Raw genomic sequence first — 144,179 nt, 5'->3', positions numbered from 1 at the left:
CATCTAGTTTTTTAGTTTGTGTATATTAATAGTTGTGTGTTTGTCTTTGAGCTTGTTTTGAGTAGCTTGAGAAATTTAAGGTGATTTTCCAAGTTTGATCATTTCGACTTGCGAGTGTATGGTAATGATTTTGTTAAAGTTTTATACACATTCAAGGTATGTTTTTATCTCTTTCTAGACTTTTGCATATTCTTGATACTTAGGCTTTTTACAACTTTTATGCCATTCATTCTTTTGTATACTTGTTTGTTTGTGGATCACTTTAGTTCCTATCCTTTTTGTGAGATAGCTTCCCATTGTTCACATATGCTGGAGACCACAATTCTTGTTCTAACTTGATTTTATTATGCTTAATCTTTTGTTTGTGTTGATTATATGATGCATGAAAGTGATCAAGGCATTTTGTTCCATTTTGAGCATAACTACCTTGGCCAAATAGTCAATTCACCTTGTGAGTGTGTGATCATTAGTATCCCTTTTGAGCCTTTTGTCGTTGTCCATATTCTTTGAATTTGATGCTTGTCTATGAGTGTTTAGTTCACTTTTTGTATGGACATTGATTCTTTATTTTCTTGAACCCTCAACCATGATTTCTTGTTTTAATTTTTACCTTGCCTTAGAAAGTAGGGAGTATTCACACTTTGATAATATGGTTGAATTCAAGTTGGGGAGAGAATGTTTACTTACTTTTTAGTTGATTGATTATGAGGTGTGAAAAAAAAAGAGAAAAGAAAAAAATGTGAAAAAGAAGTGAAAAGAAAAAGAAATAAAAAAAGAGAAAAAGTTTTGAAAAATAAAGAAAAAAAAGAATATGGAATAATGTTGTGTTAATAATTATGTGATTGTTTTGAGAAATTTGGTATTATGAAGAAGTTTGATTGAAATTTTGTGTTTGAACTTTTGTGAGTTGATCACTCCCTTAGGTTTGGGCAAGTTTTTGTTTCGATTAGCCTTAGGAATTATCCCTTGTTTGTTAACCAAGCCACATTACAACCTTGAGAAGTCCTTGTGATTCTTGTCTTTGTGTTTTCAACATGATTTTTGGATGATTACATAATTTAGTCTTTTGTTTGCAAGATTGTGGGTGAGTGAAAATACCCCACTTTTTGTGATTTTCATCTACCGATGATTGTGTGCTAGGTTGATTCATTTTTGAACTAGTGTTGTTTTAGAATGTTTGGTATATTCTTTATATTTAGCATTTGTGTCATGTTTATGTTATCATTCTAGTTTAATGGTAAGTATTTACTTTGTGTGTACTGTTTTTCATTTGAGCCATACATTTGTTTCCGTTTTTCAAAACTTGTTGATTTGTGATATTTGGATTTTTGCGTTTGTTTCCATGAGTTAGTTGATTCTTGTTTAGGGACAAACAAGTTTAAGTTGGGGAGAGTTTGATGAGTGCTAAATTGTTGTAAATTTGAGTGTGAATAATTAGCACTCATCGGCTTAATTCATTTGTTTTACATCAATAAACCTCAATTTTAGTCAATATTTGGTATAGTTTACGTTATAGTGTATATATTGTGTTATCGTGTAAATATCATTGAGTTTAATTATTTTCATCTTATTTTTGTAGGTATACAAGCATTGATATTTATACATAGTTAGTTAGAGCATTGAATAAGCTTTCCAACGCTTCAAACCGGACGAAAATCGGAGTTACGGTTCTCAAGTTATGGCCGAAATAGTGCAAAATTTTTGCTGTTCTGGTGTACTTCGCCGGGCGAAGCAATTGGCTCGCCGGGCGAAGCAGAAATACCCAAAAACGTGAAAAGGTTCTGTATTGAGCCTTCAGGCGAACCGTTTGCGTCGTCGGGCGAAGCGGTGCTGACAGAAACACGTTTTAAGGGCCAAAAACACATTTTTTAGGTTATGGTTGGATATTTTAGAGCTCCAATCCATCCAATAGCATTTTTTTGAGTGGAATGATGCTAGAAAACACATTGGAGCTGTCAAATGGATGATCCGGGGTTGAATCCCTCATCAATCGGATCCGACAAACCGAGAGATTTTGGGTTTTTCTCCATTTCTTCTCTTTGTAGTTTCTTTTGTGAGTTTTGTTATGTATATACTTTGATCTCATGTATAATTGTTGACTATTATGTTGTATAAAGCTTGCTTTCATATTTTTATGGATTATTGTCTTAGATTGTTGCTTTATTGCTATGTGTTTGAGTTGCTATAGAGATGTAGGGTTCTAATGCTTATCTAGGATGATTTTCTATTAACTTAATTGCAGAGATGGATTAGGTTGATAATCACTTAGTGTCAGTGCTTAATGCGTCTGAGTGGTCTTGTTTGTCTGAGAGATCGACATTTACGGGAAGCTCGGATTTCTCATGTGTTGTTTAGGTGTCTGAGAGATCGTCACTTAGATAATGTTGTGGGTTGTGTTGTTGACATGTGGTAATATTGATAGGTTACAAGTTGAGTATATTCGGTCAATAAGTTTGAGTTTGTGAAGAGTAGATTATATGCAATACTTGATAGTTCCTTCTATTTGAAGAATGAATTTATTTTATGTTCAAATGTTATATTTTCCTTGTTTACTTTCAACCCATTTAACCCGAACTCATAACTGCGGAAACTGTTGAACGACAGTTCAATGCACTGATCCCTGTGGAGACGATAATTTTTCCCGGAGTAATACTTCCTAACTTTTGTTGCTTGCCGCTTTACCGCTCCAACAAAATGGCTCCGTTGCCGGGGATTGGTGTTTGGTTGAACTTGCATCGCAATAGTTTCTTTGGTTTTGAGTTTTGTATATATTGAACATATTGTATATTCTTACTTGTCTATATTTGTCTATATGTTTACTATACTTTCACATGTTTTCTATACTTGTAAATTTGTTAGTATTGTTTGTTTCCTTTCACGTTTGCTTGTGTATGGTTAGGAATAGCCGGGCGGAAGTAACTTGAAGGAACGTTCTTAAATAACAGGCGTCGAGCTTACGACGTAAAACAAGCATGTTTGTTCTTTTTAGTTTTTGTTTAGTTTAGATAGTGCGATGCAATTGTCTAAATAAATTTAGATCGGACCAGTTCTTAAATTTCAAATCTTCACTTTTAAATTTGTTTAGACAATTTCATCTAGTTTTTTAGTTTGTGTATATTAATAGTTGTGTGTTTGTCTTTGAGCTTGTTTTGAGTAGCTTGAGAAATTTAAGGTGATTTTCCAAGTTTGATCATTTCGACTTGCGAGTGTATGGTAATGATTTTGTTAAAATTGTATACACATTCAAGGTATGTTTTTATCTCTTTCTAGACTTTAGCATATTCTTGATACTTAGGCTTTTTACAACTTTTATGCCATTCATTCTTTTGTATACTTGTTTGTTTGTGGATCACTTTAGTTCCTATCCTTTTTGTGAGATAGCTTCCCATTGTTCACATATGCTGGAGACCACAATTCTTGTTCTAACTTGATTTTATTATGCTTAATCTTTTGTTTGTGTTGATTATATGATGCATGAAAGTGATCAAGGCATTTTGTTCCATTTTGAGCATAACTACCTTGGCCAAATAGTCAATTCACCTTGTGAGTGTGTGATCATTAGTATCCCTTTCGAGCCTTTTGTCGTTGTCCATATTCTTTGAATTTGATGCTTGTCTATGAGTGTTTAGTTCACTTTTTGTATGGACATTGATTCTTTATTTTCTTGAACCCTCAACCATGATTTCTTGTTTTAATTTTTACCTTGCCTTAGAAAGTAGGGAGTATTCACACTTTGATAATATGGTTGAATTCAAGTTGGGGAGAGAATGTTTACTTACTTTTTAGTTGATTGATTATGAGGTGTGAAAAAAAAAAGAGAAAAGAAAAAAATGTGAAAAAGAAGTGAAAAGAAAAAGAAATAAAAAAAGAGAAAAAGTTTTGAAAAATAAAGAAAAAAAAGAATATGGAATAATGTTGTGTTAATAATTATGTGATTGTTTTGAGAAATTTGGTATTATGAAGAAGTTTGATTGAAATTTTGTGTTTGAACTTTTGTGAGTTGATCACTCCCTTAGGTTTGGGCAAGTTTTTGTTTCGATTAGCCTTAGGAATTATCCCTTGTTTGTTAACCAAGCCACATTACAACCTTGAGAAGTCCTTGTGATTCTTGTCTTTGTGTTTTCAACATGATTTTTGGATGATTACATAATTTAGTCTTTTGTTTGCAAGATTGTGGGTGAGTGAAAATACCCCACTTTTTGTGTTTTTCATCTACCGATGATTGTGTGCTAGGTGTGATTCATTTTTGAACTAGTGTTGTTTTAGAATGTTTGGTATATTCTTTATATTTAGCATTTGTGTCATGTTTATGTTATCATTCTAGTTTAATGGTAAGTATTTACTTTGTGTGTACTGTTTTTCATTTGAGCCATACATTTGTTTCCGTTTTTCAAAACTTGTTGATTTGTGATATTTGGATTTTTGCGTTTGTTTCCTTGAGTTAGTTGATTCTTGTTTAGGGACAAACAAGTTTAAGTTGGGGAGAGTTTGATGAGTGCTAAATTGTTGTAAATTTGAGTGTGAATAATTAGCACTCATCGGCTTAATTCATTTGTTTTACATCAATAAACCTCAATTTTAGTCAATATTTGGTATAGTTTACGTTATAGTGTATATATTGTGTTATCGTGTAAATATCATTGAGTTTAATTATTTTCATCTTATTTTTGTAGGTATACAAGCATTGATATTTATACATAGTTAGATAGAGCATTGAATAAGCTTTCCAACGCTTCAAACCGGGCGAAAATCGGAGTTACGGTTCTCAAGTTATGGCCGAAATAGTGCAAAATTTTTGCTGTTCTGTTGTACTTCGCCGGGCGAAGCAATTGGCTCGCCGGGCGAAGCAGAAATACCCAAAAACGTGAAAAGGTTCTGTATTGAGCCTTCAGGCGAACCGTTTGCGTCGTCGGGCGAAGCGGTGCTGACAGAAACACGTTTTAAGGGCCAAAAACACATTTTTTAGGTTATGGTTGGATATTTTAGAGCTCCAATCCATCCAATAGCATTTTTTGAGTGGAATGATGCTAGAAAACACATTGGAGCTGTCAAATGGATGATCCGGGGTTGAATCCCTCATCAATCGGATCCGACAAACCGAGAGATTTTGGGTTTTTCTCCATTTCTTCTCTTTGTAGTTTCTTTTGTGAGTTTTGTTATGTATATACTTTGATCTCATGTATATTTGTTGACTATTATGTTGTATAAAGCTTGCTTTCATATTTTTAGGGATTATTGTCTTAGATTGTTGCTTTATTGCTATGTGTTTGAGTTGCTATAGAGATGTAGGGTTCTAATGCTTATCTAGGATGATTTTCTATTAACTTAATTGCAGAGATGGATTAGGTTGATAATCACTTAGTGTCAGTGCTTAATGCGTCTGAGTGGTCTTGTTTGTCTGAGAGATCGACATTTACGGGAAGCTCGGTTTTCTCATGTGTTGTTTAGGTGTCTGAGAGATCGTCACTTAGATAATGTTGTGGGTTGTGTTGTTGACATGTGGTAATATTGATAGGTTACAAGTTGAGTATATTCGGTCAATAAGTTTAAGTTTGTGAAGAGTAGATTATATGCAATACTTGATAGTTCCTTCTATTTGAAGAATGAATTTATTTTATGTTCAAATGTTATATTTTCCTTGTTTACTTTCAACCCATTTAACCCGAACTCATAACTGCGGAAACTGTTGAACGGCAGTTCAATGCACTGATCCCTGTGGAGACGATAATTTTTCCCGGAGTAATACTTCCTAACTTTTGTTGCTTGCCGCTTTACCGCTCCAACAAAATGGCTCCGTTGCCGGGGATTGGTGTTTGGTTGAACTTGCATCGCAATAGTTTCTTTAGTTTTGAGTTTTGTATATATTGAACATATTGTATATTCTTACTTGTCTATATTTGTGTATATGTTTACTATACTTTCACATGTTTTCTATACTTGTAAATTTGTTAGTATTGTTTGTTTCCTTTCACGTTTGCTTGTGTATGGTTAGGAATAGCCGGGCGGAAGTAACTTGAAGGAACGTTCTTAAATAACAGGCGTCGAGCTTACGACGTAAAACAAGCATGTTTGTTCTTTTTAGTTTTTGTTTAGTTTAGATAGTGCGATGCAATTGTCTAAATAAATTTAGATCGGACCAGTTCTTAAATTTCAAATCTTCACTTTTAAATTTGTTTAGACAATTTCATCTAGTTTTTTAGTTTGTGTATATTAATAGTTGTGTGTTTGTCTTTGAGCTTGTTTTGAGTAGCTTGAGAAATTTAAGGTGATTTTCCAAGTTTGATCATTTCGACTTGCGAGTGTATGGTAATGATTTTGTTAAAATTTTATACACATTCAAGGTATGTTTTTATCTCTTTCTAGACTTTAGCATATTCTTGATACTTAGGCTTTTTACAACTTTTATGCCATTCATTCTTTTGTATATTTGTTTGTTTGTGGATCACTTTAGTTCCTATCCTTTTTGTGAGATAGCTTCCCATTGTTCACATATGCTGGAGACCACAATTCTTGTTCTAACTTGATTTTATTATGCTTAATCTTTTGTTTGTGTTGATTATATGATGCATGAAAGTGATCAAGGCATTTTGTTCCATTTTGAGCATAACTACCTTGGCCAAATAGTCAATTCACCTTGTGAGTGTGTGATCATTAGTATCCCTTTCGAGCCTTTTGTCGTTGTCCATATTCTTTGAATTTGATGCTTGTCTATGAGTGTTTAGTTCACTTTTTGTATGGACATTGATTCTTTATTTTCTTGAACCCTCAACCATGATTTCTTGTTTTAATTTTTACCTTGCCTTAGAAAGTAGGGAGTATTCACACTTTGATAATATGGTTGAATTCAAGTTGGGGAGAGAATGTTTACTTACTTTTTAGTTGATTGATTATGAGGTGTGAAAAAAAAAAGAGAAAAGAAAAAAATGTGAAAAAGAAGTGAAAAGAAAAAGAAATAAAAAAAGAGAAAAAGTTTTGAAAAATAAAGAAAAAAAAGAATATGGAATAATGTTGTGTTAATAATTATGTGATTGTTTTGAGAAATTTGGTATTATGAAGAAGTTTGATTGAAATTTTGTGTTTGAACTTTTGTGAGTTGATCACTCCCTTAGGTTTGGGCAAGTTTTTGTTTCGATTAGCCTTAGGAATTATCCCTTGTTTGTTAACCAAGCCACATTACAACCTTGAGAAGTCCTTGTGATTCTTGTCTTTGTGTTTTCAACATGATTTTTGGATGATTACATAATTTAGTTTTTTGTTTGCAAGATTGTGGGTGAGTGAAAATACCCCACTTTTTGTGTTTTTCATCTACCGATGATTGTGTGCTAGGTGTGATTCATTTTTGAACTAGTGTTGTTTTAGAATGTTTGGTATATTCTTTATATTTAGCATTTGTGTCATGTTTATGTTATCATTCTAGTTTAATGGTAAGTATTTACTTTGTGTGTACTGTTTTTCATTTGAGCCATACATTTGTTTCCGTTTTTCAAAACTTGTTGATTTGTGATATTTGGATTTTTGCGTTTGTTTCCTTGAGTTAGTTGATTCTTGTTTAGGGACAAACAAGTTTAAGTTGGGGAGAGTTTGATGAGTGCTAAATTGTTGTAAATTTGAGTGTGAATAATTAGCACTCATCGGCTTAATTCATTTGTTTTACATCAATAAACCTCAATTTTAGTCAATATTTGGTATAGTTTACGTTATAGTGTATATATTGTGTTATCGTGTAAATATCATTGAGTTTAATTATTTTCATCTTATTTTTGTAGGTATACAAGCATTGATATTTATACATAGTTAGATAGAGCATTGAATAAGCTTTCCAACGCTTCAAACCGGGCGAAAATCGGAGTTACGGTTCTCAAGTTATGGCCGAAATAGTGCAAAATTTTTGCTGTTCTGGTGTACTTCGCCGGGCGAAGCAATTGGCTCGCCGGGCGAAGCAGAAATACCCAAAAACGTGAAAAGGTTCTGTATTGAGCCTTCAGGCGAACCGTTTGCGTCGTCGGGCGAAGCGGTGCTGACAGAAACACGTTTTAAGGGCCAAAAACACATTTTTTTAGGTTATGGTTGGATATTTTAGAGCTCCAATCCATCCAATAGCATTTTTTTGAGTGGAATGATGCTAGAAAACACATTGGAGCTGTCAAATGGATGATCCGGGGTTGAATCCCTCATCAATCGGATCCGACAAACCGAGAGATTTTGGGTTTTTCTCCATTTCTTCTCTTTGTAGTTTCTTTTGTGAGTTTTGTTATGTATATACTTTGATCTCATGTATATTTGTTGACTATTATGTTGTATAAAGCTTGCTTTCATATTTTTATGGATTATTGTCTTAGATTGTTGCTTTATTGCTATGTGTTTGAGTTGCTATAGAGATGTAGGGTTCTAATGCTTATCTAGGATGATTTTCTATTAACTTAATTGCAGAGATGGATTAGGTTGATAATCACTTAGTGTCAGTGCTTAATGCGTCTGAGTGGTCTTGTTTGTCTGAGAGATCGACATTTACGGGAAGCTCGGTTTTCTCATGTGTTGTTTAGGTGTCTGAGAGATCGTCACTTAGATAATGTTGTGGGTTGTGTTGTTGACATGTGGTAATATTGATAGGTTACAAGTTGAGTATATTCGGTCAATAAGTTTAAGTTTGTGAAGAGTAGATTATATGCAATACTTGATAGTTCCTTCTATTTGAAGAATGAATTTATTTTATGTTCAAATGTTATATTTTCCTTGTTTACTTTCAACCCATTTAACCCGAACTCATAACTGCGGAAACTGTTGAACGGCAGTTCAATGCACTGATCCCTGTGGAGACGATAATTTTTCCCGGAGTAATACTTCCTAACTTTTGTTGCTTGCCGCTTTACCGCTCCAACAAAATGGCTCCGTTGCCGGGGATTGGTGTTTGGTTGAACTTGCATCGCAATAGTTTCTTTAGTTTTGAGTTTTGTATATATTGAACATATTGTATATTCTTACTTGTCTATATTTGTGTATATGTTTACTATACTTTCACATGTTTTCTATACTTGTAAATTTGTTAGTATTGTTTGTTTCCTTTCACGTTTGCTTGTGTATGGTTAGGAATAGCCGGGCGGAAGTAACTTGAAGGAACGTTCTTAAATAACAGGCGTCGAGCTTACGACGTAAAACAAGCATGTTTGTTCTTTTTAGTTTTTGTTTAGTTTAGATAGTGCGATGCAATTGTCTAAATAAATTTAGATCGGACCAGTTCTTAAATTTCAAATCTTCACTTTTAAATTTGTTTAGACAATTTCATCTAGTTTTTTAGTTTGTGTATATTAATAGTTGTGTGTTTGTCTTTGAGCTTGTTTTGAGTAGCTTGAGAAATTTAAGGTGATTTTCCAAGTTTGATCATTTCGACTTGCGAGTGTATGGTAATGATTTTGTTAAAATTTTATACACATTCAAGGTATGTTTTTATCTCTTTCTAGACTTTAGCATATTCTTGATACTTAGGCTTTTTACAACTTTTATGCCATTCATTCTTTTGTATACTTGTTTGTTTGTGGATCACTTTAGTTCCTATCCTTTTTGTGAGATAGCTTCCCATTGTTCACATATGCTGGAGACCACAATTCTTGTTCTAACTTGATTTTATTATGCTTAATCTTTTGTTTGTGTTGATTATATGATGCATGAAAGTGATCAAGGCATTTTGTTCCATTTTGAGCATAACTACCTTGGCCAAATAGTCAATTCACCTTGTGAGTGTGTGATCATTAGTATCCCTTTCGAGCCTTTTGTCGTTGTCCATATTCTTTGAATTTGATGCTTGTCTATGAGTGTTTAGTTCACTTTTTGTATGGACATTGATTCTTTATTTTCTTGAACCCTCAACCATGATTTCTTGTTTTAATTTTTACCTTGCCTTAGAAAGTAGGGAGTATTCACACTTTGATAATATGGTTGAATTCAAGTTGGGGAGAGAATGTTTACTTACTTTTTAGTTGATTGATTATGAGGTGTGAAAAAAAAAAAGAGAAAAGAAAAAAATGTGAAAAAGAAGTGAAAAGAAAAAGAAATAAAAAAAGAGAAAAAGTTTTGAAAAATAAAGAAAAAAAAGAATATGGAATAATGTTGTGTTAATAATTATGTGATTGTTTTGAGAAATTTGGTATTATGAAGAAGTTTGATTGAAATTTTGTGTTTGAACTTTTGTGAGTTGATCACTCCCTTAGGTTTGGGCAAGTTTTTGTTTCGATTAGCCTTAGGAATTATCCCTTGTTTGTTAACCAAGCCACATTACAACCTTGAGAAGTCCTTGTGATTCTTGTCTTTGTGTTTTCAACATGATTTTTGGATGATTACATAATTTAGTCTTTTGTTTGCAAGATTGTGGGTGAGTGAAAATACCCCACTTTTTGTGTTTTTCATCTACCGATGATTGTGTGCTAGGTGTGATTCATTTTTGAACTAGTGTTGTTTTAGAATGTTTGGTATATTCTTTATATTTAGCATTTGTGTCATGTTTATGTTATCATTCTAGTTTAATGGTAAGTATTTACTTTGTGTGTACTGTTTTTCATTTGAGCCATACATTTGTTTCCGTTTTTCAAAACTTGTTGATTTGTGATATTTGGATTTTTGCGTTTGTTTCCTTGAGTTAGTTGATTCTTGTTTAGGGACAAACAAGTTTAAGTTGGGGAGAGTTTGATGAGTGCTAAATTGTTGTAAATTTGAGTGTGAATAATTAGCACTCATCGGCTTAATTCATTTGTTTTACATCAATAAACCTCAATTTTAGTCAATATTTGGTATAGTTTACGTTATAGTGTATATATTGTGTTATCGTGTAAATATCATTGAGTTTAATTATTTTCATCTTATTTTTGTAGGTATACAAGCATTGATATTTATACATAGTTAGATAGAACATTGAATAAGCTTTCCAACGCTTCAAACCGGGCGAAAATCGGAGTTACGGTTCTCAAGTTATGGCCGAAATAGTGCAAAATTTTTGCTGTTCTGGTGTACTTCGCCGGGCGAAGCAATTGGCTCGCCGGGCGAAGCAGAAATACCCAAAAACGTGAAAAGGTTCTGTATTGAGCCTTCAGGCGAACCGTTTGCGTCGTCGGGCGAAGCGGTGCTGACAGAAACACGTTTTAAGGGCCAAAAACACATTTTTTAGGTTATGGTTGGATATTTTAGAGCTCCAATCCATCCAATAGCATTTTTTTGAGTGGAATGATGCTAGAAAACACATTGGAGCTGTCAAATGGATGATCCGGGGTTGAATCCCTCATCAATCGGATCCGACAAACCGAGAGATTTTGGGTTTTTCTCCATTTCTTCTCTTTGTAGTTTCTTTTGTGAGTTTTGTTATGTATATACTTTGATCTCATGTATATTTGTTGACTATTATGTTGTATAAAGCTTGCTTTCATATTTTTATGGATTATTGTCTTAGATTGTTGCTTTATTGCTATGTGTTTGAGTTGCTATAGAGATGTAGGGTTCTAATGCTTATCTAGGATGATTTTCTATTAACTTATTTGCAGAGATGGATTAGGTTGATAATCACTTAGTGTCAGTGCTTAATGCGTCTGAGCGGTCTTGTTTGTCTGAGAGATCGACATTTACGGGAAGCTCGGATTTCTCATGTGTTGTTTAGGTGTCTGAGAGATCGTCACTTAGATAATGTTGTGGGTTGTGTTGTTGACATGTGGTAATATTGATAGGTTACAAGTTGAGTATATTCGGTCAATAAGTTTAAGTTTGTGAAGAGTAGATTATATGCAATACTTGATAGTTCCTTCTATTTGAAGAATGAATTTATTTTATGTTCATATGTTATATTTTCCTTGTTTACTTTCAACCCATTTAACCCGAACTCATAACTGCGGAAACTGTTGAACGGCAGTTCAATGCACTGATCCCTGTGGAGACGATAATTTTTCTCGGAGTAATACTTCCTAACTTTTGTTGCTTGCCGCTATACCGCTCCAACAGATCCCGAGAACCCAACTAGGACAAGTAAGTAGAAGAGACCGAGAAGAACCCATCATTAGAGAATTTCCAGCCCAAACTGTCCTTTTCCTTGGAAAACTGAAAGTCATGAAGGAGAAGGAGAAACTCGGTTGCTAACAATTCTTCATGAATGAAGAAATCTCTCCTCCGCCCAAAATCCTAAACAACCCTCCCATTTACTAACCTCCCCATCTCCCAAATATTGGCGGATTGTCTTTGGGAGATAGTAAAAAGCCTATGAACCTCGATCTCAAAGGGATAGGACGCACCCCGATATCCTCCCAGAAAGAAGTCTGCAACCCAAACCCAATCTTCCTCAACAACCCATTCTCAAACCAATTAGGGGGATCATCATTCTTAGACCTAAGGAAAGATACATCTATCCACCAGGAGGAGACAAAATTAGACTCTAAAGCTCGGCCCCCATCTAAGGAAACCACTATGGATAAGCCATATTTAGAGACCAAAATATCAACCCAGAACCCAGAAGACCTAGACAAGAGACGCGAACGCCACTTAGCCAGGAGGGCTAGATTGACCACACGAAGAACTCGAACCCTAGCCCACCTGCCTTTTTAGGCCTACACACAGCAAACCACTTGACCCAACCAATCTTAGAACCCCCTTTCACCCCTACCCAAAGGAACCTCATCTAAATCCTAACAATTTTCTTCCAAACTTTGGTAGGAATCATAAGGATCGAAAGGAAGAAAATGAGAATAACATTGAGGATCGAACTAAGGAGAGTGACCCTACCACCGAGACTGAGATACCTATGACTCCTAGAGTCAAGCCTTCTCTAGATAAGGGTAACTAGGGGCTCCCAAGAAGAACCTAACCTAAGATTAACACCCACAGGAAGCCAAATCCACTTTAAAGGAAGAGACTACACCTTACAAAGAAGGAAGTTCTCAGCCACACCTAGAAAAGAAGGATTAACATTAATCCCGATCAAGCCCCTCTTATGTAGGTTCATCCCAAGATCAGAACGAAGCTCAAACCCTGCGGATCGCCTTTATAGCCCGCAAATTACCATGAGTGTTCCCCTATATTTAAGGTATCATTGTCAAGTGTTAGATCAATTGCTTCAATAGAAAGAATATTTTGTTCAAAGAAGAATTGTCACTGATAAAGGCTATTGTTAAGGTCAAATTTTAGACATAAGAATGGTTGTTAGCTAAGGTCGATGGTTATTTTGAGTATTATTAGTTAAAATGGGAATTTAATCTGGACTTACGTAATTTTTAGTGTGGATCCCTAGTATCTTGGATGTAGTACCTTTGTACTCATACGTAATTGAAATTTCTCCTTTGTTTATAAAAAAATGATAAGAATTGTATTATTATCAAAGCTTATAATGAACTAGAAAAGAAAAAAATAATAGTAAATATAATAATAATAAGGGTTAAATATGTTATTGATCCTTATAAATATCTTAATTTAGACTTTTAGTCCCTATAAAAAAAATATTTACTTCTTGTCCCTATAAAATTACTTTTACACGCAGTTTTAATATCTGTAGAGGGACTAAAACTGCGTGCAAAAATAATTTTATAGGGACTAAAATTTAATTTTTTTTATAGGGACTAAAAGTCAAAAGTGATAATTTTATAAGGACTAAAAACATATTTAACCCTAATAATAATAATAATAATAATAATAATAATAATAATAATAATAATAATAATTATAATAATAATAATAATAATAATAATAATAATAATAATATTATTATTATTATTATTATTATTATTATTATTATTATTATTATTATTATTATTATTATTATTATTTTAACCCGAGTCCGTCAAAGGGTAAGTCGTTTATATTTTCATTTTAAAGAAAGTTTTAAAAGAGATTTTGTTGATTCCTTATGTATATTATTACTTTATGTTTCATATATGTTAAAAGCAATTATATTTGTTATTAAATAACCACAAAAACTCATTCTTTGTATTGGTTGATAATTTTGACTAATATAAAAATAGAAAAAAAATCAAAGTGGAAATGTGATTAAAGTTGGTGTCCAATCAATTAAAACGGTTTGGCAACAATTGATATAAAAGACATTTTATCAAAATCAGTCCAATTTTTATAGTTAAATTAAAATTAAAATTTATTATAATATATCTACAATGTGTAAATTAGGAATATATCCTTATAAAGTTAATTCTCTGTATTTATTTTTATAAACTAAAATTAATTTAATATATAATATATTTTGACTATCTGACTTATATATTAAATATATTGTTTTTAATATTAAAGATGGTATCAATTATATATGGAAAGTTTTTTAAAAAAATGTTGGTACCTGAGGTGCAGGATGAATTTAGACAAAATATTAGCTAATTACCTTGAGTTATTTTATAAATTTGAATTTTCTATAAAAGTATATATTAAAAAATGAATTAAAATAATATCTATCTATATACAAAAACAAAAATTCTCTCTATAAATTAAAGCTCTCCCTATAATTTTATTTTCACATTTCATATTTCACATTTCATATTACAGTAACAGAGAATGAGAGAGAATTTTCAGTGTGATATTGCGGTAGCATTGATCGGCTGTTGGTTCCTAGCCTCAATCAATTCTCAAAGCTACTCATCTATTGAGGTATATTTTTTTGAACTAAACTTTTTATTTTCATGCGTGATATTAAACTTTTTAGTTTCATTTTTTTATTATCTTATAATCATTTTTGTTTGAACTAGATAGAAGAAGTTCACTTATAATCTTATATTTTTCAGTTAAAAAATTATTACTGCCGTATAATGTATAGTGGGTCGTAGAATTGAATTTTACAGTTTTATAGTTAATTTCCAGAAAAATAATAAACTTTAAGGTCACATTTGTGCTTTTATTTTTGGTCTTTAGCAAAACTCTGTCCAATTTATTAGTAAAACTTTAATTATCAATTATTTTTCATGTGGAAGAAGTTTCCAATTTAAAGTTTACTTCAGTTATCTTTGAGAGAAGTGTAGATTAGGATTGGTGTCATTTTTTTTAATAAATATTTTTTGTTCAACATTATTTTAAAAAACGTATTATTATTTTATATGATTTTCCATTACACTAACATTTTTTTTAAATTTTTTTTAATGAAGGTTCATATTGAAAAAGAAAAGATAATACAAAGAGATCACAAAAAGGACAACTAAGTTAGCCCCATCAAAAAGAAAATAATCTAACGAAAGGTATACCTATTCCATTTTGATAATGGAGTTGATAATAAAGTTGTTAAGGAGTTGAAGATATTGAAGACATGTTTACATTTCTGGTGATCTACTTCTCTTGAACGAAGCATTACTAGTACCAGTAGAAGTAATAGTAGCAGGTGCAACAATGTTGTTATTTCTACCATTATTGAATGAAGTAGAACTGCCATTATTATTTTTTGTTCTACTTTGAACTTGATGATAGTTTGATGGAGCAGTTCCAAGTTGTACAATGTTTAAAAACAAAGATGATGGTATGCATGTTTAATTGATACACAGGGAAATACTCCTTCTAGCAGTAGAAACTAAAGTGAGAGGTGAACCAAAGAGTCTCGGTGGGGATGAGTCGGAAGAAGGAGGAGTCTGATTATCATTATAATTAATGATATTCATGGTTGTTGGAAGTACCATAGCAGAAGAATAATGGTTATCATCAATAGAATATATATTAGTAGTTTTTGTTGTGTTTGTGTGAAGAGGAATAGGAGTGGGGCAAACACAACAACCATCAATATCACAACAAAAACTACTACTATTCGTTCTACTAATGATAATCATTATCCTTCCGCTATGGTACTTACAACAACTGTCAATATCACTAATTATAATGATAATGAGACACCTCCTTCTTTCGACTCTTCCCCACCATGACTTTTTGGTTCATCTCTCATATTAGTTCATACTACCATAAGAAGTATTGCCTGGTGTGTCAATACAACATGCAGGCCAACATCTATGTTTCCAAGCATTGGACAACTTTGATTTGCTCCACCTAACTAACATCAAGTTCAAAGTAGAACAAGAAATAATAGTAATGATAGTTATACTTCATTCAATAATGGTAGAAATAACAACATTGTTGCACCTATTACCGTTACTTCTATCGGTACTGGTAATGCTTCATCCAAGAGAAGTAGATCACCAAATTTTTTGAAAGGAGTGAGTTTAAATCAAAGTTAAAAAGTTGGTGGAACCTCAAGAAGATGCATAAATCCACGTCCTCCCACTTTTTATCAAGACAAAGTAAACAATAACATATCTTTAATATCTTCAACTACTTTATCAACATGATACAATTACAATGGTAATAGTGTGTTTTCAAGTATGTTGCAAGAGCAAGTGAACGATATTTTGTAAGTGCAACATAAATTTATACTATGAGAGAGTCTCCCATAATTAACCGATGTTCGACATATTGCAAGAATTAATGATATATTTGTTCATAGTACCATAAATGTTCAACAACATGCAAGGCCTTTACCAGGATATCGTGTAGATCGATTTCCCACTATGTCTATTGTTCATGTGGGACCAAAAACTTCTATACCACGATAACCACAGCCGCCTTTTGATCCTTAAATAAGTAGTTACCACCTAAAATCTCCACCAGCTCCACCTGAACCAGGATTGAGTGTTGTTGTAGAATTTGACCAACACATGCAGACGAGTACAACATTGGCTAGATCAAGGAATCATCTTCGTGGTAATAACCACATTCTCATGAGAACTAATCCTCCACTTAGGGATCGGAGGAACATGCTTAGGGATGAGGTGTTTTCACATTACTTTCTTGATTACTTGTTAATAATATTTTGGTTGGGGATTAGTAACAACTAATTTACTGCCATTAATATACTCACTTTCCAAATACTATGTATTTATTTATCTTAGATATAGGTGTATGCATGCATTTGGAGTTTAATACTACAATTGAATGGGAATAATAAAAAGTTTATTATTGACATTGATATTTATACGATTAAATTGGTAGAATTATATCATAACTAGTATTATAATGTTTACTAATGTAGCATTCATCTAGTCAAGTATTTAAGTATGTAATATATGTAATAGGTTTTAAGCACCCTACAACATCTACACGTTACAGGCTCAATGAAGATAGAGGTAAATAAATATTTATACATTATACATTTTTCATCTTCTTTCTTATGACTAAGTTATTTATTGATTTATTATACCAAGTAATTTTAAACATATATTTCACTTCACTTTCATGAATCTTGCAAATGTATGACATATGACTTAGTGATATTAGGTTATGTAATTGTGTAAATGGGCTTGATTCTCCAAAATGTACAGATGTGATAAATAGTATAGATGATTTGAGATATGAGGAAAAATTATTATGCCTTTATGAATGTATAAATTATTATTTATTTTTGTATACTTACTCTATTTATCATTCTCGTCATAACTTATCATGTTCGAATTTCAAATTTAGTTTAGAATAAATAAGTATAGTAAGACTTGAGCTTGATTATGATTAATAGCCATACATTCAATTGAATATAATTAATTATTCTGTTTGAATTCAATTTGAATAATTTGTCAGTTATGGAAACTCACTTAGACAATTTTGTTGCAAAAGATTTTTTATAATTTATTACTTTTGATGTTGAAATTGATGCACATTCATTTTCATTGGTATATGAAATGTTAGTAAAAGTTCTGTAGTTAACGCATTTATGATTTCTTTATAAGTAACATATATAAAGTGTACTTTGTTAAGAAATATGTCAAAATCCATAGATTTGCAAGTTTCTCAAATTTAGGCTCACAAATTCATTAACTAAGTTTTTCATACATGCAATCAATTTGATCTATAGCCAAAGTATGCAATCAATTTGATCTATAGCCAAAGTATACTAGTATACCAATGTCTACATACAGTATCTAGAAGTTCTATAACACATAAAATCCTCATTGTTCATCCTACGGGATCAGTTCAGTTAAGCATGTGCTCATACTCACCTTTAAAAATATTATACAAGAAGGAAATATATATATATATATATATATATATATATATATATATATATATATATATATATCATAATATTTTTGAAAATATCATTGGCTAGTGATATTTTAAAATCAAAAAACAAAAATACAAGATTCAAACATTCTAATTCAATATCATTAGTTTAACTTTCCTTCATTTGAATCTCTATAAAAATATTAGGCAACGAAAGAAACTTATTCAATACCAACAAAATTAGATAGGGAAAATTGACATTAAAAGAATTACATATCCTTCTTCATAGCTTACAGTTAGGAAAAAAAAATTATACGAAAAAGGAACCGAGACAAACTCCTTAAATTAAAAAAGAAAAAGCAACAAGGGATAAGCCAAAACTTACTATTTTAAATAAGACAAAATTTCTTATTGCATTCATTATTGAAATATCAAATTAATTACTATGTATTTTGAATTGTACTTAATAATTTTAAATAACACATAATTTATTATTGCAGTGGTTACTTTTCATTAAAATGTAAATTTGTAATTTAAAAATATTATTTCAAACATTAATTCTTATTAAAAATGTCTATTTTCATTTATCTTAATTGAAGCAATCTTCATTCTAATTATAATTATGGATCAGGATACATTTAAAAAAATAAATAAATCTTATTTTTACTACACAATACACGGATCAAAGTCTAGTTAATAATAATTGTGAGTCATGTCTGCATGATAAAAAATAAATGAGTACAAAATTAAATGTTAAGAGAAAGCAAAAATTCATACTAATTACTAATTTAAAAATAATGCAAAAAAAAAAAAAAACTAGCTATTTTTTTCATATGATATAACTTATTCTGTATGTAGACATGGATATAATATACTTGATGCCATGAATATTGAATTTAATAGGGGTCTAAAAATACATACAAATTAGACTTGTTCGTCTCAATTCAAACACGATTCAAATGCTTATATATTAAAATAAATTTCAAATATATGATATTCAACGCAATTAAAACATTAAATAGAAACTGACATCGAGTTAAGAATATACTCACATACACCAAAAGTATAAAACACATAAGTCACGTCATACAAGAGGTGAGAAATGCTCGGTTTTCGAGGGTCCTCTCTTGATTGAGTAGATAAAAAAGGTGGTTTGGGATGTCAATGGAGAGAATAGTGGTGAAATGAGTTCTATGTCAATCCTGTTTTGCCGAAGGTGGCGACAACTTCTTTTCTAGTTTTGGTTCTTAAAGTTGATAATCCAGCTTGTATTGAAGAATTTCGGCCTATTTATTTAACAGGAAGTATTTACATAATTCTATTCAAACTTCTTGCTTCTAGATTTAAGAAAGTAATGACTAATCTGATTTCTAAATGTCAATCGACTTTTATTTCTTCTAGACAAATATTGGACGGTGTTCTTGTAAAAAATGAGTTGGTGGATTATGTGAAAAGATTTAGAAAAAAGTGCATGCTAGTGAATGTCAATTTTGAAAAGCCCTATAATTGTGTTTATTGGAATTTCTTATGTTACTTGATGAAAATTATGGATTTTGGTAAAAATGGTTAGGGTGCATGAAATGTCTGGTTTCTTGTAGCTCAATGTCAATCCCTGTTAGGTAGCCCATATATATATATATATATATATATATATATATATATATATATATATATATATATATATATATATATATATATATATATATATATATATATATAGGAGGGATCAAATTACACCCGAAGAGTTACACTATATATATATATATAAAATTAATTATATATATAATTAATTAAATAATAAATTAGTAATACGATTACCAAATATTATTTATTAACAATTAAAAAACAAGTTATAATAAAAAACATAGTTATTATATTAATAATTACTAAGGGTCTGTTTGATAAAAATAGCAGTTGACTGATAAGCTAACTGATAGCTTTATAGTTTATGACTGATGGCTGATGACTGATGACTTATAGTTTATAGCAGATGGTTGAGACTGATAGCTTATAAGCTCAATGAAGTGTTTGGTAAAATTAGCGGTTCAATTAACTTATAAATGTAAAATGACATAAAAGATATTTAATGTATAATTATTTTATTTTAAATTAAAATAAATTATAAGGGTTAAAAATGGATTTTAATTGAAATAATAAGGATAAAAAATAAAGAAAAACTAATAAGCTATAAGACATAAGTTAAAACGCTATATGAAATAGCGTCTGAAAAATAAGCTATAAGCTAGTAAAATAAGTTATAAGCTCGTGATGAAAAGACCGTTATCAAACAGATCTAAATTATCATATGAGCTTATAAGACATAAGACATAAGCTATAAGCTCGAAAAGTTGTCTTACTAAACAGAGCCTAATTATTTAATTTTAATGTACAATTAGAGAAAAAACGTCACGCGGCACTTATATACACACTTTGTTACCAAACCTTGACTTATGAAAATAATGCATAGGGGAATTTTAAACTTGTCAAGTATAAAATTTATGTCTCACATAAAAAATATAGTCTAGATTATATCTACTAATACAATTTATAATATAGTAAGCTATAAAGTGGAGTGCTAATTTATCTGATATCAAGTTTTTTGTAAACATAGTAATCAATTGTAATTCATAAATTTTAAAGTTATCATATATAAAAGAAACATGACTTTTCTCTCACATTAACTTTGAACACTCTTTATAATGCTATGATAATTAAATAATTTTTATTATATATTAGTTGATAATACAACTAAAAATTATTAATAAAAATGATATTAATTTAATTAATAAATTTTAAAATTTTAATTAAATAAAATGTTAAACATATTATAAGATCAGATCGAACTTTTAAAAAAGTCAAACCCAACCAATGATATCTACTTGCAATTCAACTCTTTTTTAGAAAGGTTTAATAGTAGAAAATATAGATTGTTTCTGTAAGCTTAATATTCTTAAAAAATATTAATTTAATAGTTTAGCATCCTGCGAAGATATGTATTTTCAATCCAAAAGATCCACTCATCCTTAAAGAACATTCTTAAAGAAACATAGATCACTTTATCATGCTTAACATCGGGAAAAAGAATATGAATGCAAAAGCTTAATATATCAAGGAGGTATGAAATTAAATAATCTTGTTTTCATGAGACAAACCGCTCTAAACTCTAAAGGAGTTAATTCAATAGAATTAATTGTCCAATGAATTTCTAACCCAAGGTGTCATTGTTACTATCTTGATGAGACAAAAATTTATCAAAGAAGATATATTAAAAAAAGAATTTTAAAATCAAGAATAAAAAAATTCAAAAACTTATGGATATTTTGGAAGTAAAGAAAATTGATCTTGATGCTAAGGTACTCAATTGCAATTCATTATGTATTATCCTTAGATTCTCAAAAAATCATTTATCTTTTCATCTCTAATGTTCCTAAGCATTCATACATAAAAAACACTCAATTCAAGCATTTTCAAAGCATACTTTTCAAAATTTATAGGGTGGTAATTGATTACACTTTTGGTGTAATCGATTATATACTCATTCAACTGGAAATTTTAAAACGTTGAATATACAGTATTTAAATCAGGTAACTTATTAACCGATTTAGGAAATCCATTATGTTTGTAATTCAAAAATTATTATGCAGTTTTTAAATATGTGGTGACCCTTTATGGAAATGTCTCAAACTTATGCATATATTCATTGAGGTTTCTTCCGATGTATTTAAAAAAAAAAATACCAGTTTTCAAATTAACTCTTTCTTACACAATTTTTCATACAATTCAAATTCATTTCAAGTGTTCATTCTCAAATATCTTTGGAACTTTTTCTGCATTAATTGTCATATATTTTCAAAACGTTTATGTGGAATTAAGGTTATTATATTTGAATTATATATTGAAAGAGAGGAACGATTTTTTGTATTGAAATTTATTCCATAACATTACATATATTCAAAAACCTGTTTCAAGCTTTGTTTTGATTACCAAGGGTGCGGTGACAATTACTTGTAGTAGAAAGTGGTGTATTATCTAAGTGTTCTAAACAAAAGTATTGTACTTTCTGGTTTATGTGAGAATCCTCATAGTGTTTGATGATTTTAGAAAAAGTCATTTGATTCAGAGAGATTCTTATTCCACCATAAGTTTGGTGTTTAAGCTGGAAGATTGCAAGAGAGGTCTTGGCGTGAGGCTTGTATAAAGATCTTGCATGGTAGAAAATCCTTCAAGGTGTTAAGAGACCAGATGTGCCATTGATTGATAAGGAGAACTAGGATATATACTTGTATCATTTAAATTTTATGCACTTTGACTTTCTGAACTTTATATTGCTAAAAAATTAAGAACATAGCGAAAAAATGAGAAAAATTGGGCCAGCTTTATTCACCTCCCCTCTTAGGTTGCATCTCAAACTTGCAATTGGCAACAGAGATGGTTAATGAAACTTGTTCCTCGATCCGGGTAGATATGGATTCCATAAAACCGTTCTTGGCAGATGGTGGTAGAACAAACAAATCACCAATTTTTGTTGGTGAACACTATGATTTCTGGAAAATTCATATGCAAATGTACTAAGAAGCACAAGAGGATGAAATATGAAGTGTTGTCATGGATATATCCTTCATTCTTACAACTATCTTAAATAATGTAAAACAACAAAATATGCAAAGGAAAAAAGAAATATGCAAAGAAAAGTCTTATATAACAAGAAGGCAAAAAGAAATATACTTGCATCTACCTTTGAAATGGATGTATTTTATTCTGAGTCTCAAGTTGAAAAACAACCAAGGAAATCTGGAATAAATTGGAAGTAGCACACGAAGGAATTGAAAAATTCAATCCACAACAAACTATCTACAGCCACCATTATATATCTTTCTTGTGAAAGTATTTTCCTTGAAAACATTTGCTCAAGATCATGAAATTTTGGAACTTAAAGAAGCTTGGAAAAGTTTTCTATGATTTATTACAAGTGCAGAAAAATATTTCTAATGTTTGGAACTGATAACTCCTTACTTGGAGCAAATAGTTCCTTATAAGTTGATTGCATGCAATCCATTGAACTCTAAAATAATGAGCACAAAACTTATTGCATCCAACATTTTATCTTCTTTGATATTTCAAGAAAATGAGAATCCAACATTTGATCTTCACCAACAGTGATGACAATGAATCGGATTCGAAATTGTTATACACACACACACACACTTAAAGAAATATTTTGTGTAAAAAATGTAGTATTCTGAGTAAACAATTAATTTATTTATATTTTGTAGTTTGTAACGAGTTTAAACAAAATATATAAATCTTACCCCTCGGTTTTTTTATAAATTGAGATATGTGATGTGCTAGTTTTAACATATTAAAAGTGCAGAAGCTGAGGTTTGAACCCATTTACATATGCATTTTCCTCTTGGTGTTTTAAAAATCGAGGGGTAAAGTTGATACTTTTCATGACGCCCAACGTTATCTCGCTTCTATAGCCGATGTTAAATGTATTTCCCGCCCGAGGTGAAATATGTTATTTGCAGTACTGCCTTGTTCTATAATTATTAAATAAAGATTAGATTCTCAAGATAAAATAAGACCATATGATATGGTAAGATTAAAGTTTCATTTGATTGAAAATCATTTGAAAAGATTGACACTTTCAGAGAGCATATCATTGGTATCAACATAATCACTTTCGAAGAGCATAAACTTGGATATCAATATTGACATCAAATCATTATGAAGAAGATAAGTCCTTTAATATATGATGTATCTTTTCTCTATATTACTTAACTTTGAATTTTACACTTTTTCTTTTTATAAGGTAAAAAGGGGGAGAAGAGATGTTTGTTTTTGTTAATTTTCATAATACCTAAGACAAAGCATGAATTGCAAAATAAAGGAGCATCAAATTTCATAAAAAAAAAACTTCCCATCAATATATTTTGTCATCATCAAAAATGGGAAGATTATGAAGAAGATGTCCATCATCTATCTTAATTTAGTTTGATTAAGACAATAGTTAATCAAAGAAGAAATATCAAAGAAAAAAGTTTAGAATCAATAATCAATAATGCATAAGCTTATGGATATTTTGAAAGTAAAGGAAATTGATCTTAAATCTAAGGTACTCAATTGAAATTCGTTATGTTATCTTTATATGCTCAGAAAATCAATCGTCTTTTCATCTCTAATTTGTGGCTTATATATTTAAGAATGTTCTAATGTTTTTCACAAATAAAAATAATTTATTTTCCGGCAGGTTTTTTGTCAAAAATATATTTGCAAGAATACCTGTGATTTTTTCTACAGAAATATCAAATTAAACAATTTTCTAAGAATGAAAATTAGCTAAAAATTCTGCAGGAATACATTTGCAAAATTGTTTTGTAAAAAAATATTTGACTTTTTCCTTAGAATATTGACTGTATAATTTTTAAAAGCTTTAATATTATGGTGCATCCCTAAAATCATGTAAATTATTTGACATCTTTCTTCATGAATTGGCTCAAATGCAAAACAAATAGTGCTGCAAGTAGTTATCATGAATTGCATTTCCTTTCCACTTTATCGACTCGATAACAAGAGCAACATTGTTCAATGCTTCAACGCATGACGTGAGCTAAGAATGATCTGAGCACTTGAAATGTGGAGGTTGATTGCGGACCCTTTCCACTTATGCCTCCTTTGAGGGCTTATCAACGGGGAATGGGGATGGGGATGCCTTCTTTGAGGACTTTGGCACAAATGTAAACAGACAGAATTGCCTTTCTTTGAGGACTTTAAACAAGCAAGCACAAGTAGGAATTGCCTTCGAAAGGTCTTTTAAAACATCAGTGCCCACCTATAGCAGGGACTCTCAATCATGCACATCTATTCCTACTTCTCATGGAAAGGAAACAGAAAGACAATGCCAAAATAAGGTAAACAAAGAAAGGTACCGAACGGAGAAGTTCTGTTGCCTCTTAAAAGCCACGTACGCAATAAGAAAACTCTACAGCTGCTTCCCCAGTGATCCAACAATATAAGATTCAAGCGTTTGAGATCAAAATAGTCGTATCAAACTTCTATTTCAAAATCAAAGTAAATGATTAACAACAATGGGTATATTCACCCTCCATAAAAAATAATAGAAAAAGAAAATCTAATTAAATTCTAAGGGAAAAATATAACAAGATTTATTGCTTTTTATGGCCTTTATTATTCTATTTTAATCACCTAAAATGATAGTAACAAACTATGTAGCAAAACACCTAAATTCTAACAAGAAAATAGTGGGCTCAAAAGGTGTATTGTGAAATTATGGTGTATGGCCAACATGAATGGCGTATGGGCCCAAAGATTGGCCCAAATCGGATTTTTATTATAGCCTAAAAAAGAAAACACAAAGGGAGGTATGCTGGGCTCACAGGACAGTGAGGAAAGCAAACACGTGAGGCCCATTGGTGTTAATCCAAAGGCCTCTAGATTTTATTCCATCCTTTTTAATTACCAAATTCATATTTTTTTAATAATAATTAGAATTTATTAAACAAATATGCTATTCATACACTACATTCTACAGCTACACCCAATTTACCGTTCAAAAATACCGTGAAAAATGACATGAATAGTAAATAGTAACATGAATAGTACGTGAACAGTGCCCCCGTGAATAGTACCCTGAACAGTGCATCTGTGCATGAATAGTGATAACACATAATTGGTTAATCGAGTATTAAAAGTTGGTTAATATAATTTATTGTTTGGATAATAAAAGCCCATATATTAAAAATATTTTTTAGTAGTCAAACAAAGTTGGTTAATGATGTATAAAACATTGGTTAATAAAGTGATGAAGTTGGTTAATAAACGCCCAGATATTACAAATAATTTAGTAGTAAAACGAAGTTGGTTAATGCATTGTAAAAAGTTGGTTAATGTAGTCATGATGTTGGTTAATAAGCACTCTGGTATTAAAAATAATTTTTAGTAGTAAAATAAAGTTGGTTAATAAAGTGTAGAATGTTGGTTAATGAATTGAAGAAGTTGGTTAATCATACAGTTTTAATATCTATCTTCTTTAATAAAAAAAATTAAATAAAAATAATTTTTTAAATAAAAAATACAGTTTACCGTATTGGTGAATAGTAAATACGGTGTAGTGTATGTTTTGGGTGTAAGAATAACATTTTTCTTAATTAAACGAAAGGGATTAGGGTTTTTAGTTATGACCATTGAGCTTGAAATCTCTTCTACCTCCTCACAAATACAAACGGCCGCGAGGTTCCTCTTCTTAATTCCGATCAAACTTCCCTCGTAACCTTCCTCCCTGCCACCGCAAATACAAACGCCGACCGATAACTCCCTCATCTCGCTCTCTCAAATCTCTCTCGTCTCCTCTCATCTCATTCCCCCTGTTTTCGATTCATTTAGAATCTCAATCCCTCATCTTATCTCCCTCTAATCAATCTTCTTTCAATTGTGGGTTTAACAACAATAGTATGGATACGACTTATAGAAGGAATAAGGCTTACCGGTCGGAGACACTCCGACGGTGCTTCAACGCGGATCATGATGGATAGAAAACCATAAAATCTTCAGGAAATACTTCATGAATCCGCTTCTTCACTTCTTCTTGTTCTTCTTTCTTTTGGTTTCTTGATGCGTGAACATTGTTTCGCTCTTGCTGATTTTCGTTGTTGTTGCTTTGAACACATTTTTGCGTATCGTCGAAATTATGATGCAGAGACTGTTCTTGCGTTGAATTCATGATGAAGAAGGTTGATGCATAAAGATGAAGATTGATGAAGTGATTGTTGTAGAATTCGGAGGAGATTGAAGCAGATTTGGCTATGGTGATATTAAAGTTGCATAGAAGCTTGAAGACTATGTTGAAGGTTCACGATTTTTGAGAGAAAGAAGATGAATCTCGTTATGATTTTCTGTAGAATTATTAATTGTTGAAGATTATTGATGAGATATTGGAGATCGACGGTAGAGAACGGAGGTGAAGGATGAATAAATCAAAATGGTGAATGAATGATCGAGAGCATTGAAAGGAGTGTTGAATCTTTTGATTCGGAGAATTGGAAGGAGAGAGCTTTTCAAGATGCTTGATGAAGATGAAGAATGGATCCAGATGGGAGATCCCAGGTTTGTTATCATTCAGTTACTAGATTTTTATTTTCTTCATTTTTTGTTATAGCTTTTTCTTTCCCCAAGTTCTGTTATGTGAATTTTTTGTTTATGCAAAGTTTTTGGTTACGATTCAACTGAGGATCGATTCAGTTTTAGGTGCAGGTGAACCAGTTTTTTCAATGTAGATTTTGTATTATAAGAATTGAATGCAGAGCTGTTTGCTTAAATTGTTTTGGAACTGAGACTTTTTGTCAAACCGGTTATGTAGATTCGGTCTAATGATATTGCAGGCTTGATTTTATTTGGACGCAAGTTCGGTTTTATGCCAGTTTTGAGGAGCTAGCAGGTTGGTATCGATTTTCTGTTGGAGTTCGGTTAGCTTTATTATATCTTTTTTTGGAATTGTGACTTATTTCTGGTGTATAATTTTGTTATGCAGGTATTATGGATTGGTTAGAGTTGGTGTCAAAGTTTGAAACAAGGGCCAAGGTATATGTTGGAAATTTGATTGAAGACGTGAAGTCAAGCTTGGTCATGAATGAATTTTTCATATTTTAGAAAGCTTGAATTATTTCTTGACAAATCATATGTTTAAGAACTTGGATTCCGTTGATTAATCTTGAACATAAATTTGATTTTATGTGATCACTTGAATCAACACCTTGGTACACCACACTTACACAAGAATTTGAATTAAAACCTTGTATGCCACGTTTGATCTTTAGTAAAATCGTAGTTAAATACTTGAATCCAAAGTTCAAGTTATCTTGCACTTTGAAGCAAAACACTTGATAAACATAAATCCTTGACTTTGAAGTATTCAATCTTTCTTCAACTGTACCAAGAAACATGCCTTATGACTTGAACGAGAAAAATTCTTGCATTAATAACCAATGTATCTCTTGTCTTGACAAACTCTGAGCACAAAAGTCCAAAACACTAATCCATAATCCATGGAGAAAACCTTGCCACCTGGCGATGGGAAGAGGAGAATAACCTCCTAGCTTAATGCCAAAGAAGTCCACAGTAACCATGAATTAAAAACCTTAGCTTCCAATCATAAGCGATAAAGAGACAACTTAAATTAACCTTGAAAGAAGATGAGAGCCTCAAAGCAATAGAGAAACCCTAACACTTCAAGATCCTTGATCCCGATGGCGAGTTATTAGTTAATGATGCATGAGTTGTGTTAATGACCTAATGGGAAGATGTGCATGAGTGTGAAGCTTAAGTCAGTTAAAAATAAAATTGGGAGGGAAAATTTTGGGGTGCAACACCCAGCAAAAGAAAAAAATAGTGTTAGAACAAGATTGAGAATCTATGTTTAGAATCTAGTTTTGATGATAACAAACATATATTTTGTTAGTAACAATTTTACTACTAATGATTTCATTAAGTGTGCAGATATTATACAACAACAGCATCAGACAAGCACAACATCAGAAAGAATCTCAGACAAGCTTCAAGGAATTAAACAGAATATCAAAATACATGAAGTCTCGTTGCAACACAAAGATCATATGAATAAATGATCAGAAGTTCTGAAGGTGCACGCAGTAGACAGGTAAAAGCAACAATAACAAAGTCACATAAGAATGGTTGTTAGCTAAGTCCGATGGTGGTTTTTAGTATCATTAGTTAAAATGGAAATTTAATTTGAACCCAAGTAATTTTTAGTGTGGATCCCTAGTATCTTGGATGTAGTACCTTTGTACTTATACATAATTGAAATTTCTCCTTTGTTTATAAAAAATGATAAGAATTGTATTATTATCAAAGCTTATAATGAACTAGAGAAGAAAAAAAATAATAGTAAATAATAGTAATAAGGGTTAAATATGTCATTGGTCCTTATAAATATGTTAATTTTTATTTTTAGTCCCTATAAAAAAACATTGACTTTTAGTCTATATAAAATTACTTTTGCACGCGGTTTTAATATCTGTAGAGTGACTAAAACTGCGTGTAGAGTAATTTTATAGGGACTAAAACTCAATTTTTTTATAGGGACTAAAAGTCAAAAGTGATAATTTTATAAGAACTAAAAATATATTTAACGCTAATAATAATAATAATAATAATAATAATAATAATAATAATAATAATAATAATAATAATAATAATAATAATAATAATAATAATAATAATATTTTAATCCGAGTTCGTCAAAGGGTAAGTCGTTTATATTTTCATTTAAAAGAAGGTTTTAAATGAGATTTTGTTGATTCCTTATGTATATTATTTCTTTATGTTTCATATATATTAAAAACAATTATATTTGTTATTAAATAACCACAAAAACTCATTCTTTGTATCGGTTGATAATTTTGAATAATATAAAAATAGAAAAAAATCAAAGTGGAAATGTGATAAAAGTTGGTGTCCAGTCAATTAAAACGGCTTGGCAACAATTGATATAAAAGACATTTTATTAAAATCAGTCCAATTTTTATAATTATATTAAAATTAAAATTTATTATAATATAACTACAATGTGTAAATTAGGAATATATCCTTATAAAGTTAACACTCTGTATTTATTTTTATAACTAAAATTACTTTAATATATAATATATTTTGACTATTTGACATATATATTAAATATACTGTTTTTAATATTAAAGATGGTATCAATTATATATGGATTTTTTTTAAAAAAAATGTTGGTACCTGAGGTGCAGGATGAATTTAGACAAAATATTAGCTAATCACCTTGAGTTATTTTATAAATTTGAATTTTCTATAAAAGTATATCTTAAAAAACGAATTAAAATAATATCTAAATCTATATACAAAAACAAAAATTCTATCTATAAATTAAAGCTCTCGCTAATTTCATTTTCACATTTCATATTACCGTAACAGAGAGTGAGAGAGAATTTCCAGTGTGATATTGCGGTAGCATTGATCGGCTGTTGGTTCCTAGCATCAATCCATTCTCAAAGCTATTCATCTATTGAGGTATATTTTCTTGAACTAAACTTTTTATTTTCATGCATGAATTTTATAATTGTATAGTTTATTTCCACAAAAATAATAAACTTTGAGGTCACAATTGTGCTTTTATTTTTGGTCTTTAGCAAAACTCTGTCCAATTTATTAGTAAAACTTGAATTATCAATTATTTTCATGTGGAAGAAGTTTTCAATTAAAAGTTTACTTCACTTGTCTTTGAGAGAAGTATAGATTACGATTGGTGTCATTTTATTTAATAAATAATTTCTCTTTAACATTTTTCTAAAAAGACGTATTATTATTTTATATGATTTTCCATTACACTAACAATTTTTTTTTTATGAAGGCTCGTATTGAAAAGAAAAGATAATAAAATGAGATCACAAAAAGGACAACTATGTTAGCCCTGTCAAAAGGAGAAAAATCTAATGAAAGGTATACCTATTCTATTTTGATAATGGAGTTGATAATGAAGTTGATAAGAAGTTGAAGATATTGAAGACATGTTTACATTTCTGGTTGAAAAGTAGAAGGAGGGGGATTTGTGAGTCATCTTAAGGTTCAACCACCTTGTGAACTTTGATTTGAACTCTCTCCTCTCATAAAATCTGGTGATCTACTTCTCTTGACGAAGCATTACTAGTACCAGTAGAAGTAACAGTAGCAGGTGTAACAACATTGTTATTTCTACCATTATTGAATGAAGTAGAACTGCCATTATTATTTCTTGTTCTACTTTGAAGTTGATGATAGTTTGATGGAGCAGTTCCAAGTTGTCCAATGTTTGAAAACAAAGATGATGGTATGCATGTTGAATTGATACACTGAGCAATACTCCTTCTGGTAATAGGAACTAAAGTGGGAGGTGAACCAAAGAGTATCGGTGGGGATGAGTTAGAAGAAGGAGGAGTCTGATTATCATTATAATTGGTGATATTGATGGTTGTTGGAGGTACCATAACACAAGAATAATGGTTATCATCAATATAATGTATATTAGTAGTTTTTGTTTGTTATCACCAATAACACAATAAAAACTACTACTACCCGTTCTACTAATGATAATCATTATCCTTCCGCTATGGTACTTCCAACAACAGTCAATATCACTAATTATAATGATAATGAGACACCTCCTTCTTCCGACTCTTCCCCACCATGACTTTTTGGTTCATCTCTCATATTAGTTCATACTACCAGAAGAAGTATTGCCTGGAGTGTCAATACAACACACATGCCAACATCTATGTTTCCAAGCATTGGACAACTTTGAGCTGCTCCATCTAACTAACATCAAGTTCAAAGTAGAACAAGAAATAATAATAACGGTAGTTATACTTCATTCAATAATGGTAGAAATAACAACATTTTTACACCTATTATCGTTACTTCTATCGGTACTGGTAATGCTTCGTTCAAGAGAAGTAGATCACCAAGTTTTGTGAGAGGACAGAGTTTAAATCAAGGCTATAAAGTTGGTGGAACCTCAAGAAGACGCATAAATCCACCTCCTCCCACTTTTTATCAAGACAAAGTAAACAATAACATGTCTTCAATATCTTGGACTACATTATCAACATGATATAATTACAATGGACTACATTATCAAGACCGAAAACTAATATACCACGATAACCACAACCGCCTTTTGATCCTTCAATAAGTAGTTACCACCTAAAATCTCCACCAGCTCCACCTGGACCAGGGTTTAGTGTTCTTGTAGAATCTGACCAACACCTGGATACCAGTACAACATTGGCTAGATCAAAGAATCATCTTCGTGGTAATAACCACATTCTCATCAGAACTAATCCTCCACTTAGGGCTCTGATCGGAACATGGGATGAGGTATTTTCCCATTACTTTCTTAATTACTTGTTTATAATATTTTGGTTGAGGATTAGTAACAACTAATTTACTTCCATTAATATACTCACTTTTCAAATACTATGGATTTATTTACCTTACATATAGATGTATGCATACATTTAGAAGTTTAATACTACAATTGAATGGAAATAATGAAATGTTTATTATTTACATTGATATGATTAAATTGGTAGAATTATATCTAAATTGGTATTATAATGTTTACTAAAGTAGCATTCATTTATTCAAATATTTAAGTATGTAATATATGTAATAGGTTTTAAGCACCCTACAACATCTACACATTACAGACTTAATGAAAATAGAGGTAAATAAAATTTTATACATTATACATTTTTCATCTTCTTTCTTATGACTAAGTTATTTGTTGATTTATTATACCAAGTAATTTTAAACATATATTTCACTTGATTTTCATGAATCTTGCAAATGTATGACATATGACTTGCTGATATTAGATTATTCAATTGTGTTAAATGACCTTGATTCTCCAAAATGTACAAACGTGATAAATAGTATAGATGATTTGAGATATGAGAAAAATATTATTATGCATTTATAAATCTATAATTTATTATTTATTTTTGTATACTTACTCTATTTATCATTTTCGTTATAACTCGTCATGTTCGAACTTCAAATTTAGTTTATAATAAATAAGTATAATAAAACTTGAGCTTAATTATGATTAATAGCCATACATTCAATTGAATATAGTTAATTGTTCTGTTTGAATTCAGTTTGAATAATTTGTGTCTTATGAAAACTCACTTAGAAAATTATATATGTTGCAAAAGATTTCCTATAATTTATTATTTTTAATGTTGAACTTGAAGCACATTCATTTTCATTGGTATATGAAATGTTTGTAAAATTTCTGTAGTTAACGCATTTATGATTTCTTTATAAGTAACATATATGAAGTGCACTTTGTTAAGAAATATGTCAAAATCCATAGATTTGCAAGTTTCTCTATGTATGTTGTTTCCACAAGATAGATGAAAATATAGGTTCACAAATTCATTAACTAAGATTTTCATACATGCAGTCAATTTGATCTATAGCCAAAGTATACCAATATACCAATGTCTACATACAGTATCTAGAAGTTCTATAACACATAAAATCCTCATTACGGGATCAGTTCAATTAGGCATGAGCTCATACCCACTTTTAAAAATATTATACAAGAAGGAAATATATATATCTCATAAATTTTTTGAAAATATCATTGGCAAGTGATATTTAAAAACCAATCAAAAGAGCCAAACATTCTAATTAAATATCATTAGTTTGACTTTCCTTCATTTGAATCTCTATCAAAAGATTATTAGGCAACAAAAGAAACTTATTCAATACCAACAAAATCAAAAAAGGGAAATTGACATTACAAGTATTACATATCCTCAGACCAAGGACATATCCTTCTTCACAACTTACAGTTAGGAAAAATGAACAAAACATTTAAGAAAAAGGAATCGAGACAAACTCCTTAAATCAAAAAAGAAAAATCAACAAATGATAATTTGCATTAATCTTTATATTCTCAAAGAATTTACTATTTTAAATAAGCCATAATTTCTGTATTTAGACATCAATATTATATACTTGATGCCATGAATATTGAATGTAGTAGGGATCTAAAAATACATACAAATTAGACTTATTCATCTCAATTCAAACACGACTCAAATGCTTAAATGTTAAAACAAATTTCAAATATATGATATTCAATGCAATTGATAACAATAAATAGAAATTGACATCAAGTTAAAAATAAACTCACATACCCCAAAATATAAAACACAAAAGTCATGTCATTCAACATCCCACATCAATTACTAGATGGGATCAACTTCAAACAATTACCTAGTGAGGAAAGCTCGTTTTGGAGGATCCTTTATTGATTGAGTAGATAAAAGAGGTGGTTTGGGATGCCAATAGAGAGAATAGTGGTGAAATGAGTTCTATGTCAATCATGTTATTAACAATTAAAAAACATAGATACTATATTAATAATTACTCATTATTTTTAATGTACGATTAGAAAAAAACATCATAGTAGGGATAATCATTATTGTCCCATCATCAAAACTACTTGAAAAAAGGGCGATTTGCGATGAAACGACGATTTTCGGTATAGAGTTGTTCGGCGAAAGCGCTGTAGGTTTTTGGTTGTCTCTCAAGGGGTTTTTGTTATGGTTAATCTTCACCTCTTCAATTTTGTTTTAAACTCCTGACCTTAGGGTCTGGGACCTTGTTGGGGAGGTTGATTGTTTTCACTGACAAGGTCTTAAGACCACAATTGGTACTTTGTTTCTGCTCTTTTTGTTTTGGTTTGTTTTTTTAGTCATTTGTCTAAGATTATCGTCTATGTGGGTTCATTTTCATAGATAAAGCGTGTAGGCTGGAGAAAGGTATCATATAACAGGCGCCCTTTATCGAAATGGGACACTTTTCCATTTGGTGGGCGAAATCGAAACTTTCAGGTTTAGAATAAGGAGATTACTTCTATGTATGTATCTGAGTTTCCGGAGGAGTTAACTGCTAAAGATCTGTTCAATTTGTTTGGGTGTATCGGGAGTGTTGTTGAGGTAGCTATTTCGCCCAGAAGGAATAACTTTGGGAAGAGGTTCGGGTTTGCTCGGTTCGTGGAGGTGAGCGATGGGAGATTACTAGCGGTTCGTTTGGACAACACTATCATAGTAGGTAAGAATATTCATGTTAACTTACCTAGATTTAACAGGGGTCAGTATAGGGGCGATAAGAGGTTTGGAGGGACTGTTAGGGGAAGTCTTAGCAGGTTTCAAGTTAGAGTTGTAGAAGAGGGTAAGGTTAATACAAGGTCTGAATCAAAAAGGAAGGATAAATCTTATGCGGAGGTGGCGATTAATGCTCCTATTGTGAGTGGGGTGAAGGGGGTTTTGAATAGTATGTTTCGTTTTGAATCTTATGAAGAACAGAGAGGTAGGCAGGCCAAAGCATACGTGGGCAAAGTTTGCATTCCGGGATCGGCGTACAATATCCAAACACACTTTGAAATGGAGGGTGTATTGGCAGTTAAAGTGTCTTCTTTAGGAAGCAATATGTGTCTGCTAGAGGAGTTAGAGGAAGGCTTTATCAGAGATTTGATAGGAGAAGGCGAGAGTTGGGGGAAGAGATAGTTTTCAGAGATTAAAAAATGGGAAGAAGGTATGGTGGATGACAGTATGGAAGCTTGGATCAGAATTTATGGTATTCCAGTACACAGGTGGTCTTCTGAATTCTTCGTAGCTTTGGCTGAATCTTGGGGGAGGTTTATTTGCATTGATGAATCTACTGCGAAAGGAGACGTTTTCGATGTTGCTAGAGTATTGGTTAATATACCTATTGTGTTTACGTTACCTGATGCCATTACAGCTAATATATATGGTATGAATTTTAATCTTTGTATTAGAGAGGATGCGCCGGGTCAGTTAAGATTCCCACCTAAAATTTTGAATTATGTTTCGTCTAAGTGCAGTTCTTCTGACTCGGAAGAAGGATGGTTTGACGAGGGAAATGGAGCGGAGGATTTGATGTAGTCTGATGGTTCGTCTGACAACATCAAAAAAATTTCAGAGAAGCACATGTTTGAGGACAAAGGAAGAATGGTTGATGGGAAGTGTATGTATACGGCAGAAAGGAACACGCAGGGTGTTGCTTCGGAGAGGGAATTTGAAGTCAAGGACGTTGGGACGAATCCAAACACTTTGTATAGTGATAGGGGTCTGTTCGACACTTCTCTTTGCAGCTTCAGAAGGAATTCGGGTACTGGAAACCAAGGGGATGCCACTACTGTTGTTTCTGTTCAGATTCTGATTCAGTATTCCGGAAGACTTAATGAGGATGTTTCTGGTGGAGCGAGAAAGACTTATTAAACAGAGCTAGTTGTTCAGCCCACGACTGCTTGTGCACTGGTTGGTATTAATGGGGATAAAAACATTCGCAGCGAGGCCAATTATGAAACAGGAAATGGTAGGGGGAGCACGCAATTTTTTTCGCAAAAGGGGTGGAGGATGTCGATTCGTTACAGTCCGTTGTGGAGTGTTCTCTAGATTGTGAAGGTGTTAAACCAGTTGGGAAAAAGGTTAGATACAGGTTGTTTAAAGAGGTGGGGAGAACATGTAAAAGGGGTAAGGGTTCGGGGCGTAAGCTGAAATCCAAAAGCAGTAGCATATATAAAGATAATGGGAAGGTAAAGGGGGTAGAAAATTTAAATGAGGAGGTGGGCGGAGTTAATAGTGGTAAAACTTCAGTGTGTTAAGGGAATCAATTGGAGGAGTCAGACATTTGTAGGAGTAATGAAAGGCAATTAGAATTTATAAATAGGGATGTTGGGGATAAATTATAGGCGGCAATTGTTGCGTTGGGGGTAGTTGATAAGGAGGGCCGGAGCAAGCTAATTAGTAGGATTTAAAATTTGGAACAAGGGAGAGAGGTAGAAGGGGAAAGAATTAAGGAGCATAAAATAGTTGGGCAATGATTATTGGATCTTTGAATGTTAGAAGAGGAGCGAATGCGCTCAAAAGAAGGAGAATTAGTTCTTTAATCATTGACCAGAACATATGCATTAGAGTTAAACATGGAACATTGAACATTTTGCATGGTGAAGTGAACATAGCTAAAGGTTATAAAATTCGTGGCTTATATATTTAAGAATGTTCTGTTGTTTAGCTCTATTTAAGGACATGAGATGCACCATAACACATACATAGAGAAGGAAATCATTTGTGTTGACAAACATGCCTCCACAGGTTTGCCTGCCGATGATTTTGCATGGTGGGATCACCCCTTTCGCCATTGGACATCATTTAGTTAGAAACAAGTTAGTCTTGCTTGATTTTATTTTTGCTAAGTTTTTGTTGTCGCCTCTTTTGGTTCTATTGGTTAGAGTCTTAGTTTGGCTTTCCCTTTTTTCTTTTGTACATCTTTATTTATCTTTTCTTAATATATGACGCCTATTACAAAAATAATTGTAGTAAATTCTGTAGGAAATAGTTATTCAATGAGTGCAAACAATCATAGGGAAATTTTGCACGTATAACTACAGGTTTGCTGCTGAAATATTTGGTCGCTGATGGGAAATACATTTCCGAAATTCCACAGAATCACGCATGGATTTTGTGTGGTTAATACCTAAGGGTGTTAATGCAAAATATGTGGCGTGTTTTTTATGCATATTTACTTCACATGACTAGAAGGTAAGGTCAAACTGGACTGATTGGAATTTAAGGAAGACAAGATATCAGTTGAAAAGACTTGATCGATCATTCATGGTCCAAGTTAAAACTCATGGGTTAAGACTATCTTGATGTCAAACTCTACAACAACATTGTAAAGGATAACACTTAGTGTGTTGGCTACATGGAATAAATTAGGAACCACTATGTGGACGATTGAGAGCACACCCAAACTTGTACAATGGTGTGCCATGAAGTGAAAGAATTGATTGGTTGCCAAGACATAATCGATTATAGAGGAATCAAGGTATTCTCTTGAACCACATAAACACCCAGATTTAGAATACTCAAATCAATATAAAGATGCCATAAAGTTTCGGACATTAACTAATTATTTAGTGACAAACATTTTGGTGGTAACTAGTTTTATTATGTCTACCATCGATATAATACTCAATTTAGCAGTGTTTATCATTAATTTGAGTAACATACTCTATTGTTTTTTCGTTTTTTTTTCTAGGTTTAGTTATAAGAAAATATTAATAAATAATTTCTTATGATTATTTGTTATATTTTAATATACTATTGAAAAAGTTTCACAAAATTTAACTTGTTTTATATTTATAACTAAAGAACAAAAAAAATTACATAATAAAATAATTTAATAAGATAAGACTTATGTCAAGGTTTGAGACATCAATTACATAGTTAGAGATAACAATACTATGATATTTTGTCTCGTCATCCCTCATAGTCATATTTGACACTCTTCTAGAACTATGTTTTTATTTTTATTTTTTTAATAAATAGTAAGATTGCATTAAAGCGAAAACAAAGGGTACTCAATCGGAATACAAAAGGGAAAACAAAACAACACTACTTCATGCAGTGGCGGAGCCAGAAATTTTAGGGAGCCTGGGCAAAAAGTTTACACCTTGTTTTTACTAATTTTACATCACGTCTCTATTAATTTTACTCTTGATTTTATCTATAAAAAAATCTCTTGATTTTGTCCAAAAATTTCTCACCATTTTTTTACTGATTTTGTCCTTAATTTTGTCTAAAAATTACTAATTTTGCTGCTGATATTGTCTAAAAATCAACTATTAAGTGAGGAATATACAAAGAAAAGAGGGGTAGAGCACGGACGCGTGTCCGGATTCGCTGGGCTGTAGCTCCGCCTATGATTTCGAGTACCTTGCCTTTTCTAACTTGTACTATAAAAAAAATGATAAGGAAATAAAGAGTACTCCAATTGTCTTTAGTTTTTGTTAGATCTATTTATAGTGAACAATAGTAAATATTCAATTGTAAACGTGTGTGCCCCTGAGGAAATAAAAAACTCTAAAAATTTAAATAGTTTTTTTTTCCACTTTAGTTTTTATATTGGTTTATTATAGTATCTAATAATTGAGTTGAAATTTCAAATTATTATGCATTTATTTTATTTTATAATATAACTATAAATTTACGTATACATTTATTTTAATATTATTTTTTATTAAAGATAATTTATTCAATAAAAAAAAATAAAAAATGAGGGAGGTAAAATATAATCCCTCAAAAACTAACAAAATAATAGTTGGACATTTTCAACTTATTTCTCAAAAAAAACCCCAAAAATTTTAATGTTATTTATTATGTGGAAAACTTAGATAATTTCTCATATTGGCAAATTAATTTTGCTTTAACTCTCTAATTTGACCACATAGTAAAACTCATCATTTTCATAGATTTCAATTTGTATTACTCTTACCTTTTAATTAAATTTAAACCCATGATTTTTTTGTTTGATTTTATAATATATGGAAAATTATAATGTCGCTATAAAATTATTTTTTGTTTGATTTTATAATATATGGAAAAATATAATGTCGCTATAAAATTATAATAGAAAAGAAGTAAAAAAAATTATAAAATTAAGAAATTATAAAAAAAAAATGTTATAATTCATATATAATTAATTGGGTTGGTCCTGTCTAGACAATTGGATACTTATCTATTTTAGTTTTTACACCTTTATTTTTATTAATTTTGCCCCTAATTTCGTCTAGAATTCGACTATTAAATTGGGGGAAATACAAAGAAAATAGGAGTTGAGCCCGGGCGCGTGCCCGGGCTCGCCAGGCTATAGAACCGCCACTGACTTCATGACCTCTAGAGGATTGGACACCTAAACAATTTTCGACTCACTTAAATTTCCAAATAGATATATAAACAGACACCATCGTAATATCATAAAATTTCAATACGTGAAACTAAAAGGATATATATATATATATATATATATATATATATATATATATATATATATATATATATATATATATATACTTTTAGTTGTAATGTGTTTTTTTTTCAAAGTTTTATAGGAGATTTTCATTTAAAAGAAAGTATTAAAATAAATTAGGATGGTTTCCATATCTATATTATTTATTACCTTACTTTAATAATTATATTTTGTATTTATTAATCACAAAACAACCCATTCATTGTATTGACTGATAAATTAAAATTTATATAAAAATAGAAAAAAAAACTTAAGGGGAAATGTGATAGCCATTGGTCCTTCGGTCAATAAAAACATTGTATTTTAATGCATGCATAAACCTTGAAAAATATTATAAGTTAATAATTTAAAAAGTAAAATTGTTTATGTAGAGAATGTATTTGACTAATTGAATATATTTTCTAACTACTAAAGAAGGTTAGCAACTGACGAGGGGATGCATTGAGACAAAAATGTAGTGTGCAACAGTGAACAATTACATGATATTTAGAAATTATGTAAGCCCACTCAACTAAGCCAAAATTACCACCTTACTATTTGGTTCGATTCTAAAAATCTCTTTTGAATCTAACTAGCCCACTCAACAATTATATATATATATATATATATATATATATATATATATATATATATATATATATATATATATATATATATATATATATATATATATATATATATATATATAAATGAGGAGGGATGTATTTACTCCAAGAGTAAGTATTGAACACTACTCCAAATTTTAACCATTGATTTTCATTAATCTGACGGTTTTAATTTATCATTTAATTTTATTATTTTTGGAAATAATTTTCTATATAAAAAATTAATTAAAACCGTTAGATTAATGATAATCAATGGCTAAGATTTGGAGTAATTGTTCAACACTTACTCTTGGAGTAAATATATCCCTCCTCGTATATATATATATATATATATATATATATATATATATATATATATATATATATATATATATATATATATATATATATATATATATATTGTTGAGTGGGCTAGTTAGATTCAAAAGAGATTTTTGGAATCGAACCAAATGGTAAGGTGGTAATTTTGGCTTAGTTGAGGGGCACATTGGACCTTAAACATTGCTTGCATGTAGACTTAAGACATTGTTTGGTGTTAGATCATTCCAAACCAGATTTTTGTATGAGAAGCAAGAGAGAGAAAGAAGAACTCAAGTTCATCACCTCTATTTTTGCACTTTGGGTACAACTTTCACAAATAGGGTAATAACTTTCTGCTCATAACTCTGATTGTAACGATTCTGGTCTTGTTGGAAAGTTTACGAAATTCTCTTCAATTTGCATATAAGATTCATGCTCATAGCTTGATTATTGAAGGAGAAAAACGAGTTTGAAGTTGGGTGATCCATGCTGAAAGTGAGTCAAAGTGTGGTTACGGGTTTGATGAAGATGAAGGTGAATCTTTGGCCATGATAGGAGTTCAATGACTGCAAGAATATAATCTCAGCATCCATTTAAACAAGGTGAGTCCTTAGTTAGATACCTTGGGGAATTTGTATGCAAGGGTTTATGTTGGGATTTGGGGTTTGAGTGACAATCCATGATTGCATGTGATCAACTTGTTTAATTGATGAGTATATGTTGCATGTATGATTAATTGGTGAAAATATGTTCTTGAAATGATAATTCATGTATTGGATTGCTGTCACATGTTAGGGTTCGGTTTAATATGGATTAGATTATGTTAGAACTGAACTTATGCAGGAAAAATGTGATTTTTGCTTCTGGTTCAGTGAACAATCGATTGCATGGGTCAAGAAATCGATTGCACTTTGAAAAATTTACATTATGTACTTCTGGTTCAGTGAGAAATCGATTGCACACTGGTGCAAATCGATTGCACCTGACAGAAAATTATCCCTTTATTGTTTCGATCATAGCTCGAGTTCTACAACTCGAAACGTAGCCCGGTCGGAAGTGTTGGAAAAGTCTTTTGATGCTCTTTAATAATATGCTTAAATATAATGCATTTGGTTCAATTATGAAATATGGCAATTGAATGCCTAATGGTATGATATGATCATTTATGCTACTAGTATACATGTATGTTATGCATATATTTGAGTATCAATCTAATTGTTCTTGATTTATACTTTATGCTTGAAATGAAGTACATTATGTAATGGATTATGGATAATTACTGATGTCCAATGTTTCGGTTAAACATTCGGATTGATTGTCTTGTATGTTTTGATGCTTGTTATGCGTGTGGTATGCTAGAATCGAAGTGGGCCATTACTAGTTGGTAACGCACCATTGTATATGGAATGGATTCCAACTACCATTGCAATGTGCTCGTGAGAGTATATAGGGCGTGTCTCACTGCAGAACACATTGGCGTTCTTGGTATGACAATTACACCTGAGCTACCATTGCAGTGTACTTGTGAGAGTCTTTACAGCGTGTCTCGCTTGAAAAACACACTTGGCGTGATTGGTATGGTGGAGTAGTGAAGCCATTTAGGCAATATCACATGGATAACTCACCTCTAGTGGTGCCACGTAGGCTGCACCACTAGGCTCCTAACCAGATGGGCTTGTACAGTCAATTAGGCATATTCGCACTTGCGGAAACCATAGTGCGTATGGATGATGACGGGGCCGTGTAACTGTGTAGGCAATCACCGCTGTAACTCGTCACGGAGGAAATTCCAAGTAGGATTCGTCCGTTTCATCTAGCGACGGTCTTGTGCGAGTCTTCTTGGCAACAGGTACTTGGTTACTCACCGAGGGTGTGTGCATGTAGCCAAAGTAGATTGGTTGTTACCACTTCTGGATTCCCCGCATACGTGTTTGTTGTACTATTTGTGTACTTGTGATATGATGACTCCTATGGTGGATGATTCACGTGTTTGCTCCGTACTTGTACCGGATGTGAGGACAAAGCCCGAATCAATGGTGGATTAGGTTTTATGATGTAGGTACCCTGTAGATCCGATTGGACTCATAGGATAGGAGGACTCACTGAGATTTAGTAATCTCACTCCAATCAAATTATCTTTTTCAGGTGCAGTTTAGTAGCGTTTGGTTAGTAGCAGGTTTGGATTGAAGACTTGGAAGTGATGATGGCTTGAAGACCTTGTTAGTTTCATATTCCGCTATGCAGATCCATGGAAGACACATGTTATGTAATTTTGAATAGGATTTCATGTTGTATTGTATTATGGATCTTCTTGTATATTTAGCTTTTGTATGTACTAAATATCAATTTTTAACGTTTCATGCATTATATACTAGTCAGTTATATATGAGGTGTTATAGTTGGTATCAGAGCATGTCGATTCTCGGCCGAGTCATGAGACATCTCTAGCAAATCCTTTCTTCATCACATGTGTGCGTTGCTAGTCTGATTTTACTGATATCACATTCATTCCTTGAACTTGATCAACTCATCGACTGAGTGCATGACAGTAGAATTACCACAGAGCCACTACGAGGACTTGTAAAACATGCAAGGATGTGAACCCAAGTAGTTGGAGTTGTCATGCTTAAGGGGGACGTTTGACACGAAGTAGTGATACCCGTCCCGTCAAGTTTGGATTGAGACAACTGGAATTACCAATGTTTGATTGGGTGAAGTGGAACTTTCTCTAAGTCTTGGTAACAGCGGGGAAGATCCATGCAATATCTATGTAGGAGTGTTGTAAGGGAAGTCCTATAAAGACGTTGAGCTGGAAGCTAGTAGGATTCAGTACCGATGATACTACAGGTGACAGATGTGACTAATGAATCGATATGACGAAGTAACTTTTGGAAGTGTGAACAAGAAATCAGACCTTTCAGATTACGCTGGTATGGACAGTAATTGAAAGGGCGGAGTATTAGATTCTAAATCAACTTGGTGTACCTAAGCGGGAGTGGTCACCTAGTTAAGGGTTGGTAGATGTGCGGATGTAATGACTTGAGATTGGGCGAATCTTGGATAACCGACCGAAGGAAGGGAACAACTGTATTTCCATTCTCATCATTTTGTACTTAAGTTCTAGAACTACGCTAGATGGGAGACAAAATGATGTAGAAGCTTGAAATGCAGTAACCTAAGTTCTTTGTTAGTTATGGTTCGTCTGACCCTGAGTGAAGCCATAGAACTATGCTTGGCGTTGGGAGTTCAGGTAAGTAAGAACTAGCATCTATCTGGAACGTCAACAGGATGATCGCAGTGGTGTTGGTTGTTAGGAACCATAGTATTCCTATCTGAACTGAATTATCCTTGGAATCTCATACATGCGTGGGACGAGTGGGTACGCGCATGGCATGGTAATCCGAAGTTGAACCTCAAATATTCGTGCTTAGCGAATTTGCTTTCCGAGCGAGTAAACCTTGAATGAGTAGCACTCTCAGGTTTTAGCATCCTGAGAAGTGTGATTGGAAGGATTTGAGGAACGATAACCCTATTGGAGACCTGTTCAAACGTCTGTCGGCTGTGACTTTAGGATACGCGTGGAGATCGTCATACTCCACTGAGGTAGGTTGCCTGTATACATGGCCTCGGAGTTGGACCACCATGTTGGTACTACCAGACGGGTATAACGCTGCAGTATCACTATCGTGCACGAGATGCATGAGTCATCCTTTTCCGACATACGTGGGACCAAGGTGATCCGAAGCTCAAGGTAGAATTCTGACTTGGAAATCTTGAGACGCAGACCCATACTCTAAAAAGGTATGTGGGATAAGGATCCATATGTGTCATACCCCAAAATTTGCCCTCTTATAATTGTCTATGTCATTTTATTTCAAATAATTGACGTAGTGCAATCGGTAAGAATTTGAGGACAAAAGACGCACGACCGAAAGGTTTTCTATGGATTGACCAAGTGGATGGTACCCCAATTGCCTTTTTGCCCAAAAACCTTTTGGTATTTGGTCAAATCAAGGTTATTCATATTTGGCCAAAAACCTTTTTGGTATTTGGCCAAATCAAGGTTATTCGTAATTTTGTCCATAATTTAATTTGTTAAACCCCAATTCTTTTCTTGTGTTATTATTATTATTATTACTATTACTAATATTCTTATTCTTATTATTATTTTATTTTTGCAGGTACCACCTTTGGCCAAAGGGGAGCAAGTGTCAATTCTTCCTTACATTGCTTCATTGCCCTTGAAAACCTTGGTAAAATCTCTATTTTTAACCATTAACCCTAAAATATATATAATAGGTAGATGTTGTCCACTTTCATGAATTAGGGTTAGGATTTTATCACATTCTTTATTTTTAGGCTAATAATTATTTTTAGGCTAATTAATTTATTTTTAGGCTAATAATTATTTTTAGGCTAATAATTATTTTAGGCTAATTAATTTATTTTTAGGCTAATAATTATTTTTAGGCTAATAATTATTTTAGGCTAATTAATTTATTTTTAGGCTAATAATTATTTTTAGGCTAATAATTATTTTTGGCTAATTAATTTATTTTTAGGCTAATTAATTTACTTTTAGGTTTATAGCCTTATTTTCAAAAAACCTTTTTGTGGCCTTTTCGCTCTCCTTTCAATTTTATCTTGCTTTTATTTTCGCGCCTAATTCTTCCTCTATATTGTAACTGCTCCAAAGCCTTGTAATAGGTAGGGGTTTCTATTATTTTGCCTCTATTCATCTGCAGGTGTTTATTGTAATAGATTTAGGTTTTTAATTTCCGCCTTTACTTTCTTGCCTTTATTTTTCTGCCCTACAGGTGTTTATTGTAATAGCGTAGGACTTTTAAATTCTGCCTTTAATTACTGTAATTGCGTGGTTAGTAATCTTAGAGAGTGCAAATCGTGAATTAATCTAGAATCACTAATTACAAAGATAATATAATTGAATTGAATCACATGATTGTGCACTCACACACCTTTATGGTAACCCCTTTTGTTGTCTGTTGCCTTATTACTGTTGCCTTATTGCCTGTTGCCTTATTACTGTTGCCTTGTTCCTTACTAATTATGCCTTTAAAATAGTCAAGTCCCTCGCTTCCGAGGATACCTAAAGCAAATGTTGCCCTCAGTTCATTTATCATCAATTTTGTCCCTCGATGTAGCCTCGGTAAATGATGATTTGTCCCCATTGCTAAGGTATCCTCGCATGATGCCTAAAAAGATTAATGACTATTCTATCCTTCCCTAAAGACTACCTACCTCTACATGGTAGGGACAGTTTTATGGCGAACGATATCTCGATGATCCTTCAACATCCAATGAACGGACTTCCTACCCTCTTATGGTATGGATAGCCTTTTCAAATCGAAAAGCTAAAAGAACAAAAATTCTAAACTTAAGGGTAATTGCTTTTTAATTGCTTGCTCTTTTTCAAATTCAAAATTCAAAATATTTTCTCACTCCGTTTCAAAATCAAATTCAAAAAGACTACGCTTATTTACAAGCTAAAGCTCTTCTTCAAAATCTTTTCTTATTCACACTTTACAAACATTTTTTAAAAACAAAAGTGAGCTAAGCAATTAAGAGCCCATGGATAACCATGGATACAAAGGGTGCTTTAAACCTTCCCTTTGTATAACCTACCCCCCGAACTCAAAATCTTTTTAAAAGGTATTTTCCTGTTCTTTTAGCCTTTCTATTGAATAAAATAAAAATCGGTGGCGACGCTTGCTATCCGAACATTTCTAAAAGTCAGTTCTCCCACCATATTACAAAACTGGCAACTCTGCTGGGGATGCTTTCGAATAAAAGAGGGGTTACCTTAAAGTTTAGGATTCACTTTAAAATGTTTTCTATTGTTTGCTTTGCTTGCTTTATTTTTTCCAGGGTTGTTTTGAGAATTAAATGAAGGACGAATCCTATACCCGGATTCAAGTACACTTAAGATAGGACTGGCATAGTCATGACGACCTCTTTCACATATGTGGGAGATGAGTCAATATGAAGTTCACACTTGAGTTAGGACTCCATAGATATATGCACACCTTTCTCAAATGAGGGAGGTCTATGTATGTAACTTTGGGTGCGCCGGAGCTTAAGGACCTTTAGTTACCTTTTAACCCATCTTGGCCTTTAGGACGTAGTGGGGGGGCTACTCTTGACGAATGTTGAGAGCCTAGTCGCTACCCGATACTACAACTCAGATAGGTTCTTTCTTAAAGTATCATTGCATGATGCGAATGCATCATGTCCGAGGGTGCTTTAGAGGGGCTGACAGTTCTGAGTAACTGGTAGAACCCTGTTACTAAATTCACTCTTATCCATAGAAGTACCTTTAGGAAGGGTAGTTACCTGGTCAGACTCCATGCAAGCCTTTAAACCTAAGGACACTTGTGTTACTTGCTTGTGTGTACTACTAACCCTTTGATTTCCTTGCACGTTTTGTCATAGGACTTGTTTGTCCTTACTATCTTACGCTTGGCCTAATGTACAACATTTGCATAACATCATGACATCATGACATCATAACATTGCATGTAAACTAACCCTTTCAAGGATCTTAGGAATTTAGGGCGCACAATTGCAGGTGCCCTTATTAAGGACTAAATTCTCATCAAGGGGCAAGAGGATTTATTTTCTCTGGCCATACGCCTTTCAATTTAAAGACACAATACCTATCAAGGGGCAAGAGGATTTGTTTTCCGTTAGCCACATGCTTTCAAACTCAGAAGTACAGGTATCCCGAATCAGAGGCTATGGCCCACTCGATATGGTGAGCTTGATTCCCAAAGAAGGACGTTCAAAGACAAAAGTCAGAATTCTTCAGACAAAGACGCGACCGAATCATTTCCTAACGTTGCTAAATAAATTCCTATAGATCCTTGAAAACATTGCATGTGCATTCATAACATTGCATAACAGGTTCCCGCCATATGTCTCTCCTCCTCTCTCACTGTTTATTTCAGCATCATGGATCTCGGGCAATTAGTCAAAAATCTTCAGGCTCAGAACAACCAGTTCAAAGAGATGATCCTTAACTTAGCCAAGGGGCAAGAAGAATTAAAGTCACTTCTGATCGAGAAGGAGAAAAAGATAATCGGAAATCCAAACCTAAGCGATCATTTACTCCGTTGCACATGCCGCTGTCTCAAGTTCTACAACACCTTCTCAAGCAGAACTTAATAACCCTTTTGCCCCCATATTCAGTTCCTGCCATTCTTGTTCCTAGGTACAAGTACAATGCAATATGTGCTTATCACTCGAATAGTCTTGGTCATGATACCGAAGATTGTGGACCATTAAAGCATAGGATTCAAGATTTAATTAACGACAAGATCATTGACTTCAACTCACCTGAGAAGCCTCATATGGCTGATGCTATGTACAACCAGAAAAGTCGTAATGAACGCAACCTATCTGTCGGGGCAGTTACACAACAAGGACACAAGCCAGATGCTCCTAAGTGTCAATTCACCAAGATTAATATATCGCTAGATCAGGCACTGCAATATCTATTGAAGGTAGGGAGGATTACAGTGAGGGATCCTCCTCAACACATTAACACTTCCGGTGCTAAGCACAATCCAAACGTGCTGTGTGTGTCTACCATTCCAATAGTTCTGGGCACGACACCAATAGTTGTTGGGCATTAAAGATTAAGATCCAAGACATGATCGATGCTGGTGAAATTGATTTCAACCCTCCTGAAAACTCCTATGGTGATCACCGCTCCTATGCCTAGTCATAACAAGACTGATTGACGTCTAGACGGACGAACTTTTGGATCATTAGATCTACTTCCGTTTGCAAGTTTCTTTTCTGTTTGTTTAAAAATTTGACTCATGATAGACATTATCTGTTTTAATAATCATCATCAGTGCATTGCATATGTTTGTCTTGAATAAATTATTTCGCTATCACTCATTTTAAATTATGTCTTTACTTTGCATATGTTTTGTGATATTCAACTCCTGCTAAGCTGTAAGCCTTTTGAGGGAGGATGACGAAGACAATGTCGCAACCTCATACAATGATGCTTTTGAACAGACTATGCTGACGATGTACAAGCATTGTTTCAATTCCTAAACAGTGGAGATATAAGGATGTTAATCTCTCGTAAACCCTTTTGAGCCTAAGGAGTAGAAGTTTTCTTTCATATGCAATTTAAAACCCTTAATCATAACCTGGGGCAGGGTAGTTACTCAGTTAACTCAATTATACTAGCCGTTGTTACGCAAATAATGATGGGTTCCCGTGACCATTAAGTCAGACAGTCAATATCCATCAAAAAGAAGAAGAAAAAAACGGTTAAGTCAAAACCTATCGAAAATTGAAACATCCCGCTGACTGTAACCTCAAAATAAACAGTTCAGGCAAAAGTTAGGGGTAATAAAGTCAAAAAAAAATCAAAAGAGGTTGTTATAAATCCTCGACAAAAAAAAAGTATTACAAAAAAGGACGACTGCCTGTCCAAATAAACCTCCAGTACTTTAACCATCATCAAATATCAATGTTACAACTTCAAGCTTTGCTAAAGCTAAAAACGCCGAGTTGACTGAGCATAGGATCGAAGAACATCACGAAGATTGGGATGGGTACAAATAAACTTTGAGCCATTATCCTTTGTTTCTTAAAACCGTGAACCAAGCCACGTTACAACCCTTGAAAGTCCTAACTGAAGCATGGTTAGTTCGAAAGCATACAGTCACTAAAAAGGGATCCTGGCTCCTTAAGGTTTACCAAAAATGCTGAGTTGATATTTCATTTTTACAAACATCACGTTTTTACAAATATCACGCATTTACATCTCCTGTTTTAATGTTTTTCAAAAACTCAAGACAGACGTATGCATTTCATCTCATGAATTCATTATTAAACATATTCTTCTACATAATTACAAATGTTAGCAACAGAAAGAATTTGCACAGGGTATGACTAATGACTCAAAGTTATCCCGACCAACAAAGATTACTCCAAGAAGCAATGTCTCCTACGTATACAAGGGGCATGACACGTTTAGCCCAATCAATCTGGGGCAATCAAGTCAAGATCCCAAGAATCTCTCAAATGCCAAACAGTCAAAGGCATACATCCCAAGTGGGTTTCAAACTATTTCCCGATCAATCAGGGGCAATCAAGTCAAGATTCCGAGAATCTCTCAAAGATGCCAAAACAATCAGGGGCATGCATCCAACGTTCAAGACATCCACGTCTTCCCCCAGAGCCGGTTTCACGGGATCATATCCCCACAGAGTAATCCTTAAGAAGATATCTTCAAATGTTATCGTCCCAACAGAGACTTAGTTCCTCAATGGAGTTTACATCTTCGACACTACTGGTTCTCCAATGCTATTCTCTTCTCCAAACAGGGTTATTCATCTCTTTTATCCCTAGTCAGGGTACATCAAGATCAATCATTCAAATTGCTTTCATCCCCAAGCAGAAGTCAAAGATCCCCAGCTGAGTATCCTCGAGCATGGAGCGGGAGTTTCTACTAAAACAGAAGACTTATACTCTATATTCTTCACAACAGTCATAGATTTATTTTTCCCTCCAGACTATTCTATGATCTACTATCATCGTCGACAATATGTTGCATACATACATCATTTATAATCAATCATTACACAAATACATACCATGCATCATGTCATTGCATGCTTATAACTTTGTTTTTCGGGTAAGCTCCCAAGCGGACGAATACCATCAAATGACTTATCAACTCTAACAATCAAATTTTCTTCTCCAAAAGCAATATGGGCGAATATTCGTTCTGATAATCATTCATATCAGACTCTCATCACATTAGTCCCCTGGCAGTGAAATATCACATTAGTCCCCTGGAAATGATATGTTACATCGGTCCCCTGGCAGTAACCAAAATCTACTCCTATCATGTTAGTCCCCTGGCGATGATATACAACTACAGCTTATTACATTGGTTTCTGAGCAGTATTAAGTTATCTCCCTATCATGTTAGTCCCCTGGCAATGATATCTACATCAGTCCCCCGACAGTAATCAAAATCCTTCTCATCATGTTAGTCCCCTGGAAATGATCAGTTGGTTCTTATCATATTATTCCCCTGGCAATGATATCTACATCACTCCCCTGGCAGTAATCAAAATCCTTCTCATCATGTTAGTCCCCTGGCAGTGATTGGTCGGTCCTTATCATATTAGTCCCCTGGTAATGATATCTACATCAGTCCCCTGGCAATAATCGAAAACATTCCAAGATCTAATTCAGTCACTACGAACGGTGCTGACACGGTCAATATTCCAAGATCTAATTCTATCATCACGAACGGTGTAGACACGATCATCCTTCAAAGATCTAATTCAGTTACTACAAACGGTGCTGACACGATCAATATTCCAAGATCTATTTCTATTACTACGAAGAGTGTAGACACAATCATCTTTCAAAGATCTAATTCAGTTACTACGAACGGTGCTGACACGGTCAATAATCCAAGATCTAATTCTATTACTACGAACGGTGTAGACACGATCATCTTTCCAAGATAATTCAGTTACTACGAACGGAGCTGACACGATCAATCTCCAACAAACATTTCTATATACATCGAGCTTAGATACAACCTAACGTACGACTCATTCTAGTACTTCTCAATACAAAGGATCCAGTCTAGCGTACGACTCATCATAGGATACAACCTGACGTACGGTGTATTCTGACAACTATCAACACAGGGGACCTGGTCTAACGTACGACCTATCCTACAGCCTAACGTACGGCTTATCCAGACATTTATCAATGCAATCAGACCCAGTCTAACGTATGACTCGCCCTAAAGTACAGCCTAACTTACGACTTACCTTGACATTTATCAATACAGTGGATTCAGTCTAACGTACGACTTATCCTAAGTATATCTTTTCAGATACAGTCTAACGTACGACTCATTCTGACTCTCATATTATCAAAACCAGATGGCATCTTTAAGCCCATCTCACACATCCTCCTGCCAACATCAGGATGGCATCTTTAAGCCCATCTCCGGCAAAAAGTCCCTGCATCATCAAGGGCAAATTTCTGGATATTCTAGTGTTCAATCCTCTTCCACCTTCAAATACCGATTGGTATACAAACCACTCTACATCCTCAGGTTTAGGAAGATTGCACAGGGGCAGCTGTCATACCCCAAAATTTGCCCCCTTACAATTGTCTATGTCATTTTATTTCAAATAATTGACGTAGCGTAATCGGTAAGAATTTGAGGGCAAAATACGCACGACCGAAAGGTTTTCTATGGATTGATCAAGTGGATGGTACCCCAATTGCTTTTTTGGCCAAAAACCTTTTGGTATTTGGCCAAATCAAGGTTATTTATATTTGGCCAAAAACCTTTTTGGTATTTGGCCAAATCAAGGTTATTCGTAATTTTGTCCATAATTTAATTTGTTAAACCCCAATTCTTTTCTTGTGTTATTATTATTATTACTATTACTAATATTCTTATTCTTATTATTATTTTATTTTTGCAGGTACCTCCTTTGGCCAAAGGGGAGCTGGTGTCAATTCTCCCTTACATTGCTTCATTGCCCTTGAAAACCTTGATAAAATCTCTTTTTTTAACCATTAACCCTAAAATATATATAATAGGTAGATGTTGTCCATTTTCATGAATTAGGGTTAGGATTTTATCACATTCTTTATTTTTAGGCTAATAATTATTTTAAGGCTAATAATTATTATAGGCTAATTAATTTATTTTTAGGCTAATAATTTAATTTTAGGTTTGTTAGCCTTGTTTTCAAAAAAACCTTTTTGTGGCCTTTTCGCTCTACTTTCAATTTTATCTATTTAAATCTTATATATATATATATATATATATATATATATATATATATATATATATATATATATATATATATATATATATATATATATATATATATATATATGTTTGTGTTTTATTATGCCTTCCTTTGTTTCATCTTAATCAATTAGTTGGTTGGTCAATCGTCAAAATCAAATCTGATTTACTATGTTATAATAATTTTGTAATTATTTCTTTTTTGAATTCCTTTAAAGTTGAGTTTTTGGTTTGTGAATAAAAAAGTTATTATTCAAATCTACCATGCATATGTTTCTCTATTAAAAATAAATAAAAATTACCTATGTGTTTGAATTATGAATTTCAAATATGGGTTTAAACTTTAAAAAACTAATTAAATTTTTTTATAAATTATTTTTCTATTAGGTTACTATAATATTTTTTACTTCAAAAAAACTAATTAATCTTACAACTTTTTAAATTTATTTAAAAAACAATTAATACTTTAATTATTGAAAAAAAACACATTCAAATATTCTCTATAAATTGAGTTTGTCTCTAATTTCATTTGTGCATTTTAAATTTACATTGAAGTGGGAGTAGAGAGAGTGAAAGAGAAATCCGCGGGATATTGATAACGTTATCAGATTTTTGAAACTTTAAGGTATGCATTATTGAAACCTCTTTTTATTATCATAGATGAAATTAATCATTGAATTGTGTATAAATGTTTTTTTTTATTTTGTTTAAATTTGTGTATTTATGCATTGTTTTTTTGTTATGTCTCTCATTGTTGGATTTCTATATAAAAGTATCTATTGGCATGAATTAAAACTATATCTAGACGAAGCTCTCAAATTTTCGCTATAAATTAAAATTCTTTTTCATTTGTTTTTTGTATTTCATATTTACATAAAAGATACCTTAAGAGAGAGCAACAAAGAAATCATATCAATATAAAATTGTTGTTGTGATTCATTTCGCGTTCTCTCTTAATCTCTTTGCTTTTATCTAAATATGAAATGCAAAAATGGAATGAGAGAAGATTTTAATTTATAGAGAAAATTTGATTCATGTCTATATATTTTTAAAAAAATCAAATTTTTATCGTATTTTCGGTCTTTTTTTTCTATTTTTATTAGCATTATGACAGGTGCAACATATATAATAATAATTTTAAGAAAAACAAATTTGTAGAATCTAATTCAAAAGTTTATTTTGTCTTCTAGGCCAAGGTAGCAAGCACGAAAAGGTCATTTGATTCAGAGAGATTCAGATTCCACCATAAGTTTGGTGTTTAAGTTGGAAGATTTTAAGAGAGGTCTTGGCGTGAGGCTTGTACAAAGATCTTGCATGGTAGAAAATCCTATAAGGTGTTAAGGGACCAGATGTACCATTGATTGATAAGGAGAACTAGGATATATACTTTTATCATTTATATTTTATGCACTTTGACTTTCTGCACTTTATATTCCTAAGAATATATCATTATCATATCAAAGGAAAATTAAGAGCATAGCGAATAAATGAGAAAAATTGGGCCACCTTTATTCACCTCCCCTCTTAGGTTGCATCTCAAACTTGCAATTGGCAATAGAGCTGGTTAATGTAACTTTTTCCTCGATCCGGGTAGATATGGATTCCACAAAACTATTCTAGGCAAATGGGGGTAGCACCATCAAATCACTATATTTTAATGGTGAATACTATGATTTCTGGAAAATTCATATGCAAATGTACTTAGAAGCACAAGAGGTTTAAATATGAAGTGTTAGTCAAGGATAGATCCTTCATTCTTACAACTATCATAAATAATGTAAAACAAAAAAATAAGCAAAGTTATATGAACAATGGGAACAAGAAGAAAAATATCATATAACATGAAGGCAAAAAAATATACTTGCATCTACCTCAGAAATGGATGTATTTTTTTCTGAGTCTTAAGTTTAAAAACAACCAAGGAAATTTGGAATAAATTGGAAGTAGCACACGAAGGAATTGAAGAAGTCAATCCACAACAAACTATCTACAGCCACCACTATATATCTTTCTCGTGAAAGTATTTTCCTTCAAAACATTTGCTCAAGATCATGAAATTTTGGAACTTAAAGAAGCTTGGAAAAGTTTTCTATGATGTATCGCAAGTGCAAAAAAATATTTCTAATGTTTGGAACAGATAACTCCTTACTCGGAGTAAATAGTTCCTTATAAGTTGATTGCATGCACTCCACATAACTCTAAAATAATGAGCACAAAATGTATTGCATCCAACATTTTATCTTCTTTGATATTTCAAGAAAATGAAAATCCAACATTTGATCTTCACCAACAGTATTGACGATTAATTGGATTGGAATTTAAGAAGATAAGATATCAGTTGAAAAGACTTGATCGATCATTGATGGTCCAATTTAAAACTGATGGGTTAAGACTATCTTGATGTCAAACTCTACAACAATATTGTAAAGGATAACACTTAGTGTGTTAGCTACATGGAATAAATTAGGAACCACTATGTGGACGACTAGAGCACACCCAAACTTGTAGAATGGTGTGCCATGAAGTGAAATAATTGATTGGTTGCCAAGACATAATCGATTACAGAGGAATCAAGGTTGTCTCATGAACCACATAAACTCCCAGATTTATAATACTCAAATCAATATAAAGATGCCATAAAGTTTTGGACATTTACTAATTATTTAGCGACAAACATTTTGGTGGTAACTAGTTTTATTAAGTCTACCATTGATATAATACTCAATTTAGTAGTGTTTATCATTAATTTGTGTAACATACTCTATTTTTTTGTTTTATTCTTTTGTCTAGGTTTAGTTATAAGAAAATATTAATAAATAATATCTTATGATTATTTATTATATTTTAATATACTATTGAAAAAGTTTCATAGAATTTAATTTATTTTATATTTATAATTAAAGAACAAAAAAAATTACATAATAAAATCATTTAATAAGATATCAATTACATAGTTAGAGATAATAACACTATGATATTTTGTCTCGTCACCCCTCAGAGTCATATTTGACACTCTTCTAGAACTATGTTTTTATTTTTATTTTTTAATAAATAATAAGATTGCATTAAAGCGAAAATAAAGGGTACTCAATCGGAATAAAGAAGGGGAACAAAACAACACTACTTCATGACCTCTAGAGGATTGGACACCTAAACAATTTTCGACTCACTTAAATATCCAAATAGATATATAAACAAGACACCAACGTAATGTCATGAAATTTTAATACCTGAAACTAAAAGGATATATGTGTACTTTTGTTGTAATGTGTTTGTTTTTCAAAGTTTTATAGGAGATTTTCATTTAAAAGAAGGTATTAAAACAAATTAGGATGGTTTCCATATCTATATTATTTATTACCTTACTTTAACAATTGTATTTTGTATTTATTAATCACCAAACAACCCATTCATTGTATTGACTGATAAATTAAAATTTATATAAAAATAGAAAAAATAAATTAAGGGGAAATGTGATAACCATTGGTCCTTCGGTCAGTAAAAACATTGTATTTTGATGCATGCATAAACCTTGAAAAATATTGTATGTTAATATTTTAAAAAGTAAAATTGTTTATGTATAGAATGTATTTGACTAATTGAATATATTTTCTAACTATTAAAGAAGGTTAGCAACTGACGATGGGATGCATTGAGACAAAAATGTAGTCTGCAACAGTGAACAATTACATGATATTTAGAAACGAGTTAAACAAATATTTAAATTTAAATAGAAAAAAAAAAATGAAATTCTCTTTATAAATTAAAGTTGTACTCAATTTCATTATTGCATTTGATATTTACAGAGTAGAGAGTGAGAGAGAAATTAGTGTGGCAGTAGTGTTCGGCAAATGATACTTAACATCAATCCATTTTTTTTATCTACTCATAAATTGAGGTATATTTTCTTTAACTAAATTTTTTATTTTTATGTATGATATTAATCATTGTATACAAATATAATAATGTTGGTTTTACATGTATATGGATCTGTTTTATCTATTTAAATCTTGTAAATATATATATTTGTTTGTGTTTTATTATGCCTTCCTTTGTTTCATCTTAATCAATTAGTTGGTTGGTCAATCGTCAAAATCAAATCTGATTTACTATGTTATAATAATTTTGTAAATATTTCTTTTTTGAATTCCTTTAAAGTTGAGTTTTTGGTTTGTGAATAAAATAGATATTATTCAAATCTACCATGCATATGTTTCTCTATTAAAAATAAATAAAAAATACCTATGTGTTTGAATTATGAATTTCGAATATGGGTTTAAACTTTAAAAAACTAATTAAATGTTTTTATAAATTATATCTCTATTAGGTTACTATAATATTTTTTACTTCAAAAAAACTAATTAATCTTATAACTTTTTAAATTTATTTAAAAAACAATTAATACTTTAATTATTGAAAAAAAAACACATTCAAATATTCTCTATAAATTGAGTTTGTCTCTAGTTTCATTTGTGCATTTTAAATTTACATTGAAGTGGGAGTAGAGAGAGTGAAAGAGAAATCCGCGATATTGATAAAGTTATCAGATTTTTGAAACTTTAAGGTATGCATTATTGAAACCTCTTTTTATTATCATAGATGAAATTAATCATTGAATTGTGTATAAATGTTTTTTTTTTATTTTGTTTAAATTTGTGTATTGATGCATTGTTTTTTTGTTATGTCTCTCATTGTTGGATTTCTATATAAAAGTATTTATTGGCATGAATTAAAACTATATCTAGACGAAGCTTGCAATTCTTCGCTATAAATTAAAATTCTCTTTCATTTGTTTTTTGTATTTCATATTTACATAAAAGATACCTTAAGAGAGAGCAACAAAAAAATCATATCAATATTAAAGTGTTGTTGTGATTCATTTCGCGTTCTCTCTTAATCTCTTTGCTTTTATCTAAATATGAAATGCAAAAATGGAATGAGAGAAGATTTTAATTTATAGAGAAAATTTGATTCATGTCTATATATTTTTATAAAAATCAAATTTTTATCGTATTTTCGGTCTTTTTTTTTTCTATTTTTATTAGCATTATGACAGGTGCAACATATATAATAATAATTTTAAGAAAAACAAATTTGTAGAATCTAATTCAAAAGTTTATTTTGTCTTCTAGGCAAAGGTAGAAAGCACGAAATGGTCATTTGATTCAAAGAGATTCAGATTCCACCATAAGTTTGGTGTTTAAGTTGGAAGATTGTAAGAGAGGTCTTGGCGTGAGGCTTGTACAAAGATCTTGCATGAGATAATGTGGTACTCTAATACTATGCAAATTCCATTTCAGGAACAATATAAAGAGTATGCACAAAATCAGCGCAAGAAGCACTGACTCAGAAGGTTCAGCGTGCAACATCAGAACATGGTCTGGCAAGACATCAGAAGATGGTCAAGCAGAAGCAGAACATGGTCTATGGAAGCATAAGAAGAACTTGAGATCAGAAGCAGAAGCACTGAAGTTCTCATGGTATCATGCTCAGAAGCACTTCAAGGTCAGAAGACAAGAAGATGCTCTGCACCAAGCTGTATTGACTCTGATGATATTCAAACGTTGTATCTACAAAAGATCAATCAGAATCAAGTACAAGATGGCAGGCTACGCTGACTGACAAAAGGAATGTTAGAAGCTATTAACGGCAACGTCAGTAGACACAGCGAAAGCAAGGCTCGAGGTAGTTGACAAAAGAGTGAAACATTAAATGCAATGCTGTACGGAATACGCAAAGCATTAAATGCTCCCAACGGTCATCTTCTCATGCGCCTATAAATATGAAGTTCTGATGAGAAGCAAATGTTAACGAATCTGCATACAACTCTTAACAAAAACTTTGCTGAAACGCTGTTCAATTTGAAAGCTCTCAAACTTCATCTTTAACCTCACTTATTGCTGTTGTAATTCTATAGTGAGATTAAGCTTAAACCTTAAGAGAAATATCACAGTTGTGATTATAGCTTTTCAGAAGCATTGTAATACTCTTAGAATTTGTTTACATTAACTTGTAAAGGACTAGAGTGATCAGTTAGATCAGAATACTCTAGAAAAGTCTTAGAGGTTATCTAAGCAGATTGTTCCTAGAGTGATCAGGTTGTGATCAGAAGACTCTAGAAGACTTAGCAGTTGTCTAAGTGGAAAACCATTGTAATCTTGTGTGATTAGTGGATTAAATCCTCAGTTGGGGTAAATCACCTTATCAAAGGTGGACTGGAGTAGTTTAGTTAACAATGAACCAGGATAAAAATAATTGTGCAAGTTGTTTTTATCTTATAAGTTTTGAAACTACATTTATTCAACCCCCCCCCCCCCCCCCCCCTTCTAAGTGTTTTTCTACCCTTCAATTGGTATCAGAGCGCCGGTTCTAAGGTGCAAGCACTTAACCGTGTTTAGAAAAGATTCAAGAAGAGAAAAACGCTTAAGTCAAGATGGCTGGTGATGATCCAACAAATCCATCTACATCTGGCTCTGCTGAGCAATACAATGGAAATGGTAACAATGGTTATACTAGACCACCAGTGTTTGATGGTGAAAACTTTGAATACTGGAAAGATAAACTTGAAAGTTACTTTCTTGGTCTAGATGCTGATTTATGGGATCTTCTGTTGGATGGTTACACACATCCAGTTAAAGCCAGTGGTGTAAGGCTCACAAGAAAAGAAATGACTGATGAGCAAAAGAAGGAATTCAAAAATCATCACAAGTGCAGGACTGTTTTACTGAATGCTATCTCTCATGCTGAGTATGAGAAGATATCTAACAGGGAAACGGCCCATGACATATATGAGTCTTTGAAAATGACTCATGAAGGAAATGCTCAAGTCAAGGAAACCAAAGCTCTTGCACTAATCCAGAAGTATGAAGCCTTCAAGATGGAGGATGCTGAAGACATTGAAAAGATGTTTTCAAGATTTCAAACTCTAACTGCTGGATTAAGAGTTCTGGACAAAGGCTACACCAAGGCTGATCATGTCAAGAAGATCATCAGAAGCTTGCCCAGAAGATGGGGCCCAATGGTGACTGCATTCAAGATAGCAAAGAATCTGAATGAAGTCTCTTTGGAAGAGCTGATCAGTGCTCTGAGGAGTCATGAAATTGAGCTTGACGCAAATGAACCTCAGAAGAAAGGTAAGTCTGCTGCATTAAAATCTAATTTTAAAAAATGCACTAACGCTTTTAAGGCTGAAGAAGTAGATTCTGAAGAATCAGAATCAGAAGAAGAAGAAGATGAACTATCCATGATTTCCAGAAGAGTTAATCAACTCTGGAAAAGCAAGCAGAGGAAGTTCAAGAACTTCAGAAGTTCAAAGAAGCATGAAAGAGGAGAATCTTCTGGAGGCAGAAGATTTGACAAAAAGAAGGTCATGTGCTACGAATGCAATGAGCCTGGACACTACAAGAATGAGTGCCCAAAACTTTAGAAGGAAAATCACAAGAAGAAATTTCATAAGAAGAAAGGTCTTATGGCAACATGGGATGATTCAGAATCAGAATCAGACTCTGAAGGCGAGCAGGGAAACATTGCACTTATGGCCACAGTGGATGATGGATCAGAATCTACATCAGAATTAGATTCTGAAGAGGTATTTTCTGAACTAACTAGAGATGAGTTAGTTTCCAGTCTAACAGAGCTTCTTGAACTAAAAGCTCATCTTAGTATCAAATACAAAAAGCTGAAAAAGCAATTTGAATTTGAAACTAAGAAGCTTGAGTTGGAAAATTCTGAATTAAAAGAAAAAGTTTTAAAATTATCCAATAACGTTAGATCTTCTTCTGATTCAGAAAAGTCCACTCCTAGTCTGAACCATATTCTGAAAGAATATGATTTAAGTTTCAGGAAGTTCTTATCTAGAAGTATTGGCAGAAGTCAGCTAGCTTCTATGATATATGCTGTTTCTGGAAACAAGAGAGTTGGCATTGGTTTTGAGGGTGAAACCCCATACGAACTTGAACCTGTAGATGATATGAAAATCACATACAAGCCATTGTATGATCAGTTCAAGTATGGCCACTCACATGATATTAGGCACACATCACATGCCAAAAGCTTTCACATAACACACACTAAGAAGCATGTGACACAACCTAAGAAATATCATGTAACTCAGGATAAAAAGTATCATGCTGTTCCTCCTATTTCTTATAATGCTAAACCCAAGTTCAATCAGAACTTGAGGAAAACTAACAAGAAAGGACCTAAGAAAATGTGGGTACCTAAGGAAAAGATTATTCCTATTGCAGATATCCTTGGCTGCAAAGAAGATAAAGCACAACATGTCATGGTACCTGGACTCTGGGTGCTCGCGACACATGACAGGAAGAAGGTCTATGTTCCAAGACCTGGTGCTTAAATCTGGTGGAGAAGTCAAGTTTGGAGGAGATCAGAAGGGCAAGATAATTGGCTCTGGAACTATAAAGTCTGGTAACTCTCCTTCCATAACTAATGTACTTCTTGTAGAAGGATTAACACATAACTTATTGTCCATAAGTCAATTAAGTGACAATGGTTATGATATAATCTTCAATCAAAAGTCTTGCAAGGCTGTAAGTCAGAAGGATGGCTCAATCCTATTTACAGGCAAGAGGAAGAACAACATTTATCAGACAGGTCTTCAAGATCTTAAGAATCAGAAGGTAACTTGTCTTATGTCTGTTTCTGAAGAGCAATGGGTCTGGCATAGAAGATTAGGACATGCTAGTTTGAGAAAGATTTCTCAGATTAACAAACTAAATCTTGTTAGAGGACTCCCTAATCTGAAATATCAATCAGATGCTCTTTGTGAAGCATATCAGAAGGACAAGTTCTCCAAACCTGCATTCAAGTCTAAGAATGTTGTTTCTACCTCAAGGCCATTAGAACTTCTGCACATGGATCTGTTTGGCCCAGTCAAAACAGCATCTGTCAGAGGGAAGAAATATGGATTGGTCATCGTAGATGATTATAGCCGCTGGACATGGGTAAAGTTCTTAAAACACAAGGATGAGTCTCATTCAGTGTTCTTTGAGTTTTGCACTCTGATCCAATCTGAGAAGGAGTGCAAAGTCATAAAGGTCAGAAGTGATCATGGTGGCGAATTTGAGAACAGATTCTTTGAGGAGTTCTTCAAAGAAAATGGTATTGCTCATGATTTCTCTTGCCCTAGAACTCCACAGCAAAATGGAGTTGTAGAGCGAAAGAATAGGACTCTACAAGAAATGGCCAGAACCATGATCAATGAAACCAATATGGCTAAGCATTTCTGGGCAGAAGCAATAAACACTGCATGTTATATTCAGAGTAGAATCTCTATAAGACCTATTCTAAATAAGACTCCTTATGAATTGTGGACTAACAGAAAGCCCAACATTTCATATTTCCATCCTTTTGGATGTGTATGCTTTATTCTGAACACTAAAGATCATCTTGGTAAGTTTGATTCTAAGGCATAAAAGTGTTTCCTTCTTGGATATTCTGAACGCTCAAAAGGCTACAGAGTATACACTACTGAAACATTGGTTGTAGAAGAATCAATCAATATCAGGTTTGATGATAAGCTTGGTCTTGAAAAGCCAAAGCAGTTTGAGAATTTTGCAGATTTTGATATTGATATATCAGAAGCAGTAGAACCAAGAAGCAAGGCATCAGAAGCAGAGCTTCTCAGAAGTAAAGAATCTGAAGATCAAGTTGCAGCCTCTTTGGAGAATCTAAGTATTTCTCAAGAACCATCTGTCAGAAGATCTTCCAGACTCACTTCTGCTCACTCAGAAGATGTCATTCTTGGAAAGAAGGATGATCCTATCAGAACAAGAGCATTCCTTAAGAACAACGCAGAATGTCAATTAGGTCTTGTGTCTTTGATTGAGCCAACTTCTGTTGATCAAGCTCTAGAAGATCCAGACTGGATAATTGCTATGCAAGAAGAACTTAATCAGTTTACAAGGAATGACGCATGGGATCTTGTTCCTAGACCAAAAGGATTCAATATCATTGGTACGAAATGGGTTTTCAGAAACAAGCTCAGTGAGAAAGGAGAAGTGGTAAGAAACAAAGCCAGACTGGTGGCTCAGGGATATAGTCAACAAGAAGGAATAGACTATACAGAAACCTTTGTACCAGTGGCCAAGTTAGAATCTATTCGTCTATTAATTTCTTTTGCCACTCAACATGACATCACTCTATATCAGATGGATGTTAAGAGTGCCTTCTTAAACGGTTATATAGATGAAGAAGTCTATGTCCACCAACCTCCTGGTTTTGAAGACTCTAAGTCTCCAAATCATGTTTTCAAATTAAAGAAATCATTATATGGATTGAAGCAAGCTCCTAGAGCTTGGTATGAACGTTTAAGTTCTTTCCTTCTGGATAATGGTTTCACTAGAGGAAAAGTGGACACTACTCACTTTTGTAAAACCTTTAAAAAGGATATTTTAATATGTCAAATATATGTAGATGATATTATATTTGGAACATCTAATGCTACACTTGGAAAGGAGTTTGCTGAGTCTATGCAGGCCGAGTTTGAGATGAGCATGATGGGAGAACTCAAGTATTTTCTTGGAATTCAAATCAATCAAACATCAGAAGGAACATATGTTCACCAAACCAAGTATGTGAAAGAACTTCTGAAGAAGTTCAATCTGTCTGAAAGCAAGGAAGCAAAAACTCCTATGCATCCAACGTGTATCCTAGGTAAGGATGAGGTAAGTAAGAAGGTTGATTAGAAGTTGTACAGAGGTATGATTGGATCTCTTCTATATTTGACTACTTCTAGACCTGACATACTATTCAGTGTTTGTCTATGTGCTAGATTCCAATCAGATCCTAGAGAATCTCACTTATCTGCTGTTAAGAGAATTCTGAGGTATCTGAAAGGTACTACTAATGTTAGTTTAGTCTACAGAAGATCTAAAGAATACAACTTAGTAGGATTCTATGATGCTGACTATGCTGGAGATAGAATTGAAAGAAAAAGTACTTCTGGAAGTTGTCAATTTCTTGGAAGTCATCTGATCTCCTGGTACAGCAAGAAGCAAGCCACCATTGCTCTATCTACTACAGAAGCAGAATATGTTGCTGCTGCTGGATGTAGCACACAAATGCTGTGGATGAAAAGTCAGCTAGAAGACTATCAAATATATGAGAGTAACATTCCTATTTTCTGTGATAATACTTCTGCCATATGTTTATCTAAAAAGCCTATCTTACATTCCAAAGCTAAACATATTGAGATTAAACATCATTTCATTAGGGACTATGTTCAGAAGGGTGTCCTCTCTTTAAACTTTGTGGATACAGACCATCAATGGGCTGATATCTTTACTAAACCCCTTGCTGAAGATAGGTTTAAGTTCATTCAGAAAAATATCAGTATGGATTTATACCCAGAATGAGAAGATGAGAAGATCTCATATATGGTTATTTTCTGAAATGTGTTAGGTTTATATGTTTATAAGAAGTTCTGATATTAATCAACTAGAAGTTCTGATTCGGTTACTTCTAACGTTTCAATATCTAAGTTGATTCAGAATATCTTTTAGAGCAAAACAGCTGTCATCAGTCTTTCTAGAAAATGAACACGTGTTCGCTATTTTTGGACAAGCATGTGTGCAGTTGAGGAGATGCCGCCCTAGGTAACTGTGCAAATCATTTCACTTTGTTACTTTATCTCTCCTAACGTCATTTCTCATTAAATGCATTGATGTTACTTTATTTCTTTTTCAAATCCGTTCCTATATAAACTCATTCCCACAACACTTCAACTCTTTGCATTCCCTCTCTCCTTACACTTTCCTTCGTTGTCATTGCATTCTCTCCTTTCTGCATTCAAACCCTAGCTTGTGTTTCTGAAATTTATCATGAATCCTTCATCAAGCACATCAAACCCAGCAGTAGAAGAAATGTCTTCATCTCAACTGGTATACAACATGCACAAATACGCTCCTCTGAAGACTTGCTCCATTCCTCCGTCTGAGTTGGAAGATCTCTGTGAATCCTCTGTGGATTTTGAAAATCTGAAAGCATATGGTTTCAAACCTGGTGCTAAGATCATGGCACAAGGATGGTCAAACTATCTGGCTAGATTGGTTGGACCATGTTTTCTAGCGCTTGTGACAGATTTCTGGGTTCATGCAACTGTCACTCCAACCGCCATTCTCTCCTTCGTGCTAGGGCATGAAGTTGTGATAACTGAAAAGCTCATCAGAAAGTTGTACAACTTGGACGATGCAAAAGGAGTCACTGGTCCTCTTCTTGGCAGAATTGATTGGTTCCAGGTTGATAAGCAGATATCGTGTGCTACCGGTATTGATGCAAATCAAACTGGTACTTTGAAACCTATTTATCAGGTTTGGGCTGAAATTATTCTGGGCTCTCTTCATCACAGAAAGAGATGCTTCTCTTCATCTTACATCAGTCCTGATCACAAGTACACTCTCTTTTGTATTGGAAAAAGGATTGAACTCAACATCTCCAATATCATTTTCGAGAATTTGAAGCTGGCTATTGAAGAGTCAAGGGATGAAGAACGTGCACAGTATCCTCATCTTCCAAGAAATTATGTTCTTTTCGCCAGAATGATCTCCGATATTCTGATTGAAAGTGATCTAATGGACTCCCTAAGGTCTATGGGAACACCTAACTTCTTCAGGGTCACTAGGGGTGCTAGCTTCAATGGCCTTGACTTGCTGAGAATGGAACTTGTCAAGGAGATAACTGCTGTTCCCTTTGACATTCAACCAAGAAGATTTCCTGTTGAAGGTTTTTCAACTTTGTTCCAGGCAGAACTTTGCCAAGAAGTAAGGCTCTATTTGGAAGCTTCTGTGAGAAACTCTTCCTCTATTGATCCTGCATGGATGCGTGGAAGAGTGCTTCCTTCTCAAGATGACCTCAAGAAGGAGGATAAGAAGAAGCGCTAAAAGAGGCTTAAGAGAAAGGCTGCTCAAGAAGCTGCTGAGAGAGAAATCAGGCAGAAGGTCATCTATGATCCTCTTAAGGTTGATTCCTTCGAGGCAATAAGATCAGGTAACTTCTCCAGGCAAGTATACCAACCTCCACCTTCTGACTCCTCTGTCCAACCCTCTTCTTTTGAACCCTAAATCATTCTCACCTCTACAAATATCCCTCAATCACCTCCTTCTGCACAAACTCCTACCCCTCTATCATCCTCTTTAAACACCCTGCAAACACCATCATCTTCTCAAGTTCTCAATCCTACCCCCATAACTACCATTCTTCCCACACCCACAAATGTACCTTCCTCATCAACCCCCTCCACAGATATTCCTTCTTCTTCAACCACAACAGTTCCAACTGTTCCATCTCATCCCTTTCCCACAAGAAAATCCAACCCTTACTGCCTTCTCTACCCAGACTACAAATTCACCTTCAATCCTCCTGAACCTGAACCTTTTATTTGCCTGGAGAAGTTCAGAAGTGAAGTTATTAGTAGGCTGGATCTCTTGAAGGATGCCTTCCTCAATGAGCTAGATGATGTCTCTACTAGGAATCTTTGGAGAAGCTTTCGCCAAGATTTTCAAGTAAGAGCCATGGCTGTTCAGAAGAGGCTGGTAGCTGCTGCACCTGCTTATGCTGGATATCTTTTGGAAATGGATGATGGAAGATACTTTCATCCAATAAGGAACAGATTCTGTCTTGAAGAGAAGAGGTTTGTGGATGAATTGGAAGAAGCTAGAATTGTTGCTGCAATGGAAGCTAATCCTTGCAGAGATATTGTGGTCTGGAGACCTCAGTATCCAGTGCTGCTTGGAGATTTCAGATGGCTGTTTGACCTTCTGAGAGCAAATCCTTCGGAACAGGATCTTGGTATGGTGATCCCAGAAGTTGCTGCTCCTCCAGAAGTTGAAGATCCTTCTGCGCCAAGGAATCTAGTTGCCATTCTGCAAGCTCTTGAGAATGGAGATTCTGATCTTCCTGCTCCTGTGTACGGAGAAGATGTTGATATGGAAGATGCTGATGCTGAAGCTGAAGATCATTCTGCTGAAGAAATTCCTGCTGAGGAAAATCCTTCTAATGATCTCTCTCAGAAGACTGCCATGGAAGCTATGGTGATTAATGCTGATCCTCTAAACAGAAGCTGTGAGGCTTCTTCTGGTGAACCCTCTGCTCTGGCAAGAACTCTGGAGGTCATTCAGAAGAACCAGGCTGAGATAGCTTCTCGGATGCAAAGGCAAGATGAAACCAATGCTGAGTTCCGCTCTTTCATCCAGAGTCAGAATGAGAGTAATGCTGGGATTCAAGCTATGCTGGCCAAGATTATGTCCAAGCTAGGGTAGTCTTAGTGTCTTAGCAGTCTCTTTGTTTCTTGCATCTGTTTTCTTCCCGCATTCTCCTTGTACTTCTTCTGAAAATCAATGAAATATATCTTCTTTTCTCTCATTGCATTTTGTTTCTCATCTGAATCTTTATGTTTTTTGATGTTATGACAAAAAGGGGGAGAAAATGTGATAAATGATCTGATTTATTTTATCAGTTGCTGGGAGAAAGTCTCCACATTTCTAACAAGAACTTTCATGTTCTGTGTGTTTAAGTGTTTTGCAGGATTGAAGAAAATCTTAAAAGCTCAACATAAGAAGCAAAACGATGTGGAAAAGCAATTCTGTAAAGAATATGCTCTGAAAAACTAAAGCAGGCTGAGTGCTATGAAGCTTCAGAATCAGAAGCAAGAAGGAAGAATGTTTTGATATTATAATTTCAGAATATGCTCTAACTCATTTTTTGCCCTTATATGCTCTGATACTAAATATCCTTAGTTCTAATGCATATTATATATTCTGATGCATTCTGTATGCTCTAATACATATTTTATGTTCTGATTCATTCATGCTCTGATTTTTGTCGTGAAGTTTGTTCTGTAACATTTCAGAATGTAGAGATGCTCAGAAGATGTTCTGGTACATTCAACAATGTTCTGATACAATTTAGCATGAAGTGATTCAAGAAGAAATTCAAGCTCTGAAGCTGTCCTATGGAAGCAAGAAGCAGAAGCTATGAATATTCTGAAGATCTAAGCATATGTGATCGTCTCAACTGAAATGGAAAATACTCAGGGAAGTCCTTTATTACAAAATTCTTCCAGTATTTATTTCAGGGGGAAATTATTTATTTCAGGGGGAGATTGTTAATCTCAGGGGGAGACATATTTACACACTATGTTTATATGCTTATGCAATAACTGTGTAATTGTCTTTAGCCGTCTAATATTCTGATTGCAAATTCATATCATTTATATATGTTTTTGTCATCATCAAAAAGGGGGAGATTGTTAGAACAAGATTTGTTATGATCAATATTCTTAGTTTTGATGATAACAATGTATATGAATTTTGTATGAGATAATGTGATACTCTAATACTATGCAATTTCCATTTCAGGAACAATATAAAGAGTATGCACAAAATCAGCGCAAGAAGCACTGACTCAGAAGGTTCAGCGTGCAACATCAGAACATGGTCTGGCAAGACATCAGAAGATGGTCAAGCAGAAGCAGAACATGGTCTATGGAAGCATCAGAAGAACTTGAGATCAGAAGTAGAAGCACTGAAGTTCTCATGGTATCACGCTCAGAAGCACTTCAAGGTCAGAAGACAAGAAGATGCTCTGCACCAAGCTGTATTGACTCTGATGATATTCAAACATTGTATCTACAAAAGATCAATCAGAATCAAGTACAAGATGGCAGGCTACGCTGACTGACAAAAGGAACATTAGAAGCTATTAACGGCAACGTCAGTAGACACAGCGAAAGCAAGGCTCGAGGTAGTTGACAAAAGAGTGAAACATTAAATGCAATGCTGTACAGAATACACAAAGCATTAAATGCTCCCAACGGTCATCTTCTCATGCGCCTATAAATATGAAGTTCTGATGAGAAGCAAATGTTAACGAATCTGCATACAACTCTTAACAAAAACTTTGCTGAAACGCTGTTCAATTTGAAAGCTCTCAAACTTCATCTTCAACCTCACTTATTGCTGTTGTAATTCTATAGTGAGATTAAGCTTAAACCTTAAGAGAAATATCACAGTTGTGATTATAGCTTTTCAGAAGCATTGTAATACTCTTAGAATTTGTTTACATTAACTTGTAAAGGACTAGAGTGATCAGTTAGATCAGAATACTCTAGAAAAGTCTTAGAGGTTATCTAAGCAGATTGTTCCTAGAGTGATCAGGTTGTGATCAGAAGACTCTAGAAGACTTAGCTGTTGTCTAAGTGGAAAACCATTGTAATATTGTGTGATTAGTGGATTAAATCCTCAGTTGAGGTAAATCACCTTGTCATGGGTGGACTGGAGTAGTTTAGTTAACAACGAACCAGGATAAAAATAATTGTGCAAGTTGTTTTTATCTTATAAGTTTTGAAACTACACTTATTCAAACCCCCCCTTTCTAAGTGTTTTTCTACCCTTCACCATTGATTGATAAGGAGAACTAGGATATATACTTTTATCATTTATATTTTATGCACTTTGACTTTCTGCACTTTATATTGCTAAGAATATATCATTATCATATCAAAGGAAAATTAAGAACATAGCGAAAAAATGAGAAAAATTGGGCCACCTTTATTCACCTCCTCTCTTAGGATGCATCTCAAACTTGCAATTGGCAATAGAGCTGGTTAATGTAACTTGTTCCTCGATCCGGGTAGATATGGATTCCACAAAACTATTCTAGGCAAATGGGGGTAGCACCATCAAATCACTATATTTTGTTGGTGAATACTATGATTTCTGGAAAATTCATATGCAAATGTACTTAGAAGCACAAGAGGTTTAAATATGAAGTGTTAGTCAAGGATAGATCCTTCATTCTTACAACTATCATAAATAATGTAAAACAACAAAATAAGCAAAGTTATACGAACAATGGGAACAAGAAGAAAAATATCATATAACATGAAGGCAAAAAAATATACTTGCATCTACCTCCGAAATGGATGTATTTTTTTCTAAGTCTTAAGTTTAAAAACAACCAATGAAATTTGGAATAAATTGGAAGTTACACACGAAGGATTTGAAGAAGTCAATCCACAACAAACAATCTACAGCCACCACTATATATCTTTCTTGTGAAAGTATTTTCCTTTAAAATATTTGCTCAAGATCATGAAATTTTGGAACTTAAAGAAGCTTGGAAAAGTTTTCTATGATGTATTGCAAGTGCAAAAAAATATTTCTAAGGTTTGTAACAGATAACTCCTTACTTGGAGTAAATAGTTCCTTATAAGTTGATTGCATGCACTCCACATAACTCTAAAATAACGAGCACAAAATGTATTGCATCCAACATTTTATCTTCTTTGATATTTCAAGAAAATGAACATCCAACATTTGATCTTCATCAACAGTATTGACGATTAATTGGATTGGAATTTAAGGAAGATAAGATATCAGTTGAAAAGACTTGATCGATCATTGATGGTCCAATTTAAAACTGATGGGTTAAGATTATCTTGATGTCAAACTCCACAACAATATTGTAAAGGATAACACTTAGTGTGTTAGCTACATGAAATAAATTAGGAACCACTATGTGGACGACTAGAGCACACCCAAACTTGTAGAATGGGGTGCCATGAAGTGAAATAATTGATTGGTTGCCAAGACATAATCGATTACAGAGGAATCAAGGTCGTCTCATGAACCACATAAACACCGAGATTTATAATACTCAAATCAATATAAAGATGCCATAAAGTTTCGGACATTTAATAATTATTTAGCGACAAACATTTTGGTGGTAACTAGTTTTATTAAGCCTAACATCGATATAATACTCAATTTAATAGTGTTTATTATTAATTTGTGTAAAATACTCTATTTTTTTGTTTTATTCTTTTGTCTAGGTTTAGTTATAAGAAAATATTAATAAATAATTTCTTATGATTATTTATTATATTTTAATATACCATTGAAAAAGTTTCATAGAATTTAATTTTTTTTTTATATTTATAATTAAAGAACAAAAAAAATTACATAATAAAATCATTTAATAAGATAAGACTTATGTTAAGGTTTGGGTCATCAATTACATAGTTAGAGATAACAATACTATGATATTTTGTCTCGTCACCCCTCATAGTCATATTTAACACTCTTCTAGAACTATGTTTTTATCTTTATTTTTTTAATAAATAATAAGATTGCATTAAAGCGAAAATAAAGGGTACTCAATTGGAATACAAAAGGGGAAACAAAACATCACTACTTCATGACCTCTAGAAGATTGGACACCTAAACAATTTTCGACTCACTTAAATGTCCAAATAGATATATAAACAGACACCAACATAATGTAATGAAATTTCAATACATGAAACTAAAAGGATATATGTGTACTTTTAATTGTAATGTTTTTGTTTTTCAAAGTTTTATAGGAGATTTTCATTTAAAAGAAAGTTTTAAAACAAATTAGAATGGTTTCCATACCTATATTATTTATTACCTTACTTTAACAATTGTATTTTGTATTTATTAATCACAAAACAACCCATCCCATTGTATTGACTGATAAATTAAAATTTATATAAAAATAGAAAAAATAATTTAAGCGGAAATGTGATAACCATTGGTCCTTCGGTCAATAAAAACATTGTATTTTGATGCCTGCATAAACCTTGAAAAATATTATATGTTAATAATTTAAAAAGTAAAATTGTTTATGTATAGAATGTATTTGACTAATTGAATATATTTTCTAACTATTAAAGATGTTTAGCAACTGGAGAGGGGATGCATTGAGACAAAAATGTAATGTGCAACAGTGAACAATTACATGATATTTAGAAACGAGTTAAACAAATATTTAAATTATAAATAGAAAAAAAAATCAAATTCTCTTTATAAATTAAAGTTGTACTCAATTTCATTATTGCATTTGATATTTACAGAGTAGAGAGTGAGAGAGAATTTAGTGTGGCAGTAGTGTTCGGCAAATAATTCTTAACATCAATCCATTTTTTTTATCTACTCATAAATTGAGGTATATTTTCTTTAACTAAATCTTTTATTTTTATGTATGATATTAATCATTGTATACAAATATAATAATGTTGGTTTTACATGTATATGGATCTGTTTTATCTATTTAAATCTTTTATATATATATATATATATATATATATATATATATATATATATATATATATATATATATATATATATATATATATATATATATATATATGTTTGTTTTTTATTATGCCTTCCTTTGTTTTATCTTAATCAATTAGTTGGTTGGTCAATCGTCAAAATCAAATCTGATTTACTATGTTATAATAATTTTGTAAATATTTCTTTTTTGAATTCCTTTAAAGTTGAGTTTTTGGTTTGTGAATAAAAAAGTTATTATTCAAATCTACCATGCATATGTTTCTCTATTAAAAATAAATAAAAAATACCTATGTGTTTGAATTATGAATTTCGAATATGGGTTTAAACTTTAAAAAACTAATTAAATTTTTTTATAAATTATTTCTCTATTAGGTTACTATAATATTTTTTACTTCAAAAAAACTAATTAATCTTACAACTTTTTAAATTTATTTAAAAAACAATTAATACTTTATTTATTGAAAAAAAAAACACATTCAAATATTCTCTATAAATTGAGTTTGTCTCTAGTTTCATTTGTGCATTTTAAATTTACATTGAAGTGGGAGTAGAGAGAGTGAAAGAGAAATCCGCGGGATATTGATAAAGTTATCAGATTTTTGAAACTTTAAGATATGCATTATTAAAACCTCTTTTTATTATCATAGATGAAATTAATCATTGAATTGTGTATAAATGTTTTTTTTTTTATTTTGTTTAAATTTGTGTATTTATGCATTGTTTTTTTGTTATGTCTCTCATTGTTGGATTTCTATATAAAAGTATCTATTGGCATGAATTAAAACTATATCTAGACGAAGCTCGCAAATTTTCGCTATAAATTAAAATTCTCTTTCATTTGTTTTTTGTATTTCATATTTACATAAAAGATACCTTAAGAGAGAGCAACAAAGAAATCATATCAATATAAAATTGTTGTTGTGATTCATTTCGCGTTCTTTCCTAGTCTCTTTGCTTTTATCTAAATATGAAATGCAAAAATGGAATGAGAGAAGATTTTAGTTTATAGAGAAAATTTGATTCATGTCTATATATTTTTATAAAAGTCAAATTTTTATCGTATTTTCGGTCTTTTTTTTTCTATTTTTATTAGCATTATGACAGGTGCAACATATATAATAATAATTTTAAGAAAAACAAATTTGTAGAATCTAATTCAAAAGTTTATTTTGTCTTCTAGGCCAAGGTAGAAAGCACGAAAAGGTCATTTGATTAAGAGAGATTCAGATTCCACCATAAGTTTGGTGTTAAAGTTGGAAGATTGTAAGAGAGGTCTTGGCGTGAGGCTTGTACAAAGATCTTGCATGGTAGAAAATCCTATAAGGTGTTAAGGGACCAGATGTACCATTGATATATAAGGAGAACTAGGATATATACTTTTATCATTTATATTTTATGCACTTTGACTTTCTGCACTTTATATTGCTAAGAATATATCATTATCATATCAAAGGAAAATTAAGAACATAGCGAAAAAATGAGAAAAATTGGGCCACCTTTATTCACCTCCCCTCTTAGGTTGCATCTCAAACTTGCAATTGGCAATAGAGCTGGTTAATGTAACTTGTTCCTCGATCTGGGTAGATATGGATTCCACAAAACTATTCTAGGCAAATGGGGGTAGCACCATCAAATCACTAATTTTGTTGGTGAATACTATGATTTCTAGAAAATTCATATGCAAATGTACTTAGAAGCACAAGAGGTTTAAATATGAAGTGTTAGTCAAGGATAGATCCTTCATTCTTACAACTATCATAAATAATGTAAAACAACAAAATAAGCAAAGTTATACGAACAATGGGAACAAGAAGAAAAATATCATATAACATGAAGGCAAAAAAATATACTTGCATCTACCTCAGAAATGGATGTCTTTTTTTCTGAGTCTTAAGTTTAAAAACAACCAAGGAAATTTGGAATAAATTGGAAGTAGCACACGAAGGAATTGAAGAAGTCAATCCACAACAAACTATCTACAACCACCACTACTAGAAATTTGGCCTACGGCCACGCTAAAATTGTCCACAGCTCAGAAACTGTGGCCACATATATGATTTAGCCATGATTATCAAAGCGTAGACGTATGTTATAGAAATATTAAATCCGGAGTGTAAAACTGTGGCCTGTATAGCGGTAGATATTTTAAGCCGCAACTAAGAAACCGAGGCCTATAATTTTCAGTTCAAACTGTGGCCAAAACCCCAAAAAAAACCCTCCAAAAGTTCCCTCCTTTTTTTTTTAGTTTCCCTCTATCTTTTAATATTTTATTTTCTATTTTTTTTAATTAAAAAAAGAAAAAAAATGAAAGAACAAAGGCATTGAAACGAGCCATATGAACAAAAACACTCACACTATCTGAAAACTCCATCTCCCAATACTATCTGAAAACTCTTCGCCGTTGCGCCACTGCTGCCACCTCCATCGCTTACAGGTTAGTTTCTTCATCTTCATCTCACTAACCTCAATCATCTCACGAACCCTAACCCTCTCCATCTCACGAATCCTAACTCTCTTCATCTCACGAACCCTAACCCTCTTCATCTCACGATTCTCTGTTCGTGTTCCTCATCTTCTCTATCGTCTCCTCTGATTTTGTTTGGACCTAATATATATTTTGTTTTGCAGTTGAGGTACCAAAGCTTTTGGAGGCTTCCTCTATTCATCTGCGTACGATTATCTGGGTACGATTCTCTTCTCTGTTCGTGTTCCTCATCTTCCCTTGTCTCCTCTGATTTTTTTTGACCTAATATATATTTTGTTTTGCATGTGAGGTACCGAAGCTTCTAGAGGCTAATACGGTAGGGTTTCTTTTTGACCTAATCTATGTTTAAACAAATTCTACTACTGATGTTTGGATAGTGTGATTTGATGCATGTTTTGTTTTGACCTAATCTACTGAGGGCTTCATTTTGACCTAATCTCTGCATTGTTACATCTGTTGTTGTTATTTATGTTAGATTTTGTTATGGTGATTTGAAACTGAGAGAGGCACTGAGTTTAGGTTAGATTTTGTTATGGTGATTTAGGTTAGATTTTGGTAGGGTTGAAAACTGATCTGGATTTTAGGTTGAGAAAGTATGTTAGATTCAAGTTAACTGCTATTTCCGTTATTTGACTGTTAGTATTGTTAAATCTAAAATTGATTTTCTGTTTGGGACGAAATCAGAATTCTAGTTATGCTTAATATCATGAATTGAATTGAATTTCTTGTGATTATTAGAAGAATATCTGTTATTATGATATGTGTATGTGTATGATAATTTATGAATTTTACTCTGAGGATCCATTATGCTGCAATATACTATAGATTATACATTTGAAGGAAGTTTTTAATTATGTATTTTTTGTTTGTTTGTTTAGGGGAGGAATATTCTTGAAACAGATCATCCAGAAGGTCCTTTTGGCACTAAGGTCAGTGTTCTAACTTGTTTCTGAGACTCGACAAAGTCGAAAAGGAAAACAGCTGGATGAGGAAACTTCAAGTGTAATTGTAAGCCAGGCAGATTATTCCTTTAATCAACATTTGCCTTTAATCATTTATTTTTCTAATGTGAATATTTTCTAATGTGAATATTTTTTAATTAGTCTAAGCTTCAAGAATCAGTTCAGAATTCAACTGAATCTGAGACATTTAACTCCTTGTTTGGGAAAGAAAAATTTGGACGAGTTCGTTGCTATGGAAGAACAATAACACCTACCATGCTTAAAAGAAAAGAAGAAATTCTGGTTATTAAAAGGCAGCATAATGATGAAGTGGCTGGCATGAAGAGGGAGATGGATGGTATGAAGGCGCTATTTAAGACATTGATGAAGCAACAAAACCCACATATGAGCGACGAGGAGATCTCTAATTTGATGGCAAGTGCTATGGGTTGTTCCATTAGTTCTACTGTTGCTCCTGCTGATCCACATTCGTCTGCATCAACTCATACTCCGCATTGCGAACAGGTATACTCTAAACTACAAAATTGCAGCATATGGCACTGTATAGAAACTGTATAGAAACTGTATTAGAAACTGTATCAAGTGTTTTCTGAAATTAGAAACTGTATTAGAAACTGTATAGGGCACTGAATTATCAAGTGTATAGGGCACTGAATTAGAAACTCGGTTATCAAGAATTAGTTAGAAACTGTATAGGGCACATTAAGTGCAGGGATCATGGTTGAACAAGTGCAGGGATCACATTAAGAAACTGAATTATCACTGAATTTCTGAAATTGTATGGTTATCATGGATGAACAAGTGCAGGGATCACATTAAGAAACTGAATTATCATTGAATTTCTGAACTGATACTTGAACTGATTCTTGAATTTCTGAACTGGTTATCATGGATGAACAATATGCAGGGATCACATCTTGTTACAGTTTTACTGTTGTTCAAATTTTGTTATAGTGTTATTGGTTTTACAGATTTTAAGCATCTTGTTATAGTGTTATTGGTTGGTAAAAATTTTGTGAATGCTAGTAACATTGATGTAATTCATTTTCTGGTGCCAATTAAACTGAAGTTTTGAAGTATCATCATTGGTTTGTACTATGTGGCCCAAATGGCATAAGGGAATCACATTAATCATGTAAAGTTTCATGGATGATTAAAGATTCTATTTGGTTTGATTTTAAGCATCCTATTACTGTTTTACTGTTGTAGCTTATAGTGTTATTGGTTGGTACAAGTTGTGTGAATGCTACTAACATTGATTTGTTTGTTTCAAACACATGTTACTTCAGTAGCAGATTTGTATCATCATTGGTGTTATGCATGTTTATTGGTTAGTACACTTATGAATGTTGAATGATGTTATGTTTATTGTAGGGTGGAGAGGAAGCAGATTGTGATGAAGATATGGAAGAAGCTTGTGATGAACATGAAGATGTGGAAGAAGTTTGTGCTGAAGATGTTGAAGAAGATGTGGAAGAAGAGCAAGGAGAAGATCAAGAAGAATAGTTGTTTTATGTTATCTTTCTAGCCAGTTATTAGAACTTTTTTTGGTTATTTTGGGATGACTCTTTTTTGAGCCAAACTTGTGTTTAATATGGTTGTGTTTAACATGGTTGTTTTGAATTTTGAATTTGGGATGACATCAAAACTTGTATCCAACTATTATTAGTGGCACTACAAAAAAAACATACTTTTGACCTTAATGTTAATTTTATTGTTAATTTTATATTGATAGATATATTTATATATATATATATATATATATATATATATATATATATAAATATATATAAAATGACATATTTATGTAATGATACAGAAATAAACCGTGGCTAGATAAATGGGTTAGAATGCATAACATATAACAACGGTTTTAAATAGGTGGTCATAACCAAACCGTGGCTATATCTTGAACTAATACTGTGTCGTAAACGTTAAAATGAAACTGTGGCTTTACAATATAGCCACAGTTATTAAGTCATGGCAAATACAAACCGTGGCCTTAATCAAGCTACCTAAACCGTGGCCTAAAAATGCCACGGTTGTAAAAATGGCGTGGTCTATACCAAAAAACCGTGGACTTTACTTTTGGCCACGGTCGTATACTCCACCGTTGGATTTTCGTGGCCGAACCGTGGCCTCAGCGTTACGCCACGGTTATTTTGCATAAAGCCTCGGTTTTCTGGGCGTGGTAGGAGGCCTTTTTTTCTGTAGTGCACCACTATATATCTTTCTTGTGAAAGTATTTTCCTTTAAAACATTTGCTCAAGATCATGAAATTTTGGAACTTAAAGAAGCTTGGAAAAGTTTTCTATGATGTATTGCAAGTGCAAAAAAATATTTCTAATATTTGGAACAGATAACTCCTTACTTGGAGTAAATAGTTCCTTATAAGTTGATTGCATGCACTCCACATAACTCTAAAATAATGAGCACAAAATGTATTGCATCCAACATTTTATCTTCTTTGATATTTCAAGAAAATGAAAATCCAACATTTGATCTTCACCAACAGTATTGACGATTAATTGGATTGGAATTTAAGGAAGATAAGATATCAGTTGAAAAGACTTGATCGATCATTGATTGTCCAATTTAAAACTGATGGGTTAAGACTATCTTGATGTCAAACTCCACAACAATATTGTAAAGGATAACACTTAGTGTGTTAGCTACATGGAATAAATTAGGAACCACTATGTGGACGACTAGAGCACACCCAAACTTGTAGAATGGTGTGCCATGAAGTGAAATAATTGATTGGTTGCCAAGACATAATCGATTACAAAGGAATCAAGGTTGTCTCATGAACCACATAAACACCCAGATTTATAATACTCAAATCAATATAAAGATGCCATAAAGTTTCGGACATTTAATAATTATTTAGCGACAAACATTTTGGTGGTAACTAGTTTTATTAAGTCTACCATCGATATAATACTCAATTTAATAGTGTTTATCATTAATTTGTGTAACATACTCTATTTTTTTGTTTTATTCCTTTGTCTAGGTTTAGTTATAAGAAAATATTAATAAATAATTTCTTATGATTATTTATTATATTTTAATATACCATTGAAATAGTTTCATAGAATTTAATTTATTTTATATTTATAATTAAAGAACAAAAAAAATTACATAATAAAATCATTTAATAAGATAAGACTTATGTTAAAGTTTGGGTCATCAATTACATAGTTAGAGATAACAATACTATGATATTTTGTCTCGTCACCCCTCATAGTTATATTTGACACTCTTCTAGAACTATCTTTTTATTTTTATTTTTTTAATAAATAATAAGATTGCATTAAAGCGAAAATAAAGGGTACTCAATCGGAATACAAAAGGGAAACAAAACATCACTACTTCATGACCTCTAGAGGATTGGACACCCAAATAATTTTCGACTCACTTAAATGTCCAAATAGATATATAAACAGACACCAACGTAATGTATTAAAATTTCAATACGTGAAACTAAAAGGATATATGTGTAATTTTAGTTGTAATGTGTTTGTTTTTCAAAGTTTTATAGGAGATTTTCATTTAAAATAAAGTTTTAAAACAAACTAGAATGGTTTCCATACCTATATTATTTATTACCTTACTTTAACAATTGTATTTTGTATTTATTAATCACAAAACAATCCATTCGTTGTATTGACTGATAAATTAGAATTTATATAAAAATAGAAAAAATAACTTAAGGGGAAATGTGAAAACCATTGGTCCTTCGGTCAATAAAAACATTGTATTTTGATGCATGCATAAACCTTGAAAAATATTATATGTTAATAATTTAAAAAGTAAAACTGTTTATGTATAGAATGTATTTGACTAATTGAATATATTTTCTAACTATTAAAGAAGGTTAGCAACTGGAGAGAGGATGCATTGAGACAAAAATGTAATGTGCAACAGTGAACAATTACATGATATTTAGAAACGAGTTAAACAAATATTTAAATTTACATAGAAAAAAAAATCAAATTCTCTTTATAAATTAAAGTTGTACTCAATTTCATTATTGCATTTGATATTTACAGAGTAGAGAGTGAGAGAGAATTTAGTGTGGCAGTAGTGTTCGGCAAATGATTCTTAACATCAATCCATTTTTTTTATCTACTCATAAATTGAGGTACATTTTCTTTAACTAAACCTTTTATTTTTATGTATGATATTAATCATTGTATACAAATATAATAATGTTGGTTTTACATGTATATGGATCTGTTTTATCTATTTAAATCTTGTATATATATGTTTGTGTTTTATTATGCCTTCCTTTGTTTCATCTTAATCAATTACTTGGTTGGTCAATCGTCAAAATCAAATCTGATTTACTATGTTATAATAATTTTGTAAATATTTCTTTTTTGAATTCCTTTAAAGTTGAGTTTTTGGTTTGTGAATAAAAAAAGTTATTATTCAAATCTACCATGCATATGTTTCTCTATTAAAAATAAATAAAAAATACCTATGTGTTTGAATTATGAATTTCGAATATGGGTTTAAACTTTAAAAGACTTATTAAATTTTTTTATAAATTATTTCTCTATTAGGTTACTATAATATTTTTTACTTCAAAAAAACTAATTAATCTTACAACTTTTTAAATTTATTTAAAAAACAATTAATACTTTAATTATTGAAAAAAAAAACACATTCAAATATTCTCTATAAATTGAGTTTGTCTCTAGTTTCATTTGTGCATTTTAAATTTACATTGAAGTGGGAGTAGAGAGAGTGAAAGAGAAATCCGCGGGATATTGATAAAGTTATCAGATTTTTGAAACTTTAAGGTATGCATTACTGAAACCTCTTTTTATTATCATAGATGAAATTAATCATTGAATTGTGTATAAATGTTTTTTTTATTTTGTTTAAATTTGTGTATTTATGCATTGTTTTTTTGTTATGTCTCTCATTGTTGGATTTCTATATAAAAGTATCTATTGGCATGAATTAAAACTATATCTAGACGAAGCTCGCAAATTTTCGCTATAAATTAAAATTCTCTTTCATTTGTTTTTTGTATTTCATATTTACATAAAAGATACCTTAAGAGAGAGCAACAAAGAAATCATATCAATAATAAAGTGTTGTTGTGATTCATTTCGCGTTCTCTCTTAATCTCTTTGCTTTTATCTAAATATGAAATGCAAAAATGGAATGAGAGAAGATTTTAATTTATAGAGAAAACTTGATTCATGTCTATATATTTTTATTAAAATCAAATTTTTATCGTATTTTCGACCTTTTTTTTCTATTTTTATTAGCATTATGACAGGTGCAACATATATAATAATAATTTTAAGAAAAACAAATTTGTAGAATCTAATTCAAAAGTTTATTTTGTCTTCTAGGCCAAGGTAGAAAGCACGAAAAGGTCATTTGATTCAGAGAGATTAAAATTCCACCATAAGTTTGGTGTTTAAGTTGGAAGATTATAAGAGAGGTCTTGGCGTGAGGCTTGTACAAAGATCTTGCATGGTTGAAAATCCTATAAGGTGTTAAGGGACCAGATGTACCATTGATTGATAAGGAGAACTAGGATATATACTTTTATCATTTATATTTTATGCACTTTGACTTTCTGCACTTTATATCAAAGGAAAATTAAGAACATAGCGAAAAAATGAGAAAAATTGGGCCATCTTTATTCACCTCCCCTTTTAGGTTGCATCTCAAACTTGCAATTGGCAATAGAGCTGGTTAATGTAACTTGTTCCTCGATCCGGGTAGATATGGATTCCACAAAACTATTCTAGGCAAATGGGGGTAGCACCATCAAATCACTATATTTTGTTGGTGAATACTATGATTTCTGGAAAATTCATATGCAAATGTACTTAGAAGCACAAGAGGTTTAAATATGAAGTGTTAGTCAAGGATAGATCCTTCATTCTTACAACTATCATAAATAATGTAAAACAACAAAATAAGCAAAGTTATACGAACAATGGGAGCAAGAAGAAAAATATCATATAACATGAAGGCAAAAAAATATCCTTGCATCTACCTCAGAAATGGATGTATTTTTTTTCTGAGTCTTAAGTTTAAAAACAACCAAGGAAATTTGGAATAAATTGGAAGTAGCACACGAAGGAATTGAAGAAGTCAATCCACAACAAACTATCTACAGCCACCACTATATATATTTCTTGTGAATGTATTTTCCTTTAAAACATTTACTCAAGATCATGAAATTTTGGAACTTAAAGAAGCTTGGAAAAGTTTTCTATGATGTATTGCAAGTGCAAAAAAATATTTCTAATGTTTGGAACAAATAACTCCTTACTTGGAGTAAATAGTTCCTTATAAGTTGATTGCATGCACTCCACATAACTCTAAAATAATGAGCACAAAATGTATTGCATCCAACATTTTATCTTCTTTGATATTTCAAGAAAATGAAAATCCAACATTTGATCTTCACCAACAGTATTGACGATTAATTGGATTGGAATTTAAGAAGATAAGATATCAGTTGAAAAGACTTGATCGATCATTGATGGTCCAATTTAAAACTGATGGGTTAAGACTATCTTGATGTCAAACTCTACAACAATATTGTAAAGGATAACACTTAGTGTGTTAGCTACATGGAATAAATTAGGAACCACTATATGGACGACTAGAGCACACCCAAACTTGTAGAATGGTGTGCCATGAAGTGAAATAATTGATTGGTTGCCAAGACATAATCGATTACAGAGGAATCAAGGTTGTCTCATGAACCACATAAACACCCAGATTTATAATACTCAAATCAATATAAAGATGCCATAAAGTTTCGGACATTTAATAATTATTTAGCGACAAACATTTTGGTGGTAACTAGTTTTATTAAGTCTACCATCAATATAATACTCAATTTAATAGTGTTTATCATTAATTTGTGTAACATACTCTATTTTTTTGTTTTATTCCTTTGACTAGGTTTAGTTATAAGAAAATATTAATAAATAATTTCTTATGATTATTTATTATATTTTAATATACCATTGAAAAAGTTTCATAGAATTTAATTTATTTTATATTTATAATTAAAGAAAAAAAAAATTACATAATAAAATCATTTAATAAGATAAGACTTATGTTAAAGTTTGGGTCATCAATTACATAGTTAGAGATAACAATACTATGATATTTTGTCTCGTCACCCCTCATAGTCATATTTGACACTCTTCTAGATCTATCTTTTTATTTTTATTTTTTTAATAAATAATAAGATTGCATTAAAGCGAAAATAAAGGGTACTCAATCGGAATACAAAAGGGGAAACAAAACATCACTACTTCATGACCTCTAGAGGATTGGACACCTAAACAATTTTCGACTCACTTAAATGTCCAAATAAATATATAAACAGACACCAACGTAATGTAATAAAATTTCAATACGTGAAACTAAAAGGATATATGTGTACTTTTAGTTGTAATGTGTTTGTTTTTCAAAGTTTTATAGGAGATTTTCATTTAAAAGAAAGTTTTAAAACAAATTAGAATGGTTTCCATACCTATATTATTTATTACCTTACTTTAACAATTGTATTTTGTATTTATTAATCACAAAACAACCCATTCATTGTATTGACTGATAAATTAAAATTTATATAAAAATAGAAAAAATAACTTAAGGGGAAATGTGATAACCATTGGTTCTTCGGTCAATAAAAACATTGTATTTTGATGCATGCATAAACCTTGAAAAATATTATATGTTAATAATTTAAAAAGTAAAACTGTTTATGTATAGAATGTATTTGACTAATTGAATATATTTTCTAACTATTAAAGAAGGTTAGCAACTGGAGAGGGGATGCATTGAGACAAAAATGTAATGTGCAACAGTGAACAATTACATGATATTTAGAAACGAGTTAAACAAATATTTAAATTTAAATAGAAAAAAAAATCAAATTCTCTTTATAAATTAAAGTTGTACTCAATTTCATTATTGCATTTGATATTTACAGAGTAGAGAGTGAGAGAGAATTTAGTGTGCCAGTAGTGTTCGGCAAATGATTCTTAACATCAATCCATTTTTTTTATCTACTCATAAATTGAGGTATATTTTCTTTAACTAAATCTTTTATTTTTATGTATGATATTAATCATTGTATACAAATATAATAATGTTGGTTTTACATGTATATGGATCTGTTTTATCTATTTAAATCTTTTATATATATATATATATATATATATATATATATATATATATATATATATATATATGTTTGTGTTTTATTATGCCTTCCTTTGTTTCATCTTAATCAATTAGTTGGTTGGTCAATCGTCAAAATCAAATCTGATTTACTATGTTATAATAATTTTGTAAATATTTCTTTTTTAAATTCCTTTAAAGTTGAGTTTTTGGTTTGTGAATAAAAAAGTTATTATTCAAATCTACCATGCATATGTTTCTCTATTAAAAATAAATAAAAAATACCTATGTGTTTGAATTATGAATTTCGAATATGGGTTTAAACTTTAAAAAACTAATTAAATTTTTTTATAAATTATTTCTCTATTAGGTTACTATAATATTTTTTACTTCAAAAAAACTAATTAATCTTACAACTTTTTAAATTTATTTAAAAAACAATTAATACTTTAATTATTGAAAAAAAAACACATTCAAATATTCTCTATAAATTGAGTTTGTCTCTAGTTTCATTTGTGCATTTTAAATTTACATTGAAGTGGGAGTAGAGAGAGTGAAAGAGAAATCCGCGGGATATTGATAAAGTTATCAGATTTTTGAAACTTTAAGGTATGCATTATTGAAACCTCTTTTTATTATCATAGATGAAATTAATCATTGAATTGTGTATAAATGTTTTTTTTTTATTTTGTTTAAATTTGTGTATTTATGCATTGTTTTTTTGTTATGTCTCTCATTGTTGGATTTCTATATAAAAGTATCTATTGGCATGAATTAAAACTATATCTAGACGAAGCTCGCAAATTTTCGCTATAAATTAAAATTCTCTTTCATTTGTTTTTTGTATTTCATATTTACATAAAAGATACCTTAAGAGAGAGCAACAAAGAAATCATATCAATATTAAAGTGTTGTTGTGATTCATTTCGCGTTCTCTCTTAATCTCTTTGCTTTTATCTAAATATGAAATGCAAAAATGGAATGAGAGAAGATTTTAATTTATAGAGAAAATTTGATTCATGTCTATATATTTTTATAAAAATCAAATTTTTATCGTATTTTCGGCCTTTTTTTTCTATTTTTATTAGCATTATGACAGGTGCAACATATATAATAATAATTTTAAGAAAAACAAATTTGTAGAATCTAATTCAAAAGTTTATTTTGTCTTCTAGGCCAAGGTAGAAAGCACGAAAAGGTCATTTGATTCAGAGAGATTCAGATTCCACCATAAGTTTGGTGTTTAAGTTGGAAGATTGTAAGAGAGGTCTTGGCGTGAGGCTTGTACAAAGATCTTGCATGGTAGAAAATCCTATAAGGTGTTAAGGGACCAGATGTACCATTGATTGATAAGGAGAACTAGGATATATACTTTTATCATTTATATTTTATGCACTTTGACTTTCTGCACTTTATATCAAAGGAAAATTAAGAACATAGCGAAAAAATGAGAAAAATTGGGCCACCTTTATTCACCTCCCCTGTTAGGTTGCATCTCAAACTTGCAATTGGCAATAGAGCTGGTTAATGTAACTTGTTCCTCGATCCGGGTAGATATGGATTCCACAAAACTATTCTAGGCAAATGGGGGGTAGCACCATCAAATCACTATATTTTGTTGGTGAATACTATGATTTCTGGAAAATTCATATGCAAATGTACTTAGAAGCACAAGAGGTTTAAATATGAAGTGTTAGTCAAGGATAGATCCTTCATTCTTACAACTATCATAAATAATGTAAAACAACAAAATAAGCAAAGTTATACGAACAATGGGAACAAGAAGAAAAATATCATATAACATGAAGGCAAAAAAATATCCTTGCATCTACCTCAGAAATGGATGTATTTTTTTTCTGAGTCTTAAGTTTAAAAACAACCAAGGAAATTTGGAATAAATTGGAAGTAGCACACGAAGGAATTGAAGAAGTCAATCCACAACAAACTATCTACAGCCACCACTATATATCTTTCTTGTGAAGGTATTTTCCTTTAAAACATTTACTCAAGATCATGAAATTTTGGAACTTAAAGAAGCTTGGAAAAGTTTTCTATGATGTATTGCAAGTGCAAAAAAATATTTCTAATGTTTGGAACAAATAACTCCTTACTTGGAGTAAATAGTTCCTTATAAGTTGATTGCATGCACTCCACATAACTCTAAAATAATGAGCACAAAATGTATTGCATCCAACATTTTATCTTCTTTGATATTTCAAGAAAATGAAAATCCAACATTTGATCTTCACCAACAGTATTGACGATTAATTGGATTGGAATTTAAGAAGATAAGATATCAGTTGAAAAGACTTGATCGATCATTGATGGTCCAATTTAAAACTGATGGGTTAAGACTATCTTGATGTCAAACTCTACAACAATATTGTAAAGGATAACACTTAGTGTGTTAGCTACATGGAATAAATTAGGAACCACTATATGGACGACTAGAGCACACCCAAACTTGTAGAATGGTGTGCCATCAAGTGAAATAATTGATTGGTTGCCAAGACATAATCGATTACAGAGGAATCAAGGTTGTCTCATGAACCACATAAACACCGAGATTTATAATACTCAAATCAATATAAAGATGCCATAAAGTTTCGGACATTTAATAATTATTTAGCGACAAACATTTTGGTGGTAACTAGTTATATTAAGTCTACCATCAATATAATACTCAATTTAATAGTGTTTATCATTAATTTGTGTAGCATACTCTATTTTTTTGTTTTATTCCTTTGACTAGGTTTAGTTATAAGAAAATATTAATAAATAATTTCTTATGATTATTTATTATATTTTAATATACCATTGTAAAAGTTTCATAGAATTTAATTTATTTTATATTTATAATTAAAGAACAAAAAAAATTACATAATAAAATCATTTAATAAGATAAGACTTATGTTAAAGTTTGGGTCATCAATTACATAGTTAGAGATAACAATACTATGATATTTTGTCTCGTCACCCCTCATAGTCATATTTGACACTCTTCTAGAACTATCTTTTTATTTTTATTTTTTTAATAAATAATAAGATTGCATTAAAGCGAAAATAAAGGGTACTCAATCGGAATACAAAAGGGGAAACAAAACATCACTACTTCATGACCTCTAGAGGATTGGACACCCAAACAATTTTCGACTCACTTAAATGTCCAAATAAATATATAAACAGACACCAACGTAATGTAATAAAATTTCAATACGTGAAACTAAAAGGATATATGTGTACTTTTAGTTGTAATGTGTTTGTTTTTCAAAGTTTTATAGGAGATTTTCATTTAAAAGAAAGTTTTAAAACAAATTAGAATGGTTTCCATACCTATATTATTTATTACCTTACTTTAACAATTGTATTTTGTATTTATTAATCACAAAACAACCCATTCATTGTATTGATTGATAAATTAAAATTTATATAAAAATAGAAAAAATAACTTAAGGGGAAATGTGATAACCATTGGTTCTTCGGTCAATAAAAACATTGTATTTTGATGCATGCATAAACCTTGAAAAATATTATATGTTAATAATTTAAAAAGTAAAACTGTTTATGTATAGAATGTATTTGACTAATTGAATATATTTTCTAACTATTAAAGAAGGTTAGCAACTGGAGAGGGGATGCATTGAGACAAAAATGTAATGTGCAACAGTGAACAATTACATGATATTTAGAAACGAGTTAAACAAATATTTAAATTTAAATAGAAAAAAAATCAAATTCTCTTTATAAATTAAAGTTGTACTCAATTTCATTATTGCATTTGATATTTACAGAGTAGAGAGTGAGAGAGAATTTAGTGTGCCAGTAGTGTTCGGCAAATGATTCTTAACATCAATCCATTTTTTTTATCTACTCATAAATTGAGGTATATTTTCTTTAACTAAATCTTTTATTTTTATGTATGATATTAATCATTGTATACAAATATAATAATGTTGGTTTTACATGTATATGGATCTGTTTTATCTATTTAAATCTTTTATATATATATATATATATATATATATATATATATATATATATATATATATATATATATATATATATATATATGTTTGTGTTTTATTATGCCTTCCTTTGTTTCATCTTAATCAATTAGTTGGTTGGTCAATCGTCAAAATCAAATCTGATTTACTATGTTATAATAATTTTGTAAATATTTCTTTTTTAAATTCCTTTAAAGTTGAGTTTTTGGTTTGTGAATAAAAAAGTTATTATTCAAATCTACCATGCATATGTTTCTCTATTAAAAATAAATAAAAAATACCTATGTGTTTGAATTATGAATTTCGAATATGGGTTTAAACTTTAAAAAACTAATTAAATTTTTTTATAAATTATTTCTCTATTAGGTTACTATAATATTTTTTACTTCAAAAAAACTAATTAATCTTACAACTTTTTAAATTTATTTAAAAAACAATTAATACTTTAATTATTGAAAAAAAAAACACATTCAAATATTCTCTATAAATTGAGTTTGTCTCTAGTTTCATTTGTGCATTTTAAATTTACATTGAAGTGGGAGTAGAGAGAGTGAAAGAGAAATCCGCGGGATATTGATAAAGTTATCAGATTTTTGAAACTTTAAGGTATGCATTATTGAAACCTCTTTTTATTATCATAGATGAAATTAATCATTGAATTGTGTATAAATGTTTTTTTTTTTATTTTGTTTAAATTTGTGTATTCATGCATTGTTTTTTTGTTATGTCTCTCATTGTTGGATTTCTATATAAAAGTATCTATTGGCATGAATTAAAACTAAATCTAGACGAAGCTCGCAAATTTTCGCTATAAATTAAAATTCTCTTTCATTTGTTTTTTGTATTTCATATTTACATAAAAGATACCTTAAGAGAGAGCAACAAAGAAATCATATCAATATTAAAGTGTTGTTGTGATTCATTTCGCGTTCTCTCTTAATCTCTTTGCTTTTATCTAAATATGAAATGCAAAAATGGAATGAGAGAAGATTTTAATTTATAGAGAAAATTTGATTCATGTCTATATATTTTTATAAAAATCAAATTTTTATCGTATTTTCGGCCTTTTTTTTCTATTTTTATTAGCATTATGACAGGTGCAACATATATAATAATAATTTTAAGAAAAACAAATTTGTAGAATCTAATTCAAAAGTTTATTTTGTCTTCTAGGCCAAGGTAGAAAGCACGAAAAGGTCATTTGATTCAGAGAGATTCAGATTCCACCATAAGTTTGGTGTTTAAGTTGGAAGATTGTAAGAGAGGTCTTGGCGTGAGGCTTGTACAAAGATCTTGCATGGTAGAAAATCCTATAAGGTGTTAAGGGACCAGATGTACCATTGATTGATAAGGAGAACTAGGATATATACTTTTATCATTTATATTTTATGCACTTTGACTTTCTGCACTTTATATCAAAGGAAAATTAAGAACATAGCGAAAAAATGAGAAAAATTGGGCCACCTTTATTCACCTCCCCTGTTAGGTTGCATCTCAAACTTGCAATTGGCAATAGAGCTGGTTAATGTAACTTGTTCCTCGATCCGGGTAGATATGGATTCCACAAAACTATTCTAGGCAAATGGGGGTAGCACCATCAATTCACTATATTTTGTTGGTGAATACTATGATTTCTGGAAAATTCATATGCAAATGTACTTAGAAGCACAAGAGGTTTAAATATGAAGTGTTAGTCAAGGATAGATCCTTCATTCTTACAACTATCATAAGTAATGTAAAACAACAAAATAAGCAAAGTTATACGAACAATGGGAACAAGAAGAAAAATATCATATAACATGAAGGCAAAAAAATATCCTTGCATCTACCTCAGAAATGGATGTATTTTTTTTCTGAGTCTTAAGTTTAAAAACAACCAAGGAAATTTGGAATAAATTGGAAGTAGCACACGAAGGAATTGAAGAAGTCAATCCACAACAAACTATCTACAGCCACCACTATATATCTTTCTTGTGAAGGTATTTTCCTTTAAAACATTTACTCAAGATCATGAAATTTTGGAACTTAAAGAAGCTTGGAAAAGTTTTCTATGATGTATTGCAAGTGCAAAAAAATATTTCTAATGTTTGGAACAAATAACTCCTTACTTGGAGTAAATAGTTCCTTATAAGTTGATTGCATGCACTCCACATAACTCTAAAATAATGAGCACAAAATGTATTGCATCCAACATTTTATCTTCTTTGATATTTCAAGAAAATGAAAATCCAACATTTGATCTTCACCAACAGTATTGACGATTAATTGGATTGGAATTTAAGAAGATAAGATATCAGTTGAAAAGACTTGATCGATCATTGATGGTCCAATTTAAAACTGATGGGTTAAGACTATCTTGATGTCAAACTCTACAACAATATTGTAAAGGATAACACTTAGTGTGTTAGCTACATGGAATAAATTAGGAACCACTATATGGACGACTAGAGCACACCCAAACTTGTAGAATGGTGTGCCATGAAGTGAAATAATTGATTGGTTGCCAAGACATAATCGATTACAGAGGAATCAAGGTTGTCTCATGAACCACATAAACACCCAGATTTATAATACTCAAATCAATATAAAGATGCCATAAAGTTTCGGACATTTAATAATTATTTAGCGACAAACATTTTGGTGGTAACTAGTTTTATTAAGTCTACCATGAATATAATACTCAATTTAATTGTGTTTATCATTAATTTGTGTAGCATACTCTATTTTTTTGTTTTATTCCTTTGACTAGGTTTAGTTATAAGAAAATATTAATAAATAATTTCTCATGATTATTTATTATATTTTAATATATCATTGAAAAAGTTTCATAGAATTTAATTTATTTTATATTTATAATTAAAGAACAAAAAAAATTACATAATAAAATCATTTAATAAGATAAGACTTATGTTAAAGTTTGGGTCATCAATTACATAGTTAGAGATAACAATACTATGATATTTTGTCTCGTCACCCCTCATAGTTATATTTGACACTCTTCTAGAACTATCTTTTTATTTTTATTTTTTTAATAAATAATAAGATTGCATTAAAGCGAAAATAAAGGGTACTCAATCGGAATACAAAAGGGGAAACAAAACATCACTACTTCATGACCTCTAGAGGATTGGACACCCAAACAATTTTCGACTCACTTAAATGTCCAAATAAATATATAAACAGACACCAACGTAATGTAATAAAATTTCAATACGTGAAACTAAAAGGATATATGTGTACTTTTAGTTGTAATGTGTTTGTTTTTCAAAGTTTTATTGGAGATTTTCATTTAAAAGAAAGTTTTAAAACAAATTAGAATGGTTTCCATACCTATATTATTTATTACCTTACTTTAACAATTGTATTTTGTATCTATAACTATATATAAAGAGGATAGGGGTTTTGGGCTGGCGTTTATTTTTTTCCAAAAATACCCTCTATTTCCTCTTTTTTTTTTCTTTAATAAATAACAAAATACAAGTTAAAAACTTGAGTGGTTATGGATTAATATAACCACCACATACCACTAAATGCTAACCGTACAACTCCAACTATCTTTTGTTAAATATCAAATACAATTCACCCTTTGGAAAATTTGAACCCCATTAACTCCAATGTGCAGTTTTTTCGACAACCATCGTCATCTATAAAGCAATATTTTGTAAAAGAAATTTGGATGGAAAAACGATTGATACATAGTCACACCAATTTGAAGAAGTTGTTCTCAAATACTTGGTTAGAAACAATCAATTCTCTATTGGATTTCATTCTTTCTCATCCTCGGGTTAAGAAGAAAAAAACATAAAATCCTAATTATAGTTTTGTTTCTTAAAATATATATTATGTGAAGGAGGTTTCAAGTTTCAACTTTAATGTGTGAGTAAGTGGACGCAACCTTCTCATCAACACTGCAATAATTCTTAAACATTGTTATTTTGACTTTCTTATTATATATTTTTTCTCATACGCAATACTCTATCAAATTATGCGGCGTAACAATTTACAGTTTGTCATTTTCTGAACATGCTTATGCACTAAGAAGATGTTATTTAAGTTTTGAGGGACATATGAAATTAAATTCACGTTCCTTTAGAAATTAAATTTCCAGTTTACTCAAAAGCAGTTCCTGCTCAAAATATTTATGAAATAAATACTAAAGAAATGGTCATAAATAACGTTAGTGCTACAGTGAATGTGTTACTAGATCTTAACACTGTAAAGAAATGTTTGAAACATATATGATATTATAATCTTTGGAGATTCTTCTTCAATTAATGAAAAGATATAAATATATATTCAATATATTGATATCATATCTCAGCAATGTTTTAACTCATCACTGCGCATCGACTACCAATTATTATACAAAGCATGTGTCTGAATGAATGGTTTTTCTTTTCACGATAGTAATCAACAAAAATATGTTTTTTCTTTCAGCCTAACAAGTTTTTTATTTTTTACTTTCTTTTATTTGAAGGTACTTTTTATTTTATTTTTTCTTCCAGCCTACCAATTACTCCCTCCGTTTTTTATTATAAGTCGTTTTAGACTTTTCACACAGTTTAAGAAAAATAATAATTGTTGTATGAAAATGAGAAATTATGAAGGTTTTTACAAAATTATCCTTCATTAATGACATATGGAACATAAATTTATATAATTGAAAGGAGAGAGAATAATAAATATTTAAGGATATAATAAGAAAAGTAGCATTAGTTATTCATTGGAATTGTAAAGCGACTTATATTTAAATACAATTTTTTTTTCCAAAACGACTTATAATAAAAAACGGAGGGAGTATATATATATATATATATATATATATATATATATATATATATATATATATATATATATATATATATATATATATATATATATATATATATATATAATTTTTTAGAATTAGAGTATGCTTTGTAAACTATAACTATAAAATTAGCCTTTAAATTGGTCTCAAAAACAATTTTTTTTAGGGTATGTTTGGCTCCGAAAGAAATTGAGAAGAGAGAATAAGAAGAGAAAGAGTGTGAGAAGAGAGATGTAAAGTGAGAAATAGAGTAGATTTATGATATTGTTTGATTCAAGAAAAAGAGAAGAGAAATAGAAGAGAGAGAAGTGTATTTAATTTCGAAAAAGACAAAAGTATTCTTATGTTTAATATTAAATTAATGTTCTTCTATAACAATATATAAAGGGGATACATCTTTTTTGGCTGGCCTATTTTACTTCCTAAAATACCTTTTATTTTCTTTTTTTAATTAATACATAAAATAAATACAATTTAAAAATAATAGTGTTGTCAATAACTTCCACAAGTCTTCATGGGAAAGGTTTAAAAGTTAATAACTCCCATCCTTTATAACTACAATATCATTTACTTTGAATAACAAATACATTTTCACTCATTTTTAAATGAATGATTGGCCACAAAAATTGACAGTGAGTAACATTCAAGAGTTTCTACACAAAAATTGTGAGACATTCATTCATAAATTGTGAGACATTCATTCAATAACATGGCGGGAATATATGTAAAGTGTAAATATTTTATTTTTTCTCGGCATTGATGTAATTGATTTTGTTTATTTAGTTTTTAATGCAGTGATTGTGATGATTGAAAGAGGGATTTAAGTAAGTTTGGGGAGGGAGTGAGGGAGGGAGAGGGGGGGAGAGAGAGTACATGGTGCTAATTGGTTGAAGAATTTAATTGGAATACAATGACGGCGTTAGTGAATCACAACCGTTAATTTGTTGAAAGTGTTTGACTTTTATTTTAATTTTTTAAAATATATATAATTGAGTGGTTGTGATGCATTGATAGTGTAACAAGGTTTACACTGACAGTGCATAGCAAGTAAACTCTTGGTTGAACGTATAAAGTTATTTCATACTGCCTGTGCATATCATTTTTTCTTTTAATTATATTAGTTTTGTTTCACATTTAGTAGATACTAAATCCAAATACATATCACAAATTTTATCGCCTAAATGATTGAAATTAAACCGAATGTACACACTAAAAAGCGGACAAACAAGAGAGACATGTTAACTCAATATAATACTATTTCATGCATTAACAATAAAATTTAAACCAAATGTTTCATATGATTGTGTTATAGCTCTATTTTTAATAATGTGATGTACAATAAAATTCTCATAAAAGATATACACGTAATTATTTTTCTCTGTTGTGTCCATTAAAAAAAGCGGATAAACGGGCACGGGAGTGCCCGTTTAGACGCTAGTATTAATAACGTACTTATATCAGCTCTTATTTATCTATAACTATATATAAAGAGGATACCTCATTTTGGACTGGCCTATTTTTATACCAAAAACACCCTTCATTTTAATTTTTTAAATAAATAAAATAATTAAAAATTGTGGGGTTTATAACTTCAATCAATTGTCAATTAAAATGAACGGAAAATTTATAACTTCTACGGTTTAAAACACACTGATAACTCTGTAAAAAATAACTTCCTACTATTTCTAACCGCTCCTCTATTATTCAAATAACTTCTCTACACAAGCCATTTGCAAAATATTTCTCTTTTCATTTTTTCAAGCCATTTTAAAACTAATATCTATCTCTCTTGCTTTGCCAAGTTGTGTCTACCTTATTGGATTACAAATAATTAAACCATTACTTCATCAAAAATTTATGAAGAGAATCCGTTTATAACATACTTTTGTTTGAAATATAATTAGGTTTTGTTTTTATTTATCACAGTATTGGCCGTATACTGTAAATTGAAAGGGTTATGAGATAAGAAAAATAGAGTGATTTTTCTTTAGTTTTATAATTAGTTTTCTTTAATTTATTTTTTATTTTATTTCATTTTTTTAATTTTCTTTGCAGGACCACTAAAGATATCTTAAGCATCATTCATACAAATTGTTTTGAAAATGGTGATATTATTTTTCAAAGTAAGAAAAATTACACTTTGGTTAATGATTATGTCAACTATACTAATTCTGATTTTTTTTTAATTACTTTTCATGTGCTAATAAATTATGTTAAGTAGTCTAGATCAGGGCCCTCATTTACCCTGAACTTTTAAAACTTTAAATGCATTTGCAATCAGATTTTACATCCCATTTGAAAAAATCATGCTTCGTTTTTAATATAACCATTGACAGTTTCGTATTTCACCTCTCCATTGCCGTAATCAAATGGGAGAGGGAGAGTTTTGATATATCAAACTTTTTGGAACTAATCATCTTCCTTACCGTTTTTTAACAAAAGACTTATAACCAAGAATGATAACTAATTATAATTATTTTCCTTATTGAATTGGTTTTGTTTATTAACAAAAGAGTTATAACCAAATGATAACCAACTATAATCATCTTCCTTACGGTTTTTTTTCCTTCATTTTTTAAATTAAAATGAATAAAAAAATTTGGAAAAATATTTATACTTCTTAATATGACTTCTCCAATTATAAACAAACACATTGGGAAAAATATGAAAAATGGGCCATTATTTTTGCAACAAATACTCTTAATATTAGAACAATTTATCATTTTAATTATTTTTTTATTAAAGAATGAGAAAATGAATAGTACATAACAGTGAAATATAATTTTATATTGTCAAACAATCACAATCATATACTTAATTAAATAATTCTTTTATTTTAAAAAGAAAAATTAATAACATGGAACATTGATGATTTTTTAATAGATGACATTGTAAAACTATTTTATATAGTGAGTGCATATTCATTAAGCCCTTAAAATATTCTTATGCCTTTTAATATAATTGAAAATAAAACACAAATTCCAAAAATATTTTTACAATACTTTTTCTTAATTTTATATATCTCACAATCTTTCAAATTTAAATCAATTATATAATAATAATACGTTTAATTAAGTTCTAAATTAGTCTCTTGGTTGTTTCAAACATAGCAATTGTAAAATAGAAATGGTACTCTTACCCGGCCACGCTCATTTATAACTTCTCTAGCAAATTAGATTCCCATAAAATAATTTTTTCATGATTAATTTTGATTTCAAGAGTGAGAAAGAGAGAACATATATCATCCTACTTCAAATAATATTATTTTTAATAAAATGTATATGAAAAACTTCAAAGAAAATAGACACGCGATAGCGCGATATAAAACTGATAAAAGGGCACGAGATCTAGAATTAACATTGAGTACGTTAGTTAATTTAAAAAATCAATATATATGAGATAAAATTACACTTGATGCAAAATCGAGTTACACTCCTCAATAATTAATTAGATCGAGTCAAATGGTAGTATAGAAACTAATTAGAAATATATATGAGATTAAATTAGATCGAGTTATACTCCTCAATAACTTCATTTCGAATAAATATTTTTTAAAATCAATTGTTAGATTGAAACATACTATCATATAAAATCATATATATAAAGTTTGAGATTAATCTATAATAATTTACTATGTCAATAAATTACATCAAAATTAACGTCATATAAAGTTATTGAGAGAGAGGAAAAGAGAGATTGTATGTTACAAAGTTTACACAAAAAATATTTATTTAAATTTTGACGTTGTGCGCATTAAAAAAAAACAGACAAACATGTACGAGAGTGCTCATTTGAACAAAATTTATTACATAAATAATTTAAATAAAGATCTAAATTAAAAAATACTTTTATAATTTGACGCGTGTGTATAATAAGAAAGCAGATAAACGGGCACAGAGTGCCCGTTTAGATGCTAGTCTAAATAATAATAGTATTGAGTAAATTTTACAAAATAAAAACTTGTTCATTCATAAACCATACTATAACAGTAAACAACAGCACACATTAGTGGAACTATAAATCTTCAACACAAATCAAACCATTATCCGATCTTGATGATTCATCTAACCCAATAAAATAATTTCTATAATTAAAAAAAATAAAAAAAATAGAATGTTAAAAAAAATTGGACAAATAATATTAGACTTAAAATCTTTATTTATAACAGAAACATACTATATTATTATTATTAATAGTATGATTAAAAACCTTATTACTAATATATATTACTAGACAAATCAATAACAACTATATTTTTAATAGTATTTTTACTTCCGTGTCCGTTTGTCCGTATATTTGTATATTACTAGACAAATCAATAACAACTATATTAAAATATTTATTACTAATAGTATGATAAAAATCAATTTCTATGGTTAGTAAAGTGACTATCAATAACAACTAGACAAATCAATTTCTATTGTTAGGAAAGTGACTATCATTTACAAATAGAAAAATCAATTTCTATTTTATTAAATTGAGTGTCATTTAATATGAAGAGACTTAGGTTCGAGACCATATTGATACAAATTTTGTATTTTTTATTTTAAATTTAGAATTATTTAGGATTAACCACATGGGCCTGAGTTCAACTCCTTCTAGAAAACAATTTTGACTTTTTTATATTATTAATTTATAATTGTTTAAAAATGAAAATAAAATAAAATCCAACGTGACAATCCAGTCACGGTTTAAAACTAGGAAAAACCGGTTTGAAAAACATATTAACAGAAGGACTTATATGATCCGGTTAAATTTTATAAGGAATTAAATTGGGTCTATTTTATTGTCAAGGACTAATTTGACTCGTGTAATATTTGTGAGGGACCAAAATGGATCTTCACTCTATTATTTACTAATACTATTTTAATTTTAATTGTATTATAAATATAATATATTTTTTTTTACAATTTAATGTAAATATTAATGGAAAATCAAAAATAAGTATTTTAACTTTATTTTATCAAATAAAAAATATCAACTTTAATTGTAAACAATTTTTTTTATGTTTTTAAATAAGCCATTTATATTCAGTCAAAAAAAAAAAGCCATTTATATTATAATAACTAGCGTTCAAACGGGCACTCTCGTGCCCGTTTGTCCGCTTTTTTAATGTGCACAGCGTCAATTCAAACCACAAACATATTATAATAACAACTATATTAAAATATTTATTACTAATAGTATGATAAAAATCAATTTTTATGGTTAGTAAAGTGACTATCAATTATATTACTCCCGTGCCCGTTTGTCCGCTTCTTTTAATTTGCACAGCGTCAATTCAAACGGGCACTCTCGTGCCCGTTTGTCCGCTTTTTTAATGTGCACAGCGTCAATTCAAACCACAAACATATTATAATAACAACTATATTAAAATATTTATTACTAATAGTATGATAAAAATCAATTTCTATGGTTAGTAAAGTGACTATCAATTATATTACTCCCGTGCCCGTTTGTCCGCTTCTTTTAATTTGCACAGCGTCAATTCAAACGGGCACTCTCGTGCCCGTTTGTCTGCTTTTTTAATGTGCACAGCGTCAATTCAAACCACAAACATATTTTTTTTTTATTTCATTTTGATCTTAATTTAAAATATTTATTAAATAAATCTTGTGATAGAAATTAAAAATAAAATAGATGAATTGTATAATAACATCATCTACAAATGAACAAAATAAATAGGTATTAAAGAGGAGTTACTTACACACATTTATTTTTAATTATCTAATGTGTTTAAACTAAGATATGTCTGCTAAATTCACTTAACACTCGTGCCCATCTATCCGTTTTTTTTATTTCATAAATGCGTGTATGTATTTTATTATGTTTTTTTACATATGTTTCTTTAGAAAAAGAATACTATTATTTGAACATAGATAATAAAAATAAAGATAAGATGATAATGTTCACTTTCAACATATTTAAATAATTTTATAATAAAGTCTGAGTAAGTAACACTAACACGTAAATATCTTTAATGAAGTTCTTGATATTCGTCCGACTAAAATTAATTCTATTTTTTCCGTAGTAGGATAAAAATCTAAGACACTCACTTTAGATTTTTTTAAAAGAAAAAGATAATAAAATTAAGAGTTCAATGTAATGTTTCACTCGTCCATATTTTATGGTTCAATTGTAATTCTATATCGCTCTTAACACACCATATTTTTTTAAAAAGCGGTCTGATGGACACTTCAAATCATATACTCTCGTGTTTGTTGTCTTTTTATTAATGCGCATAGCGTCAAAATCCCTCCCTCTCTCCCTCAAAAAGAAGAGTTTAATTCAATAGCAAAATTTATTAAATATTCAATTTATAATAAAAATATATTATATGCAAAAATTAAATAATAATTAGGCATGAAACAAACATAGAATTAGAAAAACAAAAAGTAATATATAACTAATTTAAATGAATATTTGCACACATTAAACGAAAATAGCCTTCACTAAAATTTGAAAATATTATTCATGAATTACACTAAAAAATTGGAAGGATTGAATGATTATTGATGAAATTGAAAACAAATAAAAACAAACAAAGACATACATGAAATAGCATGACACTATTTTGCTTAAGTTTGCAAATGCACATATCCATTACAAAAATGCTGCAGTTATTATGATCTCTCATTTTTTATTTCTTTTTTCCAATATATTTGAATATAAATGTTCTTTAGATTATTACAATGTACAAAGTACTAATTACAAACATACACAATTGGAAAAAGAAATGACAAAAATATTAACAACATAAAAGGCTGTGTGTTTTCATTTGTATTCCAATACTTTTTGCTAAAAGAATGTAAAGGATGTTGCAATTGTTTCAAATACAGTATGCTTCCGTAAGCAATCCATATATCTTTCTCCATCTTTCATGGTTGTAACTCCTAAATATAAACCTCTCTCACAAACACAATGACACAAATAACATTAGTTTTTTTTTTATCTGTAATTGTTAGGCACTTTTAAAGAATAAAATAGGAAAAGAAATTAGATATTTAAAAGATAAACCAACTTTGGTAGTTACTGAATTAAAATATCTTGTAACAGTTCCACTACTCCTCTTAAACAACTGTATTATTATTAGCAATTTTTTTAATTAAAAAAACATATTTTAAAGGGTAAAATGGGAATGAAAATAGGCCAGTCCAAAAACTCCTATCCTCTTTATATATAGTTATAGATTTGTTATTGATTTGTCTAGTAATATACAAATATAATTATTTATCCGTGACTCGTGTAATATAGTTGTTATTGATTTGTCTAGTAATATACAAATATATTTTATCATATTTTTTAATGTGTATTTTTAATAGTATTGATAGTCACTTTACTATATTACTTATTGTATTTTGTTACCTATATTATTTATTACCTTACTTTAACAATTGTATTTTGTACTTATTAATAACAAAACAACCCATTCGTTGTATTGACTGATAAATTAAAATTTATATAAAAATAGAAAAAATAACTTAAGGGGAAATGTGAAAACCATTGGTTCTTCGGTCAATAAAAACATTGTATTTTGATGCATGCATAAACCTTGAAAAATATTATATGTTAATAATTTAAAAAGTAAAACTGTTTATGTATAGAATGTATTTGACTAATTGAATATATTTTCTAACTATTAAAGAAGGTTAGCAACTGGAGAGGGGATGCATTGAGACAAAAATGTAATGTGCAACAGTGAACAATTACATGATATTTAGAAACGACTTAAACAAATATTTAAATTTAAACAGAAAAAAAAAATCAAATTCTCTTTATAAATTAAAGTTGTACTCAATTTCATTATTGCATTTGATATTTACAGAGTAGAGAGTGAGAGAGAATTTAGTGTGGCAGTAGTGTTCGGCAAATGATTCTTATCATCAATCCATTTTTTTTATCTACTCATAAATTGAGGTACATTTTCTTTAACTAAACCTTTTATTTTTATGTATGATATTAATCATTGTATACAAATATAATAATGTTGGTTTTACATGTATATGGATCTGTTTTATCTATTTAAATCTTGTATATATATGTTTGTGTTTTATTATGCCTTCCTTTGTTTCATCTTAATCAATTAGTTGGTTGGTCATCAAAATCAAATCTGATTTACTATGTTATAATAATTTTGTAAATATTTTTTTTTTGAATTCCGTTAAAGTTGAGTTTTTGGTTTGTGAATAAAAAAGTTATTATTCAAATCTACCATGCATATGTTTCTCTATTAAAAATAAATAAAAAATACCTATGTGTTTGAATTATGAATTTCGAATATGGGTTTAAACTTTAAAAAACTAATTAAATTTTTTTATAAATTATTTCTCTATTAGGTTACTATAATATTTTTTACTTCAAAAAAACTAATTAATCTTACAACTTTTTAAATTTATTTAAAAAACAATTAATACTTTAATTATTGAAAAAAAAACACATTCAAATATTCTCTATAAATTGAGTTTGTCTCTAGTTTCATTTGTGCATTTTAAATTTACATTGAAGTGGGAGTAGAGAGAGTGAAAGAGAAATCCGTGGGATATTGATAAAGTTATCAGATTTTTGAAACTTTAAGGTATGCATTATTGAAACCTCTTTTTATTATCATAGATGAAATTAATCATTGAATTGTGTATAAATGTTTTTTTTTTATTTTGTTTAAATTTGTGTATTCATGCATTGTTTTTTTGTTATGTCTCTCATTGTTGGATTTCTATATAAAAGTATCTATTGGCATGAATTAAAACTAAATCTAGACGAAGCTCGCAAATTTTCGCTATTAATTAAAATTCTCTTTCATTTGTTTTTTGTATTTCATATTTACATAAAAGATACCTTAAGAGAGAGCAACAAAGAAATCATATCAATATTAAAGTGTTGTTGTGATTCATTTCGCGTTCTCTCTTAATCTCTTTGCTTTTATCTAAATATGAAATGCAAAAATGGAATGAGAGAAGATTTTAATTTATAGAGAAAATTTGATTCATGTCTATATATTTTTATAAAAATCAAATTTTTATCGTATTTTCGGCCTTTTTTTTCTATTTTTATTAGCATTATGACAGGTGCAACATATATAATAATAATTTTAAGAAAAACAAATTTGTAGAATCTAATTCAAAAGTTTATTTTGTCTTCTAGGCCAAGGTAGAAAGCACGAAAAGGTCATTTGATTCAGAGAGATTCAGATTCCACCATAAGTTTGGTGTTTAAGTTGGAAGATTGTAAGAGAGGTCTTGGCGTGAGGCTTGTACAAAGATCTTGCATGGTAGAAAATCCTATAAGGTGTTAAGGGACCAGATGTACCATTGATTGATAAGGAGAACTAGGATATATACTTTTATCATTTATATTTTATGCACTTTGACTTTCTGCACTTTATATCAAAGGAAAATTAAGAACATAGCGAAAAAAAGGGAAAAATTGGGCCACCTTTATTCACCTCCCCTCTTAGGTTGCATCTCAAACTTGAAATTGGCAATAGAGCTGGTTAATGTAACTTGTTCCTCGATCCGGGTAGATATGGATTCCACAAAACTATTCTAGGCAAATGGGGGTAGCACCATCAAATCACTATATTTTGTTGGTGAATACTATGATTTCTGGAAAATTCATATGCAAATGTACTTAGAAGCACAAGAGGTTTAAATATGAAGTGTTAGTCAAAGATAGATCCTTCATTCTTACAACTATCATAAATAATGTAAAACAACAAAATAAGCAAAGTTATATGAACATTGGGAACAAGAAGAAAAATATCATATAACATGAAGGCAAAAAAATATACTTGCATCTACCTCTGAAATGCATGTATTTTTTTCTGAGTCTTAAGTTTAAAAACAACCAAGGAAATTTGGAATAAATTGGAAGTAGCACACGAAGGAATTGAAGAAGTCAATCCATAACAAACTATCTACAGCCACCACTATATATCTTTCTTGTGAAAGTATTTTCCTTTTAAACATTTGCTCAAGATCATGAAATTTTGGAACTTAAAGAAGCTTGGAAAAGTTTTCTATGATGTATTGCAAGTGCAAAAAAATATTTCTAATGTTTGGAACAGATAACTCCTTACTTGGAGTAAATAGTTCCTTATAAGTAGATTGCTTGCACTCCACATAACTCTAAAATAATGAGCACAAAATGTATTGCATCCAACATTTTAACTTCTTTGATATTTCAAGAAAATGAAAATCCAACATTTGATCTTCACCAACAGTATTGACGATTAATTGGGTTGGAATTTAAGGAAGATAAGATATCAGTTGAAAAGACTTAATCGATCATTGATGGTCCAATTTAAAACTGATGGGTTAAGACTATCTTGATGTCAAACTCTACAACAATATTGTAAAGGATAACACTTAGTGTGTTAGCTACATGGAATAAATTAGGAACCACTATATGGACGACTAGAGCACACCCAAACTTGTAGAATGGTGTGCCATGAAGTGAAATAATTGATCGGTTGCCAAGACATAATCGATTACAGAGGAATCAAGGTTGTCTCATGAACCACATAAACACCCAGATTTATAATACTCAAATCAATATAAAGATGCCATAAAGTTTCGGACATTTAATAATTATTTAGCGACAAACATTTTGGTGGTAACTAGTTTTATTAAGTCTACCATCGATATAATACTCAATTTAATACTGTTTATCATTAATTTGTGTAACACACTCTATTTTTTTGTTTTATTCTTTTGTCTAGGTTTAGTTAAAAGAAAATATTAATAAATAATTTCTTATGATTATTTATTATATTTTAATATACTATTGAAAATGTTTCATAGAATTTAATTTATTTTTTATTTATAATTAAAGAACAAAAAAAATTACATAATAAAATCATTTAATAAGATAAGACTTATGTTAAGGTTTGGGTCATCAATTACATAGTTAGAGATAACAATACTATGATATTTTGTCTCGTCAACCCTCATAGTCATATTTGACACTCTTCTAGAACTATGTTTTTATTTTTATTTTTTAATAAATAATAAGATTGCATTAAAGCGATAATAAAGGGTACTCAATCGGAATACATAAGGGGAACAAAACAACACTATTTCATGACCTCTAGAGGATTGGACACCTAAACAATTTTCGACTCACTTAAATATCCAAATAGATATATAAACAGACACCAACGTAATGTCATGAAATTTTAATACGTGAAACTAAAAGGATATATGTGTACTTTTGTTGTAATGTGTTTGTTTTTCAAAGTTGTATAGGAGATTTTCATTTAAAAGAAAGTATTAAAACAAATTAGGATGGTTTCCATATCTATATTATTTATTACCTTACTTTAACAATTATATTTTGTATTTATTAATCACAAAACAACCTATTCATTGTATTGACTGATAAATTAAAATTTATATAAAAATAGAAAAAATAACTTAAGGGGAAGTGTGATAACCATTGGTGCTTCAGTCAGTAAAAACATTGTATTTTGATGCATGCATAAACCTTGAAAAATATTATATGTTAATATTCTAAAAAGTAAAATTGTTTATGTATAGAATGTATTTGACTAATTGAATATATTTTCTAACTATTAAAGAAGGTTAGCAACTGACGAGGGGATGCATTGAGACAAAAATGTAGTCTGCAACAGTGAACAATTACATGATATTTAGAAACGAGTTAAACAAATATTTAAATTTAAACAGAAAAAAAATTAAATTCTCTTTATAAATTAAAGTTGTACCCAATTTCATTATTGCATTTGATATTTACAGAGTAGAGAGTGAGAGAGAATTCAGTGTGGCAGCCGTGTTCGGCAAATGATTCTTAACATCAATCCATTTTTTTATCTACTCATAAATTGAGGTAGATTTTCTTTAACTAAACCTTTTATTTTTATGTATGATATTAATCATTGTATACAAATATAAATGTTGGTTTTACATGTGTACGGATCTGTTTTATCTATTTAAATCTTGTATATATATGTTTGTGTTTTATTATGCCTTCCTTTATTTCATCTTAATCAATTAGTTGGTTTGTCAATCGTCAAAATCAAATCTGATTTACTATGTTATAATAATTTTGTAAATTTTTCTTTTTTGAATTCCTTTAGAGTTGAGTTTTTGGTTTGTGAAAAAAAGTTATTATTCAAATCTACCATGCATATGTTTCTCTATTAAAAATAAATAAAAAATACCTAAGTGTTTGAATTATGAATTTTGAATATGGGTTTAAATTTTAAAAAAATAATTAAACTTTTTTATAAATTATATCTCTATTAGGTTACTATAATATTTTATACTTCAAAAAAACAATTTATCAAGTATTCTCTATAAATTGAGTTTGTCTGTAGTTTCATTTGTGCATTTTATATTTATATTGAAGTGAGAGTAGAGAGAGTGAGAGAGAAATCCGCGGGATATTGATAAAGCTATCAGATTTTTGGAACTTTAAGGTATGCATTATTGAACCCTCTTTTTATTATCATAGATGAAATTAAGAATTGAATTGTGTGTATAAATGTTTTTTTATTTTTTTTAAATTTGTGTATTTATACATTGTTTTTTTGTTATGTCTCTCATTGTTGGATTTCTTTATAAAAATATCTATTGATATGAATTAAACTATATCTAGACGATTCTCTCAAATTTTTGCTATAAATTAAAATTCCCTTTCATTTGATTTTTGTCTTTCATATTTACATAAAAGATACCTTAAGAGAGAGCAACAAAGAAATCAGATCAATATTAAAATGTTGTTGTTATTTATTTCGCGTTCTCTTTTAATCTCTTTGCTTTTATCTAAATATAAAATGCAAAAATGGAATGAGAGAAAATTTTAATTTATAGAGAAAAATTGATTAATGTCTATATAATTTTAATTAGCATTATGACAGGTGCAACATATATAATAATAATTTTAAGAAATACAAATTTGTAGAATCTAATTCAAAAGTTTATTTTGTCTTCTAGGCCAAGGTAGCAAGTACGAAAAGGGCATTTGATTCAGAGAGATTCATATTCCATCATAAGTTTGGTGTTTAAGTTGGAAGATTGTACGAGAGGTCTTGGCGTGAGGCTTGTACAAAGATCTTGCATGGTAGAAAATCCTTCAAGGTGTTAAGGGGCCAAATGTACCATCGATTGATAAGGAGAACTAGGATATATACTTGTATCATTTACATTTTATGCACTTTGACTCTCTGCACTTTATATTGCTAAGAGTATATCATTAACATATCAAAGGAAAATTAAGAACATAGCTAAAAAATGAGAAAAATTGGGCCACCTTTATTCACCTTGCCTCTTATGTTACATCTCAAACTTGCAATTGGCAATAGAGCTGGTTAATGTAACTTGTTCCTCGATCCAGGTAGATATGGATTCAACAAAACTATTCTAGGCAAATGGGGGTAGCACCATCAAATCACTATATTTTGTTGGTGAATACTATGATTTCTGGAAAATTCATATGCAAATGTACTTAGAAGCACAAGAGGTTTAAATATGAAGTGTTAGTCAAGGATAGATCCTTCATTCTAACAACTATCATAAATAATGTAAAACAACAAAATAAGCAAAGTTATACGAACAATAGGAACATGAAGAAAAATCTTATATAACAAGAAGGAAAAAAATATACTTGCATCTACCTTAGAAATGGGTGTATTTTTTTTCAGAGTCTTAAGTTTAAAAACAACCAAGGAAATTTGGAATAAATTGGAGTAGCACACGAAGGAATTGAAGAAGTCAATCCACAACAAACTATCTACAGTCACCACTATATATCTTTCTTGTGAAAGTATTTTCCTTTAAAATATTTGCTCAAGATCATGAAATTTTGGAACTTAAAGAAGCTTGGAAAAATTTTCTATGATGTATTGCAAGTGCTAAAAAATATTTCTAATGTTTGGAACAGATAACTCCTTACTTGGAGTAAATAGTTCCTTATAAGTTGATTGCATGCACTCCACAAATCTCTAAACTAATGAGCACAAAATGTATTGCATCCAACATTTTATCTTCTTTGATATTTCAAGGAAATGAGAATCCAACATTTGAACTTCATCAACAGTGATGATTAATTGGATTTGAAATTGTTATATATATATATATATATATATATATATATATATATATATATATATATATATGCACACACACACACTTAAATAAATATTCTGTGTAAAAAATATAGTATTCTGAGTAAATAATTAATTTATTTTTATTCTGTAGTTTGTAACGAGTTTAAACAAAATATATAAATTTTACCCCTCGGTTTTATTTATAAATTGAGATTTATGATGTGCTAGTTTTAAAAATATTAAAAGTGCAGAAGCTGAGGTTCGAACCCATGTGCATAAGCTTTTCCCCTTGTGTTTTAAAAATTGAGGGGTAAATTTGATACTTTTCATGACACTCTTCGTTATCTCGCTTCTATAGCCGATGTTAAAGGCATTTCGCGCCCGAGGTGAAACATGTTATTTGCAATACTGCCTTGTTCTAAAATTATTAAATAAAGATTGGCTTTTCAAGATAAAATAAGACCATATGATATGGTAAGATTAAAGTTTCATTTGATTGAAATCATTTGAAAAGATTGACACTTTCAGAGAGCATATCATTGGTATCAAATAATCACTTTCGAAGAGCATAAACTTGGATATCAATATTGACATCAAGTCATTATGAAGAAGATAAGTCCTTTAATATATGATGTATCTTTTCTCTATATTACTTAACTTTGAATTTTACACTTTTTCTTTTTATAAGTTAAAAAGGGGGAGAAGAGATGTTTGTTTTTATTAATTTTCATGATACCTATGACAAAGCATGAATTGCAAAATAAAGGGGCATAAAATTTCAAAAAAAAACTTCCCATCAATATATTTTGTCATAATCAAAAAGGGGAAGATTATTAAGAAGATGTTCATCATCTATTTTTGTTTAGTTTGATTAAGACAATAGTTAATCAAAGAAGAAATATCAAAGAAAAAAGTTTAGAATCAATAATGCATAAGCTTATGGATATTTGGGAAGTAAAGGAAATTGATCTTAATGCTAAGGTACTCAATTGCAATTCGTTATGTATATCTTTAGATGATCAGAAAATCATTCATCTTTTCATCTCTAATGTTTCTAAGCAATCGGTATCAAAACCACTTAATTCTAGTCTTTTCAAAAAATATTTTTCAATAATTTGTTGGTGTTAATCAGTTACACGTTTTGTGTAATAGATAACATACCCATTCTTCCATAAATTTTAAAACAATAGGTTTGCACTTTCTAAGTCAGGTAACTGACTATCTGATTTAGGAACCAATTTTATTTGAAATTTGAAAATTGTTATGCACTTTTTAAATAATCTAACGTTTATTGATTTTAATAACCGGGTATAGGATGCAAAATTGTGTCTTTTAATGAATCACTTTTTAAACTATTGCAAACCTTCATGGAAATGTCTCAAACTTCTACATTTATTGATCATAAAGATTTATTAGGATTTATTTAAAGAAAAATACATCAGTTTTCAAATTACCTTTTTCACATAATTTTTTCATACAGTTGAAATTGTCTTCAAGTGTTCATTCTCAAATATCATTGAAACTTTATTCTGCATAAATTGTCATATCGTTCCAAAACGTTTCTAAGCAATTAAGATTTTTAAATTTGAATTGTACATTGAAAGAGAATATTAATTTTTTGTATAAGTATCGATTCAAGAACATTGCATATATTCATAATCTTTTTCAAGTTTTGTTTTCATCACCAAGTGTGTAGTGATAATTATTTGTCATAGAAAATGATGTGATTTCTATTTGTTGTAAACAGAAAGTAGTGTACTTTATTATTTATGTGAGAATCATCAAAGCTTTTTATGACTTTGAAAAAGGTCATTTTCTTTGGGGAGATTTAAAATCCATCAAAGGTTTGGTTTTTATGTTGAAAGATTGTAAGAGAGGCCTTTGTGTAAGGCCTTTGTGATAATGGGGAATTAGGATGTATCCTGGTGTCATTTACAATTTATCCACTTTAAATTTCTGTACTTTATATTTCTAAGAACAATATCATTATCAAAATCAAAATAAAATTAAGAATATAACGCTAAAGCGAGAAGAATTGGACAACCTTAATTCACCCTCATCTTAGGTTTCATCTTATACTTACACATCAAAGTTTAATAATTGAAGATTTACGAAAGTAGTAGAGGTTTTAGTGTCTCAAGAGGAGGAAATAAGTATGGATGGATGTCCCAATTAAAGAGGTTTGACAAATCAGAGATACAATGATTTACTTGTCAGAAAATCAGACACTTCTTGATATATTGTCATGAAAGGAGAGGCAATGCTAATTTTGTTCAGATTGCATTTGCTTTTAGATGAGGATAGTTATGAAAGCGTTGGTGTATTAGTAGTATCGATTTTGAAGATTAAAGAAAGTTAGGTTAATAACTCAAGTTGCTCTTATCACATGTGTCCAAGAAAAGAATATTTTAAGAATTTGAAGCTGACCCAAGGTGAAGAAGTTCTCCTTGTTAACAATAAGGCTTGTAAGGTTTATGATATTACACTGTTAGACTTAAAATATTTGATATCGTGAGTTTCTTCTGCATAATGTGACGTATTTTCTAGAACTTATTCAAAACATGGACCAGTACTTATGCATTAGAGTTAAACATGGAATATTGAACATCTTGCATGGTGAAGTGAGCATAACTAAAGGTTATAAAATTTGTGGCTTATATATTTAAGAATGTTCTAATGTTGTTCACAAATAAAAATACTTTATTTTTCGGCAGGTTTTTTGTCAAAAATATATTTGCAAGAATACCTGTAATTTTTTCTACAAAAATATCAAATTAAATAATTTTCTAAGAATGAAAATTAGCTAAAAATTCCGCAGGAATACATTTGCAAAATTATTTTGTAAAAAATATTTGACTTTTTCCTTAGAATATTGACTGTATAATTTTTAAAAGATTTAACATTATGGTGCATCCCTAAAATCATGTAAATTATTTGACATCTTCCTTCAAGAATGGGCTCAAATGCAACACAAATAGTGCTGCAAGTAGTTATCTTGGAACAACTTCTGGTGATGAAATTTTTAGAAACAAATATGATAATTTAATTGGATGTTTTACAGCTCTTTATGAAAGGTACTGGAGATTCATTTGAATATAGACGGATTTCGTGCTTGCTTGCATTATTGAACCCTCTTTTTATTATCATAGATGAAATTAATCATTGAATTGTGTATAAATGTTTTCTTTTATTTTGTTAAAATATGTGTATTTATACATTTTTTTGTTATGTCTCTCATTGTTGGATTTCTATATAAAAATATCTATTGGCATGAATTAAACTATATCTAGACGAAGCTCTCAAATTTTCGCTATAAATTAAAATTCTCTTTCATTTGATTATTGTATTTCGTATTTAAATAAAAGATATCTTAAGAGAGAGCAACAAAGAAATCATGTCGATATTAAAGTGTTGTTGTGATTTATTTCGCGTTCTCTCTTAATCTCTCTGCTTTTATCTGAATATGAAATGCAAAAATGAAATTAGAGAAAATTTTAATTTATAGAGAAAATTTGATTCATGTCTATATATTTTTGTAAAAATCAAATTTTTATCGTTTTTTTCATCTTTTTTTATTTTTATTAGCATTAATAAATACAAATTTGTGGAATCTAATTCAAAAATATATTTCAAATGAAAATTATAAATAACATATATCTTTGATTAACATGGGTCAATTCTTTGCCATTTTTCTTTTTTTAGTATTGGGTTTGTTCTTGTTTTTTCTTTCAATCATTTAAAATCTTGGAAAAATACTATATTTTTATCATTTAATTTTTTTATTTCTTAAATTCTATATAAGAAAATAAATTTGGAAATTCTGAAATTCTGAAATAAACACTCTAATTTTGAAAGAAAAAAGGTAAATGTTTCTAAAAAACAAAAAAAAGATAGCCATATATTATTATTAGGAGAATGCTTAATGTAACGAAAAGAAATTCGTGATTTTATCACGAATGAATTGCGATGTGCATTATTTAGTCATGTGATTGATCAGTGTCTCTTTTTATGGGATGACCCAGATAAATATTGAGCATATATTATTTTCTTCTAATGAGTAATGGTAGTGTTCATTTTAAACTATGAAGAAAAAATTATTCTTTATACTTTAGTCACATATTGAAAAAAAGGTGATTCTAAAAATAATACATTGTGATATTGGTATTGTAATGATGAGGTGCTCTGGTAAAAAAATTGAAATTGAAAGTGCCTATTTTACATATAAATAATAGTACTGTAGTGTAGGTGTAGTGTGAATAAGTAATAAGCCTAGGTTGCATGTGGATAAATAATATGAGTGTTATGATAGAAATAAAAGCATTCGTAAAATTCGCGAGACAAATCTCTCGCGATATATAACAATACTCTTATAATGCAATATAAATAAAAAATATTAAGGTTAAAATATTTTAATGCAGGCACATTAAATTTTGAAATTTCAAAATTCTACGAGTAGGAAATTATAAAATAAACGATCTAATTTTGAAAAGAAAAAAAAAAGGAAAGTGTTTGTACAAATAAATAAAGTTTATATACCATAAATACTAGAGTATAGTCAGAGAAAAAATTAGCAAAGAGATATGGGGGGAGAGAAGAGAGCAAAACCGAATGAGAAGAAGTTAGCAGCAGGAAGAACTCAACGCATCAACGAGCATAGGACAATACAGGTTCATCATCATCATCATTGACGAGAAAAAGATAGAGGGGTGGAAGAACTTCCTTTTTTTAACCTGTTTCTTGAAGGAGAAGAAGGCGAGAGAGATGTATGAAATTTTTTAGGAATACGACAATATAGATGAAGTTGTAATTTCAGCAAGAAGGAACATTAGAGGAAGAATATTTGGATTCACTAGGTTCTTTGATGTGGTAGATGAAAGAGTTCTTGCAACTAAACTTAACAAGATTTTTTAGGAATATGACAATATATTTTGTGAATATGCCAAGATTCCAAAGAGGGAAATTAAGAGGTCATGTTGCGAATCAGATCCAAGGGAGAGAGAATAAAGCTCAACTTAAAGCTACCGTAAATATATATATATATATATATATATATATATATATATATATATATATATATATATATATATATATATATATGTTGAACAGTGAAGATAGGAGGTTAAAGAAGGTGTGGCATGAAGATGGTGAGACATAGAGGATGGGTTTCAAAGGCTCTAGATCATATGCTAATGTCGTTGGAAATACCAATCAATAGATTCAGCCTATGTTCGGACTGCTAGACACGTTCTTAGAGTTTAATACTGAAGATGAAGATGTACTAAATAGGTTCAAGAGAAATTATGTTGGTGTGGTTGAAAATCCAGGACCTATAATATTCAAGATTCTTTTGACATGGTGGGTTATTTTGGTGTTAATATGACACCTTTGGGATCATACCTCTTCCTTCTTTTAGATAGGGAGCCATGGGAGAAAAAAGCTTTAGTGAAAATAGGAGGTGATCGGCTTTATCATTGGTTCAAAGAGGTTGAAAAATGGGAACCTAATGTGGTGGATTAAAAATGATTTACTTGGATTACCATTACTGCATTCATTGCCATGATTAAAATATTAAGTTCTTGTTGAAGCGGTAGAGCGGCAAGCAACAAAAGATTTGGAAATATTTATCCGGGAATTTATCGTGTCCACAGAGATTGGTGAGAAGAACTGCCGTTCGACTATCTCGCGTTCTAAGTTTCATGATTTGGGTGCGGAAAAGTAAATGCGGGAAAAGTAAATAAAAGCAGATAAACAATCTCAATAGTCTAAGAGAAATAGTTATGGAATTGCATTTCGTTCTACCCGTCGAATACTTAAATCTGAAGATCTATCGCTCGACACTCACAATACGCATCAACATCACCGGGCATCACTCGAGATGCCACATCGGTGCCCATGTCTGCAACACCGACGAAAGCTCAACCGTACTATTCACATCAGCGATTTCTCCACCGACACAAACAACACGGAGGCATTAAACTCGATACCCACTACGATTGTTAGTCCTAAATCCATGTCTGCAACCCAGAAACTAACAGTTATCATTCCTAATCAAGATCTATGGTGTCCATGTCTGCAACAACACAAATCCAGAGCATTTAAGCAAAAAGATCGAGAACAACAACAATGATGATTTGTAAAGCGAATATATAAACGATCCCAAGATCCACAAATATACATACAATAAGAGTAGAAACATACATACAACACCCACCATTGGAATGAAACAAAGGGAAGAGAGAAGATGAACCGGAAAGATCTCACCGGTACAATGAAATCGAGTCAGATCCATGATCAATCCACATGACGTCGCACCCAATGGTGTTTCCTAAGCCTCTAAACTACCAAAAAAGGATCAGAGCTCAACTTGTCAAGAAGAGGTGATAAAAAACCTAAAAAATCTGTTATTAACTATTTATACAAAACTGAGTTTCGCAGTGGGCGCGACGCGCCCTACTTCAGTGCGACGCGCCCTGTATAAATTTACCAAACCGCCCTAGCGCGCGACGCGCCCTTATCCGGCGCGACGCGCCCTATCTTTTGCCAGCTTATGTTCTTCAAACTCAAAGAGGGCGCGACGCGCCCTACAGCGCGCGAAGCGCCCTGCACCAGAACAACAGAATTATTTCCTCTTTGCTCTCGCAGCCGTGTCTTCGACACTTTATTCCTCCAGGCTCCAAAAACGCAAGAATACCTACAAAAATACAACAAAACTATCAAACGGTATAAAAGTGTATGAAAATACATCTATTCACAAAGTATACGTATTTACACAAAAACGGGGAATTATTCAAACGGTATTAACAAAAAGCATTGATAAGTGCCACTATTTACATACACAAAATAAATACAATTTGGCACTTAACAACTCTCCCCAACTAGAATCTGTTTGTCCTCAAATAGGGCTAAACACTCAAATCGCAAAAGTAAAAATCCAAAGAATCAAGAATCAACAAAGTTTAGAAAAACGAAACAATTGTACGGTTCAAACAAAAACGTACGAACAAAGTAAACACTTACCACTATCCTACAACGACAACATGAAAATGAAACGATTCCTAAGTACAAAAATCATACAAAACATTCTAAACAAAAACAAGCTCAATCACGAATCACGTCTAGCAAAAACTCATCGGTAGATGAAAAACACAGAAAGGTGAGGACTTTGAACACTCATCCAACAATCTTGCAAACAATAGACAAAATTATGCGTTCATCTAAAAAATAGTATTGAAAATGCAATGACACGAATCACAAGGGCTTTCAAGGTTGTAATGTGGCTCGGTTAACAAACAAGTGATAAGTCCTAAAGCTAATCGAAACAAAAACTTGCCTAAACCTAAGGGAGTAATTACTTCCACAAAGTTTCAAACAATACAATTTCAATCCAACTTTTCTCTTCATCACAAATTTCACACCAAACACAAAACTTATTAGCACACTCTTATTCAAAACTCTTTTTGTTCTTTTCTTTTTCAAGCTTTTCTCTTTTTTTCTTTCTTTTTCTTTTCTTTCTTTCTCACTTTTTTTTTTCTTTTTCTTTTTCTTTTCTTAACCTCACATCAATCACAACATAAAGAGGCAAACACCTTCTCCCCAACTTGAATTCAACCATAACATAAAGTGAATACTCCCTACTTTCTAAGGCAAGGTAAAAATCCAACTAAACATCATAGTTAAGGTCAAGAAAACAAAGATAATCAAAATCCATCAAAAAGGGTGAACTATGTCTCAAGTTCAAAAACAAAATGGACAATGACAAAAGGCTCAAAGGGGGTACGAATGGTCACACACTCACAAGGTAAAATGACATTTGGCTTATGGTAGTTGTGCTCAAAATCAAACAAGTGCCTTGATCACTTTCGTGCATTCACAAAATCGATACAGACGAAAGATTAAACATAATAATATCCAGTTAAAACAAGAAATGTCGGTCACTCACATATATACACAATGGAAAGCCACCTCACATTTATGGTAAAAAGGGGAAACTAATTGTGATTCAAGTCATGAGCAAGTTATGCAAAAAGAATGAATAGTATGAAAATTGTACAAATGAAAAGTCTCCTAAACATGCTATGCTATAGAAAGCGATAAACGAGTACCTTGCAACGTACAAATTCGATCAATCATTACCGCACAACCGGCTTGTTGAATCAATCAAAATCGAAGAATTACCAAATGCGACTCCAAGTAATCGGGCCAAAATTTGAGTCTAAACACAAACAAAAGAATTAAAAATAAATCGATAAAATACTATACTATAAAGCCTTGGTGTAAGTGGGAAAAAGGCGAGCCGAGTGACCCGTTAAAAAGAGGTCACTGGCCAAAAGCAACCCAGCGTGCGACGCACCCATGAGCGCGACGCGCGCTACACCAGAAAAACCAGACCAGTCTAAAAAGACAGATTTTCCAGTGAGCCACCACTTAACACCTACACAACTCAATTACAGAAAAACAGAAAAATAAAACCGTTGGGGTGCCTCCCAACAAGCGCTCGTTTAACGTCGTTAGCTCGACGCCTTTATTGTTTCGCGAATGGTAAGAAACTTCCTCGCGGTACGCCAATGCTTTCGCCTCAAACGCAACCTAAAGAAAATGACCTGCCCAAACACTTAATCAAAACTATACGAAACTTAAAACATAAAACCATCGCAATGCGATTAATCTCAACCAATCCCCGGCAACGGCGCCATTTTGTTGGAGCAGTAAAGCGGCAAGCAACAAAAGATTTGGAAATATTTATCCGGGAATTTATCGTGTCCACAGAGATTGGTGAGAAGAACTGCCGTTCGACTATCTCGCGTTCTAAGTTTCATGATTTGGGTCCGGAAAAGTAAATGCGGGAAAAGTAAATAAAAGCAGATAAACAATCTCAATAGTCTAAGAGAAATAGTTATGGAATTGCATTTCGTTCTACCCGTCGAATACTTAAATCTGAAGATCTATCGCTCGACACTCACAATACGCATCAACATCACCGGGCATCACTCGAGATGCCACATCGGTGCCCATGTCTGCAACACCGACGAAAGCTCAACCGTACTATTCACATCAGCGATTTCTCCACCGACACAAACAACACGGAGGCATTAAACTCGATACCCACTACGATTGTTAGTCCTAAATCCATGTCTGCAACCCAGAAACTAACAGTTATCATTCCTAATCAAGATCTATGGTGTCCATGTCTGCAACAACACAAATCCAGAGCATTTAAGCAAAAAGATCAAGAACAACAACAATGATGATTTGTAAAGCGAATATATAAACGATCCCAAGATCCACAAATATACATACAATAAGAGTAGAAACATACATACAACACCCACCATTGGAATGAAACAAAGGGAAGAGAGAAGATGAACCGGAAAGATCTCACCGGTACAATGAAATCGAGTCAGATCCATGATCAATCCACATGACGTCGCACCCAATGGTGTTTCCTAAGCCTCTAAACTACCAAAAAGGATCAGAGCTCAACTTGTCAAGAAGAGGTGATAAAAAACCTAAAAAATCTGTTATTAACTATTTATACAAAACTGAGTTTCGCAGTGGGCGCGACGCGCCCTACTTCAGTGCGACGCGCCCTGTATAAATTTACCAAACCGCCCTAGCGCGCGACGCGCCCTAACTTCTGCCAGCTTATGTTCTTCAAACTCAAAGAGGGCGCGACGCGCCCTACAGCGCGCGAAGCGCCCTGCACCAGAACAACAGAATTATTTCCTCTTTGCTCCCGCAGCCGTGTCTTCGACACTTTATTCCTCCAGGCTCCAAAAACGCAAGAATACCTACAAAAATACAACAAAACTATCAAACGGTATAAAAGTGTATGAAAATACATCTATTCACAAAGTATACGTATTTACACAAAAACGGGGAATTATTCAAACGGTATTAACAAAAAGCATTGATAAGTGCCACTATTTACATACACAAAATAACTACAATTTGGCACTTAACAGTTCTTTGAATTTATTTCCAAGCCCGTGGGTTTCTTTGTGTGTTATGATGATAATATGAAATATCAAGTTAAATAGATGTTATTCATTTTTAGTGAGAACAAAGTATGCAATGGTGTTGAATGAGGTTTTTAATGTAAAAATTAATATTGGAGTTTTCAAGTTGAAGATGGTGGAGGATACTCATAGCCTCCTAAGGTATAATATTTTGGTATTTTCAGAATTGGAGCGGGATTTGTCTTAGTCCGACGGGGAGTTTAGATTCGATGTAGAAGATGACAATGTGACAGTTATTGGGGTTTAAGATAATGGAACAATTCTTATCAACAAAGAGGATTGCATTGTTCCAGGAGCCTTGGACTTGGGAAAATTTTTGGAGGTTTGTCCATCTTTATGAAACATGGAAGTATCCAAGGATGCGTTGGTGGTATTTTTACCTACGTCATGTGGCGAAGATTAGGAGAATTTAAGTGTTAAGTTAATGAATTTTTTAGTAAAGTTAGCACAAACACACTACTACATTTTTGGCCTACGGCACGGTTATTTTGCATATAGTCTTGGTTTCTTGGGCGTGGCAGGAGACCTTTTTATTTGAAGTGACAGTTTTTCAAAAGCATAATTGTGTGATAGATGTTGTAGGGAAAAAGAAGTCAATTCCTAGGACCATTAAATTGTTGATTAGTAAGCACATGTGATCCTCATCTCTTGACTTATTTTTGATTTATCAAAGATAAAAAGTGACATATAGTGTTTAGCCTTAGGATGAACAAGCCCGTCAAGATTTAGCTGATGGGTGTGTGGTTAAGATCAACACAATTTCTATTGATACCCAAGGATTGAAACTTAAGTCTCATTTTCAGAAACCTCTGTCTAGTTCTATCCAGGTGAAAGCTACATGAAGATGGATTGAAATTAAATCCTCTCATTACTCTCTTCTCAGACCGCCCAAAGGTGTTTATCAAAAACTAATTCCTTTTATTTATTTTCACTCTAAGTCCAATTTCCATTCATCTGAACATCGATTTTCGAAAAGTCCCGCTCTCTGCTACAAAGATACTTAGGATGCAAACCTAATTCAGGGGAACATTAGGTTTTTGGAAAGAGACCATAAAGAAGTTGCGAGTAAAAGTTTGGCGAAATTCAAAACATTAGGTGTTAAGGTATGGGGAAGAGGTGTCTCATGTCAAACCAATTAAAGCACTAGAATTAAGAGATCGTTCAAGGTGTGATCAGTAGGAATCTTCCAAAAGTGGAAATTAATGAATCTTCTTTCTTATAATATTCATGGGGCTGGAAGTTTGATTAAAAGGAAGTGTTTGTCTAAGCTAATAGGAAATTAATACGTTGATATTTGTATGTTACATGAGACTTAAGTACATAGTTTGCAAAAGGATTTAGTGGTGTCACTATAGGGGGTTCTAATATGGAGTGTGAAGGATAAAAAAAACACAAGAAAAGGGGTTGAATCCTGATTAAAAGAAGACAAAATGACCTCTGGTTTGTGATGTTATCTTTCATTAGTGTGGTTCAGTAATAACATGCACTCAATAGCTTGTAGGCGAGAGTTTTCTCGCCAATGTGACTGTTGCACGCCTCCTTATAGACTTCCGCGAGCACTAAGGCGTTGTCACTCTCAAGTATGCGTCTCAACATGGGAGTAGCCCTTCCCATTTTGTAAAGCTCCCATGATAGTAGGGTGTACTTGGCAAATTTTCTTTTGGTATTCCTTATAAAAATGTGAAAAACACTAGAAACGGGGGATTTGAATAGGGTTTTTAAAACATAAAGCTTTTTGTAAAAAAAAAATTCCCCTTTCTTGAAACTACAAGTCCTTTACTATTGATGATAACAAAAATATGCTTGAAGGAAAGAACACGATATTTTTATACTGGTTCACTTGAGAAATCCTCAAGCTAGTCCAATCCACCATTCCGAGGTGATTTCGCCTCTCTCAATCGAGGACTTAATCCACTATAACTAAACTGATTACAATCGCACGGGCAACAACCACTGACTAACGTTTGCACACATAACCCCTGTGACTAACGACCTCCATAGGCAACCCCTGTGACTAACAACCTACACAAGAAACCGCTTGTGACTAACAAACTCTAAGACTCTCTAGTCCTAGACTTCTCGAGACAGCTGACCATCACTCGGTCTCTCAAGGAACGATCAAACAACCTTTGATCACGGTTTGTTAATAGTATAAATGCTTATACACAAGCAGGATGTAAACTTTCTTTTTCAAATATAAGACTAAAAGAAACATTAAGCTATTAACAATCTGTATAAAGCTTCAGCTTCTTTAAGTCTTCAAGCCCTTTTATAGCCAATAAAATAATATAACCGTTGGAGGGAAAATTTTGAATCTTGTAGAATGTGGGCGGCTTCTTTATAGTGGGAGACAAATATCACGCAACGTTCGTCCTTTTCTTGGAGTGGAGCGAAACATTCGCCTGTACCTTGAACTTCTATACTATAGTATAACGTTAACTTTTTCTTCTTGAACTTCAGAGGCTTACAGCATGAGTTGTAAGAAAATGAATGATTGTTGAATTCTTAAGAACTTAAAGCCTTCAGAGTCTTCCGAACCGTGTCTATAACATGAGAATAGAGAGAGTGAAAGAGAAATCAGCGGGATATTGATAAAGTTATCAAATTTTTGGAACTTTTATTGAACCCTCTATTTATTATCATGGATGAAATTAATCATTGAATTGTGTATAAATGTTTTCTTGTTGTATTTTGTTTAAATTTGTGTATTTATACGTTATTTTTTTGTTATGTCTCTCATTGTTGGATTTCTATATAAAAATATCTATTGGCGTGAATTAAAACTATATCTAGACGAAGCTCTCAAATTTTTGCTATAAATTAAAATTCTCTTTCATTTGATTTCTGTATTTCATATTTACATAAAAGATATCTTAAGAGAGAGCAACAAAGAAATCAGATCGATATTGAAGCGTTGTTGTGATTTATTTCGCGTTCTCTCTTATTCTCTTTGCTTCTATATAAATATGAAATGTAAAAATGGAATGAGAGAAAATTTTAATTTATAGAGAAAATTTGATTCAGATCTATATATTTTTTTATAAAAATCAAATTTTTATCGCATTTATTCTTCGGTCTTTTTTTCTATTTTTATTAGCATTATGATTTATCAACAGGTGCAACATATATAGTAATAATTTTAATAAATACAAATTTTTAGAATCTAATTCAAAATTTTATTTTAAATAAATATTATAAATAACATATATCTTTGAGTAGCATGGGTCAAGTCTTTACCATTTTTTTACTGCTGTATTTTTTCTTATTTTTTCTTTCAATCATTTAAAATTTTGGTAAAATACTCTATTTTTATCATGTAATTTTTTTATTTCTTAAATTCTATATAAGAAAATAAATTTGAAAATGAGGAAATTCTGAAATAAATCCTCTAACTTTGAAAGGAAAAAAGGTAAGTGTTTCTAAAATAACAAAAAAAAGATAGCCATATTGTCATACCCCAATTTTTGACCCTAAGGTCATACATCAATTGCATTCAATTGTCAATCAAGAGTACCATTATGAAGCTTTATCTGTTATACTGTGATCATCTCTGAGGGGAATCATCAAGCACTTTTAGCTTTTTATTTGTTTAATACTAACCAAAATACCAAAAATATTGCTTTGTCTCTTTGTATGCTTTTGTTTTGTAGGTACTAAGCCAAGACATCCAGAAGCAAGGCATTTTCCACATTCTTTGACTGATGAAATCGATTTCCCTCTTGGGTAAATCGATTTCCCTGCAGCAATTTTCAACAAAATCACATTCTGGACAGCATGAAATCGATTTCCCTCCTGGGTAAATCGATTTCCCTAGTGTATTTTGCGCCAAATTCCCTTTTGGAACAGAGTGAAATCGATTTCACTCCTGGGGAAATCGATTTCCCTGGGGCGAAATTCAAAAAAAATAGAGAGGGAAGCTTGACATCATTTTGGCACTTTTTTTTATTTGATCATTTTACCAATTTTCCACCTCATCAAAATTAACTCCTTCATTAAACCCACTTAAACCTCATTTTACCATTTAAATTCCACTTAAACACCAATTAACCACAAATTAATTACCAAACACAAAAAGACCAATTTGCCACTACTCTTGCTCCAATTCTATAAATAGAGACCTCTACTCTCTCATTTCTCAAGCTTGGAGAGCCAAAAAATTGCTTGCAAATTGATTTCTCACCCTTTCCAAAACCCTCACCCAAAGTTCATTTTCCATAGAATTAGTGAGATTCACATTGAATCTTGCTAGTTTTGAACTAAGCCTCCTACATTTCACTCTTTCTTTGCTTGTTCATCTCTAATTGTGAAAGATCTACACACTTTGTGCTTGTTCTTGAAGCTACTTCAACACTTCATTCAAGAATTGGTAAATTCCTAAATTCTAAGATGTAGATCTTTGTTGCTTGGGTTCAATGCATCTTTGATGCTATATTGGTGCTATTTGATGGTGGCTTGATGGAAAATTCGTGCTCCAATGGATATATGATCATAAGGTGTTTGTATATTTGTTCAAATCAAGTTTCATGCCTTTAAATAATGTTTTTGCTGAAATTTACACTGATGAAATCGATTTCCTTAAGGCTGAAATCGATTTCCTGCTGAACGTAACTTGTTTTTTTTTTAAAACTGCACTATGGAAATCGATTTCCCCCTGCATGAAATCGATTTCCTGCTGGCAGAATGTGGTTTTTTGCCTTTTTTTATGCTTGTTTTGGCTTCCTTCTTCCTCTACTTCATTAATATCATTGGATCTAGGATGTTGATAGGTTTGAAATGACCTAATCCATAATATTAGATGAATGATATTAATGATAGTTTGAGTTGATTATCTTTTGTGAATTGTATTCTTCTTCCTCCATTTCATTAATATCATTGGATCTAGGATGTTGATAGGTTTGAAAGGACCAAATCCATAATATTAGATGAATGATATTAATGATAGTGTGAGTTGATTTTACTTTATGCATTTTATCTTCTTCTTCTTCTTCTCTTTTTTTCTTTTGATCGATGAAAGTCTTAACACTTTGAGAATTCTTATGGATTCTTAGTAAAGACTAGATCGTTACCTATTTTCTTTTCGTGCGGTATTTCTTTCGGAGAATGATCTACATATCATTTCTCTCGCATGCATTAGCACATAAAGTTTTGACCGGCCTCGTTGTAGGGTGATTTCTACATAAACCACTTGCCGATCTGCTTAACATACCGCAATATTTCGTGTCCCGAATAAAAAAGATCAAATATGGAAGAGAATTGTATGCAGTTGATTTAAGACTTATTGAGATTTATCGGGTAGTCGCTATGATTTTATCAAGCTTCTGATAAAGTTCCATTGAATTTAAATCCGAGAACATCCTTCACTCACCATCGATCTTTCTTACTAACTTTGATAACATACTTGACAAGTTTCAAGATGGTTATCTTTAACATCTAACAATTGAATTTAATTTCCGCAATTTATTATATTGCTCTTTATATTTTGCTTTATTGCTTTACTTTATCATTCCATCATATTTACATTCCGCTATTTTCTCTTTGTCCATTTGGACACTATGTTTATGTTTCCGCCATTTTCTCTTTGTCCACTTGGACCATACTTTACTTTTATGCTAAAACACTAATAAACAATCAAAATCTAAAAAACGTTTAAGGCTCTCTTTCGGACTATTGGTTACTATCCCTAGCATTTTGGAGATTCGGACTTATGGACTTAGGACCTCTGGACCCTCATTCTGTTATTACTCTACTGTTATTCTGTCTGTCTGGCATTGGATTGTTGTCTGTTTGTGTGTGCAGGTATTTCCTTGAAAGCCCTTGATGGTTAATTCCAAGGCATTGAGATAAGGATTTTACCCGAAAACAGCCGTTACTCTGCCCGATTTTTGTCAGAATTTTAATGTGCTTAATGCAAAGTGGTGCTAAGTTAATAAGTTCATCTGGATCCCCAAGTGATAATGTTGGTTTAGTATTGATATTCCAAAGGAAGGGAAATCTACCTTGACTCACAATATCAAGTGTTGGCTTCTTATTTCGGTTAGACCGTTTCTTTCCTTAGCTTTTATTTTACGCAATAGGATAGCCTCTTCATCTCCTCCCATTCTTAAATTTTCAAAATCTTCTCCCTTTTTCAAAAACCTTCTTAAGTTTGCAAGCATTTTCAAAACCTCTTTCTTTAAAATATCTTTTGCCCTTAGTGGCTTTTTCTTCAAAAGTTTAGACACTGTTAATTGTCGAAACGAGTGGTTATACCCCACGATTTTGAAATTGATTGACATAATGAGATCTTTTCCGCGTGAAAGAGCTAGTGGCATACTCGTCGATTTTATCCGAGTTGGAGCCCTTCTTTCATTTGCGATGCAAAGAACTCATTTGTTCTCATGCTCAAGATCAATGGCTGAGTATTTCTCTCCGACGACGATAAAGTGTTTATTCGTTTTTAAAACGTTTTCCCAAAAAAGCGGAACTACATTAGCTCTGACTTCTCCATTGCACCGAGGAGGTATGTAGGCACAAGGCTTAACGTCTTGCCGAGCTTATTTTAAAAATAAAACAAACCCTTTTTTAGCACACACACAACACGGATTTTCAAAAAGGTTCCTGTGGAGTACCACAGATATGAGGGGTGCTTTAAACCTTCCCCCCATATAATCAACACCCGTACCTGAGATCTCTTTCTTGTTTTAAAAACAAAACTTTGGGTTTTTCGTTCTTTTCCCTTTTCCTTTGAAAAAATAAAGCGCGGTGGCGATTTCAAACGGAATATTGATTCGAGTCAATCTCATGGCTTCGATATCAGATTTTCCCCGCTACAGAAAAATGGCGACTTCACTGGGGAAACAGTTTTAAGTGTGTTAAGCCTATTTTTGTTTATCTGTGTGTTTTTACCTGTATATATTGTTGTGTGCTTTGTTTGTTTATCTTCTTTTTTTTTTTGGTGCTCGATGGTTCCTTTGTGATGAGATAAAGTTCTAACCCGGACTTTGGTGAGTAACTTGAGATAGGAGGTGGTAAGACCAATAGTCGCATGTCAGGAGCAATCCTTACCATGAGCGTCATATGGTGGAACCCCAATCAGTGGAGGCCTCATGGAAGGTAGTAGATGTTGTTACGAACCATCGTGATAACGCTATTACTTTCAATACTGAGTGTCCGTAGAAGCTGAATGGCCTAGAACCTTTTTAACCCATCTAAGCCTTTTTAGGATGTAGTGCAGAAATAAGATCAAGTACCAATTTGAGCTTGTTGTCATGCGATACTACGCTCAGAGGAGGTCTTTTTAGGCATATTATTGGCGCCCATGAGCAATTGTGCGTGCCGGTAATATCCGATAGAAGATTGAAAACTATGGGAACCTTTGTAGAACCCGATTGGCAGGTACAAAACTCCTTAGATCACACCTTGTGGGATGGGTAGACCCATGGCTCCATGCTCGTGACGTCGAACCTAAGAACCTGGACTGTGTGATTTTGTGTGATTTGCTGTGATCTTGTGTACTCTTGATTGTGTTTTATGCATAAATCATGCATTCATGCATTCATAAAAATGACATTCACAAATGGTTTTCAAGGAACTTAGAGACATTTTTTGTAAATATCACAGGTACCATGGATCAAAAGAGAAGCATCAAGAAGTACACATTCAGGAACTCAAGTGCAAAGGAATTGAAAGAGCTAGCAACTTTGGTTCCTAATATTGACAACTTCAAAAACCGTTATGGGAAATTGATCTCTATCTTGAAGACCAAAGTGGAAAAAGGGATTCTTGAGACTCTTGTGCAGTTTTATGACCCGGTTTATCATTGTTTCACCTTTCCTGATTACCAGCTTATGCCCACTTTGGAGGAGTATTCTTATTGGATTGGTTTGCCGGTTACGAATGACATACCGTTTAATGGTCTAGAGAAAGAGCCTCAGGTTGATGAGATAGCAGAACTCCTTCAGTTGAAGATATCAGATGTGAAAGCAAACATGACCAAAAAAGGAGGAATTTGGGGGTTGACTTCTAAGTTCTTGATTGGAAAGGCTTCTATGTTGGCTAGTAAGGGAAGTATGATTGCTTTTGAGACATTTTTGGCCTTGCTCATCTATGGTTTGATACTTTTTCCCAACATTGACAATTTTGTCGATGTTAATGCTATTCGGATCTTCATGATTGGGAATCACGTTCCTACTTTGCTTGGGGATACTTATCATTCCATTCACCATAGGAATGATAAGAAAGGTGGACTTATCAACTGTTGCACTCCTTTGCTCTATAAGTGGTTTATTTCGCACTTACCTCAAGCTAAGAATTTCTTGAACAATCCTGATGGTCTCTCATGGTCTCAGAAGATCATGCCTCTTACTAATGGGAATATCCATTGGTACAATCCTGCTTATGACATTGGTGAGATTATTGATAGTTGTGGAGAATTCCCTAATGTACCTCTTCTTGGTATACAAGGAGGAATTACCTACAACCCCATTCTTGCAAGGCGTCAATTTTGCTATCCCATGAAGGAGCGACCCGCTAGTATCCTTGTGTCAGGAATCTTCTATCTTAATCAAGATGGAAATTCGGATATGAGAAATCGGTTTGTGCGTGCTTGGCATCATATTGATAGGAAGAGACATTTGGGGACGAAACAATGTGTTGCTCTCAAAGACTACACTGATTGGGTTCAAGCTAGAGCTCATACTTTTCAGATGCCTTATTTGCTTGAGGATTCTTCTCTACCCATTGCTCCACCTTTGTCTTTCACTACTCCTGTTGAAAGTAATGAGGGGCATCTTGAGCTTGTGGCTAAGATGAGATTGGAAAGAGATGCTTGGGAGAAGAAGTTTCATGCTTCGGAAATGGAGAATAAAGAGTTGAAGATACACTTGAAAGAAAAGGATGAAATGCTTGATATCCAAGATGGTTGGTTGATGGAAAAGGATGATCAAATCCGTCATCAAGAAGAGTTGCTTCAACAACATGGTGGAAAGTGAAAGAGACAACAAGAAGATTCAGTTGCATGGAAGGAAGTTGCTGATAAGCTGATGGTCGAGAATGCCCATTTGAAGGCGTTTTATGAAGACGAGTTGGAAAGGCTCCGTAGGAAGCTGCAGAAAGGAGTTGGATCTTCATCAGAAGTGTTCCCTTCCAGTTTCTATTTTTTCCTTTGTTTTGTAATTTTGGATCTTTGAATCCTTTTGTAAGCTTTTCTATTATTAATGAAGAATGTTGTTATAATTGTTTTTTGCTAATGTTTACAATCAATGTCTTAAAGTTCCTTGAAAACCAAATAATAAAAAATAAAAATCATTTGCATTGCATTTCATGCATCATTCTGCATTCTGGTCTTGCTTCCGAGAGTTTTCCCGAGGTCTTATTCAGTGTTCCTCATACAGAATTGAATCAAGTTGTCTCACCGCTATAATACTCGAGCTAACTGCAAGAAGAAGATGGAAGGTCTTGAACAAGAGAATCGTTAGCTACGTGAAGAGGTTGTTACTTTGAGATCTGGTGTGGATCGTCTCACTGCTCTGGTTGAGACATTGATGGCTACTCAGAATCAGAATCAGAATCAGGTCCTCCTCCCAATGCCCAAGCTCAGGGTCAGACCACTGTGATTTCTGAAATTGCTGCTACAACCATTCCTGCTGTTCCTGTTGGTGCTACTCAGCAACGTATGCCTAATGGATATCCCTGGGGCATGCCTAAAGGTTATCTGTCTGCTCCTGAGATGACTCGTCCGTTGACTCCTGTTATGGTCAACACATCTCCTATTGTTCATACTGGTCCTTTTGTCCCAGAGCCCATTTATGATGCTGCTCCGAGTGAAATTCATGACAGAATTGATGGTTTCCAAGATCAGTTTGAAGAACTGCAGAAAGAGATGAAAGCCCTGCGTGGGAAAGAACTGTTTAGAAAGAATGTGCATGATCTTTGCCTTGTTCCCAATGTGCAGAACAATCCATTGCCAACTCATGAAGCGTCTGCTGTCAATATGGTTGAACATAATTTGAGACACTGTCGTGTGCCTAATATTTGTGCTCTACGTGGATCTTTAAAGGAGATACATGAGAGGTTTGTTAGAAAGGGAGTGATAGAGTTCAGTCATGATGGTTGTCCTTTGTGTGGTGAAGATCCTATGGGATGTGCTGCCCTCCAAGATGATGTTCAAACACTGATAGGTTTGGAGTTATTGGATGACGAGATAGATAACACTTATGTAGATCACAAGTTGCATTCGAAGCAGTTTAATGGGGTTGTGAGCAATATCACTGCATGTAACAATCTGAGCTTCAGTGATGAAGATTTGCCTGAGGAAGGGAGAAATCATAATTTGGCTTTGCACATCTCTATCAGTTGCAAAGAGGACACGATGTCCAATGTGTTGATCGATACTGGTTCATCGCTGAATGTCATGCCAAAATCCACTCTTGCTAAGCTGTCTTATGGTAGCACACCAATGAGATTCAGCAATGTGATTGTCAAGGCTTTTGATGGATCGAAGAAATCAGTGGTTGGAGAGGTTGATTTGCCTATTGGTATTGGACCATTTGTCTTCAAGATTACTTTTCAAGTGATGGACATTTTCCCTGCATACAGTTGCTTATTGGGACGCCCATGGATCCATGAGGCTGGGGCAGTTACTTCGACTCTTCACCAGAAGTTGAAATTTGTGAAAGATGGAAAGATGGTCGTTGTGAATGGAGAACAGGCTTTGCTGATTAGTCATCTCTCTTCGTTCCGTACCATAGAGGCTGATGAAGTAGTAATTGGAACTGCATTCCAAGCCCTGTCTGTTAATGATGAATTCAAAAAGGATGAAGCTTCCATTGCCTCCTTCAAAGATGCTCAGCTGGTGGTTCAGAATGGACATTCAGGAGTGTGGAAACAAGTGGTGAGTCTGCAAGAGAACAAGAATAGAGCTGGACTGGGATTTTCTGCCTCGGACAAGTCTGTGATGAAGCCTGAATCTGCTTTTCGTCCTTATTAGGAGATGTTCCATAGTGCTGGGTTTCTACATCCGACTCCTCCAGAAGTGAACGCTGTCGTTGAAGACGAACCAGAGCCAGAAGTGCCAAACTTTGTGACCCATGGAAAGATGACTAAGAATTGGATCACCATTGACATTCCTGAGTGTACTCATGCTTCAAAGTAATTTACTTTTATGTTTTTCAAAATCCTTTCATTCTGCTCAATATGAAAGTGAAGTTGTTGGGGCTTTTTTCTGTTTGTTTAAACATTAAAATCATCAATAAAAGTCATTTTGTTTCTGCATATACATGCTTTTTATCTTTTTGCTTTTTCTGGAAAGTGGTAACACAAAAAACCTTAAAAATGTTTTCATTTGCCATAATCTGCACGATTACATGTTTGCATATATCCTTCCTTTTCCTGAAATAATAATCACTTGTGCAGATTAATCAATAAAACCGTTGAAAGTAATGACCCTGCACCCTCTCCCAACTTCGAGTGTCCTGTGTATGAGGCGGAAGAAGAGAGTAATGAATATATTCCTGATGAGATTTCCCGACTGCTTGAGCACGAGGAAGACACCATTCAGCCATATAAAGAGTCGTTAGAAGTCATCAACTTGGGTTCTGAAGAAGATAAGAAGGAAGTCAAGATTGGGGCACTGGTTGGTCAAGATGTTAAGAAGAGGATGATAGAGCTTCTTAAAGAGTATGTTGACATTTTTGTGTGGTCCTACCAAGACATGCCTGGGTTGGACAAAAGTATTGTGGAGCATCGTTTGCCGTTGAAACCTGAATGTCCTCCTGTCAAGCAAAAGTTGAGAAGAAGTCATCCTGATATGGCAGAAAAAATTAAGAATGAGGTCTTGAAACAGATTGATGCAGGTTTCCTTGTCACTTTTGTATATCCTCAATGGATTGCCAATATTGTGCCTGTTCCGAAGAAAGACGGAAAAGTTCGCATGTGCGTTGATTATAGAGATTTGAACAAAGCCAGTCCGAAAGATGATTTTCCTCTACCTCACATTGATATGTTGGTAGATAGTACGGCAAAGTTTGAGGTTTTCTCCTTCATGGATGGTTTTTCAGGATATAATCAGATTAAGATGGCACCTGAAGACATGGAAAAGACAACCTTTATTACGCCATGGGGGACATTCTGTTACAAAGTGATGCCTTTTGGGTTGAAGAATGCTGGCGCGACATATCAGAGGGCCATGACCACTCTTTTCCATGATATGATGCACAAAGAAATTGAGGTTTAGGTGGATGACATGATTGCCAAGTCCCAGTCAGAGGAAGGGCACATGGAAGATCTATTAAAGTTGTTTCAGCGTTTGAGAAAGTATCGTCTCCGCATAAATCCAAACAAATGCACTTTTGGTGTTCGTTCTGGAAAATTATTGGGTTTCATTGTCAGTCAGAGAGGAATTGAAGTAGATCCTGATAAAGTCAAAGCAATTCAGGAAATGCCAGCACCAAAGACTGATAAACAAGTGAGAGGTTTCCTCGGACGTTTGAATTATATCTCCAGGTTCATTTCCAATATGACTGCTACTTGTGAACCCATCTTCAAGTTGTTAAAGAAAAATCAGGGATGTGTGTGGAATGAAGATTGTCAGAAAGCTTTTGACAACATCAAAGAATATCTGCTTGAACCTCCCATTTTGCTCCCTCCAGCTGAGGGAAGGCCTTTGATTATGTACCTTACAGTACTTGAAAATTCAATGGGATGTGTGTTGGGACAGCATGACGAGTCTGGTCGAAAAGAGTATGCAATATACTACCTTAGCAAAAAGTTTACCGAGTGCGAAACAAGATACTCGCTGCATGAGAAAACTTGTTGTGCTTTGGTATGGGCTGCTCGCCGACTGAGACAGTATATGTTGAACCACACCACCCTATTGATTTCCAAAATGGATCCAATTAAGTATGTATTTGAGAAACCTGCATTAATTGGAAGGATCGCTCGCTGGCAAATGTTGTTATCAGAATATGATATTGAATATCGAGCTCAGAAAGCTGTAAAAGGAAGTGTGTTGGCAGAGTACCTCGCTCACCAACCAATTGATGATCGACAATCTATCAAAATGGACTTCCCAAATGAAGATATAATGTATTTGAGAGCTCAAGAGTGGGATGAACCGTTGCCAGAAGAAGGGCCAGATCCTGAATCCAAGTGGGGTTTAATTTTTGATGGAGCTTCTAATGTTCATGGCCATGGAATTGGCGCCATTGTTATCACTCCGCATGGGTCACATGTACCTTTCACTGCAAGGATATGTTTTGATTGTACAAATAATATTGTTGAGTATGAAGCTTGCATCATGGGACTTGAAGAGGCCATTAATCTGAGAATTAAGATTCTTGATGTTTATGGAGATTCTGCGCTTGTGATTAATCAGATTAAAGGAGAATGGGAAACTCGTCATCCTGGTTTGATCCCTTACAAAGATTACGCCAGAAGGCTGTTGACATTCTTTAACAAAGTTGAATTCCACCATATCCCTCGAGATGAGAATCAGATGGCTGATGCATTAGCCACATTGTCCTCCATGTACAAAGTGAATTTCCATAATGAGGAACCTCAGATTACAATCAGGCGTCTTGATAGACCTGCTCATGTATTTGTCGTTGAGGAATCAACAGATGAAAAGCCTTTGTATTTCGATATTAAGCACTTCCTTCAGACCCAAGAATACCCACTTGGGGCATCAAATAAGGATAAGAAAACTTTGAGGAGATTGGCTGGCAGTTTCTTCCTCAATGCTGATGTTTTGTATAAAAGGAATTATGACATGGTTTTGCTCAGATGCGTGGATAGACACGAAGCAGACATGTTGATGCATGAAATCCATGAAGGTTCTTTTGGTACTCATGCCAATGGACATTCGATGGCTAAAAAGATGCTTAGAGCAGGTTACTATTGGCTGACAATGGAATCTGATTGCTACAAATTTGTAAAGAAGTGTCACAAGTGTCAAGTGTATGCTGACAAGATTCATGTGCCTCCGACACTTCTCAATGTTATTTCCTCTCCATGGCCTTTCTCTATGTGGGGTATCGATATGATTGGCATGATTGAACCCAAGGCTTCGAACGGATATCGATTCATCCTGGTAGCAATTGATTATTTTACCAAGTGGGTAGAAGCTGCTTCATATGCTAATGTGACCAAGCAAGTTGTGGTCAAATTTATCAAGAACAACATCATCTGCAGATATGGTGTACCGAGCAAGATCATTATTGATAATGGCTCTAATCTGAATAACAGTATGATGAGAGAACTGTGTGGAAGTTTTAAAATTGAACATCACAACTCTTCGCCTTATAGGCCAAAGATGAATGGAGATGTTGAAGCAGCGAATAAGAATATTAAAAGGATTGTGCAAAATATGGTTGTTACGTACAAGGACTTGCATGAGATGCTCCCATTTGCTTTGCATGGGTACCGTACATCTGTTCGTACTTCAACCGGGGCAACCCCCTTTTCTTTGGTTTACGGTATGGAAGCAGTGCTCCCCATTGAGGTTGAGATTCCATCACTGAGAGTTTTAATGGAAACCAAGTTATCTGAGGCTGAGTGGTGTCAGAGCAGGTTTGATCAGTTGAATTTGATAGAAGAAAAGAGAATGACGGCTTTATGCCATGGTTAGTTATACCAGAAAAGAATGAAGAAAGCTTTTGATAAGAAGGTTCGACCTCGTGTATTCAGAGAAGGCGACCTCGTGCTCAAAAGGATCCTGTCTTTCACCTCCGATTCAAGGGGCAAGTGGACTCCTAATTTTGAAGGACCATATTTTGTTAAGAAAGCCTTCTCTGGCGGTGCACTAATTCTTGCAACTATGGACGGAGAAGAGCTCCCACGTCCCGTGAATGCTGATGTAGTCAAGAAATACATCGCCTAAAAATAATAAAAGAACAGCTCGCTAAGTTGAAAACCCGAAAGGGCGGCTTAGGCAAAAAAGAGCGTCTCGGTGGACTGAAAACCCGAAAGGGCGGTCCAGGCAAAAATTAGAGACATAAACAGAATAAAATGCCCGGTGGACTGAAAACCCGAAAGGGCGGTCCAGGCAAAAGTTAGGGATTCATGGCAAGTAACTACATCAGACAAGACTTGATCATCAGCAGTCATCTGTTTATCATAAAGAAGTTCAACACACTTCAACGGAAGCCTTTGCTTAGGAATTCCGAGTTGAGAGAGAGGATGGGGTCATTACATTTCAATGTACCTTTTCCACAAAATTACCACTTTCCAAATTTGTAATAATCCATGGGGTCTTGCCTTTTGCAGGCTACCATTCTATTAAAAAGTTTGAGCCTTTACCCTTTTTGGCAATCTTATTTCTTTCATATCTCTCAAAATGTCATTTATTGTTGATAGTAATTTTTGAAACAAAAAGAAAATTGATCTCAACAAAATATTTTTTGAAATATATAAAAGGAAGTTTTACTTTAATTCATGAGTGCATTACAAGGAATGGATATGTTGATATATTCATATGCAAAAGAAGAAGAATGTGTTCCACTCGATGCACCTTTGGCCTGGTTCGAATATGGTGTAGAACTCAACTGTTTTGTTCTCTCAGCTCCAATGTTCCCTAGTGTTGGATAGCATTTATTCTGAAGCCATCAAAAGATTGTTATAGCAGTTTCTGCTCTGGTGTTCTGCTTGAGACATGCTTGATTATGTTATTTTCATACTCCGTCTCTTGAGTTAATTCTTGTGCTAAGTTTTGGCAGCATATGCATCATTAACATGCATCAGAAACAGTCATACATTCACATTTGCTGTCATGAAGTTTACTGTCAAACAGATTGCTCTTTCATTTAGAGTGTCTTAAGCAGAAAAAGCTACTTTCCTTAAAAATCCCCACTGAATTTGTTTCTAGGTGGATAGTATGTTTCAGTTACTCTGTTCAGATGTCTACGAACACAAGACTGGTGAGTTCTTCCCTCACTTAGTCCAGTCTTTTTGGCAGCTTCTTTCCATTTAGTCATGGATTGAATTTTGGTTACTGGACGATGAATATTGATATTATGCATTCGTGTTTGCATCCTCAAATCATTGAAAAAAAGTATTATTGATTGCTCATCACCGTCATTGGTACAAAGGGGCATCTCTTCATTCCTTCAGTGGAACGTTGGTATGCGTTATCTTCAGTGGTACGGCGGTACATCTCTTTCATCGTCAGTGGTACGTCGATGAATTATCTCTTTTTATATCATCAGTGGTACGGTGGTATATCTCTTCATGCCTTCAGTGGAACGTTGGTATGCGTTATCGTCAGTGGTACGGCGGTACATCTCTTTCATCGTCAGTGGTACGTCGATGAATTATCTCTTTTTATATCATCAGTGGTACGGTGGTATATCTCTTCATGCCTTCAGTGGAACGTTGGTATGCGTTATCGTCAGTGGTACGGCGGTACATCTCTTTCATCGTCAGTGATACGTCGATGAATTATCTCTTTTTATATCATCAGTGGTACGGTGGTATATCTCTTCATGCCTTCAGTGGAACGTTGGTATGCGTTATTGTCAGTGGTACGGCGGTACATCTCTTTCATCGTCAGTGGTACGTCGATGAATTATCTCTTTTTATATCATCAGTGGTACGGTGGTATATCTCTTCATGCCTTCAGTGGAACGTTGGTAGGCGTTATCGTCAGTGGTACGGCGGTACATCTCTTTCATCGTCAGTGGTACGTCGATGAATTGTCTCTTTTTATATCATCAGTGGTACGGTGGTATATCTCTTCATGCCTTCAGTGGAACGTTGGTATGCGTTATCGTCAGTGGTACGGCGGTACATCTCTTTCATCGTCAGTGATACGTCGATGAATTATCTCTTTTTATATCATCAGTGGTACGGTGGTATATCTCTTCATGCCTTCAGTGGAACGTTGGTATGCGTTATCGTCAGTGGTACGGCGGTACATCTCTTTCATCGTCAGTGGTACGTCGATGACTTATCTCTTTTTATATCATCAGTGGTACGGTGGTATATCTCTTCATGCCTTCAGTGGAACGTTGGTATGCGTTATCGTCAGTGGTACGGCGGTACATCTCTTTCATCGTCAGTGGTACTTCGATGAATTATCTCTTTTTATATCATCAGTGGTACGGTGGTATATCTCTTCATGCCTTCAGTGGAACGATGGTATGCGTTATCGTCAGTGGTACGGCGGTACATCTCTTTCATCGTCAGTGGTACGTCGATGAATTATCTCTTTTTATATCATCAGTGGTACGGTGGTATATCTCTTCATGCCTTCAGTGGAACGTTGGTATGCGTTATCGTCAGTGGTACGGCTGTTCATCTCTTTCATCGTCAGTGGTACGTCGATGAATTATCTCTTTTTATATCATCAGTGGTACGGTGGTATATCTCTTCATGCCTTCAGTGGAACGTTGGTATGCGTTATCGTCAGTGGTATGGCGGTACATCTCTTTCATCGTCAGTGGTACGTCGATGAATTATCTCATTTTATATCATCAGTGGTACGGTGGTATATCTCTTCATGCCTTCAGTGGAACGTTGGTAGGCGTTATCGTCAGTGGTACGGCGGTACATCTCTTTCATCGTCAGTGGTACGTCGATGAATTGTCTCTTTTTATATCATCAGTGGTACGGTGGTATATCTCTTCATGCCTTCAGTGGAACGTTGGTATGCGTTATCGTCAGTGGTACGGTGGTACATCTCTTTCATCGTCAGTGGTACGTCGATGAATTACCTCTTTTTATATCATCAGTGGTACGGTGGTATATTTCTTCATATCATCAGTGGTACGGTAGTATATCTCTTAATACCTTCAGTGGAACGATGGTATATGTTACCGTCAGTGGTACGGCGATACATCTTTTCATATCATCAGTGGTACGATGGTGTGTTAACGGAAGATTGGCATTCTGATTCAGGATGCGTACTTTTTCATCCCCAGTGAAAGAGGATACCCCCTTTCTCACCCCTAGCAAAGGGTGATGCTCTAACCTCTCTAGTGTGAAATATTTTCCCCAGAGAAGTTTCTTTTCCCACCAAAGTTTCGTCTCTCCAACAAAGTCTTGCCTTCCCCAGTGGAGTTCTGCCCGCAAGACATTTGTTTCCCCAGTGGAATTTCTTTTCCTCCCCAGTGTTGTCGTGTCTCATCCTCATCATATGCATTCATTAGGCAGGGCATAGCATCTTAGGTTCAAAAATTGTGTTCTATATATTTAAGTCTCTTCGATTTCGTCAAAACGAAGATTTACAATCATCGTATCTCCGAATCGAAGAAACTTAAATAGGGGCATCTGTCATACCCCAATTTTTGACCCTAAGATCATACATCAATTGCATTCAATTGACAATCAAGAGTACCATTATGAAGCTTTATCTGTGATACTGTGATCATCTCTGAGGGGAATCATCAAGCACTTTTAGCTTTTTATTTGTTTAATACTAACCAAAATACCAAAAATATTGCTTTGTTTCTTTGTATGCTTTTGTTTTGTAGGTACTAAGCCAAGACATCCAGAAGCAAGGCATTTTCCACATTCTTTGACTGATGAATTCGATTTCCCTCTTGGGTAAATCGATTTCCCTGCAGCAATTTTCAACAAAATCACATTCTGGACAGCATGAAATCGATTTCCCTCCTGGGTAAATCGATTTCCCTAGTGTATTTTGCGCCAAATTCCCTTCTAGAACAGAGTGAAATCGATTTCACTCCTGGGGAAATCGATTTCCCTGGGGCGAAATTCAAAAAAAATAGAGAGGGAAGCTTGACATCATTTTGGCACTTTTTTTATTTGATCATTTTACCAATTTTCCACCTCATCAAAATTAACTCCTTCATTAAACCCACTTAAACCTCATTTTACCATTTAAATTCCACTTAAACACCAATTAACCACAAATTAATTACCAAACACAAAAAGACCAATTTGCCACTACTCTTGCTCCAATTCTATAAATAGAGACCTCTACTCTCTCATTTCTCAAGCTTGGAGAGCCAAAAAATTGCTTGCAAATTCATTTCTCACCCTTTCCAAAACCGTCACCCAAAGTTCATTTTCCATAGAATTAGTGAGATTCACATTGAATCTTGCTAGTTTTGAACTATGCCTCCTACATTTCACTCTTTCTTTGCTTGTTCATCTCCAATTGTGAAAGATCTACACACTTTGTGCTTGTTCTTGAAGCTACTTCAACACTTCATTCAAGAATTGGTAAATTCCTAAATTCTAAGATGTAGATCTTTGTTGCTTGTGTTCAATGCATCTTTGATGCTATATTGGTGCTATTTGATGGTGGCTTGATGGAAAATTCGTGCTCCAATGGATATATGATCATAAGGTGTTTGTATATTTATTCAAATCAAGTTTCATGCCTTTAAATGATGTTTTTGCTGAAATTTACACTGATGAAATCGATTTCCTTAAGGCTGAAATTGATTTCCTGCTGAACGTAACTTGTTTTTTTTGAAAACTGCACTATGGAAATCGATTTCCCCCTGCATGAAATCGATTTCCTGCTGGCAGAATATGGTTTTTTGCCTTTTTTATGCTTGTTTTGGCTTCCTTCTTCCTCTACTTCATTAATATCATTGGATCTAGGATGTTGATAGGTTTGAAATGACCTAATCCATAATATTAGATGAATGATATTAATGATAGTTTGAGTTGATTATCTTTTGTGAATTTTATTCTTCTTCCTCTATTTCATTAATATCATTGGATCCAGGATGTTGATAGGTTTGAAAGGATCAAATCCATAATATTAGATGAATGATATTAATGATAGTGTGAGTTGATTTTACTTTATGCATTTTATCTTCTTCTTCTTTTTTTTTCTTTTGATCGATGAAAGTCTTAACACTTTGAGAATTTTTATGGATTCTTAGTAAAGACTAGATCGTTACCTATTTTCTTTTCGTGCGGTATTGCTTTTGGAGAATGATCTACATATCATTTCTCTCGCATGCATTAGCACATAAAGTTTTGACCGGCCTCGTTGTAGGGTGATTTCTACATAAAGCACTTGGCGATCTGCTTAACATAGCGCAATATTTCGTGTCCCGAATAAAAAAGATCAAATATGGAAGAGAATTGTATGCGGTTGATTTAAGACTTATGGAGATTTATCGTGTAGTCGCTATGATTTTATCAAGCTTCTGATAAAGTTCCATTGAATTTAAATCCGAGAACATCCTTCACTCACCATCGATCTTTCTTACTAACTTTGATAACGTACTTGACAAGTTTCAAGATGGTTATCTTTAACATCTAACAATTGACTTTAATTTCCGCAATTTATTATATTGCTCTTTATATTTTGCTTTATTGCTTTACTTTATCATTCCATCATATTTACATTCCGCTATTTTCTCTTTGTCCATTTGGACACTATGTTTATGTTTCCGCCATTTTCTCTTTGTCCACTTGGACCATACTTTACTTTTATGCTAAAACACTAATAAACAATCAAAATCTAAAAAACGTTTAAGGCTCTCTTTCAGACTATTGGTTACTATCCCTAGCATTTTGGAGATTCGGACTTATGGACTTAGGACCTCTGGACCCTCATTCTGTTATTACTCTGCTGTTATTCTGTCTGTCTGGCATTGGATTGTTGTCTGTTTGTGTGTGCAGGTATTTCCTTGAAAGCCCTTGATGGTTAATTCCAAGGCATTGAGATAAGGATTTTACCCGAAAACAGCCGTTACTCTGCCCGATTTTTGTCAGAATTTTAATGTGCTTAATGCAAAGTGGTGCTAAGATAATAAGTTCATCTGGATCCCCAAGTGATAATGTTGGTTTAGTATTGATATTCCAAAGGAAGGAAAATCTACCTTGACTCACAATGTCAAGTGTTGGCTTCTTATTTCGGTTAGACCGTTTCTTTCCTTAGCTTTTATTTTACGCAATAGGATAGCCTCTTCATCTCCTCCCATTCTTAAATTTTCAAAATCTTCTCCCTTTTTCAAAAACCTTCTTATGTTTGCAAGCATTTTCAAAACCTCTTTCTTTAAAATATCTTTTGCCCTTAGTGGCTTTTTCTTCAAAAGTTTAGACACTGTTAATTGTCGAAACGAGTGGTTATACCCCACGATTTTGAAATTGATTGACATAATGAGATCTTTTCTGCGTGAAAGAGCTAGTGGTATACTCGTCGATTTTATCCGAGTTGGAGACCTTCTTTCATTTGCGATGCAAAGAACTCATTTGTTCTCATGCTCAAGATCAATGGCTGAGTATTTCTCTCCGACGATGATAAAGTGTTTATTCGTTTTTAAAATGTTTTCCCAAAAAAATGGAACTACATTAGCTCTGACTTCTCCATTGCACCGAGGAGGTATGTAGGCACAAGGCCTAACGCTTTGCCGAGCTTATTTTAAAAATAAAACAAACCCTTTTTTAGCACACACACGACACAGATTTTGAAAAAGGTTCCTGTGGAGTACCACAGATATGAGTGGTGCTTAAAACCTTCCCCTTGTATAAACAACACCCGTACCTGAGATCTCTTTCTTGTTTTAAAAACAAAACTTTGGGTTTTTCGTTCTTTTCCCTTTTCCTTTGAAAAAATAAAGCGCGGTGGCGATTTCAAACGGAATATTGATTCAAGTCAATCTCATGACTTCGATATCAGATTTTCCCCGCTACACATATATCATTTATATTAAATTTAATATCATAGTATTTATAATGGAATATAAATATAAAATATTAAGGTTAAAATATTTTAATGCAATATAAAGGCACATTAAATTTTGAAATTTCCAAATTCTACGAGTAGGAAATTATAAAATAAAGGCTAAATATCCTTTTTTGTTCCTTATCTTTACCTCGGGGTCCATTTTGGTCCCTAAATTTTTAAAAAGTGCAAATAGTTCCTTTAAAATTTTAAAATGGAGCAGGATGGTCCTTTCCATCTATTTTATGATAACGGACGTTTGTTAAAGTTTGCATGGCATAGCTTGGACAGTAGGTTCTTTTTCCTTTTTTTCCCCATTCCTCTATTCTCTGCAAACGTGAAGTTAATTTAGGGTTCTTTTTATTCCTTTTTTCCCTTTCCAAAAATTGAACGGTCTCTCAATGAAATCTCCGGGTTGTTCGTCCTCTATGATACAAAGAAGCCATGAAAGTTTGAAAATGCCATGGAAACCGCTTTGCCACTATGGAAATATGGTGATTCTACGAAGGGCGACGACAGCTACGAGCATTGGGAAACATTTATGGGGATGTCCGCATTATAAGGTATGTTATTTATTCATTGAAAGTTAGTTGTAAGGTTTAAGAAGTTGAACAACATTCTATGTGCTTTGTGGGGATCTGGGCAACCCGGTTGTGGGTGTTTTCGAATGGTTTTACGAGGAAACTGAAGATAATAAAGGGCAAGTTGTGATGTCTAGGTTGGAAAGGCTTGCTAAGAAATTGGAAGATATGCAAATGGATTTTTTCAAATTTAAAGAGTCATGTGAAGAAACAAGGAAAGAGATAGATCAGTGTAAGAGGCAGGTTAACAAGATGAAGCTTGAAAAATATTGGATTATGATGTTTTTTGTAATGTTCTTAGTTATGGGTTTTATCATGTATTAAGTTCTTATGAGTTAGTTATGGTTTTGTGTTAGTTATGTTGAATATTAAAGCTGTATCAGCAATTCTTCATCATTTGTATCAGTTATTGTGTACCATTTGAATCCAGTTATTGTAGCATTTTATTGACATATTCTTGAGTACCTTGTTTAATTAATGTGTTATGCAATTGATAATACAAGACAGTAAATTTGAGATATTATAGACAATATAAATAACCCAACAGATGGCATTGATTGACATGTTCAAAATATTGTACTTAAACCCAAAAATGGTTCCAAATCTAAGATGGTTCCCACATAAAATACAGATATTGTTCAAACTAAAATCAAAAGACAAATATTGTTAAAACTAAACTCAATATAAAGATAAATGTCACAATCTAAGCATTCTTCTTGGGTGTGGATCTTTTTGTTGGTGTAATCTTCCTTGTTGTTGGGGCAATCACATTTTTGGATGCAGTTAATCTGGTTGTAGGTCCAGCTGGTGCCCTTCTGAATCCCAGCTTCTTTGACTTTCCTATAGTTGGTTGTTGAGCAACCTTTCCTTTAGAAGCTTGAGAACTTTGAGAAGTTGTTTGCTGAGAAGGCCTTGGTGCAGTCACCTTAGAGATCTGAGTAGCAACAAAAGTTAGTATATGTGAAGTTGGTGCAATCACTTGAGATTGCTGGGTAGGAGTAGAAGTTGGTGCAGTCACTTGAGATTGTTGGGTAGGAGTCTCTTGAGCAGGCCCTATAACTTTACATTTTACTTTGTTAGTCCCTTTAAATAAAACAACCATCCAGCCCTATAACATGTCTAGATAGTTTGAAACTTTCCTTCCATGTTGCAAAGCATACATACACTCTTCTAAAATATGGTCTTTGGTCTTGTGTACCATCTAGAACACTGTCAACATTGAGCTTCACAGTGGACCCAAGTGTTGAAGCGGTAAAGCGGCAAGCAAAAGTAAGTATTTATTTAGTTTTATCATATCATCTCAAAGGGATTAGTGGTTATCGAATCTCCATTCGACAATTTCTCGCGTTAATGAGTTTGTGTTAAAATGGATTAAAACGGTAAATGCGGGAATTTAACTTCTGAACAGAAAATATTTTCATTAGTCGGACAATAAAGACTCTCGAGATTTGAAACTCATATACCCGTTAAATACTTAAACTTACTACTCAGCTGAAATCAACCTAAAATACTCATCAAAATCATCAGGTATCGCTCACACGGAGGTTATCTCTAACGCAAAGTCAGACAACGACCGTATTACTCGCGTCGACGATCTCTCAGCACAACACAAGCAACACAGAAGCAGTAAGAGCCGATACTAAAGTGAATACTAAGTTCTAATCTATCTCTAGAGTTAAAACCCAATAAATGTTATGCAGTCATAAGCAATAAAATGTCATAGCAATTATCATCCACTCAACCATACATATAATCGGAATTATTACAGCAAGCCAGCATCAATACAACAATATTGGCCATCAGCCCACAACTCATCAATTTCATCAATGATCAAGTTATATTAACAAAAACTCCTTAATACATCAATCACATAAACACACCAAGGCATAACACTGGATTTCATCCAATCATGTTATAACCAATGCATATGATTCAACTGACACTATGCATGTGGTACCAAAATTCGTGAATCACATTCACAGGACTTCTCTCTTTGATACTGCCCTCTAGTCGCTCACACCCCACATGGGAACACGACTACTGCCTCATCGCTCACACCCCACATGGGCACACGATGACTTCCCGCTAATCTCCACACAATGGGAATTAGCCTTCCAATGTAAATGATTTATGAATAATGCACACATGACACATACTTACTTCATCATACATCATCATCATTCCGATGCTTAACATCGCTTATCACCTCTTACCAACATCATCACAACAAGTATGTACATGTCCAAGCATCATTCAATCATTCACACACATTCATCAATAATCAACATATTAATATTAACAACATATTAATATTCACAAATCAGCAATCCTCATCACAATCATGCATCGTTACATCTATCATCATTACACACAATGTAATAAGTTGCCAAAATCACCCAAAAGTATAATCACAAAAAAATGTATTATTTACGACATGTCATATAACAACATCACTCATTGGATATCATAATCCCATCACCAACATAAATACATGCACCAATAGTCATATATATATAAGCACATATACATACACCATATTTCCATTCATCAACAATTTAAATCGAGTTTTAAAAATAAAGTCGACCACTGCCCATTTTATCACTTTATCAAATAAAGCATCTAATTAGCTTCGCAACGCCCCAAACGGCACATAAATCGGATACTCGGATCAAAAGTTATGGGTTTTTAAAGATAAAACATTTTTAGAAAAAATGCTGCAGAACCCGGGTTGTCCCTACATGTGAACCGGTTCCTGGCAGCTTCCCAAACCTCGTTTCTGATTTTTACTATGGGGAACCGGGTTGTCCCACATGGGAACCGGTTCCTACGTACCTGCACAGCCAAATTCACCATTTTGACAGCATTTACCCTATCCCATTTCCCCAATTTCAGGTACATACGAACATAGCACACAAATACCATCAATTTTCACATAATCACACATTTCAGACAAGTTTTATCCAAGTATTAACAGCATATATCATGAGTATTAACAGAATCATGTAATTCATACAAATTCATCAAAACCTAACAAAATTCCCAAACCCGACACGTACGATTGAACTAGACAACAATCCTAATCAATCATACTACCTACAATAGCATAAGGATCACTAACCCGAAGAATCCCCCCTTACCTCAGAGTCGAATCTTCGAAGGTCTTCTTCCCCTTTGGCTCTTCTCTCTTTCACGTGTTCCTCCTTTCTCAGACTCTGTCTCCTTTTCTTCTCCTCCTCTTTTCCCAATTCCTTTTATTTTATGAAAAATAAAATAAAATATTATAATGGGCTTGCTTAGCTAACACCCCCTTACTGCTAACCACCACTCTAGGCCCAATGCCAACATTTCATCATTTTCCAAATAATTCCCAAAAATTATTAATTCTAATAATTTAATTAAAAATAATAATTAAATTAATAAACAAGAATTAACGGGGTGTTACAACTCTCCTCCACTAAAAGAGTTTTCGTCCTCGAAAACATACTTCAAGTGAAAAGTCCCAGATAAGAGTCCTTCATTTGACTCTCCCATTCTCCGTTAACACCTTCTTAGTCGAGTCTCAAAATTCATCTGACATAACCAACATAAGCATATCTCATGCATTCAATCTCAGTTCTTACGTTGCATTTGACCATCCCCAGGTATACCACTCGCTATAACTCCAACGGTTAACAACAATGAAACTTCGAGGTGCGATCCATACAATACGCTCAATAACTGAATAATACAATTACACAATCCATGGTATGATCACAACTGATCAACACTGTAGTAATGGATTCCATTTACCCACGTACCAACCTTAGGCACACTCTTCCAATTGAGCGATAAAGTAATACTTACACTTACTCAAAGCAAATTCCCGAGTTACTTCATCTATTAAAAACATTCCCACTATCGGAACAAGTACACATCAGTAGTTATAATTACATAGCTCATCATCCTCAATATACCATTGCTTACAAGATAGCTCAACTGAGTCCCGCTCTCCACTAAGAATCAAATTAACTTCGTCCTTCGCAGAGTATAATCCTTCATTATATTTAGAAATTTACATAACACCTTACAACATCACAAGATTATTATAGCATCGCGTAGTATCAACTCTTCGTCTTAACTTCTCCGAATACATACTCGTTAACTACGTACAACCATAACAACATATTCATCGTCTCGGCAATTATTCAAAAGGGTCTGAATCCTTTGGCACGACATCTTTACGTCCACGAGATTCTAAACCCAACATATAGATAAACACATATTCTCTATGTAGGATTCCGACATATTAATTCCTCACTGGTCACGAGTAACACTCATCACACCACTCTACATCATACTTTCGCTGTGCGACTACAATTACCCGTCTTAAGTCACCGCCAATACTTTGCACTTTTTCATATTCACTTCCTCATAAGTTCCCACAATATGGTGAGTAGTTATTCTCACATCTCAGCATTCATCACATCTTATACCATTAAGGTAACAAGCAATCTCATACCATCTATATGATTCCGCCTACTATCAACAAGAGATTAAGGGTGATCAAGTCCTCAATTTGTCAATAGATAGCCGACAATCATATTTAAGCATAAACCGTTGTTACTACATAATAGTGTCTTTTCCGAGTTTGCACCCAAACTCATTAACATTGTCATAGTCTAAAAATTCTCTATGGTGTCCTTCTTCTAGAATATTATTTCTCAACTTGGTAACATCTGGAACACAAACGCAACTTCTAGACCTCATTACACCATCCTCATCAATTCTGAATTCACCGTCTTTACCTTGGTAATTCAAATTCGACTTATCGATCAACTCAACATCAGCTTTCTGACTTTCTCTAATCTCGTCAAGAACACCATTTCTCTGAATTGTTCAATTAAATCCAACTCTTTCACCATCAGCATCGACATTTTTAGAGGTAACCTCAAACCATACAAATAATGTCACTGCAACATCAAAACAAAACCATGGCTGCCAATTCTAAATCATGAGTCAGATAATTCCTTTCATGCGCTTTCAATCGTCCCGACGCATAAGTTACTACTTACTGATTTTACATCAATACACTACCCATCAACGACGCATCACAATATACCACAAATGGTTCCAAAGTCCATTTCACTTTTTCTACTGATTTACTCATCACTCAAATCCATCGATACTTAAATCATCTTTATCATCTTATTCATCAACGACATATTCTACTCGACTTCGTTTCAAACAATCGCGGTAATAGGCATCTCTATTCAACACTTGTTCATGCTTCTTTAACCGACATCATAATATCTCCTCATAGGACCACTCTATGGTATTTATAACTCTTCCACAATGTAGAACATAATCTCTCCTCTTCGTGGGTTCAAACGGTACATTAATCCGACACTAAGAGCTCAAGACATGAATTTTCTAATTGTTATCCAAAAATGCAACACCGACGCCATGCTGCGACACTCTATACGATATCTCCAGAACTCCTCAATTGGAACACCTATTCCTAAAATTGCTTCACAACAAGCCTTCTCATTATTCTCTCAATCCGTTCAACTCTGACGCTGAAGTCTCGTGCGGTACCAATGAACAAGTCTAGTTCTAAGGACAAGTGTAACCGTAACTTCACCTCTTTCTAACATCATCCTGACACAGTTAAATATGTTACAGCTTCTGCAACCATTTTTATAACAAAGTTCATCTCGTTAGCTTTCCGACGCTTCAAACGGAACTCAAATCGGATGTCCAGAACTCCAGTTATGAATTTTCTAAATTTCATAACGATTCAACAATTTTCCTGCGATTTGCTTACGGAAATTCTGCTCCAAAACTCATCCTTTTCAAATTAATCTCATTATTAACATCATCTTATCACATCTCTTCGCTTCCAAACTTCTTATAACTTAAACAACACATTTCATCGCTGAAGTTCGATTTCTGCAACATCCTGAAACCAAATTCATGTACGCCATCATCAACCTTCTTATCCTTGAGATCATACTCGTCTCTTTGCATTACTCGCACTTCGAAACTTCCTCAACAACATCGATAACCTCTACTATCATCTCAATTACTTACTAGTAATCCTACGACAAGGTCTACAACAATACTTCCTTTAATCACTGCTTCAACAGCGACCTTTCACATAGGGCTACTCACACAACA

This window comes from Vicia villosa, unplaced genomic scaffold (assembly GCF_029867415.1).
Source record: "Vicia villosa cultivar HV-30 ecotype Madison, WI unplaced genomic scaffold, Vvil1.0 ctg.000926F_1_1, whole genome shotgun sequence".
NCBI lineage: Eukaryota > Viridiplantae > Streptophyta > Magnoliopsida > Fabales > Fabaceae > Vicia > Vicia villosa.
Note: the sequence above shows the minus strand (reverse complement) of the source record.